Raw genomic sequence first — 101,573 nt, 5'->3', positions numbered from 1 at the left:
AAGTTTGTGAACATGAACGTTAAGCTTTACAAACATTAAGTATGTTCATGAACAGTGCATACAGATGCTACTTACCGATTATAATAAATATAAGATAGCAACGCGATAAATCGCTCGGAGCAATAAAGAACAAGGCGTGGTTTATTTCACGACAAAACATTGTTCTATCATGACGTCATTTCTAGAGATTAGGGGCGGTCGGGTAGCCTAGTGGTTAAAGATTTCGCTTGTCACACCAAAAACCCGGGTTCGATTCCCGACATGGGTACAATGAGTGAAGCCCATTTCTGGTGTCCCCCGCCGTGTCTGTGATATTGCTTGAATATTGCTAAAAGCCGCGTAAAATCAAACTCACTCACACTCACTCTAGAGATTCGAACTTACGCTAGCAACTTGATGACGTTGTAAATAAGACGGTGATATTTTTAGAGGGTGGTGAGTTTTTCCTCTTAGTTCTGTACTACCAAGTTGTTGACTGTCAGAAATGTTATACATGTGACCATTTTCTGACAAAGCTTCCACAATTACGTTTGAGATTAAACTCTATGTACTCGTTTTTCACTGTGTTGATATTGAAGTGTTTGAATGGCAGAAGTTGACGGTACGACAAAAAAGGTGTACAACTTTTTCATTATACTGTACATTACACAGTATAATAAAGAAGTTGTTGTCCATAATTGTTTGGTCTATTTTACGTTTTTGATGTTTGTGATAATATTTAGGAAATACCAAACTTAACCACCCTTTTCATAACATGGACTTGTTTGACATTCCCGAGATCGGATTGTATTCAGGGAGTCATCATTATTTAAACACGGGTTTACAGTTTGTAAATTTTATCAACATCATAAAAGAGTCTGTGCATGACGCTGATATCTCATATAAGAAACATACGATTCGTGGTCGCAGTTTATCGCACAATAAAAGACTGCAGGGAAAATAAACCACGAGGTACACAACTCCCCCTCTTGTTTATTTCTTAAATAATTGTAATATTTGTTTGTTTGTTGTTTAACGCCGCACTCAGCAATATTCCAGCTACATGACGGCCGGCGGTCTGTAAATAATCGAGTCTGGACCAGACAATTCAGTGATTGACATCATGAGCTTCGATCCAGGTAATTGGTATAGGATGACATACATCAACCAAGTCAGCGAGCCTGACCACCTGATCCCGTCAGTCGCCTCCTACGACAAGCATATATATCTAATATATCATTTGACTGCTTTGTCAGGTTTAACTATTTGATAGTGATTCATATACACATGCTTATAACATGGTCGAAATCGTACAATAAACCCTGCTCTTGGAAACGTTTTTTTTAATGTGTGTGGAAATAGTTTTGTGGCTTTTATTTCCCGCTGCTGCTAGGCGTGTAATCTGCTGCAAGATAAGCATTTCAGGACAATACTACACGTCATCAGATGGGATAATATATACATTAATAAACCTGGTAGGGCATAATTATATGAATAAGTGATCAATAATTCTCCATCAGCGAGAAGAAATTCCATTAGGAGAATTACCATAAAGGTCAAAATAGAAGCTTTTACAAGATGCCAGTTTGTACAACAGTTTTATGGCGGATTAAATTCCAGGGCATTTCGGCTTTATTAATGCATCATAAAACATCAACGCCGGAGAATAATTACCCTCGATTATCCGACGAAACAGATTCCATTGGGCGTGAAAGGCAAATTAGTGGAACTCATTTTATGAATGGATCACTGAAAATCAGTGACGACACGAATTGTCATCAGTCATCACATTCTAGTGATCGATGGAACAGACAATCCAGTACAACACGATAGAACGTAACCAGGGGATGATATAATAGTCTACCATTACACTGAAGAATGATTCCTTTTGATTGGTCAAGTCGTCAACGGCGTTTTATTCATTTATTCATTTATCCATTCATTCATTCATTCACTCACTCATTCATTAAAAGATTTTGGGTTGTTTTTTAGTGTGCGTCTTGTATAGCTTTTTCTAAACCTTGTGTACTCAATGATAACAACTCCCCCCGGTTATCTCACTGTAATGACAAATGACTACAGTCAGCTAGCAGTGTAGTCATCAGTGTCATCGACGCTTGGTAACAAGTCCTATGCGGGGATAATGGTTTGAATCGTAACAGTCAGCTAGCAGCGTCGTCACCAGTGTCATTGACGCTTGGTAACAAGTCCAAGCCAGGGACAATGGTTTGGGTCGTCACTCAATAGACCAAACCGTTGGCGGGGAATACGAGTGTTTCATGCTTGTATCATTAAGTCAGCAACAGCAGAAATACCGTGCAACGTCAAAGTTTGCAGTTTACTCATGCATTCGGGTATGTCTTGTCAAGTCCACAAGTTGGGTACAAGTCAATTTCGAAAAATATCAGTTTTATCAGGAATTATGTTCAGTCCCAGAAAAAAATGTTCAAGATATCTTTCAGATTGTTGAAAAGCCAATCACTGGATGATATTTACTGAAGATAATAAAGATAGGCGTTGATAACTAAATAAATAAAAAATGTAGGACGAATACCATGTCCTATTGCTTTTCCCTCACTACTCTGACTTCAAAAGAGATAAATATTTACCAGACAGATATTCTCTTCAGTGAGAAAACATGCCATTACTCCAATCGGATGTGGAAACTAAGATTTATGTACGCAATTTATTATCATTATTTTTGTACGACGATTTGCTTCCTTTATAAATTATTGTTACCAAACTATGAATACCCTGTGACATGAGCGAGTGAGTTGGGTTTAAAGCCGCTTTTAACGGTATTCCAGTTATATCGTGGCGTGTCAGCTTAATGTGGGAGGTCTTCGACGTTTACCACTTCGGTGAAACCCACGAGCACAAACCTAGAAACATAATCGGGGCGACAGGGATTAGAACCCACAGTCATAGGTTTCCGAGGTGCCCAAGGGACGATGCGAATTGCGATGCCTTAGACGACTGGGCCACCCGTGCCCCCTGTCACTTGAAATCAAATGTATTTGAATAGAAGGATACAATGTTATCCAATATGTATAATCTCGTCTGTCTTATTCTTGAACAGATAAGGTGGCACGGGTGGCCCAGTCGTGTAAGGCGCCGCAATTCGCGGTGCAGAGTTGCGCCCCTTGGGCACGCCAGAAACCTATGATTGTGGGTTCGAATCCCGATTCGCCCCGATTCGCCCCGATTCGCCCCGATTATGTTTCTAGGTTTGTCAGCACCATACCCGTGCTCGCGGGTTTCACCGAAGTGGTAAACGTCTGAGACCTGCATCACTTGGGACTTTCCTCCCACATCAAGCTAGCTGGAATATTGCTGATGCGACTTAAAGCAACACTCACTCACTCACTCCTGCCACACTGCTGAGTGAGTGAGTTGTGTTTTAACGCCGCTTTTAACAGTATTCCAGTTATATCGTGGCGTGTCAGCTTAATGTGTGAGGAAAGCCCCAAGTGACGCAGGTCCTAGACGTTTACCACTTCGGTGAAACCCACGAGCATGGGTATGGTGCTGACAAACCTTGAAACATAATCGGTGCGAATAGGATTCGAACCCACAACCAAAGGTTTCTGGCGTGCCCAAGAGACGCAACTCTGCACAGCGAATTGCGGCGCCTTAGACGACTGGGCCACCCCTGCCCCCGATTCTGCATGATGAAGTTACAATTTCCTCAGATTAAAATCACGTTCAGTCATCCCACTTACCGGGATACAGCCAATAGTAGTAGGACGTATGGAAGTCGGTGAAGTTGTCCAGGGTAGTGTATCGATGCTGTCGTAGGCAGCAAAGTTGTAAACTTCTGGAATGAAGAATTGCCAAGCAGGTTTTCTCAAATCGACATTCATTGACACAGTCCAGCAAGGTCATATCTTGAAGTACAGTACAGCCATCGAGTGCTTTGTTGGTGAAGATGAGTCTTGCTAATGTTACGATAACCATCCCAGCCGCCATCTTAGTCTGACGGGGCTGCTCCAGGACGTCCAGAAATTGCGAAGATGTTCTGATGACGTAAGGTACTCTCGACTTTGTGATGTTGCAGAGGTTGATCTTGAGGCCTTGAACTGACGTCAAAGGTACCTTCGTGACATCAGGGCGGGAAAGGTTTCGTTGTTAGGACGATACCACTGTACTGGTATACATTGTTCTTACCTCATCGCCCTATATACCAGGAATAATCGATCAGTGCGTTTTCTGATCTATTTGATCCGAATATAAGCTGTACTAAATGATGCTATGTCTTGTTGATATACACACTATCAACTCTTATAAGGGTGTATGTTGGTTGGAACACGATCTACTCTTCGGTCTTGTCCGTTGGCTGAAACACGATCTACTCTCCGGTGATGTCCGTTGGTTGAAACACGATGTACTCTTCGGTGTTGTCCGTTGGTTTGAAACACGATCTACTCTTCGGCGATGTCCGTCGGTTTAAACACCATCTACTCCCAGAAGGTGTCCATTGATTGATAAAACATTTACTTTACTCTCAGATAGCGTGGAGCGGATCTTTTGTGCAGGGTCGTCCTATTTTCACGACAGTGAACACAGCTAAACTCGGTATGAAGAACAGTGTGTTTTGAACAGTATGTATGAATCCACCGAACAGATCTAAATTTCCCTTTAAATGCTATCCACCGTTTATTAGGATATTTACTATCACGCAATAGTCAAATACGCTTCCAGAACATATCTACAGCAGTGGATCAGTAGGACATAACGACTTGTATTATATAGCAATGCACATTGTTATTGGTTTTCTCATAACAAAGATCCACCCTACAGCATTCTTTTAAACATGTTTGGTTTTATCCATGTTCAGCCCACTCACTCATCACATCACTTCTCTGTGGTCATTGTATCCATGCAAACAAAGAAGTCGAAATTTTATTGAAGCGTATACAATAGTACCCTCACGAGACTTGGAGGTAACCATTGTAATAATATGAGAATAACATTGGCGAGGGTTCTGCCGCAGTAAGCTTCTTTTTAGCTGAAGAGATCAGATTGAGGTTGGTTCCGCTTCCTACAGGGATAGAATACAAATAAACAAATACCAGAGCGTGATGCATAATCTCCAACATACATTGTACTATAAACAAAGCCACGAGTTTGTGTCACACTTTCCGTCCACGGGCAGCTGTTCCAGGATGGCTGTCACGTTATGCGAGTTACGCTACACAAGGGTGGCTATACCGGGCACTCTATACTAGGGAGGTGGGCATGTTATGTTTGCGACACAAGGGTGGCTATATCGGGGATGCTATACCGGGGAGGCTATGGTGGGCAGGTTATGCGAGGTATGCTACACAAGGGTGGCTATACCGGGCACTCTATACTAGGGAGGTGGGCATGTTATGTTTGCTACACAAGTGTGGCTATATCGGGGATGCTATACCGGGGAGGCTATGGTGGGCAGGTTATGCGAGGTATGCTACACAAGGGTGGCTATACCGGGCATTCTATACTAGGGAGGTGGGCACGTTATGTTTGCTACACAAGGGTGGCTATACCGGGCACTCTATACTAGGGAGGTGGGCACGTTAAGCTTGCTATACAAGGGTGGCTATACCGGGCGCACTATACTAGGGAGGTGGGCACGTTATGTTTGCTACACAAGGGTGGCTATATCGGGGATGCTATACCGGGGAGGTTATGGTGGGCAGGTTATGCGAGGTATGCTACACAAGGTTGGCTATACCAGGCGCGCTATACTAGGGAGGCTATGGTGGGCAGGTTATGCGAGGTATGCTACACAAGGGTGGCTATACCAGGCGCGCTATACTAGCGAGGCTATGGTGGGCACGTTATGCTTGCTACACAAGGGTGGCTATACCGGGCTATACTTGGGAGGCTATGGTGGGCAGGTTATGCTTGCTACACAAGGGTGACTATACCGGGCTATACTAGGGAGGCTATGGTGGGCAGGTTATGCTTGCTACACAAGGGTGGCTATACCGGGCTATACTTGGGAGGCTATGGTGGGCAGGTTATGCTTGCTACACAAGGGTGACTATACCGGGCTATACTAGGGAGGCTATGGTGGGCAGGTTATGCTTGCTACACAAGGGTGGCTATACCGGGCTATACTAGGGAGGCTATGGTGGGCACGTTATGCGAGGTACGCTACACGCTATACTAGCGAGGCATTGTCGGGCACGTTATGCGAGGTACACAGGGTTGGCTATACAGGACGCGCTATACTTGGGAGGATATGGTGGGCATGTTATGCTTGCTACACAAGGGTGACTATACCGGGCACTCTATACGAGGGAGGTGGGCATGTTATGTTTGCTACACAAGTGTGGCTATATCGGGGATGCTATACCGGGGAGGCTATGATGGGCAGGTTATGCGAGGTATGCTACACAAGGGTGGCTATACCGGGCGCGCTATACTATATGTTGAGAGTGAGGATTTGCGATGAACTGTTTTAAACACACTGTTTTGCAAAACGAAAACATATCTTAAACATTATTCTTTACTTATAAGCAGTAGGGTATCTACACTTGTTCACAGGAGACGTTTTCAAAATAAACACATCGTTTATTATTATTTTTTAAATCAGTTTATACGCTATCGTCTCGTCCATCGGTCGCTTCATTATCTGGTTTGTTAACATATGTACCGCTGCACGGCGCCAGGCAACAAACAAACACTTGCTTTTTTCTATGCAATTTGTGTGAGTGGCGGTGCTACCAGTCAACACCCGGTGTCATCACGGAGTTTCAGTGATCCATTATAATTTAGAATTTAAAATTGTCCATATAAATTTCACAGCTTGTTTGGCCTTTAAGCCAAATGGAATCTGTTTCGGTGGAAAATCAAGACTGGTTAGTCTACGGCCTTGACTTTTTTTGTTTAGTTATTATTGAGAATGTTATAGTTTATTACACAAAATTACAATGATTAGCAGAGACAGCATTATATGATTGCTGTATAATAAGGCTTATTATACAAGAAAATTACTTTACTTGAACAAGGACACATGTATAGTGAGATACGACTGAAACAGATACACGAGTGAAGGGATGGCATTAGGCTAACGGTTAGTCTATGAAAATATATAATTTTGATAGAAACAAACAACCACATTTTTATTGTAAAGGGGACCCAGTGAGGTGGAAGATTCAGAACCTGTGGAAAATGTAGACTTGCTACATTTACGGCTATAGTATTATAGTAGGGGCTGGGTGGAAGGGGAAATAATATGGTTCACGGACTTGGAGACAGTTTAGGTTGGGCTATTCATATGAAGAAACTGTGCTGTTGGAACGATGTACAAATCAATGGGATTTCATTGATGGGGTCTACTATGACAATCCACATGTCGATTACATTTGTGTTGAAAATAACTACCAACACATGCGATAAGCTGAGATAGTCCATTATTAATTCGGATGAACAAACGACCAAGAAATCGAATTCAATGTTTGTACTGGCACTCTGTAATATTTTATAGATGTTAATGAAGACACTTTTTATTCTCGACAACGGTCAACAATATAAATAACAGTAGGCAGTGAATAAAAGCGACAAAAATCCTTTGTATATATTCCTAAGAAACCTGTGCTAAAAGTAGAGTCGATTGTAGGATTCCAACTAAATCATGAGCATGTGTTTATTAATCACCATCAAATAGTGATGATACCAGTGTTCGGGAAAAGGTGGCACCCATCACAAACACATGCAAAGGCAAGTCAAATGTTCACCTGTAAAAATACATGTCTAAACAAGTAACACAAAGACACAAATACATTTTGAAGCAAGCAGGTTGTAGCGCAGATAGTTTTGTGATTCGTGTATCTTAGGAACCGTCATTGTTTCCGTGTTTTAGTCTATTGGTTAAGGACGTTTTGACCGCGTGCACTCACAAAACAAACGGAACATCTGTGTGGTTGTGAGTACTGTCGTATTCAATTAGGATTACGCCTTTTGTTTTGCGATCAATGCAATTCCAGTGTTGAAGATTGCTGTTTAAAACATTATCTCTTTGCGGTGGTAACGTAAAGTACAGAATCTTGGACTTCTAATAATTCTGTACCAGTTGAAACAGGCAGATCGCACAAAACAAAACACAGTGATAGGATGTGTATTTTATAATGCGATGTGGCTTCAGTGATCATTATCTGTTTAAATGTGATTACTTTGAGACAACGGAGATATTTACTTGTAACATATTCCAAAATGTCTACTATAATAAACATGAACGATATATATTCTCTAACCAAATTTAAAATAATTTAAAAAAATTCACGATAACGTGCATATGTGTTATGTGGCAGTAGCCTGTTGTAAATGTATTTGTGGCAATGGTCAGTGGCAGTAAATGATTGTAGTGCTAGTAAAATGTCGAGGGCTGATGTGGTCAGATTTTAGCGGTCTGCGGTAGCGAGAGTAATTCAGAGTTATCCTCCTTTTTATATAAATGAACATGACAGGCCTGATCGTGTGAGAAGTTTCGGGATGGGACAGTTTCTAGAAGGCCGGTTGTACCTATGTAAGAGAGACACGAGGGCTATTACCGTCTTTCATATTGACCCTGTGCGGACTAGATACACCAACTTTCAACACTATTCCGGGTACAAGAACAGAGACGGGCCTGTTTCAAGATACACAACACTGGCAGAACCACGAGATGTTAATTAATACGCTATGATGAAGGTCAAGTGACCAAAGTTACCCTTCACGCTAGAGTGAGTGAGAATGGTTTTACGCCGCTTTTAGCAATATTCCAGCAATATCACGACAGGGAACACCAGGAATGGGCTTTACACATTGTACCCATGTCGGGAATCGATCCCGGGTCTTCGGCGTGATGAGCGAACGCTTTAACCACTAGGCTACCCGACCGGCCCCCTTCACGCTAGAGCTGACATCGAGTACTTACTGAACACTTGCCATAGTAGATGCGAGAGATATTACATAGATAGTTTATTACGTTTAACCAAACGAATATCTGACAAGGAAATTTAGCGTTCCAAAATCCACATACGTGTGATGGAATAGTATTTACCATATAGAAAATAAAGATGTCCAATCCATAACAAAATTTGCTCAGCATCATGAGTGTTATCTTCGTAGCGACAGTTAGACGGTGTTGCCTCCCTAGAGTTACCTGCTGCACATGTTCAAGTATCTGCAGATTTACTGATGCAGTTTAAGCAATATTCACAAAATCGCTCGATGATAAACTCATTGTTGCCATATTTACGATCAGCTCAGCTAAGTCCCATGGGTAATGTCGGGCAGTAAAAACCCACGTTCACAATGAATTGTTTCACTCGTACACCTGATGATTACATCATGCAAACGTAGGGCTATCCAGATCCGTATAATGTTGCTAGAAACCAAATTGTATAGCTTATTTCTGTTAACCATAAAATAAACTTTTCTCAGGCCTACAGATTCTCCTCCGACATGCTTTTCTGTAAATTTACAATCAATAAATACAAGTCAATAAAAAAACAACGATAATCGGGATGTTTTTACTTTGTTCGGATAAACTCTGTAGCGTCGGTGACAAGTTGCACCAGAGACCATATAATAGATCTATTATATGGTCTCTGGTTGCCCCAAGGCCTCTAGTTCACCCGTGCCGAAGTTTAACCAGATGTATGTAGATGTTAAGAAACAAAAGGCACATTCAGTTACTCATGATTAATGGATGAATACAGGCATTGGTGTAATCTATATAAAGAAAATCGTTAGGACGTACAGACTGACAACTATTGAACGTAACTAAAATAATTTCGATAATAACGATTAGCATATTGTGCTGCAGACGGCCACAGGGCCTGTTTTGTAGATATGTCATGCCATGAGCATGCATGTGGCACGTGTTGGGCGGTGGGTTGACACGTCGGTCAATTACAGTGACATAGTGACCTAGTCAGAGTGCCATACTTTTGTGCTTTTGTAATAGAAAAAAAATCGTCGGTAGCCTTCTCCCCCCGAAAATAAAACCACCAAAATAACCCAAATAAAACGCCAATCCCCTAAAAAACCCAACCCAAAACCTACCCCTACCCACCCGCCGCCTCCGCAACAAATGAAACAACCCCTCCCCGAAAAAAACAAAAACAAAATTAAATACATAAAAAACAAAACAAATAAAACACGCAACCGCCACCCCCCCCCCCCCCCCCCCCAAAAAAAAAACAAAAACAAAAAAACAAAACAAAAAAAACAAAAACAAAAACAAACAAAAAAATAAAACAAAAAAAAATAAAAAAATAAATAAATGAATAAATAAAAAATAAGAAAGATTAAGGCAAACAAACAAACAAACAAACTCAAATACAACACCCCCTCCACCGCTTAAAACAAGCTCCAAAATAAAACAAAAAGGAAACAAAATATCAACCAAAAAAAGCAACAACCCCCCGCCCCCTCCAACAAAACTAAACAGAAACAAACAACAACAACAAAAACAAACCTTTAAAGTATTCACGGAACTGCCTCTGCGTGTTAATCATTTGCAGCTGAATAAGACCAGATGACACGTACACATAATTACACATTCGGAACAGTGTCGTGAGTTGGAGTCTGGAAGTTAATTTAAGGTACCGACGTTTACTACAATATCTGAAAAACTATTGGACCTACTCCAGTCAAAGTTGGTATGAGATTATTAAACAGTCATACATAACTGGATATTACATTTAAAGACAATCGGTGCATGAATAAAAAATCTGTCTAAATAGATTGTCTTTAAATGAAATATCCAGTTATGTATGACTGTTTAATAATCTCATACCAACTTTGACTGGAGTAGGTCCAATAGTTTTTCAGATATTGTAGTAAACGTCGGTACCTTAAATCACCTTAAATCACTTTATTTCATCAACAACCAGACCTTTTCGTCACGGGTGGAACGAGCATTCATTGTAAAAGACATCTGCATAATGCTACACCTGCGTCACAGGGCCATATGACACAGTTGAATCAATCAACTCAACTCGAAAGGTTGCACGGGAATCACGCACGCAATAGTCCAATAGCTTTTCAGATATGGTAGTAAACGTCCAGACTATTTTTTATAGCAATGGGGTGCTGGGGTCACATTTACCCCGGGTCCCCACCGGGACAAAGACGTGCGATTTGTGACACATGCCCCTAGAAATTACAGGCAGTAGAATACAGAACAGACACATGAGTTGGCCTGAGTTGTTGATCCACATCTATCATTGAATGGAAGGTTCGAATCCCATTTATTTGGTTGGTGTACATATGAAGCATTGTTAAAAGCGGCATTAAACCCCATATCACACATAGGTGAAGATATGTCTACATGGATTACGTTGTTTTCGACCATAATCAACTGCTTGTGAGTGACAATAAAACGTCTAAAGCAGTTATATGAAGTTCAGGAGACACTTTGGCAACATTCCAATTATGTATTTATTTTAAAGTAGAGATCTGCCTTGAGGCTGATGATAGTAACTCTGCTTGTTCGTTATCAATATTGCCGTGCCCCCGGACTCTCACACGCTCTAACACACTCTCTCACAAACACTCTCACACACATTCTCACTCTCACACACATTCTCACACACTCTCACATACTCTCATACACACTCTCACACGCTCTCACACACACTCACACGCTCTTTCACACATACTCTCACAAACACTCACACACTCTTACACTCTCTCTCTCGCACACACACACTCTCACACACACTCTCAGACACACACACTCACACACTCTCTCACACTCTCTTACACACTCTCTCTCGCACACACACACACACTCTCTTTCACACCCACACACACACTCTCCCCCGTGTCACAAGTACTGTCTCTATCCTCGCTACAACATCCACGACTTATTAGTATATTAAATAACACAGTACTTTGTTTGAGCTACGCTTTCGCAACTTCTACCAACAATACGCGTCACTGCAACTGTTTGTTAAACATTGACGTCATAGTGACACGTTTTCACACCTCAGTAATTAGTGACAGTATGTATACTGATAGTACCACAATCGACAGTAACGTGTGTATTTTCTGTTTCAGATTTCTCTTCTATACGCAGAAATATTACTCAAATTGAAGCAAACGACGAGACAAGAAATAAAATTTCTGTTGAAATCGAATACACAATCAAACAATAAAAAATCCTATTTATACACCTGTTCTATGATTGCATTGAATACTAAAAGTGGAAGATATGTGGTGGGGGTGGGGGTAGTGTGTAGGGCGGTCGTACTTGCTCTCTCTCTGTTTTTGGCGACTGTTCTCAGCCCACTAGCCCTTTGATAACGTTAGTAATTATTTGGCCAAATCAAGCTTTCAAACTTTCTTTTGTTTAGTTCAAAATATATATAAATCACTCGTGGTGAAAACCACGCACTATTCTTTGACCTCTCCGATACAATTTACAGAGGCGTATATTGGGATTCCTGAAGAGTTCTACAGTACACGTTGTAGCACCTGATAAGGTAGAACGTGATCGATGGAAACTGTCTTGGCTGGGTGGTGCTGTGATGTCGGGATGCAAGGCAGGTATTAATGTGACTGAAGCGCACGTAAAATAATAACTGTGCATGGACGAATGAACTGTCGGTTAAAGCCACGTTTATAGTTAGGTCTTGCAGCTGAGCACTAGTACTGGCGAAACGTCAGTTTCTGTGCGCTACTACCGTGGCTGAAGTGCACGTAAAATCATACTTGTGCTTAAATCAATGATGCGTCAGTTAAAGCCACTAAACATCTTGCAGCCAATCACTAGAGAATACATCTGTTTCTGTGTGCCACTACCGTTAACGCCTGAATTAATTGTCCTGACATATAAACTACATGAAGTAATCCATAACTGTAACAGCAGGGAATAATCAGTCACGAATACATCTACCGAAACAGATGCCATTGGGCGTAAAAGGCAATAGAGAAATGAAAAGAATATGAAAAGCAGTGTTTGTTTGTTTGTTCGTTGTTTAACGCCGCACTCCGCAATATGCCAGCTATAAGACGCGGGCTGTAAATAATCGAGTCTGGACCAGACAATCCAGTAATTGACATCATGAGCATCGATCTACGCAGTTGGGATACGATGACATGCATCAACCAAGGCAGCGAGCATGACCACCCGAACCCGTTAGCTGCCTAGCCTAAACATAGTCGCCTCTTAAGGCAAGCGCGGGTTGCTGAAGACCTATTCTACTCCGGATCTTCACAGGTTGAAAGTTAGTGATGACATATACAGAGATCACCACACAACAAACAAGGGTGCCAAAGTGATGATAAGGGTGAAGCCTAGCAAGGTAGTGATGGAGATGAAGTAACCTTGGTCCCTGTTGAAGGTGGGTTTGGATCGTTGGATGTGGATGGCTGATTGTTGATGATTGTGAGACCGCCTCCGTTGTCTAGTGGTAGAGCGTCCGCACGGAGAGCGGAAGGTCCGGGGTTCGGGGTTCGCCACCCGCGTCATACCAATAGACGTTAAAAGATGGTACTTGTTGTTACCCTGTCTGGCGCTCGGCATTAAGGGGCTAAAACAAGGACTTGTCGGCTCGGAGTCAGTATACTGTGTCTGAGTGGGGTATTCATTTTGAACTGCGGCATGGTATCTCAGTGTGCTAGCACTATAAATCGGCATCAGTCCGGACTAGCACAACCACACAAACACACACACGTACATACACGTCGCTATATAAGTGCAATGATCTTGAACGCGACGTTAAACCTCATTTCACCTCACCATATGATTGTGTTGTTTTTTAGATCTGAGGCAAGGACGGGGGCTGATCCAATGGTGAGACGGTGATTCGGTGTTGGCTAGTCTGGAACGAGTTGCTTTGGAAGGCTTCCAGATTTGACACCGAATCACCCATCGATATCAAACTGTCCACAGACAGCAGCATCCACGATCTACCAACGGATACACGCCCTGCCCATGCGACCCCCTCTTTCATCATTAACATAACCCACTCAGAAGAAACGGTCTTGTAGAAATCCCCGTTACGCTATTTGTTGGTACAGGAAAGTAGATGACACCTTTGCCATGTTAAAACGGGACAAAGACATCGCCACCTGACTGGAACATCTCAATTAACAGTACCGGAGGATGAAATTTACAATGCAGACAAAATCTAACAGCCAACTTTGCTACCTGGACGTCCTTATCTACAGGCAAGACAACACCCTCTAAACACAAGTACATAGGAAACCCGACCATGCTGACCAATAAACAAGTCCAATCACCCCCACAGACCAAGACTGCAGGCAACGAACACCTGTTCAATACCCACATCCCTCCAACGGGAATTAGATTACCTTAAGCAGGTGTTCACAGCATACAACTGATACCTTGCCAGTACCATCAACTCATTTATCACCCAGAGTACAGCGACAGCAGCTACACCATTCACTGAATGCCCCCCACCCATAGGTCAAACCAGCCAGATAAATCTGAAGACTCCACAAACAATCCAACACCCGTCTCCACCCTGTCTCCACCATCACCACCATCTTCCCGGGGTAAGGGAGTTAGCTGACTTTAAAAGTCAAGTTTCCACCCTTGCCGATCAAGGATTGAATTTCTGGGCTCAACCGTAGCGCCACCAGTGGTTATTACGAGTAATCTCCCTTCTAAGACCCTCCTATTGACCAATCTGATTCCACCAATCACATTACTTGCACTTGCTTCAACAAAATTGCGGAGCCCAGTCTGGCTAAAGGAAATCAAGTTCTAACGGACCAATCAGAATGCGAGTTACAAACCAGTCCAATGATGAGTTGACGACATCAACAACATGGCGGCCTTTCCCACTGGCAACGATAGAGTTTGCAAGAGGTTCAACGTTGAAAAATTGACTAACACGCAAAAAAAAGCCCTCAAAACATCCTTTTGACGGAAAGGATGTTTGCCTGTCTATCAAAACTTGCGGTGGCTTGGGTGACAATACGAGTTACCTCCCTTGCCCATTTTCTTTTTCCTTATCTCGACGTTGATTGGTCGGTAAAATGTTATTGAAAACCAAGGGCAGGTAATTTAAGATTTAGAGAATCACGGGGATGGGTCCAGGGGTTAGTGTAGGTGTACCGAAATGCGAGCTCTGGAGATGGAGAGGATGAGGTAAACCCTAGCTACCTGACCATGCCTGCTCAGTTGTTGATGATTAAGTCTTGCTTGGAGGAGGTATGAGCACCTGTATCAAACGTTCCAGGAAATGAATGTAAGAAGCCGAGATCCATAAAACACCCGGTGTCCATTGATCATTACTACGGCGTCACTTAAAGATAAGATAAATACATCCGGTATGAGATTAGATATATTATGTAAACAATGAAAACATGACATGTACGAGATGGAATGAGTCAGGTAAGAGATAGGACTATGAAGAACATTAAACTATGCTGAACACTGTGGGAATCAATAAGCGGCAGCCTATGTACAATGAAAGCGGGTTTAGATGTTTAACATTTTGGTGAAGGGTGTTGACCCTGTGTACCATGAGAAAAAGTGTTACACTAAGTGAAACAGTGCTACCCTATGATAAACAGTGCTGTACTGTGTGAAACAGTGATACCCTATGTTAAACAGTGCTACTCTATGTGAAACAGTGATATCCTATGATAAACAGTGCTGTACTGTGTGAAACAGTGATACCCTATGGTAAACAGTGCTACTCTATGTGAAACAGTGATACCCTATGATAAACAGTGCTGTACTGTGTGAAACAGTGATACCCTACGTTAAACAGTGCTACTCTATGTGAAACAGTGAAACCCTATGATAAACAGTGCTGTACTGTGTGAAACAGTGCTACTCTATGTGAAACAGTGATACCCTACGATAAACAGTGCTGTACTGTGTGAACAGTAATACCCTATGATAAGCAGTGCTACTCTATGTGAAACATTGCTACACTATGTAAAACAGTACTACACTATGTTAAGCAGTACTACACTATGTTAAGCAGTACTACACTATGTTAAGCAGTACTACACTATGTTAAACAGTACTACACTATGTTAAACAGTACTACACTATGTTAAGCAGTACTACACTATGTTAAGCAGTACTACACTATGTTAAGCAGTACTACACTATGTTAAACAGTACTACACTATGTTAAACAGTACTACACTATGTTAAACAGTACTACACTATGTTAAGCAGTACTACACTATTTACACTGTGAAACAGTGTTACGCTATGTGAAACAGTGCTACAGTATGTGAAACAGTGCAACAGTGTGTGAAACAGTACTACGCGATGTGAAACAGAGCTACAGCATGTGTAAATAGTACTACACTACGTGCAACAGTACTACAATATGTGAAACAATGCTAGACTATGTGAAACAGTACTACATTGTGTAGACAGTGATGCACTCTGTGAAACAGTGATACAATATGTGAAACAATGCCACACTATGTGAAACAGCGCTTCACTATGTAAAAGAGTTCTACACTACGTGAAACGTCACCAAAATCCACCAATAAAATGTACAATAAGCTGCCCCGTGAAGATCCGGGTTAGAATAGGTCTTCAGCAACCCATGCTTATCACAAGGGGCAAACTAACGGTTTCGGGTGATCAGACTCTGTGACTAATGTAATCATTGCTTGCCAACTGCGTAGATGCTCGTGATTACATGACTCGATTATTTACAGACCGCCCTCATATACCTGGAATATTGCTGAATGCAGAGTATAATTGAGTCTGGACCATACTATCCAGTGATTGATGTCATGAACATCGATCCGGGAAAATGGGACGCGATGACATGCATCAACCAAGTCTAACCCGGATCTTAAAAAGAGAACGACATTCACTCGGTGTGAATGTGTTATGAAGACAGATGCAGATGTTCAATGGAACTGTTTCAAACTAGTTATGTTTAGTTTGGTGTGTTTGTTGTTTAACGCCGCACTCAGGAATATTTCAGCTATATGACGGCGGTCTGAAAGTATAGAGTCTGGACCTGACAATCAAGTGAATGACATAACAAACATCGATCTACCTAATTGGGATACGATGACATGCAATTCAGTAAGCCTGACCACCCGATCCCGTTTGTCGCCTCTCACGACAAGCATAGGTTGCTGAAGACCTATTCTACCCCGGATCTTCACGGGGCAGCAATTATGTAAATACAGGTGCGTGTATTGACGTGGTTTTAAGTAGGGTAAACCCAATACTTGCCTTCATGAAGATGAGTTGTTATTAGAAACAAGTTGTAATATAAGACCCCAAATAATTTCCTAAACAGCTGATCTCAGTAGAAAACAGCGTGTGTAATGTACACCTGAGATCGATTCACATAAGGGCGATGTGAGAGAGGGACATTTCGAGTGGAAGCTCGTGAGATAGGAGGTGCTCTGCACGAGAGGTTTTGGAGGACAAAACAAGTCTGCATATGACTCGAGATTGACAATGTGCTTACTTATCTTTTTTTTAAATTTAAATTAAATTAAATTAAGAATTTGTAACGCGAATCTTGCAATTAACAACTGCTCAGTGCGCTTAGACCAGGATTGATCCTGTCAAAGGCTCTCTTGAAGAAACAGGCCCCGAGGTTATAAAACTTCCCTGAGTACGATTTCCTGTTCAAATCCGGTTTCGTGCTCAACTCAAACCTCAGACTCAATAAACGGAGGTTATAAATAATCTGAGTACGTTTTCGTGCTCAACTTGAGCATGAAATACGTACGATCTCAAGTACGCTTTGGACCGTGCTAAATGCAGCCGACAATATCCGGGTTGTTTTCTTACCATTCTCGACGGAAGAGTTCCAAATTGCCGCTTGTGTCATAAACAAAGAGTCCTTTGAGCATGCTCAAGCCGAACGTGAGTTGTTCTCAGCTGAGTACAGATTCAAGATGTTTTATAACCTCTGCTTGAGTACAAATCTCAACTGACTACGAACTTGAGCATGAGCATGTCTTTGAGCATGAAACTGAGTTGAGCACGAATTTCTTTTATAACCTCGGGGCCAGGTCTTGAGTGCCTTTTTAATTTGTCAGATTTTCTGTTTCTCGGATTTCTTGTGGCAGATTATTACATAGCAATTGGCTATACGTTTATAACGAACATGCTTATAACGAACTGGCGGATATAACGACCTCTTTTTGGTCCCGTCCGTTTACTATTTATATGCTGTATATGTGCTTATAACGAACTACGGTTATAACGAACCAAAATAAGTGGTCCCTTTGAGTTCGTTATAACGGTAGTTTACTGTATATCTAATCTATATAAATGCTGTTGGTTATATAGAGCCCATGCAGCTGGTCTATATACATATACCTAGTCTATATTCATGTAGTTGGTTATATACGTGCAGCTGCACATACGATATTTGGCTACATCTAAAACCTAAAAAGCTTCCTATTCGACATATAAGAGTTGAACGTCAGGTCGGATGGGTTCATCGAAGTGTGAACGATTTAAACCCTGGTTTTACTGCGTGAAGCGCCGAGCTTGCGATTATCAATAGCACCATAAGAACAATCCATTTTTTTTCATCTGGCAAACGACAACAAATTCCTTTATGTTTAAGTCAGATAAAATGTTACTAGATCAGGAAAATAATACTAATTTAATTATGATGCAGATAAAAGCGGGGATTAAAAATGGAGGATAAAATAGAAAAACGAGTTGACTGTAAACACCGAGAGTTAGGGGAACCCCGGAAAGTAGTTCCGGCAAAAGTTCACACGCATTCGTCACCACTCGCCCCTTTCCGTAACCTCGCTATTCGGCTTGTTCCCGGAATAACACGAGTTGGTCACGAATGGTTCACACGATCATTTTCACATTAAAGACTTCACATCGTTTAAACTTTTCTGTCCGTTCACAGGTGTGTGTGAAATATCTGATCAGGTGACGGACTACCCATTCAGCTAATCTGCAAGGAAGACATGGTGAAATCTTTAAACGTCAACATTATGATTCATTATTAAGTTGAAACGTTTAAATCAGTGCATCATTTAGATCACAGCATCACCACACGCATGCTGCAGTATTTCTTATTCTACCAACTGCACTTGATTCAAATATGCCCCACAACCTCTGCTGGTCGTGACAACCGATCAAAACGATCAGGTGGTCAGACTCGATGACTTGGTTGATTGCGTGTCATCGTACCCTGACGACGTAGATCGTTGCTCCCAATATCAATCATTGGATTGTCTGGTCCAGGCTCCGTTATTTACAGGCCGCCGTCATATAGCTGGAATATTGCTGAGTCAGGAATTAAACAACAAACCAAACAAACAAATGTGCCCGCCCCGATTAACGTAATTGGTCTGACATCACCATAACGGTGACATAATGTTTCCATTTAAAGATTCAAAGTCTACTGCTTGCAACGCTAGACCCGTGAAGGTCCGGTGTAGAATAAGTCTTCAGCAACCCATGCTTGTTTTAAAAGGCAACTATGCTTGTCGTAAGAGGCGACTAACGGGATCGGTGTTAGCTCGCTGACTCGATTGATGCATGTCATCGTATCCCATTGACCCGTGAAGATCCGGGGTCGAATAGGTCTTCAGCAACCCATGCTTGCTTTAAAAGGCAACTATGCTTGTCGTAAGAGGCGACTAACGGGATCGGTGTTAGCTCGCTGACTTGGTTGATGCATGTCATCGATCCAAATTGCGTGGATCGATGCTCATGATATCAATCACTGGATTGTCTGGTCTAGACTCAATTATCTACAGACCACCGTCATATAGCTGGAATGTTGCTGGGTGCGGCGTTAAACAACAAACAAACAATGTTCACACAATAAACCATTTTGAATTTGACTATAAATTGCATGCATTATGTGTCACCGTAGCCACCCACACTGTTTCCATTTCACAGTCGAGCGATCGCGCCTCACATACACAAGTTCGCAATCGAAGGCAACCCCCCGCTATGCTGGTTCAACTTTCACGTCTACAGACCAACAGGTAGCTGCAAGCCAACGTCATTACTCGCACGCAGGATATCAAGCTATATTGTGTGGCGTTTGCCCGAGATCTCGCGATATCGGTAATTACGAGCTACAATCTTGATTATTCGATTTGTCAACTGCAAACACATACCAGTTCCGACGATTGAACTTAACTTAATCTACATCAACTGGAGTTGAGGCGCATGCGCACTGCCTCTGCTGGTTTGGGACAAGCCGATCTAACATGTGGCTGTGGTTGAATTGTCGTGTTGTTGATAACAAACTCGAGAAGACATTACTAAACATGTCAGGACAATGTTGAAATGTCGGAACAGGCCGGAAATTTATTCACTCAGGAAAATATCAAGGAGATCGTTGACGTTTTAAAGGTCGGTATTTCATTGTTTATGTTTTTGGAGGCCATCAATGGAGGTATGAAACATCTATGGGCACTGATTCAACTTCTTTGAAGATCCAGTTCTTAGACCCGTGAAGATCCGGGGTAGAGTAGGTCTTCAGCAACCCTTGCTTGCCGTAAAAGGCGACTATGCTTGTCGTAAGAGGCGACTAACGGGATCGGGTGGTCAGGCTCGCTGACTTGGTTGATGAATGTTATCGTATCCCAATGGCGTGGATCGATGATCATGATCTCAATCACTGGATTGTCTGGTCCAGACTCGATTATTTACAGACCGCCGTCACATAGATGGAATATTGCTGAGTGCGGCGTTAAACAACAAACAAACAAATCCAGTTCTTTACATGTATCATAAGTACAATCGTCGGGATAATCGTTTACTCATCGCACAACTCTAATATGGCTAGTGAGTGTGTTTTGTTTTATTAAAATAATAATAATAATAATAATAATATTTAAAAAAATATGTGTAAGGTAACTTGCAATGTCAAAGAAACACATATTGTAATCAGGACGTTTAAGTACTAAACCACAGACATGACGCTATAGGCATTTATATTTCTATAAATATTTTATTGGATACTTTAAGTGAAGCTAGATCACTTTTCACCCACACCAAGCCAATTCATAATTCAACAATCAGCGGTGAATGAAGATACGAGTAATAAAACGAATTATACAAGAATTCAAAATAGAGTACATGTATTCGGAAACTATTCAGAAACAAGTTTAGATTCAATAAAAAGCGTGAAACTCTGTCGCACACCTGAGTCAAGCCAGTACGTATCAGTCAAGTAGAAAACAGTCAAGAGACTGTCAACACGAGGCATAATGAATGACGTTAAAAAATGTTGGCTGCGTTTCTGGTAAGAGCTATGGAGGTTGCGTACAGCCCTGCCGCACTCCAGTGGTAAGCCTTCCCTTTGTAGGTGGCATTATTTACAACCACCGTGTTGTTTCCTAGATCAGCCCTCAACAGGATCTTTATACGACCTCTGTATACAATACAGACATCTAGTAGAGCGTTCTACTAAATTAACCCCGGCTAGGCAGTAGTCGGGACCATTGTTATATATCGTGAAACCCTGGCGTTAAGGTTTCGGGTGACTTTATTGTATTCGGACAAATCGCTGCCTGTTGTGTCGGAAGTTGAAGTTCAAGGCTTCTCTTTGTCACGACCACAGTGTGTGAGTGATTGATATTACGGCAACAATGGCATGTAATTTAGCCATAACAGGCGTTGCATCAAAACACCAGATAGCAATTATTCCGCGGCCTTAATGGACAACTTATTAATTCACGGATCGTCTCCGTCGTGTAGAAAACATAAGGTCGGTAGTGCCAAAAGATGTTCAAAATGGTACTTGTTGTTTCCCTGCCTGTCGCTCGGATTAAGGGGATAAAGGACTGATGGACTCAGAGTCAGTACACTGTGTCTGAGTAGGGTAATCATGTTAGGGTTAAACTGCGGCATGGTATCACTATAAAACCGGCATTCGTCCGTAACAGTACAAGCAATCACACGCAGGTGCATGCACATCGCTGTAAAAGTACAATATTTTTGAGACCGCCTCCGTTGTCTAGTGGAAGAGCGTCCGCCGGGAGAGCGGAAGGTCCGGGGTTCGAGCCCCGGCCGCGTCATACCAAAAGACGTTAAAGATGGTCACGGATAATTTTAAAATTATTATTATTATTGTTGTTGTTGTTGTTGTTGTTGTTGTTATTATTATTATTATTATTATAAAAATAATAATAATAGTCAATTTATATGGCGCTGTACTCCACGCATAAGCTTACTCTAAGCGCTTAGACATTTATGGATCAGTGTGCCCTCAACAATCATTCTCAGCTCCTGGGGAGTATACAACCCAAGCTGCCAACCCCATTTCACCTTATTAATCCTCGGGACAGACATGACATAGATGTTGAAATGTTATATACCTGAATCTCTACCTCCATGTCTACCTCCATGTTTGTGAATATGCACGTATATATGTCATACTATAGGTATTGTGTATCACATACATACATATTATTTACATGTCGAACAACCAGCTTGCATCAGCTTCTAGTCCTCAGTGTCTGGATATCCGCATTCCCGTCTTTGTGAACCGTCTCCGTGGCCTAGTGGTAGAGCGTCCGTCCGGAGAGCGGAAGGTTCGGGGTTCGATCCCCGGCCGAGTCAAACCAAAAGACGTTAAAAGATGGTACTTGTTGTTACCCTGTTTGGCGATCGTCATTAAGGGACTAAAACAAGGACTGGTCAGCTCGGAGTCAGTATACTGTCCGGACTAGTACAAGCAGACACACACACACACACACACACACACACACACACACACACACACACACAATTGATATATATATATATATTGCTATAATTCAGTGTGACACTGACATGATTATTCGAGTTTTACGTGGGAGGGAATCCCGAAATGATGCAGGTCTCTGACGTTTACCACCTTGATGAAACCGAATAGCACGGGTATGGTGCTGACAAACCTAGAAACACGATCGAAGCGAACCCACAACCATAGGTTCCTGACGTACCAAAAGGACGAAACTCTGCACAACGAATTGCTGCGACCAAGACGACTGGGCCAACCCGTGTAATCTGTTTCCGAAAATGCTTGAAAAAAAACATTTGTCCTCAGGTATATCCCGAATAATAAATGTTCTTATGAACATCCGACAATACGAGCATCCATAAAACCAGACTATGACCTTACTCCTTGTACGGAATCAAGCGCACTCACGTCAGTTCGCCTTTGTGATAAACCGTCACGAAATCAATTAACGTACTGTCTGTTCAAACAATGTTACTCTCTTACATGTAGATGATGAAAGAAAATCATTGTTAATAACTGCAATTTACCTTGCTCCTAGGAACTACTGAATTATCCACACAACCCGTGTAGACTCACTGACACCATTGTCTAATCACAAATCCTCAATCAGGGTCATCCACAAGTGCACTGGAGCCCTAATCGTGTCATTTTGATAATGAATTCATTTCTAGAGTTACTATAACACAGGTAGACATGTCTAACATGGCCAATCAAGAATGCCAATGAATATTGATTTGTTTTTGGTGACCCGACCCGTGCTAAACCCCTGGGTTGAAGGGAGGCCTCTGACAGGCTTCTAACACTGTTACACTTTATCAAATAATTCATTGTACAAACACCATGTTTGCTCAGTGCAAACACTGACATGGAATATTGACATAAACCACTTTGATAATGCAGACTTGACTGGTGCAGCAATGTATACAGTTTTCGCTCACATTAAGGTCGGTTGTTGAGTACGAGTACGAGGTTTTGGTTGGTAATTTTGCACAATTCCAAACAAAACCGAGGAGATGTTGTCTACTTTATATTGCCTACCGACAAATAACTATCAACTATGTCAGAATAAATGAAGAAATATGTCAAATATCGAGCAAAAAGAGAATATTGAATGGTTTGTACACAGAGGTGGACTCGGCTAGCACCATGTCAATTTCGCACGTGCAACATTGGTTTCTGATGACAAAAATTGATGTGATGAAAATGTACAGACGAAGGAGAGGGAAAAGACCGAGCGCCCTCTTCATGATAATCTGGTTTTAAGACGGTCGACTGAACCGGTTTCAGATTAGAGGCATATAATTATTTCTGTTAAGAAATGACTAATTTTACGCTTCGAATTTGTTTTCGGCGGTTAATAACCCAAATAAATCACGTCTTCGAGGTTTTGGCTGCAACAGTAAACACTTTGGATTGAATGTTCGGTTGTACCGAACTGATTGTCGGTTTCGGCTGATATCTTCAATTATTATAATTTACCTCTGATGAGTTGAATTGGGTCTGTTGAACCTTCGGTTGTCATGAAATAAGCCTGACACGTCGAACTGAAATACGTTAACCGTGCATCACCATCGATGTCAAATGGAAATACTATTTCTTTTCTGTTTTCTGTGTCGAACATTTTAATAGATCCCTTCTAGTTCGTCTTCCCGAGGCAAGAGAGTCAACTGACTATAAAAGTCTAGTTTCCACCCTTGCCGAACTAGGCTGGTATTATGGAGTTACATTTTGTCTGGACTAACGAGTCTATGCATAGTCCAATCAAAATCGCGCACCGAAATCGAAATCCGGTTCGTAAACTGTCATGCAGATTTGTCGATTGCAGGATTTGCACAGCATGTGCACCGCCAACACGTTGTCAACAGATATTTTCCAAATCATTTTCAAGTTTTTAATCAAGGTGCTCATGTGATTTGAAGCTCTTCGTGATGTAAGACCCGTTTTCTCACAATATCGATCTTGATCGTCAATCAGATCGTCTTGACTGGGCGCCGCCATTTTTTTAAAGCAAATACGAGGGGTGGAATCTGATTGGCCCGTAGGAGAAGCATAGGAGGGACTTAACTCGTAACAGCCACTGGTGGCGCTACGATCGAGCCCATGAATTCCAGCCTATTTCGGTAAGGGTGGAAACTGGACTTTTAAAGTCAGCTACCTCTCTTGTCTCGGGAAGATGTTCTAGTTCGACACAACGATTTTCAGCAATGTTTATCATAATTTCAATAATTATATTCCACGTTTGTAAAATTTGGACGTTGGGTTTACGATAAAATCGCCTTGCAACTCGCAATCGGTGTACAGTTCAGTAATCTATCGATCGAACTCGGGAATATATATTTAGCATGGACATAAATAATAAGGTACACAGCATTCATTAATAACGCACATATCTAAATGAAATGTGAGTACACAAATATATAGTTTATAACAAGTGCAACAGAGTATTTGATGATGAATATCGTGCCACTGGATTTTCTTGGATCATCTGTTGGCGGTCGGGTAGCCTAGTGGTTAAAGCGTTCGCTCGTCACGCCAAAGACCCGGGTTCGATTCCCGACATGGGTACAATGTGCGAAGCCCATTTCTGGCGTGATATTGCTGGAATATTTAAAAAAGCGGCGTAAAACCATACTCACTCACTCACTGGTTCGTCTATCACTTGAATGTCAGGTTTGATTACAAGCCGCTACCGTATTGCGGGATACTGATGTGAGGCAACCGGGGAAAAAACTCTTACTTTTTAAAAAAAAAAAATGTCTGAATGGCGGGTGCTACCGGTAGGGCAGGACATTCCATTCCATGGGCATGTCAATTCATATAATTATTATAGATATTTTGCCCTTTTCGCCAAATGGAAATTATTTCAGCGGATTATTTTTTTGCATTGGTATTTTATATTCTTAATTTCATGATTGTGTCTGCGCTCAGTGTTGACCATGTCACATTAACACCCAACTCTGACACGGACCTTCACCCCGCAGTGCTGTTACCTGTTTTCTCATATACACGTGACCCGTGAAGATCCAGGTTAGAATAGGTCTTTTCCAATCCATATGTGTCGTAAGAGTCGACTAACGGGATCGGGTGGTCATTCTCGCTGACTTGGTTGATGCATGTCATCATATCAATCACTATCGTGTGTGGTCCAGACTCGATTATTTAAAGACCGCCGTCATATAGCTGGAATATTGCTGAGTCCGGAGTTAAACAACAAACAAACAATTCTACCATGAATTTGGAATTTACTCGATTCTGATTGGTCAACCAGGGGCTATTAAATCACAATAAACCCCCTCTGATTGAAACAGCTGGTTTGACGGCCGCATCACCGCGGAAGCTAATATTCATAGCATAGTACTATTTTCAGTCATTGTCGGTAGGCATATTTAAATAACTATACTATACTAAATAACTACAACTACAGGTACAGAATGCATAGATGCGGTTACTACAATATTCAAAGGATGTGTGGCAATACATTTCGTGCAGAAAAACACGACAGAAATCAACAAAGGGAATGTATTTACGTTTTTGAGACAACAGATAGCTTGAAATTTTGGCGCTTTTCTATATACGACTGTGACGTCATATCTTTTGCGTCACAATGTGCTATATGACGTCATAATGGTGACGTGCGATGTAGAGCGTAAGCCTTGCAAAGCTTGCTTTGTTTTCTTTAGGGATGCCCACCTCATTTTAGTTGCCGTGCTTATATGCTTTCAATGCCTGTCATATGTTCGAGTGAAATATTACGGTTTAAACAAACTGCTTGAGTATATACAGCACCATATTTGTTCGGTGATTCCATAATTCAGATCGATAACCCACTCAAAACACTGAACTCAACCCATGCCGCTTCAATCAGTATATTTGCTTACACCAAAGAGTTCGCGTTTTATTTTGTCATGGTAGAATGGAGATAAACATCCTGTGTTTTCAATGTGGAGCTAGGTTACCTGTAGATTTAACCGCGCTAAAATTAACATTTGAAACCTCACGCTGCGCGTTCGGTTCCAAATTCAATTTAGCGGGATTAAATCTACAGGTAACCTAGCTCTACATTGAAAACACAGTATGTTTATCTCCTAATTAATAGACATGTATTTCCATCATGAATATTTATAGCGCACTTTCCAATTTCCACGAAGGACGGGCTGATGTCCGTAATAGTGATACCTTTAATACCGTGTTCAATAAGGATATACGAGTTTGATAGAGATTGAATCCTTGTTCAGTGAACTGAAAAGCCCTTGGCCCCGTTCCTCAAAGCGATCCTCGCGCGGCGATGACCGTAAGCCTTTGTTTAAGCATGGGACCTACGACCACCTTAGTGCTAAGATTGCTTTGAGGAACAGGGCCCTGGCCCTAATGGTGCACCGCTGGAAGTGTTAACTATAATAGCCATGCCCTTTCATCTTACCTATGAATAATATTTAATTGTATTTTAAAATCAAGGAGGCTTTTCCTGAGCAGTTTCTCCAGACGTATAATATTTCCATTAGAAAAAGGGTAAACATTTATCTTGGAACATCTCTCCTGGATGTGTGTCAAAGTACTTATTTGATTTGTTTGATATGTACCCTGTGTGTCTGGGTGGTTTTCGAAAAGGGTTTTCCACCATGGGTAACATTTTCACATTGCAAAGAGCAACACAGAAGCAAATGTCCAAATCTAAAGTCGCTTTTGATAGTTAATTTGCTGCTTTTCGTAAAGCCTTTGATTAAGCTGGCAGATATCTCCTTTGGTATGTCATGTTTTGAGTAATATTCCTGGTTATATTGTAATATTATAAGGTAAGTTCCAAAACCAAAGTCTTAAATTATCAAGTATTTTGATTCGTTCAGCGGGATTGGTGAGTGTTGCATTTTAAGCCCGCTTCTCTTTTCAATACTAGTATTTGTCAATTATTTACACAATGACATCGAATCTGGCCCTGAGATTTAGGAAATATATTTGTTATTATATATGCAGGTGGGCTTTGTGTAACTGCTGATTCTGTCATCAGTTTGATCAGATTCAGATTGACATTCTTGCTCAATATTGCCCCAAATAGTGTTATTGTGATAAAACGATAGTGTTGGTTTTCAGAAAAAGGTTGGTTGGTCTCATAGAAGGTTAACTATTTCAACATATTATAATTATTTGGGATTGCTCTTTTCAAACGGACGTTCTTGGTCAAAGCAGTTCAAAAGCTTGTTAAAAAGGCAAATTAGTGTTCAGTTGAATTCTTTGCAACCAGAAAATATCTGGGGTGGTTCTATTTAAAATGTTTGATGTTCAGATAAAGCCTATTGTTCTATATGCATAGGGGGTATAGGGTTTTCAGAAATGGATGGGTGAGTGAGTATGGTTTTACGCAGCTTTTAGCAAATATTCCAGCAATATCACGGCGGGGGACAACAGAAATGGGCATTGTACATTTTACCCTGGTCGGGAATCGAACCCGGGTCGTCGACGTGACGAGCGAACGCTTTAACCACTAGGCTACCCGACCGTCCCTTTCAGAAATGGGCTGTTGCCGAACAGTTTAATGTGAGGTTTTGCAAGGATGTATTGGGTATAAGTTATTAATGTACAAATGTTGCAATTTTAGCTGAATGTGGCAGAAATTACATGTTTGTTGATTCCTCTTTAACAGTTGTTAAATACTGATTTAAGCTCTCGGAAGAGAGATATCCAAATAATGCTTTTATGTCTTGTTATGGATTTGGACTTCTGAGAGTTGGTAATAACAGCCTTTCTAAATGAACTTTACTCAAGGATAAATTATATTTATGTGCAATCTATCTTTCAAAGTTGCTCTTCTCTCGATACGTATTCCAATATCAAGCATTCCTTTTGGATAGGACCGTATCTGTTAAATATGAGAAACGGCACAGAGTCACCTTATTACGGATTGGTGAATTACCTTCACATGAACGTATTGGTGAGTGAGTATGTTTTTACGCCGCTTTTAGCAATATTCCAGCAATATCACCAGAAATGGGCTTCACATATTGTACCCATGTCGGGATTCGAACCCGGGTCTTCGACGTGACGAGCAAACGCTTTAACCACTAGGCTACTCCACCGCCCATGAACGTAATGGAAGGCGTACCAAGACAAAGTCAGTTTTGTAAAATATGAATGTTACAATCAATCATTATTTCACTTTGTACTTTGGCCAAAGGCCTCATTGTGTTCCAGGTTGAGGTTAAGCCCATGTAATGCTTCTCCAATGGAGGTATAATTCTTACAAGTTTATACAGGAAGATAATTGCTAAGGAATGACGCTAAACAACATAAAAGATGTGTCTTTTGTTTGGTGGAATTGTGTTCCAGGTTGAAGTTAAGCCCATGTGATGCTTCTCTGATGAAGGTATAATTCTTAAACGTTTATACAGGAAGATAATGTTGAGGAACGACGCCAAACAAAGGATGGGTCTTTTATTTTGTGGAATTATGTTCCATGTTGAGGTTAAGCCCGCGTAAGGCTTCTCCAATGACGGTATAATTCTTACACGTTTATACAGGTAGATAATGTTAAGTAACGACGCCAAACAACATGAAAGATGTGTCTTTTATTTTGTGGAATTGTGTTCCAGGTTGACCTTGGCGATGACGACGGCAATGTGTTCCAGGCCAAGGTGGCCGCAATGCAACGGTTTCTCCGCTACGGGATGTCCAAGTTCTCCAAGGAGAAGCTGTACCAGCATCTATGCATCGTGGCCAGGAGGGTCACCGTCCAGGAACGGATGACGTCATGGAATACTCAGAACAATACCGTCATCAAAAGCATCGGTCATCTCAGGGCAGTGGTCCGTGACATGCATGGAAAGGACAAGTACAACGGTTTGTTGGAGTGTGAGAGACAGGCTATTAGGTATTTCCTTCACTTCCTTGTTGATGTGGACCATATAAAGTGTTTAAAGGGGAGCTTCGACAAAGAGGTGCACACGGTGTTGTATTATGACTACTTCGATCCTTCAGACTGGAGTCCGTCTCAGAAAAGAAGTGCCGGCACAAAGGGAAGTAAGCCGGAAGACAAGGATAGCGGAAATTATTCCATGTCAGAGCTTGATGAAAAACACGAACAGGTGACATCATTGAAGCCTCCAAAGGGAGGTAATTCTCCCCGAGGAAGTGTGTCTCCAAGGGGAGATAACTCTCCTAGGGGAAAATATGACGATTCGTTTACCCAGGTTGGCTTTTCTTTCTCTAAGCATTTGGATGGTAGTGAGAAAGAAAAACTCCGTGTGACTGTGAATGAACTTGAGGAGGTCAGCGAGAGGTGGGACAGGTTGTTGATGGAGGATGGTCAGGATCTGGAGGACTATGACCCAGAGAGTTATTACGAAGTGATGGAGTGTGAGGAACATACCAAATTTGAAGCAGTCTTTCGCTTACTTTCCGATATTTTTGCCAAATGTTATAAAGTTATAGAACTGTCCAAACAATGGTGGAATCTTGCACATAAGATTTACAAAAAGCTTCCTCTAAGGAGACCTGTGTCTCGAGGATGGCCAAGATGCAGAGAGAGATCTCATAGATCTGGAGATGACGAGGAAGAGAACCCAGAGACTACTCAACAAGAACCCGAAGTGGATGAACCAGCGGAGACAAGCCCATCGGGTGCAGCCGAAGTGGAAGATGATGACATCGGACATCTTATCCATGTCCCTGAACCTCAGAAACAGCAGAAACATGATCGGGTCACGAACATCAAAGCTCGCCTGTTTGATCTCTCGTATGCTATACAGGAGCTTGATCAGGATCTGGCTGACCACAAAGTTGACTTGAGGAAGCTGGACTCTAGGGAAAGAAGGTTCCAAATGCTGGAAATCTTATTCGGTAAAGTGGATGCCAACCTGGAAGAGATTCAGGAGAAATGTCGAAAGCTTCGCGCTCAGAGAAAAGTGACTGCTCAGAAATATTCCTACACTTTCAGAGGAACTGAGAAATACTTTGATTACAGGGAGAAGCTGAGGAGGCTGGATAAGAAGCTGATGAAATATGATAATGAGATACAGCTTTTAGTCTACAAGCAAAATGTCGTCTCACAGGATTATATGTTGGAAATGGAAATTCGACCAAACTTTATCAGATCGTATGATGATCTGAGGACACAGATTACTGATAAAGAACATTTGCTTCAGCAACGCCAGGGCGAGAAGAAAGACCTCGAGGAGGAACTAGAGCTCCTGGAACCCGATGGTTTGGCGGGAAGAAGTCGAAAAAGTGAAAATGGTAGTTCTTCTGGACATTCTGTACTCACCGATCTCAAAGGGGAGATAACTGATGGCATTCCTACCTCACACGAAAAAGATTACAACGAGGTGTTCAACGGTTTGGGCAAACGGTATGAACTGGTGAGTTCAGCTCCCCCTGTCAAGACTCAGCTCAGGAATATGAAAAAGAAAGAGGAGGTAACTCCAACAGTCAGGAAACCCGCGCCACCTAGTAGTGAGACTCTGCTGAAGACTGTCACGACGATTGATGGTTCGAATCTCATTGGACATGAAAAACCAAAGTTCCAATCCCCTCGGCCACCCCAGGGTCTAAAAAAGAGGGCTAGGAAGCCGTTTCCAGGGAAACGTGGAGTTAAACAGCCTGTGTGAATTAAGTTGTTGTTGATTGGTTTGTTGTTTAACGCCGCACTCAGCAATATTCCAGCTATATGACGGCGGTCTGTAAATAATCGAGTTTGGACCAGTGATTAATACCATGAGCATGAATTAAGTGTTCATTCAAGGACGTCACTTATCACTATCCGTCACAATGTGACACAACATACCTATGTAAAATATATCACCACCAGACTTCGCCATGTGATAACGTAAATTTCGTGAGAACTAACATTATCTGTGATTGTGTGACCTTGGTGATTTTCTTCATGTGGATAATCATTGCTGTATTGCCCGTACATTTTATTACAGTAACGCGATTTTTAGCCGTCTCATTTTTATGCTACATAAAACATAACTGTTACAAATATTTGTGCATATTTTCAACACTGACCCGTGAAGATCCGGGGTAGAATAGGTCTTCAGCAGCCCAGGCGACTAAGCTTGTCGTAAGAGCCGACTAACTGGATCGGGTGGTCAGGATCGCTGACTTGGTTGATGCATGTCATCGCATCCCATTTGCGTGGATCGATGTTCATGACATCAATCACTGGATTGTCTGGTACTGACTCGATTATTTAGAGACAGCCATCGTCGGGTAGCTTAGTGGTTAAAGCGTCGCTCGTCACGCCGATCACCTGGGTTCGATTCCCGACATGGGTACAATGCGTGAAGCCCATTTCTGGTGTCCCCCGTCGTGATATTGCTGGAATATTGCTAAATGTGGCGTAAAGCCATACTCACTAACTCCCTTACAGACCGCCGTTAAATAGCTGGAATATTGCGGCGTTAAACAACAAATAACCTAAACTAACCTACCACACGCAAACATAAAATAACATCTGCATTTGACCGACTCCATCCTCGATGATCCAGGGAATCAAATCTCCATTCCATTATGATAAACACCCTGGACCCATCCGACAACTTAGCTTCGTCTGAGGCGGGTTTGAATCTCACGATGCTAAAAATAGACGTCCAATCAAATAACAGTGATCTTTCATGATTTCAACAAACAGGGATCACAAGTGCTGCATGGTCTTGCAAATAACCGGAGCATTTTGTCGCAAAAGGACTTCCCTCCCTTGAATTCGTTCTAAATCTGATATAACAGTCACGTGGTTCGTTTTGAACCCTCATTGGCTCACACAGATGAGGTCGCGAATATGAATATAGATCTCTGTCGAACCTGCGTCCAAAAGAGGCATTTCTGTAAATATTTTTAATATGGAAATAGACGAGGGTAATAATCTCTTCATTATGTTAAAACATTATCATTCTTAAAATAATGGCTGTTTATGACGTAACTATTTTTAATATGGAAATAGACGAGAGTAGAATCTCTTCATTATCTTAAAATATTATCATTCTTAAAATAACGGCTGTTTAAGATTTAACTATTTTTAATATGGTAATAGACGAGAGTAATAATCTCTTCATCATGTTAAAAAAACTATTATTCTTAAAAAAATGGCTGTTTAAGACGTAACTTCACAAGCATCCATATGATAAATCTGTTTATCAATCAGCTGTATCTTCAGCTGTCCATTGAGACTCCAACATTTGAAGGGTGTACTGGAGGGCCTGTCGTCTGAGGCGCCGCAATTCGCTGTTCGGAGTTGAGTCCCTTGGCCACGCTAGAAACCTATGATTGTGTGTTCGGTTGCAGCACCATACTGTCATCCAGGGTTTCACGAAAGTGGTAAACGTCTGATTTCTGCATTACTTCAGGCTTTCCTCCCAAATTAAGCTGACACACCATGGTATAACTTGAATATTGTTTTTTTTTAAGTAAAACCGGAGTACAAATTATTTATCAAGTTTTACAAAAAGAAATACTATTATGTGCTTTTAAAACGAAATAATTGGTCCCGAGATTTTACTAAAAAAGATTTTATTCGCAGATGTGGCCAAAAAAACAAAAGTACATCAAGTTCGATTAAGGCATAATGTGTTACAATGAGCGCACCTGAATACATGCAGGAAAATACCAAAACTATAATAATAGTTCACAAACAAACTGCTTTCTTGCGAAATATATGATACAACAATAGAGACAGCTTAAATAAGAGCACTTGTGAAATGTAAACTTAGTCTCGTCGCTGGCTGAAATAATGCCGATGTGACGTTAACTTTTAACTCACTAGTAGTAAGAAAGTACCCAGGGTACTTTCTTACTACTCTTACTCACTCACTTAAATAGGAGATTATCATCATCCGTCTGTATGAGGATCAGAAACGTTTAATAAGAAGGCCTGACCACAAAGCACTGGGGTAAAGATGTCATTCTTATATTACTGTATGCCGGGAAAGCAGGAAGCCATGTTGTATTTTCTGTTTCGGGAGATTGGGAAACTCTTGCATCTCTGCAAATCACGACAATCACATCTTAAATATCTTAATGTTCGGCGTTAGTCCATGTTTTTTTATTGCCACCAGATCTCTCTGGTATGATTTGAATCTGGAAACCTGAATAGTAAAAAGGATTTCGACTCTAATATCGTTATACCATTCTTGTTGGAACGTCTTGACATTGTTATTTAAACAGACACAAAAATAGATGTTTACCTCCAACATCATCAAGCTTCTCTAATTAATCGTAACATCGTCTAAAATAGTTTGTAGAAGTCTGTCTTGAGACTCAAGTAAGCCATAACTCAAGAACCGAGATAAATCTATACACGGAGGCGACCACATTTTGCCAATATAACTTTGTGCACAGGTTTCTAACTAATATTTAGTATAGACGTGCAGAATTTTGTATGAACTATACAGTAATAATATCCACCTTTTTACTTACTAATAGGGGCGGTCGGGTAGCCTAGTGGTTAAAGCGTTCGCTCGTCACGCCCAAGACCGGGTTCGATTCCCGACATGGGTGCAATGCGTGAAGCCCCCGCCGTGATATTGCTGGAATATTGCTAAAAGCGGCGTAAAACCAGGCTTAAGTTTTAACACGGTTGTCTATTATCGTAGTGGATGTTGTATTTAAAGTGTTCGGTAATACTAACCTCTGTATTTATTTGATTCATTCTTATCGTCTGATTGGTGTTCGACCGCCTCCCTGGTCTAATGGTAGAGCGTCCGCCCGGAGAGCCGCGTCATACCAAAAGACGATAAAAGATGGTACTTGTTGTTACCCTGTCTGGCGCTCGGCATTAAGGGGCTAAAACAAGGACTGGTCGGCTCGGAGTCAGTATACTGTGTCTGAGTGGGGTATTCATGTTAAACTGCGGCATGGTATCTCTGTGTGCTGGCACTATAAATCGGCATCAGTCCGGACTAGTACAAGCAGCCACACACACACACACACACACATTAAAAAATGTGATAGTAAAACATATAAAAAAACTCTGTAAAAACATATTTTGTTAAACACTATTTCACACTGGTATGCTGCTATACACGACTATATCAGTCTCCTACATCATACTATTGCCCGAAAACGGAATACACTTTTCCGATTTAAAGTAAGCAGCCAGGTTCGGCCTCGCTTCCATTCTATCCTTGAAGGCCTTCACCAAAGGGGCATAATCCACAGCGGCCCAGGCTTCAGGGAACTGCGCGGCCGTCGCCCTCAGCACGTGAAGCAGGCCAAGGTCAGCATAGGTCACTTTGCCTCCCACAACAAAACTGAAACGAAGAAAAAACTAATGGTGTATACACATATATTTCGTTTGTTGGTGTTTCTGTTTTAACGCCGCAGTCAGTACGTGACGGCGGTCTGTAAATAATCGGGGTCTTTGCCTCTGCGGTATAGAAGTATTCTGACTTTGACAATTGGGATTCGATGACATCTATCAACCAAGTCAGCGAGCCTGACCACCCGATCCCGTTAGTCGCCTTTAACGACAAGCATAGTCACTTTTCACGGCAAGCATGGGTTGGAAAGACGTATTCTACCCGATTCTACCTTCACGGGTCTAATTTGTATTGACTACAAAGTGTGTATTTCCATAGATTTATTGAACTTCCTTAACTTATAGAATATAGAAGACTTATTACACTCACCGCTAAAACCCATGTCTCAACGATATCCATGTGTGTTAAATCTCACCTTCTTCCGTCGTCATTAGCTGCTAGCATCTTCTCAAAATGCTTCATATACTTGGGCAGTCTCTCTGCCAGAAATCGGTCAATATATGGCTGTGTTTCCTTCTCTTGGCCGAAGTAGGATTCGAAGGGTTTGATGCCGTGGAAGGCATAGCGACCTGCCAACAGTGTCAACATCGTATAATAATAGTAGTAGTAGTAGTAGTAGTAGTAGTAGTAGTAGTTATTGTAGTAGTGAGTGAGTGAGTTGGATGTAACGCCGCTTTTAAAAATATTCCAGTTATATCGCGGCGTGTCAACTTAATGTGGGAGGAAAGCCCGAAGTGATGCAGGTCTCAGACGTTTACCACTTCGGTGAAACCCGCGAGCACGGGTATGGTTCTGACAAACCTAGAAAAATCGGAAACAATCGGGGCGAACCGGGATTCGAACCCACAATCATAGGTTTCTGGCATGCCCAAGGGACGCAACTCTGCACAGCGAATCGCGACGCCTTAGACGACTGGGCCTACCGTGCTCCCCAGTTGTTGTAGTAGTAGTAGTAGTAGTAGTAGTAGTAGTAGTAGTAGTAGTAGTAGCATAACAGTCGTCATAGTAATTGAAGTAGAAGTGGTAGTAGTAAATATTAAAGGGTACTTGGGACACAGTAAGGCCTATTTGCGGCTAACTTTTCGACAGATTTTGACTGCCGAAGAAACATTCGCAAAACGAGTTTAAATGTCAGATATTTATAATTCGTATGATGACAAGAGCAATATCACATTTGCGAGTTGCTTACTACATCCCAATCCTGACAAATATGTGTACAAATTCCACAAGTGTGACAGACACTGTTGCCCTAAGGTTGTGGGTGTCAAACAATTACAACAGGCCTAAAATTAGACAATAGGAATACATCTGTTGAATTGATAAATGTTCCGCAGCGCAAATGCACCCGGAACTAGTCAGCGTGAGAAGGACGCATATCGCTTAGCAGAACTTTAGTATCAACGATCTCGACAAAACCACTTGGCAAACCTCGGGAGATGCCATGCTAATCAATTTGCGATTGTGTGTTTACATTACTTATTACACACCCGTGGGTGAGAAACCCATTTGAGACAACTGGTATCAAACATATGTGTGAGATCGAATTCCAGGCCCGTGATTGGCTACTCCGGTAAGGACCTGAGGTCAGATTATGACGGACTACTTTCCTTATCGTAAGTCATTGCTAAGTTACTCCTGTTTCAGTCGAATGTTCACCTACGTCTGTGTCGAACGTTATGTTTTTTTAATGTGACATCTGGATGTCACAGCGTCATATATGTCTCTCATCTACCATCACTTCGAAGTCAAATAAAATTCAAAATATATCATGCAAACATCACATGTCAGTTTTGAAAAGTCAGTTTTGAATTCTGTGGGAAATTCCCTCTTCTGTCCACTGTTATTTTAGGTAAAGCAAAATTACTGAATGTGTCCTCTGAAAATTAGGTACATCGTAAATTAGACCTTTTTTGATACATAACTAAATCCCTAACTTACAACTCGTTGTTTCAAAGCGTATCTAACTCGATATCGCTCGTCAGATACGTTTTGAAACAACGAGTTGTAAGAGACAAGGTATCAGTCAGACACTCGTGTAGTAATCTCTCTCTCTCCCCCTCTCTCTGATATTTTCTATGAAAATGTGTAGACTTGTCAAACATAAAACAGATGAAAAGCATATACAATATCTTGAATGGACTGTGAAAGATGTGACGAATTGTCACATGGCGCTGGCCTGTGGCAGGGGTACTATGCTGGCTGGCTGCCAGCCGCTTGGAACTCTGGGTAGGAGAGTGATATACAGACTGCGTTCGATCTACGCTCTGTTGCATACTCGCTAAAAAAACCAAATATCCTGGCAATGTTTGTCGCTTGCGGTCACAGTAGCACAGCGTTCCCCGCAATATTTGTTGGGGTCCCTCGCAGTACTTTTCACGTTCCCAGACATAGACACAGTCAGTGGGAGATATAGTTCGATCCCGTGTGTTCATATTGCCATCAATCTCCACCGTACTGAGCATCCATTCTGGCCATCGAATCCTCAATTATCGTATCTTACGACAAGACAAGTATCCGGCTCGGGAGTGCCGGTTCCTGCTCTAACTTGGTGCAAACTGAGAAACAGGTAGTGATGGAAGACATAGCGATAAAGTACCCTCGGCGATGTAGTCGTGGATGGTGGCGTTGAACTGTTCCGCATGCCACTGGTCTTCCTCATTGTCAGGGAACAGACCAAACTGCTTCCCCAGGTAGCGGCAAATTACAGGTGTCTGGGAAATCTCGAAGCTGCCTGAAACATGCCGGGATGCAGGACATAATACAGGTACATTGAGTGAGTGAGTTGGGTTTAACGCCGCTTTTAACAGTATTCCAGTTATATCACGTCGTGTCAGCTTAATGTGGGAGGAAAGCCCGAAGTGATGCAGGTCTCAGACGTTTACCACTTCGGTGAAACCCACAAGCACGGGTATGGTGCTGACAAACCTAGAAATATAATTTGGGAGAACCGGGATTCGAACCCACGTTCATAGGTTTCTGGCGTGCCCAAGGGACGCAACTCTGCAAAGCGAATCATGGCGCCTTAGACGACTGGGCCACCCGTGCCCCCCTCACAGGTACATTGAACACAGAGGTAAGTTCAAAACAGATGTACGAGAACATACAAGCGTTTACATCATATAGGTAGACCGGAGGTATATTTGTATTGAACAGATAGGCAGATTGAACATGCAGGTATATTGGTTGTTGCTGTTTGTTTGTTTAACACCGCACTAAGCAATATTCCAGCTATATGGCGGCGGTCTGTAACTAATAGCGTCTGGACCAGACAATCCAGTGATTGATATCATGAGCATCAATCTACGCAATTGGGATACGATGACATGCAACCAAGTCAGCGAGCCTGACTACCCGATCCCGTTAGACGCCTCTTTCGACAAGCATGGTCGCCTTTTCACGGGAAGCATGGGTTGCTGAAGACCTATTCTAACCCGGATCTTCACGGGTCTTAAAAAGTAAACTGAACTTATACACTGAACTGGGCATACGGGTTAATTTGTACATACAAATGTATTGAGCATACAGGTAAATTGAACAGGTACGTGGCACATGTAAATAGAAGGAAAATACTGGTAAGTAGAACATACGAGACTCGTGCAGGTCCATGGAACTCACATTAAACATGTTGAACATGCAGACAAAAACTGCAAACACCCTGTCTCGCGGCCTATTCCTTGAGGTGTTATCAAGATGCTGTGAAAAGTACAATACCCAATATCCAGTTGGCAGAATGGGCTTACTTCGAGATAGGACTTACTACGAGATAGGGCTCACGTTAAGATAGGGCTTACTTCGAGATAAGGCTTACTTCGAGATAAGACTTACCTCGAGATAGGACTTACTACGAGATAGGGCTCACGTTGAGATAGGGCTTACTTCGAGATAAGGCTCAAGTTGAGATAGGGCTTACCTCAAAATATGGCTAACTTCGATATAGGGCTTACGTCGAGATGAGGCTTACCTCGAGATAGGACTTACTTCGAGATAGGGCTTACTTCGAGATAAGGTTTACCTCGAGAAAGGGATTACGTCGAGATGAGGCTTACCCCGAGATGAGACATACCTCGAGATAGGACTTACAACGAGATAGTGCTCACGTTGAGATAGGGCTTACTTCGAGATATGACTTACTTCGAGATAGGGCTTACTTCGAGATGAAGCTTACCTCGGGATAGGACTTACTTCGAGATAGGACTTACCTCGAGATAAGGTTTACCTTGAGGTAGGGATTACTCCAAGATAAGACTTACCTTTAGGATAGGACCTACTTCGAGATAGGGCTTACTTCAAGATAAGATTTACCTCGAGACAGGACTAACTTCGACATAGGGCTTACTTCGAGATGAGGCTTACCTTGAGATAAGGCTTACTTCGTGATAGGTCTTAACTTTGAGATAACATACTTTACAACAGGGTGCTATATTAAAACAGAAAAGCTGAAATACCTTTCTTCAACAACGGGACAGCAAAGGTCGGGAATCCAGTCCACTGTTGATCGGCCTGCCTAAACTTCTCCATGATGCCCTCAGATATATCCTTGTAGGGGACGCCTGCCTCAACGAACAGGAGGCGAGCAAACTCCGCCCGGCCCGGCCCAACATACTTTCCGTCCCAGTAGTACAGCTCGTAACCGTCGCTTGACATCCTCTCCGATTTTCTCTGGTCGTACCTGTTATATGGCATTGTATTGTATTTTGTTGTTTGACAATGGTTGTAACTGTATGACATTGTTTTTGGTTGAAATTCGGTAGACGCTCAACATATTGTGTTTGGACAGTGATCAGTCGTCAGGCAGTTACTATGTTTAGATGCTTGTGTGGTGTGTAAACATTCAGTTCGGTATACCGCGGGCGGTGATAGTATGTTATAGAAACATAGGGAAAGTTCTGTATTGTTCTAGTGCTGCTCGACTGGTGAGGGCACGGTATAGAAACTTCCAGTCGGTTGTTAGGCTGCATATACGAGTACAGTATACGCATAGTGGGACAAGCGCGTTTACGGATTTCTCACGCATTTTCATCGCTTCGTTACCAGCTTTCATGTGAGGATCGTTTATCATCCCTGATTCCCTGCCCAGCCAATCTCGGAAGCTTGACCACTGTAGCCGCGGAGTGAATATATATTATTATCACTGACCTTTGCTTTCACCAATGTATTTTTTAATTTGACACTGACAACTGCCATGATACTGTGTATAGACAATGAATATTGTACTACCACTTTAGTGTGTACTGCCATTGTAAATGCTGTGCAGTAATTTGAATTGATCTGTAAACCTAGTTATTTTTCGTAATATATTTGTTGATTGTATATCACTTGTTGGTTGTTTGTTGGTTACACTAGGTTCTCATACGTATTGATTTCCGGGTTAACTTATTGTTCCAATTTTGGAATCGACACGTAACAACACTGATATGTGAAGGGAGGGTGTGTGTGTGCCATTTAAATTATTCAAACACCCACTTAATACACTAAACCAAAAAGGTTAGCGAACTTGACCCCTGACATTGAAACTCCATATGAAATTGTGTCTGCACTATAAAAAAATGTCCTCCAATGTTTTCATGATCCGTAACTTTGTGCAGTGAGTGATTACCTTGAGAATGGCTCAGTTTCACACTTTCTCAACTCTCATTAATTTCTCAAAAGAGAACGGTCATGTACCGCGGTGGTACATAAAGATGCAATTACCGTATTCGACGTAATAAGCGCCCGGGGGGTCTCAAATTTAGAAACAGGGGGCTCTTAGTAGAATATAATTTTGCTGAGGGAAAAAACAGGGTTGAAAGATCGTAAACTTCGTGGTTTATGCGGACAGCCTGAAATCATACAAAAGAAAGGTATGTGCGTATCATACACGACAGATATATTTTCCAGAATTTAATTGCCCATAATTGAGGGTGCATATAACACACGAGTGGGTATTAAACACGAATAAATAAGTCTTGTGTACATTGATCAATCGGAAGGGGTGCTAATTGGGATTGCTCACTAGTCAATATGTTAGCAAATATCGCCATGGTCGCTTATTACGTCGAATACGGTATATGCAATATTCAATATCTACACTATGTACACTAGGAACACCGACACATACCAGGTCTGCAGTGCAGCATGTCCTCTTTGAAGAGATGCTAGTTTTAGTGTTTTCGTCAACTCACATCTGGTTCCACGAATCTTAAATCTTTCATGATCAAATTGCAGGACACAATTTATTGTTTTGGTGAAATACACCCGCGACAATTTATATTTTAGTTGAACACACTAACAAACATGTTGGGTATTTACCGACATTTCTCAAAATCTTAAAGTTATTCCACGTTTGTAAAATTTAGGATGGTGGGTTTGTTTTCCAAGTAATAAAAAAATGCCTTAACGTAATATGGTCTTTCGGAACCTTGTAGCGAAACACACGACGAGGGATAGGACGTCGACACATTAAAATCAAAATACCTGAAGTACACTCCAAAGTTATAATGCTAGGGGAGACTTTCTTTTTTTTCTGTTGGGATCAAATTCCATGCGACAGACGAAATGTTGACGAAGATGAACATAAGAAATATACAAACCAGAAAATACAACAACATTGAATTGAACTGACTCATTGCAGTCTTCACACTGATTTTACAGGTTGTGTAAAACACCAAGAGTTGTGTCCCTTTATTACTTCCTCGGCACACCAAGTGCCATTCGTGTATATCGTGCACCATAGATCTACGTTTTCACGACATGCACTGTAAATGCAGATGTGTGAATAGTTTTTTCATCTTTAAAACAACAGACTCCCAATCTATGTCTAATTCTTGTGATACACACAACCCTGACCTATATTTGGTTAAGCAAATTATTCACCCGGTAACCTCAGTTTACGATCAATGAGGCTTAATTGTTGCTTTGGACAGCTAAATATAAATCCACATCACGCTAACAAAGGCAAATCCGTCAAAATAGATGTGTATTAAGTATACGATACTACAAGGTACATACCTCCGCCTGGCGCACTTCAAGTAGTAAGTTCTATCACGTGACACGTCTGATTCTATCACGTGACACGTCTGCTATAACGCTGTGTCATGGTGGGAGGATGAGTGGGTGGGTTATCGTAGAAGGGAATTTTGTGGGTGTCCTTAAATATCTCTCCCAACGACACGCCCAGTACGCTCGCCCTTGTCTTTACAAGACCCTTCCTTTGATACAACAGAAAATCAGGCAAATATTGTTTCCTTTTTCAACTAAAATTTTAAACTGTCAGTCTAGTAGATATACCCCGCATCTCACACAGAACACTAAACGCCTTACTTCATATAAAAGGAATTTTATTTTAAACAATTGTCTCCGAAACATTATGAAATGAAAAATATGCTTCAGACTGTTGGGAAAAAAATGAAATTGCCTGCCGCAAAAATTCCATTGTTGCAAGGTGTTTCTCAAAATACAAAATACCCGTGAAGATCCGGGGTAGAATAGGTCTTCAGAAACCCATTCTTGCCGTAAAAGGCGACGATGCTTGTCGTAAGGCGACTAACGGGATCGGGGGGTCAGGCTTGCTGATCTGGTTGATGCACGTCATCGTATCCCAATTTGGTGGAACGATGCTCATGGTATAGATCACTGGATTGTCTGGTTCGGATCGAGCCATGTATTGTGTGTCTGTTGAGGAGTTATGAATGCAATTTACTGATTGTTTGTGTTCATAAGTCTATCATTTTACTAAAGCTTCATGGTGCCTGGCCGTCAGATGGCTTTGTATACCGCTCAGTGACGCACTGCGATGAGGTCGCGGTAATAAAAACGGATTTAAATTTATATGGGAAAGGCTACCGGTAAAGGGACCACATGGTCGAGCACCGTTTAGGTTGGTTGGTTGGTTGGTTGGTTGTTTAACGCCCCACTCAGCAATATTCCAGCTATATGATGGCGGTCTCTAAATAATCGAGTCTGGACCAGACAATCCAGTGATTAATATCATGAGCATCGATCCACGCAATTTGGATCGATGACATGCATCAACCAAGTCAGCAAGCCTGACCACCCGATCCCGTTAGTCGCCTTTTACGACAAGCATAGTCACCTTTTACGGCAAGCATGGGTTACTGAAGACCTATTCTACCCCGGAATCTTCACGGGTCCCGTTCAGGAGGTATCAGCAAAGATAAACAGCTTGTGAAAAACAAATGCATGATTTTGTGTGTGTGTGCTATATGAGTGAAAAAAAGACGTCATTGTTACGTATGGACTGTAGTAATTATGAAAACTGTCTATTTAAGCCTTTAAAATTGTTTAGAAGTATCATGAAAGGACAACATCCTTCAGATGCACATGTTCACGGCATAAAGTGAGCGCAGCGACGGTTGAGAACACGCTGGGAAAGCAATATTTTATGTTCGCTTCATCGGGCACCCTTCATCATTCTTCACAGCATAACGGTGATCGCAATCTGCTTCTACTGCCACGCGCCTGCTCTGGCCAAGCTTCCGATGGAGGCAAGTCCATAGGACTCAACATTTGAAGATGAATACTACAATATATTGACTAGAATGCGACTAGTAAACATAATTCACTTTGTTTGTATGTTGAAGAAAGGGAATGTATGACAACTCAAATATTGTCAAAAATGATGATAACTATGTTTTTTTAAAATATCACATGCGTATTTCGACCAACTGGTACCTTTAAATTAAAAGATGTATTTTGTCTCCGGCATCCTATATGAACAATACAAAACATTTTTGTCGTACAGAAAGATCCTCTTCAATAAACAATCAAGGTTCTTAACGTAAGCTTGATAATATAAATGATAAAACAGGATAAAATGTTTGTCTTTTTAATTGCATACTCCTAATAAATGCATCCATTTTATTGACAACTGAACTATGAAATTAACAAAATTCGAACACACATCGTTATCGAGGGATTCTCGTTGTTTAATCCATGGCACAACTGCAAGTATAATGGTTTATTACAACGTTTTTATTTCCTCACACGACTTGAGTTTATTGCCTCTCCAACAGCATCAATTTTTTATACAAGAAAAAAAGAAAGTGCTGCTATTCTAAGTTGGCTACTTTCTAACACCCGAATGTGTCAAGTGCCCTTGTTTGAAATCTAGATATCCCACAATTCCTATCATTGTAAAGTACATATCCTAACGATGGTCGACATATGACATTTATTTCAAAATATACTAGTATATTAATTGAGAATTATCCGTGAATTTTATTTAGCGATAAAAATAATCCCGATGAAATTGTCAGTGTTTTTTCGTCAAAACAAAATTAATGCAAGTGTTATTGATTATTTCATACGAAGACTGTTTCATAATAAATACTATTTAAAACATCAATACGAAATCACACTTACAAGGAAAACATTATGTGAATCAGAAATTAGTGTTAGTCAAGCGATAAACGGTCTCATTCACTCGTCGGCCGTAGTGGAAATCGACCCGATAGTGATGAACAACGTTCTAGATCAATAAAAAAACTTGCAAAAATTTGAAACTCAAACAAGACAGATTGTTTATTTGAGTATCACCTAAAAAAACCTATTTACATAGATACATATAACAGTACATACAAGTTAGCCACCCATTAAGGGTTAAGAGAGACTTAAAATATATCACAGTATATACAGCATAAATATATTAGTGTAAAAGGAGTATATAGTCACTAGCCATCTAAAATACTTTTTCTTCGTTTGAGAATAAAAAACAGGTTTTGGCTGTAAAATGTACACACTCTCTTCAAAAAAAGAAAGGCACAGGTAGATTTTTAGTAAATGTATTGTACCTAATAAAGTCGATACAAGTAATTCAATGTCATAGATACAAATATGAAAGTTTGGAGCTCGATAGTCACATGTTGTCGTTGTACAAAGGCATTGAAACCTGTTCATTGTCATGTCACATGAGGCCACAAGGTTGCGCTGAACTCATTATCTCGTGTGACCGCCCCGGGCAGCGATCACGGCTCTGCACCTCCCCTTTTATCCAGGATAAGTGTACAAATTATGTCATGTGGAATTCTGCGCCATTCTGCTTGTAACGCGTTGGCCAGTTGAGGAAGTGTCTGCGGCGTGTTCTGACGTTGACGTACACGTCGATAGAGTTCATCCCAGAAGTGTTCGATTGGATAGAGATCAGGAGATCTCGACGTCCACGGCAAGGCGTTGATATTGGCATTATGAAGGTAGTCTACCGTGACACGAGCTGTGGGGCCAACATATTGGTGAGAATAGAGACCGACTCTATTTCTCGCCAACATTTTGTCAAACTTCATAAACTAGTTTGCAAACTTTGTTTGCAATGTTCACTCACACAAACCTATGTTTGTAAACACAAATCGTCAAAGTTTGTAGTGTGAAGCCGCATGTTCAGTCGGGAAAATTCCTGAAAATGCCTCAATATACCATGGGTATACAAATTATTTCGAACTCGGAAAGCATATCATATTTATTATATTCTTTTGGTGCAGCTGTCTATCGGAAAATTGAATTATTTCATAACAAATACAAAACCTTGAAACGTAACTTCTCCCTACCTAACACGCAGTGACGTTTCACCACCCTTTGTAACTGCGACTGAAAAAGTAATTTTTAAAAAGTCTTAAAATCTACGAAACCGTAGAACTTCGGAAGCGAAAGAATACGTGTCAATTAACACAATTGGCGCTTTGCGAAACTAACAGTCTCGAATATGAGTTAAATGAGAAATTTTCAATTTTAAGAGAATAAAATACCGCAAGAAGTTATATCAACTCCATAAATGACCATCTGTCAATATTTTGCACGTCAATGTGGATCTAACTTAAATAGGAAGTCAACAGTTTGTGTACAGGCCAGACATTTACGATAAAGGGAGTGATTGGCGGGGAGGTAACTCTTGTAAGAAAAAAATAGTTCCGTCAAACTATTATGTTCACTGCAGTGAAATATCAAGTGTTATGTTCACTGCAATGAAAATATCACTTTTCTCAACTTTAGAAAACTAGTCATACTGAAGTACATGTATGTGTGTAGTGAAATATCCCCTTTCCCCCGTCACGAGATGATAAAAACATCATATTTCACGAAAAACATGCAATATCCTATTTACGGTAAACTACGTTTATAACGAACTCAAAGGGACCACTAATTTTAGTTCGTAATAACCGTAGTTCGTTATATGCACATATACAGCATATTCATTAAACGGCCGGGACTAGAAAATAAGTTCATTATATCGGTCAGTTCGTTATAAGCGTGTTCGTTATAAACGTAGTTTACTGTATTTTGCGTAGCTGCCCATCGGAAAGTTGATTTTATTTCGTCACAAACGTACCAACCCTAAAACGTAAATTCTCCGTACCTCATACGCAGGGGCGTTTCACCACCCCTTGTAAGTGCGACTTAAAAGGTAGTTCCGTGTTTGCAAAATCTTAAAAAATACAAATCAAAGTATTTGATGTCAATAAAATTCTTATCATACACTTGAATTTGATATTATAAACAAAACAAACTTCAACCAAAATTCATCTTGAAATCTACCGTTGTTGGAAGCGAAATAATACACGCTGGTTAAATAACAAAAATGGTGCTTTGAGAATTTTTCAGTTTATAACGAAACATTTTTAGGAGAAGCGATATTACTCCACAAATGACCATCTGTCAATATTTTGCCCTGTCAATGTGGAACTAACAAATATAGCAAGTCAACCATTTGTGTACGGGCTATACGGTGTTATATTCACTGCAATGGAAATGCCACTATTCTCAACTACAGAAAACTCAGTCTTTCTCAATGAAGTATATTATGAAAATTAATACATAAAAAAGGTCAGCTTCTGTGGCCGATATTAGCAGGAACGAACGGAAACCAGTCTATTGTATATCTCCTTTGGTTGCGAATGTCCAAGCTCCTCACAGCGATAGCCCGTTCGCGGAGCTCGCTCTATTATGCGTCGGAGTGTGTACCGCTGCCACCAGTCAAAGCTCCTCATTGTGGTATGTGACCACAACCATGCTTCGAGTTAACCTCGCAACCGACTGAACGTTATGTTTACAAACAAGTGATGACTGTCGTGACGCCGAATACGCTTACCCCAGCTTAATTCAACTAACATGTAATTTGTATCATAGGAATAAGAATGTAAACGAGAATATAAACGTGACTACTACATTTTGGGTCAGACGGCAAATTTTATGATTCTTGTAATGGCCGCTTCCAAAATAACGGAAGCGATTTTACGGAGAGTGTAACGAAGGTGTCACGCGCTGGGAAGGAGCTAAGGCGAATGTCGTGCGGGGCAAAAAGAGACCGGAAGCGCATGTGTTTGTATACAACCAGTCTGATGACACGTTGAGACCGTCACAATCTTCGCGGGTCGCGATCAATGATTACACAATGGCTGTCGTCATGTCACACCTTTCTCAAAATCTACTGGGATCATCAACCGAGCGTTTTGGTTCACCGACATCAAACGCGACAAGCTAGAAACCTGCCGGGGCAGCTTGGCCAGACAGAAAGCTGCCACTTAGTGTGTTGTAACTGGAATATTTGCTGACCAGCTTCAACTCGCCGTTAACTTTGACCTATTTCAGGGAGCTCGGAACACGCGGAGATTATTTTGGTTTCTCACGTGATCAGCTAGGCTTCAATCGCCCAGCGGACGGTGAGCGTAAAAGCGTTGTCAGTCTCCAGCCAATACGTCCACCGCGGGAAGGTTGGAAATACGGTTGACGAAGATATATGCGGACGAAACCAGTTTGATTGCAGTCGTGATTAACAGGACGAGTAAACAGCACGTGGTCAACTTTTTGATCCTCTGTCCGTCCAAGATGACGCTGGTTTTGAGGAACATGCAGAAATTGGTGAAACTCAACATCGGACGTTTGGAAACGGAGATCAACATTTTGAGAAAGTGTTTTGATGTGGAGATTTTCGATATGTCCGTCTTGTGTATTTGTGACGAAGAGATGGCGACTCTGAACTCTGCTTATAGAAGGATTGACTCGACAACAGACGTTCTTGCGTTCCCGTTTTATGAGGTAATTATTTTGGCAATGGTTGTAATAGATCATATCGTGATACAGGCTCTTTATAATTCATGAAAATACGTGGGCAAATATATAAAATAACCATACAAAAAGTGAGCAGGGATAAATAAACTCCCCAACTTCGACTCCAACATATTTCAAAAGTTCAAAACCTGAAAAATCTCTTATTTTCAGAAAGTACGCAGATATCAAAATTAAACTTTGCTCTGCACTTCCTCTATTGGTATGGAAACTATTCCCTAAATTTGAAAAGAATCCATTAATTAGTTTCCAAGTCATAGGTCGCCCAAATGTTAAAGAGGCACTGATCTAAAGCAATTCCCCAGGACTGGTTGTTGCCTTTGCTATTGTCTTTTCCCGTGAGTACCCCTTTAAAGTTAAAAACTATACAGAGTTCACAACACGATGATGATAAACATTTTTTTTTAAGGAAATACACATGTAAATCAAACTTTGCTCTGCATCTCTTCTATTACTATGGAAACTGTTCCCTAAATGTGAAAGAATCCATGCTTTAGTTTCCAAGTTAACAAAAAATGGCCTCGGAAGGATGGATGGGCGGAAATCTTTGGCGCAACTAAATGCCCCCACACTTTATGAGCGGGGGTATAGTAATGTATTTTTTATTAAGTCATATATTAGTATTTCCACTACAACTTGCAGTTACAAGGTAGACACAGTTTTATGGATAACAACTTCTTTAACTCATTACTGTAAAAAGCGACATTTCGATATAGATCCTTATACCATTGTCTAGCAAGTCTTGCTTGACAACGGTATAAGCATCTATACCGAAACATTTTCGTGAAATAGTATGATAGTGAAATAGTATGTCAAACATGTGAAAATGGCAGCCTGCAAAACAGATTTGTCACCAATATACTGTCTAATTTCAGTACCATACATCAAGACGTGTGAAGATTTAGGTTTGAATAGGTCTTCAGATACCCATGCTTTGTCTGTAAATAATCGAGCCTAGCCCAGACAATCCAGTGATTGACACCATGAGCATCAATCCACACAATTGGAATACGATGACATGCATCAAATCCATGCAATTGGAATACGATGACATGCATCAACCATGTCGACTAGCCTGACCACCCGATCCCGTTTGTCTCCTTTTACGAGAAGACCTATTCTACCCCAGATCTTCACGGGTCATGTATATGATAAATACATTGGCAGTTTATATTAATCTATTCATTTACTCAATTGAAAATGTTCAGTTTTTGATATGAAGTTTTGAGTATAATCGAATATTTTGGATTGGATATTCCTTACTGAAATATGAATTTCCATACAGCACTGTTGGTGAAAGGTAATGATGATAGTAAATACTTTTCATTTTGAAGAATAGAGTAATTTGTACTCACAAAAAGGAATGCAAAGTATCTCTGGTATGATGTGTACGGGAACAACTTTTGGTATTCGAAATATGTCTGTTGTACTGATTGGCATTGTGATCGCTGCAGCCAAGCCTGAGATGCCTGTGAATATTTTGAGACAATGTTTCCAAATTTTTCACCCCTTCCATGTTTGTTTGTTGTTTAACACTGCACAATATATGACAGCTGTCTGTAAATAATCGATTCTGGACCAGACAATCCAGTGATTGACATCAGGAGCATCGATCCTCACAATTGCAATACGATGACATGCATCAACCAAGTCAGCGAGCCTGACCACCCGATCCCGTAAGTTGCCTTTTACAGGTTGCCGAAGACCTATTGTTGCACATGTTGCAAGTTCTTCGATTTTGTGATGTTTTCTGCTCCCAGTAAAAGAAATGATTTGTGCAGAGTTTCAAAGGTATTTTATTGATAGATGATATTTGTAAGTTCTTACTCAATTAACCATAGGGCAACATGTCCTTGCAATATCATCAATGTGCATTTCCATGTACAATTACTTTGTCATGAAATACCTAGGTGCTGATGACTTTGTACACTTTCATTTCTGTGTCATTCATATATACAATGATATAAGTTGGGTTTGTGACTAGGGTTTATTTTACGGGTAAATTGAATAGAGCTGGTTTTATCAGGACAAAATTTAACTTGCTTTTTTACAGTCCATTCTGAAATTCTTCCAAGCAGCTATATCCGGATGTTCTATAATCACATACAAAGATGTGGGGGTGAAGCAATACAGCAGGGTACATAGATAACAATATGATACATATTGCGATACACATATTTACATCGACCCGTGAAGATTCCGGGGTAGAATAGATCTTCAGCAACCCATGCTTGCTGTAAAAGGTGACTATGCTTGTCGTGGGAGGCGACTAACGGGATCGGGTTGTCAGGATCGCTGACTTGGTTGATGCATGTCATCCATCCAAATTGGGTCGATCGATGATCATGATATCAATCACTGGATTGTCTGGTCCTGACTCGATTATTTACAGACCGCCGTCATGTAGCTGGAATATTGCTGAGTGCGGCGTTAAACAACCAACCAACATATTTACATCAATATGCGTTGAAACTTTTATACTATAAATATCTCGAAGCATATTCTAAAGGAAAAGCTAGCTGTAGACACATGTTCGTATGTTTGCCGCACTCTGCAATATTCCAGCTATATGACAGCAGTCTGTAAATAATCGAGTCTGGACAAGACAGCAATTCCTTGAGAATCTATCAGTTATATGTGAGTTGACCTAAAATCATCTGCCAGACAGTCGGTCAAGAAGAAGAAAACTTCATGCAGCCTGATAGAAAAGATGAAAGCCACAGGCAGGAAGTTATTTCACTCACTAGTTTTAATCTCTTGAAACAACACTTCTAACAAACATACCAAAGATCCTTTATGTGGGATTACATCATGCTAACATGTGAAGAAGAAAATAAATAACTAATAATCTTGTTGCGATTACAATGTCAGCCAACTACTTGTCCAGACTACTTATTTTATTCATAGAATGTTTTTAATAAAACTTATCAGCATGATAATAGTGAGTTTTTATATCCACAGATATTTGATGAATTTATATGTTCAGTTTAATATGTAGTGAGCTATTGTCCCACCTCTCGTCCAGTGGAAAAGCTGTATATCGTGTAAACTTCAAATTTAAACATTATTAGTGCATGAACCTTTAAAAATTGAAGGCCAAACTGTGTGAACTTAGAGCTTTGAGGGGGCGGTCGGGTAGCCTAGTGGTTAAAGCGTTCGCTCGTCATGCAGAAGACCGGGGTTCGATTCCCGAAATGGGTACAATGTGTGAAGCCCATTTCTGGTGTCCCCCACCGTGATATTGCTGGAATATTGCTAAAAGCGGCGTAAAACCATACTCACTCACTCACTTGAGCTTTGAGAACTCACACAAAGGGAAAGTCAGTTCTTCATTAATTTCGCTTTGGACAGATAATCAGTCATTCCCCGTCTCTTGTATCAATCTGGATTTCGAGTTATTTTGCAATTCATCGTTCTCATTTGGAGTCAAACGGACTGTAGTAGAAATTTGCCATTTTTTAGGATTTTGTTATATCTTATCATTATAAGGACTAGTGGACTAAAAATGTTAGTTTCTATCACTGCTTACACTACAATGCGAAAAGTCTCTACTACACAGAAACTACACAGGAATTACGCAGAAAGTTTGTAAAGTTTCAAATTTTATCCATCACTATATCGACTAAAATTTGCTCCCGTGTGTGAATGCGAGTCATACTTGGCACCTCTGTTCTCAGGTTTATGATGCTTATATCGGGAAGTATACTTACCGTATTCGACGCAATAAGCGCCCAGGGCGCTCTCAAAAATAGAAAGGGGGGCTCTTATTAGAATATTAGTTTGGTGAAACAAACAGAGTTAAAGGATAAATTTTGTGGTTTATACTGACGGCCTGAACTGTTTATATACGACGGATATATTTTCCAGAATTTAATTGCCCATAATTAAGGGTGCATATAACACACTAGTGCGTATTATACACAAATAAATAAGTCTTTTTTACATTGATCAATCGGAAGGTGTGCTGAGTGGGATTGTTCACTTACCAATATATTAGCAAATATCGCTGTGGGCGCTTATTAGAGCGGGGCGCTTATAACGTTGAATACGGTAAGTGTGTTGTGCGTGTATATATGGAAGCACATCCATAGGATGAAGAACACTTGTTATTCGTCAGTCAACACCTCAAATTAGTCAATGAACTTTGTAGTGTCTGTGCAATATTGTATTCTTAGACAACGCACGTGCACAGGAAAGCTGTTGAGTGCGATCAGTCCCAACTGAAAGCTAATTCAATTTTTTCATCATTACCTTCCAGTGTTCCTGTTTACTGGTACCAGGTTTTTTACCGGTAAAATTAGGCTTGGACCGGTATTTCATGTGAGTCCCAGTCCCTGTGGACCGGCAAATAAAGTACCTTAGAATTCTTTGTTATTGAACAATATATGGGCGATATTCATATAAGTATATGTTTCATACCAAGTCAGCTGGTCTCTTACGATCAGGGTTTCCCCTGGTTTACTGTTTTTGCAAAGAAATAACATTTGTCTTTGCTTCGCGGTCAAATATATATTTGTAGCGACTTAGTCTCGAAATATTACACAAAAGGAGAAAATTGTGACTGAACTTTGTGTGAATGACGTGTAGATGTAACTATATTACGTCAGAGATAACGTCATTGCATTTCACATAATATCGAAAGAATTAAAAACAGGTAAGTTTCTTACATTTTTTTATTCATTGAAATTTGGGACAGACAAAAATTAAGGGGACTGGTAATTTTTAGAAGTGCCAGTAAACTAGGACTGGCATTTTCGAAAGCCAGTGGGAACACTGCCTTCTGTTCAGTTATTTATGCATTGTTGATATGATGCTTAATTAACCTAATTTGTCATGTCAGTGGCGGATTTCAAACCACATGTTCTTGTGTAACCCAGCCAGTATCCCAACTCTCGTGTACGTATATCATAAAACACTTTCGCCCTGGTGATCTAACGTTATAACATTTCAGGGTACAACCATCGTCATATTTACCCAACATGTTTCCTGGACATGTTATATTACGGTTCCATTGTCTAATACTGTCTTTACATATTCTAGTACATATTTCCACAAATCGGACCGTTCGGCCTCTATAAGGGATGAAGCAGCCAGTGTATCTTCTAGTTAGCTGATATAATAATATATCATATACATCAGGCTGTTAACAATTTTTTCACAACTGTCACAAAATTATTCAGCACAAACACGAAAACAAACTCTGCAGTAGACCAGACAGTTATTTATTATTATGTTATGATAAGAAATTGAGACTGTTTGTCTCCCATTCAGGAGAAGGCCCCGGCATGGAATGCATAAACTGGTTGAATTCCTTTCCATCAGCATGAAAAAATTATCCAGAGACAGTGAAAGGATAAAGATATCTTATCACATGGTAGTAGGTATTCACTAGGGCTGCAAAGAATACACTATGAGCGAATACGATTTGTATCATGAATATAGGGTAACGAATATGAATAATAATTCACGAATACAATAACAAGTCAGCAGTTGATGTATTATTTGACATGGTATGTTAAATTTTAATACAGTAGTGCCTCGTTTATACGGACACTTGCGTCATTTCACAATTCGTCCGTAGAAATGAATTTCCGTATAACTGAAACCAGCTTCTTACTGGAAGAGTTACTTCCCTTCAATTATGCAACTCATGACAAAATTCCTTATACATATTGTTTTTATTAATTTCGGCGAAATCGTGTGTGAAGCGATCGGAAGATTGCACAACTCACCGTTATTAACAGCAACCACGGTCAGAATACCGCTATTGACACCTTGAAACGAACTTTAGTTGACAGAGAATGGATACATATATCATAAATGACATACTTTGACTCGTTAAAAGTCATATTTGTTTTTGTTTGACGATTCTATGTCAACATGAAATTCTCACGATCACGTGCGCGTGAGCCTTGGCGGTGACTGATCAGACTGGTTCCATGTAAAAAATAATACCCGGCAATAGCGATCAGCTGCTTCGCTTAGGGTTATTATCATTTTAAATATGTTTAGTAAAGGCTGCATATAATTAAGAAAATAATGGAATATATTATTCCTGATAAAAAAAAATAGTTTCAGATACAATTGTTGTCGATCCTTGCATTTAAAATCCTATAAAGTTATATCATTGGGTGTGTCTTTACCGAATCACCGGTCTATTCCAAGAAAACGTGTGTACAGCTAATTGCTGTTTCCGGCTTAGTTTACGAGAAAATACACAAGGTAATCTTAATCCCTAGATATAAAACAGTGCCTCATAATGTTCTTGTAATACGTAATGAAGTTCAACTTTGACCTCTGACCTCCACAGACGCCATATTTATCGAAGGGGATTACATGTACAATAAACAAGCTCGTCTCAAACGTAACTCAGTGTCACTTGGTTAATTGACTTCTCACGAACCAAAGATATTACCACCAGCGGAAGTGTACTGTCCGGATAAGTGAGACAATTTTGAGTGCATTTCAGTGTTTTGTGTATGAAAATGACCGTCCGGTTCTGGAAACTGAATTTCCGGATATACGGGTAAATCTATATAGTAATTATTTCGTTTTGAATGAAAATCGTCGGGGAACCGAGGTTTTCGGATATCTGAAGTCCGTATAAGCAGGGCACGACTGTATATACTCTTCAAAAAAAGAAACTTGACATAGATGTAAAACCACTTATCCAAATATCTAAAATAATTACATTAAATGAGAACCAAATAAGTCCAACAGAAAGATGATGTGTCTATAATTTGCGAAAACACATGCAAAGCACATAAACGTAGCGTTCAGGGATCAGTTTTACAGCTTCATCCAAATGCAACCGCCTGTAAAAAAAGTGCAGCACAGGATCCTGCATTTACAAGCTGGAGCAACTCAGCAACAAGTGCCCAGGCACTTTGGCGTATCCAGACAGACAATTTCTGCACTGTGGACCCGATACAACAACACCAACACAGTTGATGACAGACCAAGGTCAGGAAGACCAAGGGTGACAACCCAAGCACAAGATCGATACCTGTGGCTGCAACACCTCCGAGATCACACTACCACAGCCACGTCTATAACCACACAGATCCCTGGGGTACACAGAATATCAGGTCAAACGGTACGCAACAGACTGAGGGAAGCTGGACTTTTTGCACGAAGACCTATTCGACGTCATGTATTGACCCCACGTCATCTGGCAGACCGTCTGCTTTGGTGCCATCAGTGGGTTAGATGGGCACGTGTCTACAGACGTCGGTGGTGAAAGTTAGGCCCCTAACTATGTGCAGCAGGTTGTCCCATTTGGCGGCGGGAGTGTCATGGTATGGGCCAGAATTCATCACGGTGGAAGGATGCCTCTCGAGTATGTGGCAGGTGCATTGACAGGTGTGCGATACAGAGACTTGATCCTACAGCCTTACGTTTTTCCTCACGTCAACGTTCATGGCAGACCTGTTCCAGCAAGACAACACTCGACCGCATATTGCACGTGTTTGTCAGGACTTCTTACACCACAACAACATCCAGACATTACCTTGGCCAGCCCAGTCACCAGATTTGTCCCCGTGGGACGAGTTGGATCGACGCTTTCGCAGAAGGAATCCACCGCACTAAACACTTCCGGCGCTTCTTGATGCACTTCAGCATGAATGGCAGTACTTCCAACAGCGTATTATTGACAACTTGATTGCGGTGTCAAGCGGTGATTGATGAACGTGGTGGGCACAACTGATACTGACATTTTATCATATAATGGGTAGGTTTCTCGGCAGGATAAAGCCAACGGATAAAAACGATATCCGTTGGGGTCATATGCGGATAGAGATGCAAATATCAAATATCATGTAGGGACTACTTTCACTGTTTATAAACAAACATGGCGTCGCCCTTGTCATTCGACGACCGAGTCAGAATTAACCATCGGGAATCTGGATAAACTACAGGGATAATTGCTATCATTATCAAAAGAACAGTCTAATATACTGAAAATCTGTGACGTAGCTAAGGCATTTTATAAGTTTTGGCAACTTTGGAGATATAAATTTCGAAACAATTTGGCGAGGGCACGAGGCCTAGCCAAGCGGGATCAGTAGCCATGTCTGTGCTTGTAGACCTTTGCGCCTTGAAACCTCCTCCACAAATTAAAATAGTTGGATTTGGCTGAAACATGTATGAATTGTTACCTTGTTTCGTTTTGTCGCTGTGTGTACATCTGACTACACTTCTTATCGATATGACAGGACAGACCAACGTCTGACCGTGGCCGTGACGTCTCATAGACTAGGGTTAGAGTAACTTCCCTTTGACAAAGGGCAGTTACTCTAACGGACAGACCGGTGGATTGCCGCGAAAGGCAATTAAAAACAATTGTTGTTTTGTGTATATGTTGCTTCGCCACTGTATAAGAAACAGATTTCAGTTGGAACTATATTGGCTACTGTCACTGTCCGACTGACACATCACTTACCCTGTGACGTAATAAATATTAATGCACGCATTCCAGGAAAACTCACAATGTTTCGGTAATGCTTGTTAGAGAGGGAAAGCGATTTTGAAGCACAGAATTAAAGAATGACATTATATGATAAAGAGGTTATCACGCTTGTGTGTTTGGGGATGGTAAATATCCTGTATTAGGAATAAACACTATGTAGTTAGCTAGCCAAGGCTCGCTAAATACAATGGTTATTCCTAATGCAGGATATTTACCATCCCCAAACACACTCGCGTGATAACCTCTCTTTCTGTACCCCTGTGACATTAACTGTATCGTGTATGTGTGTCTTGGTGACACAATTAATGTTTTGAACATTGTGTACATTGACCTTCAAACAGTGTTTCAATTATGGTTTCTGTGTCCTATTTTGAAACAATCACATTATATTACATTTTGAAAGTCAGTGTCAAGTTTCTTTTTTTTGAAGAGTATATTATTAAATATATTATTCATTTATCATTCATTTATATACTGCATTTATCCAGGTACTAGTATCTGCTCAAATGCAACAATGACCAGTGACCACAATACTCTCAAATTAAATAGTACAAGAGTGTTGTCTTATGAAGAAACTTATGCATAAAATATGTTCTTATGGGTATTTCTTTTATGTAAATGCATATCCTTGCATATTCATAAATATTCGATTCTAATGGCCACGAATAACGAATTCAATTCTTGAATGGATATGGTTCGATTCACCGAATAAGGGAGTGAATCGTAACAGCCCTAGTATTCACAACCAATTACCTCTAATAATAAACTGTTACCTTTCGTATCCCCAAAGCAGCAATACTCAATCAATAAATCGATCAAAGTGGTTTATTTTTGTCCCACTAATTGTACATATAGCAGATAAAATTCAGCAGAGCATAATACATTAAAACACATGTACTAACGCCACCCAACGAGTTATGACAGACAGTAAAATCAAGAAGAGTTCTTGGTAAAAAAACTTAGCGTAATATACACCATAGAAAAGGAACAAGTAAAAGAAATCATTTACATAAAATATATCAATGCATATTAGATAAAACAAATAATTATGAATGATACATTTATAGAATGGTTTTGTGCGGGTGAACATTTTAAAGCACATTGTACCTGGTAAAGGGGCTAGGGTATTATCGTAAAGCAATATATTCAAATTAATAGCAGAGCAATCACTGAATAAGGTCAGAAGTTCACTACTTACTTACTTACTTTGGAAATTTAATGTGCGATTTCCGACTGATGCGTAATTCACACACGGGCCCGGCCAGGCCATTTAATGTGAGTGAGTGAGTTAGTTGGGTTTAACGCCGCTTTTAACAGTATTCCAGTTACATCGCGGCGTGTCAGCTTAATGTGGGAGGAAAGCCCGAAGTGATGCAGGTGTCAGACGTTTACGACTTCGATGAAACCCATGAGCACGGGTATGGTGCTGACAAACCTAGAAACATAATCAGGGCGAACCGGGATTCGAACCCACAACCATAGGTTTCTGGCGTGCCCAAGGGACGCAACTCTGTACAGCGAATCGCGGCGCCTTAGACGACTGGGCCACCCGTGCCCCCCATTTAATGTGTTTCCGAAATCAGCGAAAGTGGTCTGTGCAACACAAGAGGGGGCTTTAGGGGTTGCTTATATAGAATTAGGGAATTCTGAGATTTGGAATAGATGCCGATGGGTATGGTGGATGTTTGTTTGTTTACAGGTTTATGTGATTTTGATTTGGTAGATTATTTAGTTTTTAGATGCGTTTTATTAGTTCCGTTTTGATTAAGAATACGCCTAAGGCCATGAAGTTTTCTAGTTTATTTTGTGGGTTTAGTATTGTTTCTAGAATGAGAGCCGTGTTTAGATTGAGGGTGGTTTGTAATGCGGTTCGATGTGTTAGGTAGTGTGTGCAGTGGATGAGTGCGTGTTCTGGGGTTTCTAGTTGTTTGCAGTTCACTACGGCAGATATCATTATTACAAGAACATAGAAGTAGGAAATGGTTTTCATCTTCAACACCACCTGAGCAAAAATTACCAAAAAAATTGGTAAGTCATAGCTTACATGGCATTTAGATTAACATTATTTCAGTAGAGATAATTATTGAATGTTTTGTTTACTTGACAGCGTATTTAGGGTTTAATATTTAGGTGATTTAGAACATTGCAATGATATTATATTTTGATATTTTATGTATTAAAGTATATTTTATGAATAACGACCATTAAAGGTTTTCTAACAGTTTTTGTTGTTGTATATAGCATCATTACAAAACTTATGTACATATTTAATGCCCATGATACTATTGTAAAAATTGCAATCCACAAGCTGTCTACATGGTCACACCTGGTGATTGTTAAGATCACAAATGTCTGTGGGAAATGGAGCATATAACTACGTGAAACAATAGGACATTAGTACTGGTAGCATCTTCCCCAGGCAAGGGATTTAATTGACTGGAAAAGCCCAGTTTCCATCCTTGCCGAACTAGGCTGGAATTTTCAGACACGAACGTAGCACCCCCAGTGGCTATTACAAGTTATGTCCATTCTGTGTCCCTCCTGTTGACCAATCAGATTCCACCCATTACTTGCATTTGCTACAAAATCAAGGTCTATATTGTAATATAACGGGTCTTACCTCGCGAAGGGCATAAAATCATGTGAGCACCTTGATTAAAAACATGAAAAGATTTGGAAAATATCTGTTGACACCCAGTGGGTTGTACACAACCTTTGCAAATTCTGCAGTCGACCGAAATCTCATTCAGTGCATGCCCTTTCCTCGGGACGATGTACTGGTGACTGCTCTATCATAACTGTGCCATCTAATTATTTGGCGAGCAAACATCGTTTTGTTTGCAATCACTTGGATTGACTCATGTAGACACAAATTGAAACAAAAAATTTCGCAATCCACAAATACAACACTTGATTATTTGCAAATATTTACCAACCCGTGCCAATTGTGCCAATTCAGAGGTTCCCTGTAGCAATAAACTTGTAATTAAATTCATTACTGTTGGCAGGTCACAATGGCTGGACTGGACCCCAGTGGAATGGTTCATACATACATGTAAAATTTATTAGTCAAGCAGCCAAACACTAATGAAGATGGTTGACCTTGTGTTCATGGTCTGGTGAACACAGGTCAATGGCCACTCGGTAACTCACATCTCATTTTTTTGTTTTATGTCACTTTTCATTTGATCTATTTGTCAAATTCACTTGAAACCCGGTCCCATGTTACACGCATGGCACACACATAGGTCACTCATTGCACACAATCCAAGATGGCGTCCAAACGCTTGGATGTAGCACTTTTGACAACCCCCGATCGAAAATTATCAGTATCTTATGACAGTGTCACATTCAAAATATGGTAGCTATAGGACCTTTAGTGGCTTAGAAATATGGTGTTTTGTGCCATTTTTATCACTTTTTGCATTCTGACCGTCTTCAATCCAATATGGCCACCAAATGACGCAACTTTTTACAAACTGCTAAGACCATGAAATGTTCAGTGTCTGATGCTGGTGCATTATGGTAATTTGTAATCCTTTCTATGAAGAACTTTAGCAGATACGTAGTTTGCAAAGTAATTTTATTAGATGCTACCAATATCCAATATGGCCACCACATCACGTGACTTATGACATAAGAGCCAGAAGAGAACTTGTTCAGCAACCAAAGCAAGTTACAACAGAGGTTGTTCAAGTGCCTTACCTGATAAGCAATGAACGCATGGGTCACCCGTTGCACACACATGGGTCACTTGTTGCACACGAGCTGCAAACACTTGTTCAATGGGTGCTCAACCTGTGTGCAACCCATTGAGCACACATGTTACATGCGTGTCACACATGTTCTCAATAGGTGTAAGGGAATGAACTGCTTGGCAGTAGTGCATATTCTCATCCAGTCTTGATGGATGTCATTCTGATAAAGCTGGAATATTGCTTACTACAGCAATATACAACATTCAGTCACTGAACATGCTTAAGGATCCAATGAAGATCTAGGTCTTCAGCAAGTTGCCAACACATGCTTGTTATGGCAATTATGCTTGTCGTAAGAGGCAACTAACCAGATCGGGTGGTCAGGCTCGCTGACTTTGTTGATGCATGTCATCGATCCCAATTACGTGGATCAATGCTCATAATATCAATCACTGGATTGTTTGGTCCAGACTCAGTTAATTACAGACCATCGTCATTCAGCTGAAATATTGCTGAGTGCATCGTTCGACAACGAGGGAACACTGAAGGCTGCTCACATGCACATTGTATATGAATATTGAAGTGTTTCCATATCACTGATATTTACCGGAAGGTCAATACTATACAGCTGTTACATGTTTGCAGTCAGACAGTCACGAAAACCACACATCAGTGTCCTGAAACTGGGTCAAGCTTTTGCTTGAATTACACTGATGTTAAGTTATTGTCAGGCTATACGTTTTGTGGACCATTAAATGCATTTAGATTGTCTGGGTGATGGTCAGGATGTCACAATGTTTTTGTAGTGACAAGTATCATTGGGACATTGTCATAATTTTAGAGAATTTGATAGGGCATTTTTTCGATTCTTAATAAAAAAGGATTCATTACATCATTTGTATGACAATCAGTCAATGTCTTAGAAAATGGATCTGAAACCCTGTGTCGTGTCAGAGTACAGAAGCTAAACATGTTTCAACATGTTAAGTGACACTGCATTCATGATATAGCTACTTAATTGATAATATTTTAGTATTTCGGTGTAATAAGTGCTTAGAAAATTGTCAAAGGAGGTTGCTGGGCTTATTAAATCCATTGTCAGTTAGTTAGATTTGTTTTCAGAGATTAAGTGGCTGGTTGAGAACAGACTTAGATCAAACATCAATGAAATTAATATGATAAATATGATACTCACTTTTAGACCTATTCTGCACTGTTGTTGTCTATAAACAATTTGTACTATCCCCATTCCACTATGGCGCTCTTACAAATCGCCATACAGAGCGCTAAGATCTCCAAAAGCGTTAATTGATCGCTATCGGATCTCTAACTGATCTCCATGATCGTCAAGGTCGCCGTCTGTCGACTTCCCTGCACAAAGACCCATGACGCTCTGCCTAGAATGCCGTCATATCGCTACTTGATCGCCAAGGTCGTAATCAGAGCGCTATCGTTTAACCTTAGAGCGCCGCCATTCGCCACCAAAGACTAGGACCTACCCCTCTGCTACCAAGTGTAGAACTGATTAGGGCCTCAGAACGCTAAATGTTTTTATAGGATTGGACCCAAAATTCGGCGATCAGGTTGCAGTAGGATCCCTTAATACGCCAATTGAGTGCTAATGGATCTCAATAGGTCGCCTAGATCGCTCTCAGATCAGAGTAGAGCGCATAAGATCGCAATAATTGCAATCGGAGCACATATAGAGAGCCATTGGATCGCATCCTGATCGCAAAAGGAGCGGGAACTGATCATGCAAGATCGACACATTTTGGGTTGTTTGGTTGCGATCAAGGGTATTCAAGTCGTTATCGTATCGCATAGATCGCTGTTGGATTGCAAAAGGAGCACTATCTGATCCCAGATAGCTAAAAATGAGGAGACATATGGCGCTCCCTTAGAGCGTAGAGCGCAGAAGAGTGTCGCCTAGTGGAATAGGGGTATAAGATACATAAGAAAATATGGCCTGTCATGTAAATTTTCAGTCTTAGTAGGGTCGCATACGAAGATTACTTTCAAGTTGGTCTCAATGTTTGGCAGTGTTAGTATGTGCTTAGTACAGTGAAATACTTTACAATGATTGCTTAAATGAAGTATATATTGTTTAGGATCAATAATATATTGTTTTATTTAACAAATAATCAGTAGCCTATATTCAGAGTGGGTCATTAAATATGATATCCTTTTTTGATTGCTCTTGTGATTCTGTATCATATAGGTATAGATACTGGTGGTGGTATATTGTCATATAGTCACCATGTTGTAGTTATACTTCTATAGATACTGGTGGTGGTATATTGTCATATAGTCCCCATGTTGTAGTTATACTTCTAAAGATACTGGTGGTGGTATATTATCATACACTCCCCATGTTGTAGTTATAATTCTATCGATACTGGTGGTGGTATATTGTCATATAGTTCCCATGTTGTGGGTATACTTCTATAGATACTGGTGGTGGTATATTGTCATATAGCCACCATGTTGTAGTTATACTTCTATAGATTTGGGTGGTATATTGTCATATAGTCCCCATGTTGTGGTTATACTTCTATAGATACTTGTGGTTATACTTCTATAGATACTTGTGGTATATTGTCATACACTCCCCATGTTGTAGTTATACTTCTATAGATACTGGTGGTATATTGTCATACACTCCCCATGTTGTGGTTATACTTCTATAGATACTTGTGGTATATTGTCATACACTCCCCATGTTGTGGTTATACTTCTATAGATACTGGTGGTATATTGTCATACACCGACCCATGTTGTAGTTACACTTCTATAGATACTGGTGGTATATTGTCATACACTCCCCATGTTGTAGTTATACTTCTATAGATACTTGTGGTATATTGTCATACACTCCTCATGGGAGAAGTTTGCAGGGATCACACAGATTTTAAGTCCACAGTTGTCTTGGTTATGTTATGCTGCCTTCTTGGTCTAGTGGATAGAGTGTCTGCCTGGAGAGCAGAAGGTCAGGAGTTCAAGCCCCAGGTGCATCGTACCAAAATACAGTACTATTTACCCTGCCTAGCGTTTGGCATCAAGGGGCTAAAACAAGGACTGCTCAGCTCAGAGTCAGTATGCTGTCTCTGAGTGGGGTATCCATGTTAAACTGTGGCATGGTATCTCGGTGGGCTTGCTAGCACTATTTAACATGCATTAGTCCGGACTAGCACAAGCAGCCAGAAAGGTGCTTGCAATCCCCTATATACAGTGATATACATGTAAATGCATTAAACTTGAAAGTGACGTTAAACCTCACCTCGCCTCGCCTGTGATGTGCTTGCAGGAAACACATGGGTAAGCCCCTAGGTAGAAATAGTTCCCATTATCCTATCCTTATATAAGAGGCAACAAAAGGGGATCGTGGTCAGTCTGGTTGAAGGATTGCATGTTTTCTAAAATGAACTAGATGGGACCTTGCTGCTGATATCAATCATCGATTTGGCAGTATCGATTAGTTACAGGCCACTGCGATATAGGTGACGTTTGATTAACAAGCACTCTATGTTTACAGGGCCTTGAACCAGGGATGCTCCCGGAGGTGGACAACCCGGACGAGATGATCCTCGGCGACATCTTCCTCGGCGTCAGTCACATCAACGACCAATGCAAGAAGTACGGTGCTGACTTCCAAGAAACATTGCCAGTAAGTTGACAACCCTTGGGGACTCTGGGTTAGAATTTTTCCCCAGCAACCTGTGCTTGTCTCCCTTAGGGGACTCGGGGTTAGAATTGGCCCCAGCAACCTGTGCTTGTCTCCCTGAGGGGATTCGGGGTTAGAACCGGCCCCAGCAACCTGTGCTTGTCTCCCTGAGGGGATTCGGGGTTAGAATTGGCCCCAGCAACCTCTGCTTGTCTCCCTGAGGGGATTCTGGGTTAGAATTGGCCCCAGCAACCTCTGCTTGTCTCCCTGAGGGGATTCAGGGTTAGAATTGGCCCCAGCAACCTGTGCTTGTCCCCTCGAGGGAATTTGGGGTTAGAATCGTCCCCAGCAACCTGTGCTTGTCTACCTGAGGGGATTCGGGGTTAGAATTGGCCCCAGCAACCTAAGCTAGTAGTAAGAGTTGACAAGTGGATCAGGTGGTCAGAATCGGTGATATCAGTCACTGGAATGTCGATTATTTACAGGCTGCGGCTCTATAGCTGGAATATTGCCAAGTGTGGCCCAAAACAACAAAACCAGGAAGTTGAAAAGCCAAGAACATTTCATTCCGCTCATGACACACAGACTCATGGCCATTAACCATATGTTTAATTCCGAGGCTCTTGGTTTATTGTTAATTGTTTTGTGGTGACACATCACAATGACTATTTTGCAGTGATATAACACATTGCATATCCTATTTCCCTGGTGATGGTGTTTGAGATTTACTGCCAACATTTGGAGGGTTTATTATATTTATAAGGGTTAAGGTATACACAGGTGAAGGTGTGCACAGGAGGTTAGGGCGTGCTTTTGTTGGTTGGTTTGTTGTTTTACGCCACACTCAGCAATATTCCAGCTATATGATGGCGGTCTGTAAATAATCGAGTCTGGACCAGACAATCCAGTGATTGACATCATGGGCATCGATCATGGGATCGCAATTGGTATCATGACATGTATCAACCAAGTCAGAGAGCCTGACCACCCGATCCCGTTAGTTGCCTTTTATGACAAGCATAGTCGCCTTTTACAGCAAGCATGGGTTGCTGAAGACCTATTCTACCCCGAAATCTTCACACGGGTTAGGACGTGCACAGGAGGTTACACACTCACGCATGCACAAACACACACCACACACACTCACACACAAACACGCGCACTCACACACCACAAACCACACATTTATTTATACAGGCCTATTTAAGGGAGCATACATTTAAATTTCGGGTGGGGGGAGGGGTGTTCGATTTTATTTTATGGATAGTTTGTTCAGAAATATGCCTGTTGGTAGTGGTGAAAAAAATGAATAGTTTCTTTTGTAGAAAATACCCAAAGGTCCACATTTTTGTGTTAATAGTGAAAATGAATAGTTACTACCTTGGCTAATGAACCAATGGAGTACTTATGTTGTATAATCATGAAAAGACGCTGTTCAGAAATTGTGTGACTTGTAACATGGTGTCTGTCCCTGTCCTGTAGGTATGAATGTCTGTTCAGTTGTTGGTGATTCTACTGGTAGAGGGCGGTCGGGTAGCCTAGTGGTTAAAGTGTTTGCTCGTCACGCCGAAGACCCGGGTTCGATTCCCGACATGGGTGCACGCACGCACGCACACACTCACACACTCCCTCTCTCTCTGTGTGATCCGATACCTATCACGATACCTTACTCACAATCCGATATGTATCACGATACTTGCATGTGCTCTTATCTGTGGTGCGTAAGCCATCTTTTTAATAGACAGGATGGCCAAATATACCTGGCACACTGGCACTGATTAGATATTCTTCAGCTTTTACCATGTTTACTTCAAAAACATACAATGAGGCTAAATATATTTTTTCCTAGAAACATCTTCCAGCAATGTATTTTATGTGGCTGGCAATTTCCATTTTATCCAACAATCTGAAGCATAAATATTTTTTCAAGCTTAGCTGGGACAATTTCATTGCATAAAATACATGCATGCATGCACGCACACAGACAAGGTCCACGTATTTAAGTGTAACACATTTTGCATTAAATTTTGTCATGGAGATATGTAGCATGATAACCCATCATTATGACTACATTTACATAATGTTAGCTTTTAGATGGAATTACTTATTTGTTATTGCTGCATTGACTTGAAATAAGTGACAGACATTGCACTTTGAAGGAAGTGCCATTTTCTGTCAACACCCAGTTGGATTGTCACTATGGTATGAAATGTGCCAAACATTGTTTTACAAATGAAAATTGTGTGAATGGATATTAGATGAGTCTGTTCACAAATAACGGCTCTGTGAAGATCCGGTGTAGAATAGGTCTTCAGCAACCCATGCTTGCCATAAAGGCGACTACGCTTGTCGTAAGAGGCGACTAACGGGATTGGGTGGTCAGGTGAGCTGACTTTGGATCGATGCTCATGATGTAAGTCACTGGATTGTCTGGTCCAGACACAATTATTTACATACCGCCGTCATTTAGCTGGAATATTGTTGATAAGTGTGTTCAACAACACTACAACAAAATCTATAGATTTCCGGGCTAACATGTTGTTTCAGTTTGGAAACCGATACTACTGTTATCGCCAATCTTCTCCATTATCCCTATGTAATGTCGTGGCAACAGGTTGCAGAAAGTGCAGCGCTAAACAACAACAACAACAAAATATCACCATGATCACAAATAACTCAGTAAAACCTTTTTACTACACTGAAATAACATGGAACGCAAAAGAGGTCAAGAGCTGTCAACATTCTGGCTCAGGGGGGTTATAGGTAGTTCACAAGTTATTCAATCTGTAGCGATAAGGGGCTAGTGTTGGTGTTATCTGACCATGACCTTCATACGACCTTTGACCGATAATTCTGGGTTGTTGTCCACTGTTAATCTCCCAGACCCTAGAAAATAAATTGTAATTGAATCCAACTCAAGCCTATTTTTGGGGAAAGGTCTGGCAGTTAAACACTGTTCTTGGCTCCATTTGGAATTTACTTTTTATTTTGTAGATATGTATTTTTAAATAAGATAAGTATTTCTGGGACTAAATGTTAATCCAGTAATAGCAGGTTCAGTTTGAACCAGTGTTATCCAGTTTCATCTGGTTTTATCCAGCACCACAGAAATACTTCTGGTGACCCCGAGTGTCGGCATGCCACTTGTATACAAAGACTTGATAGCTAGCAACTGTTGACTTTGAAATCTAGTCCCGTGGATTCGACTGAGGGGTCCCCCTTTATGTGGTGATTACTACCACTAAGCTGTGAGTCCCAGATTGCTTTCAAAGGTTTTTTTCATCTATGGATATATGGATTTCAAAAAATCATATTGAGATTTTGCCACCCCAGGTGGTACCGCTTTATAAAATTTTGGGGTCTGGCCCATGGACTATTAAAACTTGTTGACCCAATTGAAAATATGAGCTGTTGGATTTTTTACAAGATTTGTGTGTGTGTGTGTGTGTGTGTGTGTGTGTGTGTGTGTGTGTGTGTGTGTGTGTGTTGGTGGAAGCTCGACCTTATCTTAAATTGATTCCAATGGATCGATGCTCATGATATCAATCACTGGATTGTCTGGTCTAGACTCAATTATTTACAGAACGCCATCATATAACTGGAACATTGCTCAATGCAGAGTAAAACAGCGAACCAACCAACCAACAACTTCTAATTTCAAGAAATTAAACTAGAAACCAACCCTGCCCATAGATACACCTCCCACTGCAATGGGTATTCCATTCGCTGCAACCCCCATTTAAATATTACCAAATTACAACAATTAATCTGTAATACCCACTGATATAGTCATGCTGGCTTTAAAGGCAAGAACATACATGTACAGAGCTCAAGATAAGCTGCGTATCTGCGTGAAATACGCATCAGAAATGCAGAAATACGCAGTAAAATAAAATCCAAGCGTATCAAATAAGCAACGAACATTACAGATACGCTACAAAAATAATACTTGTGCGTATCATCAAAATATTGTGAAGTAACCCTGCGTATTCGATTAGCAAATCAGCAACTTATTTTGAAATTATAAACGGGCATTTCGTCAACCTTGCCAAACTCCACGATGACAGTTACATCATGATCATTTGCCATCACACTTTCTTGTGGAAGTATCGTGGTATTTTTGAGTCCTATAAAGCTCTCGAACCCAAACGACAGCAGTTTGCAGGGACTTGATGAATAGCGTTTTAAATATTTAACTTAAATACCCACATGTGTAAAAACTAGTGGGTAACAGAAATTTGAATACCCAGATAGAATTACTGATACCCAATGATTTTAAAATGCATGGGTAAAATACCCACAACACCAAAAGCTTATCTTGAGCTATGATGTATGAATAGTTTTACACTTCATGAATACATGAATTCCATGTACCACAATTTATGGAAATGACATGTATATAATACAGTACGGTGAAGATTCATTCTTCTTTTTAATTTAAGTTCTGTCTTTCCGAAATACTTATCATTGCATCCACTACAAACAATCAAGTAAATAACATTTCTGATATAACTGAAATTTTATAAATTCTTATTTTATGTTTCCATGGCAACAAGTTGGACTTAGGTTCTATAAGGGTGGTCTTCGTTTCCAGAGCGTAACTCAAAAAACGTTATATACTTTCTTACCAAACTCTGTATATCTACCAGGCACATACTGAACTGGTGCATTTTGATATTAAGTACTTTTAGAAATGTTTATTTTAGAATTTCCATTGCAGCTATTTTGACATGGGCGAGGAGAAATATTGGGTCAGTTACCTGGTTTGGGACCTTAACGTGTTAAAATGGGTGGGGGATAAAGATGACTATACGCTTGTTTCAGTTATTTCAGCCTGAAGTGATGCATTTCCCACTTTGCTGAACCCTGCCAGGATGGGTATGGTGCTGACAAACCTAAAAACATAATCAGGACAAATCTTGGATTCACTAGTTCGGAAATTGATGATGTCACGTATTGTGTTTCAGATCATGTTGACACACGGCATGTGCCATCTCCTCGGCTATGACCACGAGACAGAGGAACAATGGCGGAAGATGTACTCCAAGGAGCTGCACATTCTGGACGAGTTCAACAAGCTGACTGGCAAGACGTGCAAGCCTTTAACTGCAGTGGGGCACTGATCGAACAACCTCGTCAGCAGCCAACTGAACACACCCAGTGGGGGGAATCTACAGAAGGCTGATCGCCAATAAGTATTAAGAGACCTTGATGCCGATGTACAGAGTGATCTGATGTCGTAGTACTAGGTTATTTGGTACAACGGCACCCCGAACTCCAGTGGCATTTAAAGGGGGCAAATGTAACACTTAGAGATAACTGGAGTAATCCCAATAATTGAAGAAACGTGTTCAGATATGCTGCAAATTCAGGCATCTTCCCGAGGCAAGAGAGTTGACTGACTATAAAAGTCCAGTTTCCACCCTTGCAGAACCAGGATGGAATTGCTGGGCTTGATCGTAGCGCCACCTGTGGCTATTAGGAGTTATGTCCTTTTATGCCTCTCTTTCTGGACCAATCAGATTCCACCTCTCGTATAACTTGCATTTGCTTCAAACAAAATGTCGGCACCCAGTCAAGACAATCTGATCGATAATCAAGATCTATATTGTGATAAAACATGTTTTACATCGCAAAGTGCATCAAATCACGTGAGCACCCTTATTATAAACATGAAAAGATTTAGAAAATATCTGTTCACAACAAGTTGGCGGTGCACATGCTTTGCAAACTGCAATCAACCGAAATCTGCATGACAGTTTTACGAACCGGATTTCGATTTCGTTGTGTGATTTTTATTGGACTATGCATAGACTTGTTAGTCCAGCCAAAATATAACTCCATAATTGACGCCTAGTTCGCCAAGGGTGGAAACAGGACTTTTATAGTCAGTTAACTCTCTTGCCTCAGGAAGATGGATTCAGGGGTTATGTCCAGTATAATCTTGATTAAAGAATTCCACTTGTGTCAATGTTTCGGTTTCCAGATCTTTTGATTTAGTTCCAGGAGATAAAACAAAAATTCAAGATTGTTGAGGGGCTGACCCTTTCATGCGCGGGTGGCATTGGGACATTATTTCGGAATAACAAACAATAATCCAACCTCTCTCCTCCTTCACCCCCCGAATATTCAATCCTTGTACCCTAATAGACTATGGACACGATATATATTTTCATTCAAATATAAAATATATTTAAATATAAAAATATATATAATAAAATAAAATATATATATTAAAATACCTGTTGAGTAGGTGGGAAAAAAATAGCAGTTCAATTTTATTTTTTAGTGTCTTCCTCCACAATAGGTCGGCTGGTTTAAAAAGCATAGAAATGGTTTCAGTGTATGAGGAAAGCCTTCACCACAGCTGTTGCTGTCAGCATTGCAAACATGACGAAATCAAGCGGGAATACTGTTATGCATCCTATCAATTTCAGGAACAACAAAAAAAACTTTTTTTTACAATCGGCAGATCTGTGAAGCAAGAAGAAAGAAACGTGTGGCCTTTAGAGTTTTATGCTGTAGCATGCAGTGTACAACCAACTGCCTTTCCCTTTGTGTTGATGATCATTCTCATTAACATCGTATATGTAACACTCCGATTCCATACTTCCCAAATGGATCAGTTTGGCTCGGTGAATTGATGGCGTGTCATCAAACCCTGATGGCGTGGATCAATCACTGGATTGTCTGGTCCAGACCAATTTTTTTTCCGGCTGCCATGGTATCGCTGGAATATTCCTGTGTGTGGCATTAAACAAACAAATACACACCATTGCTCTTTAGGAGTTAATGATGAGCCTGTAGGTGTTTTCGTATTTCGTATGTTGTCAGTACACTGCGAATCAGTAAACACTCTCTTCACTTTAATAACATTTAAGAATATCTTGTAAGTACAGTCAAGTTCCGTTAATCCAACATGGTTGGTTGCATATGAATATGTCGGATTAATGAGTATGTCGGATAAACAAAACACTTTGTCGGATTAACGAGACTGATTAATGAGTGAATTCGGTAATTCGTTGCATGTTAGGTGTGTCGGCGTGCGAGACTGTCAGATAAACAGGGCTAAATAGCACTGATTTATTCGGTTCACATCATAAGTGTCTGATAAAGCTGATTGTCAGATTAAGGTGTCGGATTATCAAGACTTGACTCTATTTAGTTTTTGAAGTGTGTACACTATCTAATGATGGTGGGAACTTGTATTGGTTGTGACTAGTTCTTTTTTATCCACACCTATGTCCAATATAAACGCCAACAGGTGCATTATTTGGTCGTTGAAGTACGGGTACAGCTACCATTTTTCTGAGCCAAAACATGTTTGTAGTTTTTTAACCCACCTGTACTAGAAATGAAGGAGACCAGTGAGACTGCCCACATCTGCTTTATATATATAGATCTATACAAGAAGATTCAGAGTGACAAAACACACTTCACCAAAGATTGTTTGACAAGAAGTATGACTTCAACTTTCCAATAGACAACTTTCCCTTTATGTCGAGCAATATTCCTGCAGCTTACACAACTTTTAAGGTACAATTGAGCATGTTCTTTCAACTGAGATTTCATCATAGACTCTTGCTCAGAAGTTGTTTGATTAAGGTTACAACATTCAAGGCCTCTGTAAAACTTTCAAAACATTTTATGGAAGATATTTCCAAATTTGACACTTCAATGAGTCCAATTCCAATGCCCTATTTTGAGTTGTACCAAATATTCACAGTTTTTTCTGCTGAACAATTGACTTGCCTCTGCATGTGTTTGTGACAGGTGCCACCAGTGGGGCAGCTGTTTGTTTGAGAATGTTACCAGCAAGTACACAGCAATATGTGAGTGATTTGTACTTGCATGTAATTGTTCCTTGTCTATTATTACTTCTAATTTCAGGGTAGAACAGGTCTTCAGCAACCCATGCTTGCTGTATAAGGGGACTGCTTGTTGTAAAAGGCGACTGACGGGATCGGGTGGTCAGGCTCGCTGACTTAGTTGATGCATGTCATCGATCCCAATTGCTTGGATCGATGCTCATGATATCAATCACTGGATTGTCTGGTCCAGACTCGATTAATTACAGACCGCCGTCACATAGCTGGAATATTGCTGAGTGCAGTGTTAAACAACAAACAACAACAGAATCATACAACGGACTCTGTTTTTAGCGGTGTTTTCTTTTGAATATGGAATGGGTTTGGTTGCTGTTATTTAAATCACCTTGTTTATTTTCAATCAAGAAAAAAGAGCATTTAACTATGACTCTAAAACAATGAATATAAAAGGTGACTTTTGAAATACTGTTAACAGTATTGCAAAAACATGTAAGTGCACTAGTTTCAGTGCAGAACTTGCTGTTTTCATTGATTTCCCTTTATCCTCAACAGTGACCTCATTATGTTCTGGTAGAGTGTAATGATGTCATGGTTAAAAATGAATATGACGCAGCTGTCTGCAGGTGCTATTCTCAGAGTCGTTCCTTGTGTCACGACGTTTGTGTGTATGATGATATAAATGGTTTAGATTGCTAGAGTGATGAGAGTTTTGCAGGGTTTTTGTGGGGAGCTTTTTCCTATTTTGACTTGTATTTTGTGGTTGTTGATACACCAGCAATAAACATATTTGTAACCATTGTGTCATAATTTCTTGTACATCGTGGATACAGGTGAAGTCCTTCCGAAGATTATCAAGTGAAGTTTTCACTGGTGTCTGTTGGTGAAGTCCACTTGGAAATTACCGAGTGAAGATTTCACGTGTTACTGGGTGAAGATCTGGGTGAAATCCGGTATAGAATAGGTCTTCAGCAACCCATGCTTGCCGTAAAAGGCAACTATGTTTGTCGTTGAGGCGATTAATGGGATCGGGTGGTCAGGCTCGCTGACTTGGTTGATGCATGTCATCGATCTCAATTGCGTGGATCGATGTTCATGATGTCACTCACTGGATTGTCTGGTCCAGACTCAATTTTTTACTGACTGCCGTCATATAGCTGGGATACTGCTGAGTGCAACGTTAAACATCACAAACAGAACCTGCAGATTTCCGGGCCAACATATTGTTTCAGTTTCGAAACCTATAGATACCAAGCTGTTATCTCCAATAATCTCCATCATCCCTATGTGACTGGTGAAGGTGGTGAATATGACACAAGGCAACATATGGGCATCTGATTGGATTTGGATGGTTCTTACCGTAAATTTTTAAAGGGAATCACTAGTCCATACATTGTGTTAAAAGTGATATGTCGTAGTGAGTGAGTGAGTTAAACGCCGCTTCAATCTGTATTCGGGGGCACGGGTGACCCAGTCGTCTAAGGCGCCGCCATTCGCTGTGCAGTGTTGCGTCCCTTGGGCACGCCAGAAACCTATGATTGTGGGTTCGAATCATGGTTCGCCCCGATTATGTTTCTAGGTTTGTCAGCACTATACCCGTGCTCGTGGGCTTCACCTAAGTGGTAAACGCCTGACCTGCATCACTTTGCCTCCCACATTAAGCTGACACGCCGTGATATAACTGGAAAAATGTTAAAAGCGGCGTTAAACCCAACTCACTCACTCACAACTGAGTTATGGGGGAAGGCAGGCATGTGTGCAAGAAAGTGGTGAAGCAATTCCCCCGAAGCCTTACAGAAAATTCCCAAAGGATATAGGGCTAAAAAGGTTCATCATGGTAGGGATGTGATGCCAACTACAAAAACACATGGTTTGACGTGGGTTGCTAAAGATGACGAGTTCAGCTTCCGTAGTACTAGTACACACAACCGTTGGATACTTACAAAGGGAGGTTTCCTCAGGAAATGGTTACGGTATTCGATCCGTTAGGACTCCTTGCTCTTTTCATCATCAAAGCAATAATTATCATGCCAAGTCTGGCTCAAGGGTTTTGATTGGGATGAAGAGCTTCATGAGCTTTGGCTCAATCAAGTGAAAGAGTTGGAGACTTTTAGATTCCCGAGATGCTTGCTACTAAAGTTCAACATCGAGAACAGGAGATTGCATGTAAAAGAAAGTGCATATGGGGCAGTTGTATACAACATGACTACCTGTCGAAGTGGGACAGTGTCTAGTTGTTAGGTGGCATCTGAAATCAGTCAATATTCCCCGAATGGAGTTAATGGCAGCGGTACAAAGATTTGTGAACAGTCGCTCTGAATTAAGTTTGTAAATCACTTTGGGACTACTCACTAAGTCACGAAGAGCATTTTAATGCAGACTCGTGAAGATCCGGGGTAGAATATGTCTTCAACAACCCATGCTCGTCGTAAAAGGCGACTATGCTTGTCATAAAAGGCAACTAAAGGGATCGGGTGGTCAGACTCGCTGACTTGGTTGATACATGTCATCGATCCCAATTGCGTGAATTGATACTCATGATGTCAATCACTGGATTATCTGGTCCAGACTCGATTAGTTACAGACCGCCGTCATATAGCTGGAATATTGCTGAGAGCGGCGTTGAACAACAAACAAACAAATCAAGATTATTGTACGTATGTAGCAATGTATCAGTGTATGTGTGTGCGTGTGCGTGCCCCGGACACAGTATAAGTGTACTGACTTCGAGCCGACCAGTCCTTGTTTTAGCCCCTTAATGCAGAGCGCGAGACTGCCATTTTTAACGTCTTTACAGTGTTGACACCACATAAACAGAGCATTCAGACCCACGATCATCGGATTCTGACACGACGGAAGTGAGGCATCTAAGACGAATGGACAACACGTGCTCTGATATTATGTTTTCAAAAATGTCAGAAACGTATGTATCACATGATTAGTCACAACTACATACAACGCTAGAAACGTGTACAAAATCACGGATACTCCAGCCTACCAAATATGCTATGCATTCTAGATCTATTGGCTAGTTCTAACTTCTCAACAATAACGTACCAAACACACTATGTGTTATGTTTAAATTAAAAAAAACATGTCCTTACTTAATATTATTATTATATATCTTGCCAAACGGACCCGTGAAGATCCGGGAGAGAATAGGTCTTCAGCAACCCATGCTTGCCTTAAAAGGTGTCTATGCTTGTCGTAAAAGGCGACTAACGGGATCGGGTGGTCAGGCTCGCTGACTTGGTTGATGCATGCCATCGTATCCCAATTGCGTGGATCGATGTCCATCACTGGATTGTCTGGCCCAGACTATTATTTACAGACCGCCGTGATTTAGCTGAAATATTGCTGAGTGCGGCGTTAAACAACAAACAAACAAAACAAATCTTGCCAAACAATGATGGCCTCAACAAAAAAGCAAGTAGGTCACTCTCAACTGATTTATAATGCAACTGTTTACATTTCGTTATCTTTGATACAACATAATAAAAGGGAGGGGTCCAAAATATCAAAATCTTTCTCAGATAATTTTACTGCCTTCAACATACTACATTTGGTTTTTATTCCCGTAATTCTCACAAACTCATGATTTGTTAAGCATTCAGTTATTGGCTGTCTACCTGATTACACACAACATAATACCAATAATAATATTTAAGAAGTTCCTGTGCATCACTGACTTCATGGATTTTCTTTCTATATTTAATCATGAAGTTTCAGGCTTTTTGCACTTTGAATATACATAAACAATAGATACACAAAAGAACCATTACATATGCATGGTTGCTTGCACTAATGAAATTATATACTGAACCGCATGATCGCCGTCAAAGGTGGCGCGTTCGGGTGAGGTGTTTTTTGGTACCTGTTCCTGGGCAGTCATATTCCCAATACCCGCTTTCCACTTGTTATCGCTGTTTTTAGGAAAATTACAAATTACCAACCTATACTGTCTTTTGCCGCTTACTTTACATAGTTTTTAGTTGATGGTTCAGGTTGTGCTTTTCAGTTGAATTTCGTATCAGTGTCTGTTGGACTACCAATTAATGGTAGGTATTAAATATCCATAATAATAACTAAGATAAAATACTTCTACAGTCTCATCCTAATTTGTCAAAATTTGAATTTGAATAGCCTCCAATAATGAATGAATGAATTTGATGAAAATTTCTATTGTCTGAAATCCTTATGTACTTTCTTTTGTATTTGGTGTGGTAGCCTAGTGGATAAAGCGTTCTCTGAAACCCCGGGTTCGATTCACAAGGGTACACTGTGTGAAGCCCATTGCTTGAATGTTGCTAACAAGCTGCATGAGTGAGTGAGTGAGTGAGTATGGTTTTACGCCGCTCTTAGCAATATTCCAGCAATATCACGGCGGGGGACACCAGAAATGGGCTTCACACATTGTACCCATGTCGGGAATAGAACCCGGCGTGACGAGCGAACGCGTTAACCACTAGGCTACCCGACCACCCCAAAAGCTGCATGAAACTATACCAACTCACTGGCTCATTATATTGTATTTTGAGATCACTTACATGACCTGTGATTGAAAGTTTGGATTATTATGTTTAGTTCTGTTTTATGTAACAGAACCTATGTTACTCGCATTGTCTTGTTTACCCTTCCTTATATTTGATGTAATGCAAACAATCGAACAAATTCAGGTGAGCCTTGTGGCTCTTCATGTATTGTGTCAGAAGACCGGATACATTTTTGTAATTTCTGTACACTTTTCTGTTTGCAATGGCTCATTTACATGTTCAAAGAAGATTGGTTGAATATCAGTTGCAAGATAAATTGTCAATACCTTACTGTTCGAGAAAACAACATTTTACCCTTTGTAAACATATGTGTGTTTCTAAATTTTTGAATAACAAGTTTCTGAAGATGTTAAAAATTGTTTCAGGTACCTGGATTTTACAATCTGACACCAGCTACATTTAAGAAGATCCTGCTCAGACACGTCAGACAAGGGACTCGCCGGATGATGAAAAATCCTCCCCAGAACAAACAACAGATTCACCTCAGAAAGTGATGATTCTGAATGAATAATGCCACATCAGTGTGACTGTGGGTGGTTTTATTACGACTCTTATCAAGTCTGAATGAATTTATGCCACAGCACTGTGACTATGTCCAGGTTGTGTACACCAACGCTAACTGTACAAATCTGAATGACTTTTGTGGTTTACTGCAGAAACATGATTGACTTTAGATATTCTTCTTCCATGACATTCTTGTAAGATTTGACTAATTCGTTTATTTAGAAAATGGCATTGAAGGGTCTGTTCTGTAAGTTCTTGAAAACACCGACTGGTTACTTTATGCTATCTCCTCTTCTTGTTTGAACAAATTTCAATTTGTCAAATGTACCAATGAAATGTCATATAATCAATAAATATGATTTGTTTTGAAAAACATTACTTGTTTTGCTTCATTAGCATAAAGCCTGATCAGCCATAACATAGGTGCTGGGGATATATGAAATACAGTAAACTACGGTTATAACGAACACGCTTATAACGAACTGACGGATAAAACGAACTTACTTTTTTGGTCCCGACTATTTGCTGTAGTTATGCTGTATATATGCTTATAACGAACTCCGGATATAACGAACTAAAATTAGTAGTCCCTTTGAGTTCGTTATAACCGTAGTTAACTGTATACTTATGCCCTGAATGTTTTGCTTCAATTAATACAGCTCACTAAAAACAGGTTTAAGTTCCATGTTAGTAGACAAATGATATTGATATTTCTTCTGTATTTTATTTTGGTGTTTTTTTATGGATACCATTTGCCTTCTGCAGCTATTTGTGGCATTTGTATTCTGTTTCGAACTCCCATGAAACTACACTGTCCAGATATAACGAGTACTGATACGGTTCCTAACTAATCTTTTAATCTCACCATTGCCAAATGCCAAAGCACATAGCCAATGACTTTGCATTTTTTCTGAGTGATAATGGTGTTATGCCACTTTTAGCAATACTGCAACAATATCACAGTGGGTGACACCAGCAATAAACTTCACACATTAGTACCCATGTCGCGAATCGAACCCATGATCGCCATTGAACGCTTCAACCACTAGGCGACCCCACTGCCCCTTTTTCACAGAACAAACAGCGAATATGAACATGAAATTTAAGTATATCACCATACTAGAACTGATGTTTGTTCATTAGAAATGCGTAACATCTAAAAAGAACTTTATATGAAATTGAAAATTGTCTTCTCCAAAAATGCATGCCCATAGATCTCAGTTTTAGGAGGGTATTTACAAGTAAAATAACACAGAATATTACAACAGCTATTTGATATGCACAGGCTAACATTATTTACCAGAAACAAGACATGAAGAAAATTTGCATCTGGATACCTTCCGGAAACCTCCAGCAACCTTCAAATTTCTTGGTAACTTTCAGATAATTGTTTTTCATGTGTTTAACACTTAAGTGAACAAAATGGCGTGGTGTCTGAATGGGTCCTCGGTGTGGCCTGTGACAATGGAGGTGTCTGCTCGTCAATCGTCAACGCACGGTGTCTGCACTAATGTGTCGCTGGTGTGTCCCCATGATCTGTCGAGCAGTTTCCGCAGCAGTAACAAAAGGATCTTGAAGATGCTGTCGCACAATCTGACGATCCTGACGTCGGGTGGTGATTTGGTCTTCCACTCTGTGGTCGGTCATCTGTAGTGTTGGTGGTCTGGTACCGTTGTTGGAGCCTGTATATGGTCCTTACGTGGACTTGAAATGGCTACTTGCTGGGTGGTTCGTCCAGCTTGCAATTGCCCAAGGGCTGGGTTTCGCTGATTTCATGTAAATCTTGGCATGTGATAGCAATTCAATAACGAATGAATGTTATCTGATCTGGGTGGATTTTTATAGGGCAAGAAATGGGGGAACGCATGTGCATTTCAATTTGCACTGAACTCACGTGCATCGGGTTACCATGGCCGTTGCCGTGATGCGTTCGGGCGATTGGTTTTATTGTCATCTGCTTTGTTTTTTTATCATCAAATTTCATTTCACAAGGTAATGTTACGTTTTAGAAACATTGACAAAAATTACCAAGATATTTAGATGACAACTTATGATGCAATGCTACTTGGGGTGACGTTTCTTTTGCAGTTCAGTATATTATGATAAATAGCAATGGGTGTTAACGCTTCGTATGCTATTACTGCATTACCAAGTGTCGCTGGGGGGTCAATTGGCCCGTGTCACGGTCTGGTGCCAATCTGTTCCCAGTCTTTGTTTCCGACAAAACCAGGCGGTCATCTATCTCATTCTCTTGTGATCTAATGACACTCCAAAACCATGTATTGACTGGATGTATGTTATCTTTTATACGTTCGCTACTACATTTTTGTATTAAGGATTTTTTTGTAATTATGATTTGCAAACATTAGGGTAATTTATATGTACATTCAGATATTTATGTAGTCATGGTCATTTTTGCCTCATCAATGATTGTACATATTTTGTTGTGAATCTTTAATGACGCCGTTGGATATCTTCTGTTCAGTGCTTTATTTAGATACTTACGTCTTCAGTATAGATATAGTTGTTGGTTTGCTATTCGTGTTTTCCCTGTGTTTAGAAATTCACGTTGGCTGGGCGTCCAAGGCAGTTGTATTCCCTGGTGGTCCAGGAGAGATTGTCACCTCCGACGTCCGCGCGCTGTGCATTAAAGTCTTTCTGAAAAAAATGTGTTCACCCTTTAGACTTCGTTAAATCGTTCACGATTGTGTCGCTACTGGAGTGATCACGGTCGAAACTCGTTTCGTCTGTAAGTGGGTTCGGGGCTATGTCAATCGAGATTCTCACTTAGTCTGGTGTACTGAACTAAACTTAGTTACTAGGGTTTGTAATACCCAGTTTCTCGACTTATCTTCGGATAACCAACCTTCCCGTGATTTACTAGCCATTTGAGAACTTAAGTATTTCCTTGTTCAGTCAAAGTGACAGATTTTTTAGTTGATTTTCAGACGTAACTGTCTTTTTGTAGTCCAAATGACTTATTTTAGGGATGAGCTCTCAATGTTTATTCCCGTTATTTTACTCAGCCGAGGCTCGCTGACTTGGTTTATGCGTGTCATAGTATCCCAATTGCGTGGATCGATGTTCATGATGTCATTCACTGGATTGTCTTGTCCAGACTCGATTATTTACGAAACGCCGTCATGTGGCTGGAATATTGCTGAATGCGACGTAAATCAACCAACCAACCAGAACCAGTGGGTAAAGCCTGATTTTCTGAATATATTTTACGTACGCTTTAGTGACAATTGAATAAGGTGTGAGTGAGTATGGTTTTACGCCGCTCGTAGCGATCTTCCGACAATATCACGACGTGGATACATGACATCGGTTTCACACATTGAACCCATGTCTGTTGGGAATCGAACCCCGCCTTCAGCATGACAAGCAAAACTGTTATTTTACTGTGTTATAAAGTGATACCCATAAGGAAGAGAATTTATGGATTTCAACTTTTATATTTTGAGGAAAACAACGTTTCAGAGTATATTTACTCCTTCATCAGGTGAACAAAGCAGAGAACATGGAGTGAGTGAGTGAGTTGGGTTTAACGCCGCTTTTAACAGTATTCCAGTCATATTGCGGCGTGTCAGTTTATGTGGGAGGAAAGCCCCAAGTGATGCAGGTCTCAGACGTTTACTGCACTTCGGTGAAACCCACGAGCACGGGTATGGTGCTGACAAATCTAGAAACATAATTGGGGCGAACCGGGATTCGAACCCACAATCATAGGTTTCTGGCGTGCCCAAGGGACGCGACTCTGCACAGCGAATCGCGGCGTCTTAGACGACTGGGCCACCCGTGCCCCCCAGACAATAATGGAAGAAAAACAAAATAATAAGATAGCAAAGGTGGAAACTAAACAAGGGAAGCCAACAATTAATTGGCGCTGGTAGGTGATGAACGATGTACAAATGGAACCCAACACGTAACCTTGACATTTATTATCGATCAGTTTCAAGTAGCCTTATAGGCTGGGCATCTCTTTCAACGGTGTCAGCATTTTATTTGTTGTTGCCATGTTAATGGTGTGATGCGACAAGCTAATATATGCATCGACCCGTGAAGATCCGGGTTAGAATAGGTCTTCAGCAACCCATGCTTGCCGTAAAAAGCGACTATGCTTGTCGAAAAAGGCGACTAACGGGATCGGGTGGTCAGGCTCGCTGCCTTGGTTGATGCATGTCATCGTATCCCAGCTGCGTGGATCGATGCGCATGATGTTAATCACTGGATTGTCTGGTTCAGACTCGATTATTTACAGACCGCCGTTATACAGCTGGAATATTCCTGAGTGCGACGTTAAACAACAAACCAACCAACCAATCATCTTCTCTCTCTCTGTGTCTCTCTCACGTTTCATGCTCTGCATCGCAATTTTCTCTTTGAGCATGCGCGCTTGTCTCTGGTGTGAGTGGGCACGGGTGGCCCAGTCGTCTAAGGCGCCACGATTCGCTGTGCACAGTTTCGTCCCTTGGACACGCCAGAAACCTATGATTGTGGGTTCGAATCCCGGTTCGCCCCGATTATGTTTCTAGGTTTCTCAGCACCATACCCGTGCTCGTGGGTTTCACCGAAGTGCAGTAAACGTCTGAGACCTGCATCACTTGGGGCTTTCCTCCCACATTAAGCTGACACGCCGCGATATAACTGGAATACTGTTAAAAGCGCCGTTAAACCCAATCCACTGACTCACTCACTCTGGGTGAGACCGAAAAATATGATGTATGTTGTTTTTTTAATTCATGATTAACAGGCTCTAAACCGTCTTCAGGTTTTTTTCACATTAATTAATTTTGAGTCGGTTGATCCGAAAAGCATGCCAAAGAAAGAAACGGCTAATGAGCACAAAACAGTTCACCAGTAACACGTCTGATCGAGGCCTTGTGGGCCATCATGGCAACCCTGTTATATGGCGTCAGCGTTTGATACTCACTAAAATGTGTATAAACTGCAAAACGTCAGCCCTGACAAAAAGAAGCCATTTCTAACAAAATACCGCCTAAATTTTAAAAGAAGGCAAACGAAACAAGTATGAACTATGCAACTAACTCATTTAGGCGAATCACGTGTAACTAACAACAACTTTAGCTTCGCCAATACAGAGACTTGTGAGTATCGGATACATTTGCCAAGAGTTAATGGTTGGTTATGTTATAAGTTGTCGTATGGGGTGTAATGTACCCTGTGTGTGAGCCTATGTACCCCTAGCCGTCAGGCTCACACACAGGGTACATCACACCATATGCCCCAAGGGATCGGTTGACAACGAATTTATCTAACCGACATTCATTCCATCTTCCCGAGGCAAGAGAGTTAACAGTTTTCACCCTTGCCAAACTAGGCTGGTATTATGGAGTTACATTTTGGCTGGACTAACGAGTTTATGTATAGTCCAATCACAATCGCACAACGGAATCGAAATCCGGTTCGTAAACTGTCATGCAGATTTCGGTCGATTGCAGGATTTGTGAAGCATGTGCACCGCCAACTCGTTGTCAACAGATATTTTCCAAATCTTTTCGTGTTACTGGTGAATCAAGGCGCTCACGTGATTTGATGCACTTCGCGATGTAAGACCCGTTTTATCACAGTATAGATATTGATTATCGATCAGATCGTCTTGACTGGGTGCCGCCATTTTTAAGCAAAAGCAAGTGATACGAGAGGTGGCATCTGATTGATCTATAGAAGAGGCTTAGAAGGGACATAACACATTATAGCCACTGGTGGCGCTACGATCGAGCCAATATGTCCAACAGAGCCCATGCAAGTCTATGATATTTGGCAAGTCTAGATTACTGCAGTATCTGAAAATGAAGAAAGTCTCTGGGCTCCTTTGTATTATATTTTATATTTATAACTTGTCTGGCTTTTATGTCTGTAACACAGTTCATTTCAGAAACTAGATGTAAGTCTAACCATCTTTTTCAACGACGAGAAGTTACAAAGATGGAAAGAAGTTTTATGGCGTTGATGAATTGTACGTTCTGGCTTTCCATTGGGCATACAAGTTTCTCCATTCTTTCATTCTGATTATGTAACTATGCGATCTCTAAACGACACTAGCTCATATTCACTTATGAATGCGTAATGGTTGTGGCGCATACACCCGACAAATCTGGTTTTAAGGAAGCAAACCAGGCTCCTCGCAGTGTTCTGGGAACACACCAAGCTCCTCACAGCGATAGCCCGTTCGTGGAGCTCTGCCACCATTCAAAACTCCACACTGTGAATAGGTGGCCACAACCATGCTTGGAGTTGAACTCGCAACCGAATGACCGTTATGTTTACCAACAAGGGACGACTGTCGTGACGCCGAATACACTTATCGGTGCTAAATTACTTTCTTCGTTTGTCAATTTGAATTTCTGTTTCATTAAAACTATCGTATTATTGATGTGGTAAGAACGTAAGGGAGAAGTTGGTTGATTTTCCGTTAGTCTGTAATCTCGAACCAATCTGATTATTAAAACAACAAAGTAAATTCATCTGGAAAACATGGTCAGTCGTAAACCTTTTTCAAAATGAAATATGATGGCATTCCCAAAGACATTTAAAACAAAAGTATCAACGTTACTACATTTTGGGTTAGAGGGCAAATTTCAAGATTCTTGTAATGGCCGCGCCCACACTGGTGGCAGCGATGTTACCGAGAGTGTAACGAAGGTGTCAGTACTGTCACGCGCTGTGAAGGAGCTTGCAGCAGGGCCGTGAGGCGCTGTGTGGGAGCTTGCGTTTGTTGGAGCCGGAACCACGTTGGATGTTACGTGTGTTTATTTACAAATAGCTCTTTTAATCGTATGAGCTTGTGATGGAACTGCTGCCACTCAGACTCAACGCAGACGTTGAAAATATGGTCAAAGCAACGTTTGAAGTTCCCATGGTCGTAGTATATCAATTGCAATGACATTTCATGCTTTTCATCTTTCTTCGTTCTATTTTCGATCAACCATTTTCACGATTTTGTGTGCTAGCCAGCGTCGGTTCAACATCTGTACAAAGCAAAGTCAGCCTTACGACTGTCCAAAAAATGATGTTAAAACAGGGTAGATAAGATCTTCTTAGGGTGGATCTTTGCTTTGAGGAGTAATGCTTGAGAGAAGGAAAATGTTATCAAAATTGTTCAAATAATTTAAGGAAATGTTTGACAAAAGCGTATAAATTACCATTTTTCAGTCACATCAATTGGGGAGGAAGACTTTGGTGAGGTTACAAATTACATCAATTGGGGAAGATAATATTTTCATGTTCACCTTGAAAATATATATTTACACTTAAATATTCTAAACTGTTGAATGTTGTTTTCTGTCTGGTTATTACATGGTTTAGCCGCCCTCAGTGTCACATTGCTAGTCATATGCGATGAGCAAATTTGATGAGAGATGGCTCTATGACACGGCTGATTGAATGGATCGAACATGGATGGCGAAGTTTTAGCTCATGTATTTCTTCCCTGTGTTGGGGCGGTCGGGAAGCCTAGTGGTTAAAGCGTTTGCTCGTCACACCGAAGACCCAGGTTCGATTACCGACATGGGTACAATGTGTGAAGCCCATTTCTGGTGTCCCCCGCCGTGATATTGCTGGAATATTGCTAAAGGCGGCATAAAACCATACTCACTCACTCACTCACTCTTCCCGGTGTTTTTAACCGCTGAAATATTGCTGACTGGGTATGTGAAACAATATAAATTCACTCAGGGGATAAGACAAGGCCAGACTTGTACACATCGTTATTCATGTGGAATAATCTTGAACATGACGTTAAACCCCATGTGACACGAGTCCCTCCTCCCTCCATCACTCACTCACTCACTCACTCATGACTATGCTTGTCGTAAGAGGCGACTAAAGGGATCAGGTGGTCAGGCATGCTGACTTGGTTGATGCATGTCATTGATCCCAAGTGCGTTGATCAATGCTCATGATATTAATCACTGGATTGTCTGGCCCAGACTCGATTATTTACAGACCGCCGTCATATAGCTGGAATATTGCTGAGTGCGACGTTAAACAACAAACAAACAAAACACTCACTCACTTATCCACCTCCTCACTCACCCACCCACTCACTCACTCTCCCACCTACTGACCCACCCGCTCACCCACCCACTTACTCACTGTTGTAGGATGAGAATGGCCCTGAAGGAAGCACAGACAAGCGACTCTCCAACCTGCTGAAGTGGCTGGGTCTCCCCCCAGCGTACACAACACTGAGGATGAACACAAGCAGTCACACCACAGAGAGCATCATGGAGATCCTCCGAGCAACTCTAGCAGAGGCACGGTTTCAGATTGGTTCATTGTCTTGGCTGCTTGTGATCCTAAATGCCCTGAAGATAGTCTTAGAAAGGCATTTAGAAGTGATACACATAAGGAAGAGAATTTATGGATGTCAACTTGGAGTACATGCTTACTCTTTCATCAGGTGAAGGAGTAAGCATATTCTCTGAAACGTTGTTTTCCTCATAATAAAGGAGTTGACATCCATAAATTCTCTTCCTTATGTCCTGTAGATAGTTTTCAAATTTGGGAGAGATGTAGATGAATGTACTATCAAAAGTAGATAAAATCCTGAAAGTGTCTAATGCTGTTATCTCCAGCAGAATAGAATCCAGCACTGAGTTCAGTATCATCAAACAAAACAAAGTATTTCTGGAGGTAAAAAGTCAAGAATGAACACTGGTGATATGTAATTGTATAGCCAGGGGTTAGTTTTCGTACCAACGGGATCGGGTGGTCAGGCTCGCTGACTTGGTTGATGCATGTCATCAATCCTAATTGCGTGGATCGATGCTCATGATATTAATCACTGGATTGTCTGGTCCAGACTGGATTATTTACAGACCGCCGTCATATAGCTGGAATATTGCTGAGTGCTGCGTAAAACAACAAACCAACCCACCAACCAAATCATGTCTTATTTAATTTATCGGTTCCAGCAATGTGTCACGAGGGACATGGAGCCCTTTGACATGGCCGCTCATCCTGCACTCCGGGACTGCGTGGTCATCACAAACAGAGGACCCAAGTTGGATATCAAGCTGGTGAGATTTGAAATTCCCCCAATCTCATTAAAATCAGGTCTTAGTTCTCGCTACTGCCAAAACAAAGATCTGAGGACATCCTATTACAGGTCTCGTCAGAATTACATTTCACAAACTTTGACCGACCAATGAAATGATGAACAAGAAGTCAACATTGACCAATCGAGCAACACAGCACTAGTTTCAAACTGGGGACTTCCATTTCAGACTACAAATGTGAAAACTGAACAAAAGAACAGGATTGAGTGTCTCATAGATGGCTGGGATTGATGGCAGTACATCCCAAATGTTTATACCTTTGAAGCGAGAAAAGACAATTATTTTGATGGAATCAGTTGTACAGCCCGCAACTGTCATTTTGAATACTCTGCGTTTACCTTTTTCGAGCTTGCATGATAAGAAAACACATTCCAACTGTTAAACTGTTGATATTGAAAGACTTTTACAGCTGAACTTTGGCATGTATGGTTCTCCTTTTGATGACATCATATTCTAATGTGAACTAACATTTCAAAAAGCTCCACTTACCTGATGGGTATACTTGTTTTTTAACCAAAATACCTTGTAACATTTTGGGGCAGTTGGGTAGCCTAGTTGTTAAAGTGTTCGCTCATCACGCCGAAGACCCAGGTTTGATTCCCGACAAGGGTACAATGTGTGAAGCCCATTTCTGGTGTCCCCCGCCGTGATATTGCTAGAATATTGCTAAAAGCGGCGTAAAATCAAACTCACTCACTCACCTCGTAATATTGATAAAAGTACTTTTGAACAGAGAAGCTGGATGAACATGAGGAAGATGACTACCATATAAACATGCTTACAGCGGATGTGATTCACATTATAAACCTGGTGATTCAAAAGTTGAAAGACCCATGAAGATCCGGGGTAGAAAAGGTCTTCAGCAACCCATGCTTGCAGTAAAAGGCTACTATGCTTGTTGTAAGAGGCAACTACAGGATCAGGTGGTCAGGCTCGCTGACTTGGTTGATACATGTCATCGATCCCAATTGCGTTGATCAATGCTCATGATGTCAATCACTGGATTGTCTGGTCCAGACTCGATTATTTATAGACCGCCGTCATATAGCTGGAGCTGGAGTGCGGAGTGAAACAACAAACAAACAAAGAAGTTGGAAAGTTTCACAGAAGTGGAAAAGGTCAAAGACCAGCATCACTTCAGGCTCTGGGGGCGGTCGGGTAGCCTAGTGGTTAAAGTGTTCGCTCGTCACGCCGAAGACCCGGGTGTCCCCCACTGTGATATTGCTGGAATATTGCTTAAAGCAGCGTAAAACCATACTCACTCACTACTCACTCAAGTATATGCACTCACTCACTAACTCACTCACTCACTCACTCACTCACTCACTCACTTCAGGCCCTCCTCCTCGTCCCATGTCACTATGATATGACTGAAATACTGTGCACAGTCACATGCTGTACGGATGCACACAGTCTGGCCAAACGGAAGATCGATGGTTCAGTCTCCGGGCCATTTTATACCATAGGATGGTACATGTTACCCTGCCTGGAGCTCAGCATTTAATAAAGCAGGAACTGCTCGGAGTCAGTATCATGTGTCGGACTCTGAGTAGGATGTCCATGTTAAACTGTGATATGGTATGTCAGTGGACTAGTACTGGCATCAGTCCGGACTAATAACAGCAGCCACACGCACTCAAGCACAACACTACAGAGTTCCCTCGTTATTGCGCTCTTCAATATAGCTCTAACTTGGTTATAGCGCATGGTAAAGCATGGCTCCCAAAACTTTTAATAAACTCAAGTTTTTCCAATGACATGATGTTTTCCCCCATCTCAGAAAACATTATCAGCAGATCACCGTGATCACTTACCCCAGAAATACCAGTCAACAAATCCGAACTGAAGTACGCAATTGAATCCTATTATCATAATATCTGGTAATAAAAAATATAAGTACATCAGTGAAATAATCTTGAACGCCACATAAAAACCCCAACCTCACCGCATCGCATCACATCACCTCGCCCTGTCAGATGGTGTTTCCATTCAATAGCAGGTTAATTTGGGCCTGTTGGAATATAATGTTTTAGATATATGTTTTTCCTTCCACCTATTGATTTCAGGGCATACTTTTTATAATCCAACGATTGAAAAAAGGATTCCTGGGCCCACTTGCACAAAGCGATCTTAGCGCTAAGATGATCGTAACTCCCATTCTTTAACGTAGGCTTACTATAGTTGTAGTGCTAAGATCGCTTTGTGCAAGATCTCTTACTGACCCCAAGGTGCTGGTCGCTGGAGTGGACTACGTGGATCAGATTGTCTGACTCGGTGACTTGGCTGATTCCATGTCATTGTGCCCCAACAGTGTGGTTCTTTGCTCATGATGTCAATCACTGGAAAGTCTGGTCCAACTTGGATTATTTACTGGCCACTGTCCTACAGCTGGAGGGGGCACGGGTGGCCCAGTCGTCTAAGGTGCCGCGATTCGCCGTGCAGAGTTGCGTCCCTTGGGCACGCCAGAAACCTATGATTGTGGGTTCGAATCTCGGTTCGCCCCGATTATGTTTCTAGGTTTGTCAGCACCATACCCGAGCTCTTGGGTTTCACCGAAGTGGTAAACGTCTTATACCTGCATCACTTCGGGCTTTCCTCCTACATTAAGCTGACACGCCGCGATATAACTGGAATACTGTTAAAAGCGGCGTAAAACCCAACTTACTCACTCCTACAGCTGGAATATTTGCTGAGTACAGTGTTCAACAACAGACAAAACAAACAAGGAAAACAAGAGTTATTGACTCACATGTGATTGATGCTTCAGTGTGACAAGGAAGTGGTTGTGGACCTGGCGTGTGGCATGGCGGTGTTGCGTGGAGCGGATGTCTTCGTCCAGGGCATCATGGCAGCCCCAACAAGTAGGTCAGCGCCATCATGGACGACTCATAACGCTGAATTATAGACAGGGGCGGTGGGGTAGCCTAGTGGTTAGAGCGTTCGCTTCCCAGGCTGAAGATCCGGGTTTGATTCCCGACATGGGTACAATGTGTGAAGCCCATTTCTGGTGTCCCCCCGCTGTGATATTGCTAAAAACGGGTTTCATCATCCCATCGGGTACAATGTGCGTAGCGAATGTCTGGTGTCCCCCGCTGTGATATTGCTGGGATATTGCTAAAAACAGGTTTCATCACCCCACTGGGTACAATGTGCGTAACGAATGTCTGATGTCCCCCGCCGTGATATTGCTGGGATATTGCTAAAAACGGGTTTCATTACTCCATACCTGTATTCACGGGTTTCATGAAAGTTGTCAAGTCTACAAACTGTGTCACTTTTTATTTTCCTCCAAAATGCCTCCATGTCGCTGAAATATGGTTCAAAGCCATCTTAATCCTGTTTGAATTATCTCCAGGTGTGCATGCCGGAGACCACGTGTCGGTATACGCTGACCTGAACGCTGAGTGTCGTAAAGGTCTCACTCAGAAGTTCACAGGTCACAAGATGTTTGTGGGTAATGGAGTCGCACATGTAGGGAGGGAGGACATCTTCTGCAGCTCGGAAAAACTTAGGTAATAATAATAATAATAATAATAATGATAATAATAATAATCTGTACTTTTATAATGCATTAAATCCACACCCAAAATGCTGTATTGTATAATTACCCTGGTCAATGGATCAGTGTGCACTAGAATTTCATTTTCAGTAAGATAAGGCATTTTAGAATCCTGCATCCTGATTGGCTGGCCCTGAGGGACCGACCATTTATTAGTTGGGGCGGCAGATGGGAGGGAGGAGGGGGTTGGGGGTTGGGGGGGTGGGGGGGGAGATTGCCTGTGTCAGAAGGGAGAGTCCGGAGATCAACACCCTAGAATATGACAGTGGAGACTTTAGGAGAGGGTCATTTAAATAATTCATATATTTGGGGAGGGTCATGTTAAAATAGATATTTTATAATAAAATATAAACTGCTTATTTTCAGTATGTATGTGCATCAAAACCTCCTACCCACCCCTGTAATAAATGACCGGTCCCTTACAGGTGTCTATATGAGAGTATGATTTCTCAAACCTGACCAGTAGGCTGTTTCAAACACTGATAGGTGATAGATCATTGAAAGCAAAGTAGAAATACATTTCTATATATTTTATACATGGACCCAAAGAAAACACTGATTTTTGAGTATGTTCTCAAATTCAATAAAGTAAACAAGATTTGATTTTGACACTTAGCTATCATGTCATATTTACCTTGTCACAGTGCTTGGATTTCCTGTCAGTAGAACATTTGACATCATATTGGTGGCATGTACTTTGAGAACTAAGCATTTCAGGATCACTTCATCTTGGCTGGAGCAGACGTCTGAGTAATCCTTACATGGTACCTGATTTTATTGTCTCTTATTGAAGACTTCGTGATTGCATGTCTCGATAACAGGGATCCCTGCTCTTGCTTTCAGTCACAGGTTTGCCTGGTCTACTTCCGTCACACAGCTAGAATAATGCAGCCAGCAGCATTTTAAACTTCACACACTCACATTAGGTTAATACTGGTGTGTGTTTTTTTCTCATGTTATTGTTGATGTTTTCAGTGGTGTTGGCATAAGGATGACACAGCCAGTGTTCCAGGCGCCATCTCTGGACCGAGTTTTACCTGCCCTGGTGTTCCCACAGAATCTGCCCTCCATTGTGTGTGGCCATGTCCTTGACCCCCAGCCAGGGGAGACAATTCTTGACATGTGTGCAGCACCAGGTAGGATTAAGATATTTTTTGCGCAGAAATATTTAAAGCCAGAAGTCGACTAAGTCACTGGTCGATGGCCAACAGACTACTGCTTCCTGATTGGCAGATAATACACAAGGCATGTTTTGCATCATTGCCCTGAACGATGTCACTGATTTCAGATTATTGTCTACAGTTATTTGTCTTAATGGTCATAAAAAGCAGTTTGTGAAATTATTGTTGTTGACATACACAGAATTACACAGTAGGCTCACCAGTGTATACCTCCTTAAACGCACAGATTAGGGCTGGCACAAGTCCAAATGTACTACCCGGGTACCCAACCCCCTATTACCCGACCCTACCCGGGTACCATCTGAAGGTCTCAAAAGTTGGGAACAAGATCTCTGATTGGTAATTGTTTTACCACAGACCTGACAAAAACTATTAAATACATGTATCAAACGATCATGCATTCACTGAAGTTGACTGAAGCTTTATCTTTACTCAAACATATACAAGTCAAAGGAATGTGTGCATCGTCAGAATGAATTGCGAACATTAGCGACTTGTAGTGTAACCATTGAGCTTTAGTGAGTTTTTGTCATTAAACAATATATCTCAGACTATGACCTCGGGTCCGGGTAGTCCTGTGGGTACCCGGGTCCTACTGAGAACCCACCCGACCTGAGTACCCGAGTTACCCGTCCCAGCCCTAGCACAACCTATATATCTAATGGCAGTGGCCCAGGATTAACATGTGTGATATGCAAGCACGTTTTAAGCAAGGGAATCAGGACTTCAAAATAGTATTATAAATGTGAGTGAGTGAGTTTGGTTTTACGCTGCTTTTAGCAATATTCCAGTAATATCTTGGCGGGGGACACCAGAAATGGGCTTCACACATTATAATTGTAAATCAACCATCTTCATTGTAAATCAACCATCTTCAAAATGATGATGTGGTATACATGATGTGTGACAAGACGTAAGGCAGATGAATCAATGTATTTCTGTTTCCTGTCAACAGGTGGGAAGACGGTCCATATCGCCACACTCATGCACAACAAGGTGGGTGTCTCCCATCACATCTGTTACATCTTTAGTCATGGAGCAATGCCATACATATACATTTAGATTTATTTAACAACCACACTTGACAATTCTATTAATTAGCCTAAAATAAAATAACAGTTCTCAGGCAACGCCACATCATCATAAAGTTCGCAGCACGCTTTTGTTATTTCCTTCTTTTTTTTAAATAAAAAGATTTCTTAAATATTCCAAGTCCAACGGTAGTCAAATACTGTATGCCAGTCTTTTACTCATCAAGGAATACATTTATATATTTATGTAGGGAGAACCTTTCCGAGTTTGTACATGATTGTTTATTCGGTTACACAACCACCCCCCCCCAAAAAAAAAACCCACAAAAAATGAAAAGTGAATGATTTACTGCAGACTTGGGGCAGAATATCGACCTCTGTGCAGTGAATACCTGGTATTAACAGTCTCACAAAGGGAGATGATGTGGATATCGAGCAATCTCATTAAAATCAGGGGCGCGTTGTCAGCCACAAATCACTTAGAGTAAGCAAATTAAACGCTCATCTTGGGGGCTGCAACAGCTTGAAGCATACTCTACCAAAATGGCTCATTCATTGCGCCACCAGTGGCTATTACAAGTTAAGTCCCTTTTATGTCCCTCCTATTGACCAATCAGATTCCACCTCTCATATCACTTGCATTTGCTTCAAACAACATGACGATGCCCATTCATGTCAATTTGATCAATAGTCAAGACCTATATTGTAATAAAACGGGTCCTACCTCATGAAGTGAATGAAATAACATGAGCACCTTGATTTAAAACATGAAATGATGTCTAAAATATCTGTCGACGCCTAGTTGATGGTGCACATTCTTTGCACATCTTTACAGTCGACCAAAATCTGCACGTTGAAATCCATGTTGTTTAAGAACCAGATTTCCAGTTCAAAGTTTGATGGGACTATGCATAGACTCGTTACTCCAGCCAAACTGTAACTCTGGAATTCCAGCCTAGTTCAGCAAGGGTGGAAACTGGACTGTTACAGTCAGTTAACACCCTTGCCTCAGGAAGATGCACAGACTGGGGAAGCTGGGATGTTATCTGCCTTTGCCCATTCCCCAGCCAGACCCGTGAAGATCCGGGGTAGAATAGACCCGTCTTCAGCAACCCATACTTGCCGTAAAAGGTGACTATGCTTGTCGTAAAATGCGACTAACGGGATCGGGTGGTCAGGCTCCCTGACTTGGTTGATGCATGTCATCGATCCCAATTGCGTTGATCGATGCTCATGATATTAATCACTGGATTGTCTGGTCCAGACTCGATTATTTACAGACCGCCATCATATAGCTGGAGTATTGCTGAGTGCGGCATTAAACAACAAACCAACCAACCAGCCATCCAACCAGCTGATCCGGTCAAGAATTTCTTGTTTCACTGTCAGTCTCAAATTTCCATCAGCCGCCATTTTGGTTTGAGGACAAAGCAACCCCATCCAGTGATTGGAGTTAGCGCCCTGTTCTTATGTGAATCAATGTATATTGCTTGCAGCAAAGCTACTGGTTTTTTGCAATGCAAACCTGATATATTACTTTGATAAATACCTCTGTTGTTGAAATTCTGAGGACACCTTATTAGATTATGACCATGAAGGCTTTTGAATTCTCGGTACGAGTAACCAAAATGTTCAGACAATTATATCTGACTTATGTATCTCCAATACCAATATAATCTGGGGATTTTGATTGCAGGAAAGGTAATACCCTGCTGTGGTTATTTTATACCTCCTGTTGTATTTTGGCGCAATGGCATCTACACCCAAAAGGGCGTTCAATTGAATGTATGTATGTGTTCCGTGACGGGTGTCCTTGCAAAGATTTAAATCCAAGTTGCGTGTAAAGAAATGAAGAAGAAAGCTGACATCTGACTGGCTCAAGAACCTACACATCTTTCATTTTTATTGTGTGGTCAAAGTCTTGTCAGGGTTCTCCTGGTGATGGTGTGTTCAGATCTTGATGCATAGAGGAGTCAGATCAGAGTGAATGGTCGGATGTTATTGAGATTTAGTATTGAGGGGCCCACTGATACAATGTTGTGAACGACTGGCGATGTCTACAATGGTAAATGTTATCATAAAAGGCCGCCTCTTAAAATTCAGTAAAGCAGGCTTGAGATGAACCGATGACAAAAACAGCCGACTCAAATTAACTCATATTATCTTGATCCAAAATGTTGGCACACATGAATTCCAAGAATAATTTTGAGGCACTCTGGTACACTTGAGGAAAAAATATACTTCGCTCCTCATCTCTTCTGATGTAAATAAAGGATAAAATGTCTATTTTCAGGGGAGAGTTGTGGCACTGGACAAAACCCCTCAGAAAATTGCTCGAGTTGAGAATAATGCAGCGAACTGGGGAATTACGATCATAGAAACGTACAGTGGGGACTCTCGCAGGGCACTGGATGACCAGGCAGGTAGGTAGCCAACAGGCATTGCCCAAAACTCGTGGTACAAATCCTTACTGTATCTATAGTAACAAGTGCATGTTGCACATGTTGTAAGAAAACATTGTGCATCAGTTTAGGAATTGTTTAATTTGTTTGGTATTTTGTAATGCAAGTATCATTATTTAGAGTTTCAAATGCTGTGTAATTTAACTTCCAAATAAAATGATCTATCTTTTAGGGCAGGGACAAGTCCAAATTTATTACCTGGGTACCCTACCCTACCCTAACCAAACTGAGGTCCTACTCAAGGCCCACCCGATTTGAGTACCCGAGTTACTCCCTACCGTCTTTTAAAAAAAAATTTTCTTAATTTCTTTGATTGAGAGCCGTGAAGATTGAGGGTAGAATAGGTTTCAGCAACCCATGCTTGCCGTAAAAGGTGACTATGCTTATCATAAAAGGGATCGGATGGTCAGACTCACTGACTTGGTTGATGCATGTCATCGTATCCCAATTCATATGTCAATCACTGGATTATCTGGGCTAGACTCAATTATTTACACACCACCTTCATATAGCTGGAATATTGCTGAGTGCAGCGTTAAACAACAAACAAACATCCTTTGATTGGAAGGTATTGAAAGCATTTAAAGATCAGAAGGATTCATTGGGTGAAGTATTTATCATTTGCAGTGATTGTGATTTTAGTGTCTTGGACAAGCAATCTTAGGTTCATTTCAAACACTGTTCTACTGATGTTGATGTGGCAAGAGCAATTTTACTTCACATTTACAAAATTTCAAATAATTTGAGTATGTTTAAAGCCGCTTTTAACAGTACTCCTGTTATATCACGGCGTGTCAGCTTAATGTGGGAGGAAAGCCTGAAGTGATGCAGGTCTTAGACGTTTTCCACTTCGATGAAACCCACCAGCAAGGGTATGGTGCTGACAAACCTAGAAACATTATCAGGGTGAACCGGGATTCGAACCCACAATCATAGCTTTCTGGCATGCCCAAGGGATGCAACTCTGCTAAGCAGATTGCAGCGCCTTAAATAATTTGATACCAAGGACCAATGAATGCTATGTTTAGTGTTGTCCAATTGCAGCCAACAAGACACCAGTCTTGTTGTTTATATAGACAGTAGCCCAGTCATCTGTCTTCTGTGTAGTAACATTCAAGGTGGAACCAGGTGATGGGACGAGTCTGGGACTTTAAGATGGAGTTCCAGCACTGTCACGGAAGTAAGATGGCGTTAGGTCTTAACTGAGTCTTTGTATTCCGTACCTCTGTTCCAGCAACCACTGGTGGCCCACCCTACCCTTCCTGTAGTTTTGACCGCATCCTACTGGACGCCCCGTGCAGTGCCCTGGGTCAGCGGCCGGCCAGTCGGAATGCAATGAAGCTCAGTGAACTCCAGTCCTACTCAGTATATCAAAGGAAACTTTTTTCCAAGGTGAGTTTAATTTGAATTACTTTTTGCTTCAGAAGGGAAATGAATATGATAAAAACTGTATTTTGTTTAATTTGAATTACTTTTTGCTTGAGAAGGGAAATGAATATAATAAAAACTGTATTTTGTTTAATTTGATTTACTTTTTGCTTGAGAAGGGAAATGAATATAATAAAACTGTATTTTGTTTAATTTGAATTACTTTTTGCTTGAGAAGGGAAATGAATATAATAAAAACTGTATTTTGTTTAATTTGAATTACTTTTTGCTTGAGAAGGGAAATGAATATAATAAAAACTGTATTTTGTTTAATTTGAATTACTTTTTGCTTGAGAAGGGAAATGAATATAATAAAAACTGTATTTTGTTTAATTTGAATTACTTTTTGCTTGAGAAGGGAAATGAATATAATAAAACTGTATTTTGTTTAATTTGAATTACTTTTTGCTTGAGAAGGGAAATGAATGTAATAAAACTGTATTTTGTTTAATTTGAATTACTTTTTGCTTGAGAAGGAAAATGAATATAATAAAAACTGTATTTTGTTTAATTTGAATTACTTTTTGCTTGAGAAGGAAAATTATATAATAAAGCTGTATTTAATATGTAACTGGTATCTGAAGGGTAAATAGGTTTCTCTTCAAATCTGTGAAGAAAAAGTCTTGATAGAGTGATCTCCCTTAGACCAATGTTTTCACCCTTAGAATATGAAGCGTACATAAAATGAGTAATATTTGAAAAGTCACAAAATCCAAGGAGGTGACATAAGGGCTCTTTTTGTCCCCTAGAATCTGCATATTTTAAATAAGCACAACATTCAGAAATCATATATTCATAATGTTAGATGTGTTCATATGAATGAGAATTTGACTTCAACACTTGTTTTATTATGAATGTCAAATGTGCAGGTAACTCACTGTAAAATGTGTGACTAAGGCTGAGGACGTTTTCAGGCAGTAATGTCAATCTCATTAAAATCAGATCTTAGTTCTTGCTATCGCTTAACAAAGATCTGAGGACATCCCATTACGGGTCACGTCAGAACGACCTTTCATCCAACCAATCAAAGCGTCGCTTACCAGATCATGAAAGTGACAGTCAGAATGTGTTTCTGATCATGCAACCTCGAAAATGTTAACACATGGTATTCCGAACAACAGTAACGGCCCGTGCGACTGATTCAGTCTAAATTATCGTCTATCTCTCACTTCCGTGGGATAAACATTTGAACGGAGGAGGCATTGCACAGTATGTGGGAAGCACTGCCATACAATCTCAAAGGTATATTAGACATTCCGGAATGTTTGTTTGTTCAGTTTTCAAAATTTTAATTGAGAATTGCGTGAACATATTTTTCAAGCGTAGTCTGAAATGGAAGGGGCCAGGTTGAAATGAGTGTCGTTAAGCGCAAGAAAGCTGCTTTCTAATTGGCTGATGTCGACTTCTTGTTAGTCATTTCAGTGGTCTGTCAAAGTTCGCGAAAGGTCGTTCTGACATGACCGTAATGGGATGTCCTCAGATCTTTGTTAACCAGCAGCGAGAACTTAGATGTGATTTTAATGAGATTGAAGTAATGTCAAACCTGAAGTATTCCCCACAGTGGGTGTGAGAGGAAAAACTGACACAGAGAAAGAGGGTGAGGGGGCCAAAATTTGTCACAATTGTTCAGTTTAAAGACCAGTCCCATTCCCACCCACCCCTATATTTCTTGATCAGTCACTAACTGCCTCGAATGGAGTTTGACCCATGAAGATCCGGTGTAGAATAGGTCTTCAGCAACGCATGCTTGCCGTAAAAGGTGACTTTGCTTGTCATAAGAGGCAACTAACGGGATCGGGTCAGACTCACTGACTTGTTTGTCTGAGTTGTCTGGCTTGCTGACCTGGTTGATGCATGTCACTGTATCCCAAATGCGTGGATTGATGCTCATGATGTCAAACACTGGATTGTCTGGTCCAGATTTGATTATTTACAGACCACCGTCACATAGCTGGAATATTGCTGAGTGTGGCGTTAAACAACAAACAAACAAAACAATTGGGGTTTGAAATGTCTAAACACAAAGTTTACAAGCAAACATTGTACAATTCACTGAAACACTTGCCCCGTGTGTGACAGGCGGTGGGGCTGCTGAAACCTGGTGGGGTGCTGGTCTTCAGTACCTGCACGGTGACGAGGGAGGAGAACGAGGGTCAGGTGGGGTGGGCGCTACAAACCTTCCCCAGCCTCACCCTCCTCACACAGGTGAGTCCCCTCATTCTGCCAACTCATTTGCAATTCTTTTAATTAAGTAAATATTTTTAAAATGCCAATATGTCACATTTTGGGAATTCTAGGTATCTTGCTAGATGTTTGTGACATGATGTTACCAAACAAACACTATATTATATACTGAAAATGTTATGTTTGCACCATTCGAATAACAGTTTTATTTTAGCCAAATGTATCTGGCAAAAGAAAAAAAATATATGAATGTTTTATTCATCTACTTGTAGGATCTTTAGTGTTAGTAGTGATTGCACATGATCCTTTAGTAAATGTATATGTATACATGTTTTGTTTCTTTGGATATTGAGAAAAAAAAGTAGTTCTTTTACTTGTCAAGTTTATGATAAAGGAGTGAGTGAGTTGAGTTTAACACCGCTTTTAACAGTATCCCAGTTTCATCACAGCTTAATGTGGAAGGAAAGCTCGAAATGATGCAGGTCTCAGACCTTTACCACCTCGGTGAAACCCACAAGCAAGGGTATGGTGCTGACAAACCTGGAAACATGATCGGGAAGAACCGAGATTCGAAACCACAATCATAGGTTTCTGGCGTGCCCAAGGGATGCAACTCTGCACAGCCAATCGTGACTGGGCCACCCGTGCCCCTTGGTGATAAAGAAGCAGTATATAAATATGTATGTAGTGATTTCACCTGAGGGATTCCTGGTTAGAATTGGTGCCCTGCAACCAATGCTTGTTGTATGAGGCAACTGTGGATGGGGTGGGGTGGTCAGGCGCTGTGATTTGGTTGATTAAGTGTCATCATGCCCCAACGCGACCGCCTCCGTGGTTTAGTGGTAGAGCGTCCGCCCAGACAGCCCGGGGCCTGAGTTTAGTACCCCTTTAATGACATGAGAACAGTGTACCAAGTACAAGTACATCCCAAGTCAGACCGCATCCGTGGTTTAGTGGTAGAGCGTCCGCTTGGAGAGCCCGGGGCCTGAGTTTAGTACCCCTTTAATGACATGAGAACAGTGTACCAAGTACAAGTACATCCCAAGTCAGACTGCCTCCGTGGTTTAGTGGTAGAGCGTCCGCCCAGAGAGCCCGGGGCCTGAGTTTAGTACCCCTTTAATGACATGAGAACAGTGTACCAAGTACAAGTACATCCCAAGTCAGACCGCCTCCGTGGTTTAGTGGTAGAGCATCCGCCCAGCGAGGGGAAGGTCCGGGGTTCGATCCCTGACCGTGTCATACCAAAAGACGTTAAAAGATGGTACTTGTTGTTACCCTGTCTGGCACTCGGTATTAAGGGGCCAAAACAAGGACTGGTCGGCTCGGAGTCAGTATACTGTGTTTAAGTGGGGTGTTCATGTTAAACTGTAGCATGGTATCTCAGTGAGCTAGCACTATAAATCGGCATCAGTCTGGACTAGTACAAGCAGCCACACAAACACACACACACACGTACATGCACGTTGCTATATAAGTGCAATAATCTTGGACGCGACGTTAAAGCCCATTTTTACCTCACCTCATGCCCCAATGGCACCCGTGAAGATCCGGGGTGGAATAGGACTTCAGCAACCCATGCTTGCTGTTAAAGGCGACTTTACTTGTCGTAAGAGGCGACTAACGGGATTGAGTTGTCTGACTTGCTGACCTGGTTGATGCATGTCATCGTATCCCAATTGTGTGGATCAATGCCCATGATATCAATCACTGGATTGTCTGGTCCAGAATCAATTATGTACAGACCGCTGTCATAAAGATAGAATACTACTGAGTGCGGGGTTAAACAATAAACAAACTTACTCCTACGGCGTGAGACATTGCTAATAATAACCACTGGTTCATCTGGACCAGATTTTATTTATTTGTTCTTTACAATGCGATTCGAATATTGCTGAGTCAGCATTAATTAAAAAAAAATTTATGTAGTTATTTAGCACTTATGCTCTGATGAAAGTCCTACTGTTCAATATGGAAACAAATTATACTTTATGTCAGAAAAAAATATATTTGAGATTGTCAGTTCAAGTTGAGTATTAACAGGCAGTTAGGTCCTACTCATGCTATGTTCCAGGACCCTCACATCGGAGGTATTGGACTCCCAGGGACAGGCTTGTCGGAGGGGGATAGGTGTAAAGTCCAGAGATTCGACCCCAGCATCCTGACACTGGACACCCAGAGCCCGGATACTGACACCATCGGGTTCTTCATTGCCAAGTTCCAGAAGACAAGCTAACATTGCCTGACTGTCCAGGAAGATCTCGACATCGTGTAGTGACAGAGGGCAGGCTGACCTAACCCATTGTCAGCTACAGTTAGATGAGTGTTGTTCTCATATGATCTCTTCAGGAGTGAGTCAGTGTGGTTTAGTTCAAGTGGCCAAGCTGACCTGGCCCATTGTCTTCAGGAGGGGGCACAGGTGGCCCACTCACTCACTCACTCACTCACTCACTCACTCACTCACGCACGCACGCACTCACTCACTCACTCACTCACTCACTCACTCACTCACTCACTCACTCACTCACTCACTCACTCACTCAGTTCTAGTGGCCAAGCGTGACCTGACCCATTGTCAGCTACAGACAGACGCCGTTATCATATGAGCCCTTCAGGAGAGAGTCAGTGTGGTTTAGTTCTAGTGGCCAAGCTGACCTAGCTACAGACAGATGCCATTATCGTATGAGCTCTTCAGTAGAGTCAGTATGGTTTAGTTCTCATGAACAAGCTGACCTTGCATGTTCCCAGCAACAGATCAGCCCTTACTGCAGGAATCCTTCAGAAGGGAGTCGATCTGGTCAAGTTCCAAAGGATAAGTTGACACACCTGGATATGGAGAGACTTACCAAGAGATTGTGAAACAGACACTCATGTAGCTGCAGTGGGGTGTGACAATACCTTGGTCTACAGGCTGTGTGTCAGCCAGTTCCAGGCCTATTTACCCGTTGCCTAATGTTGTTGGTTGAGGACACGCAACAAAACCCTTTCCATATTCATTAGAAATCTCTGCTAAAAGCAGAGTCAGTTGTACGATTCCCACAATATCATGATCATGAGAAATTGGTGTAGTGTATGTGTGGTTTGTAAGCCTATGTTATTGCCAAATAAATTATCTTCTCTTACAGTGACTTCTATCTTTTGTTCTCGCCCGGAGTCAATGATCACGTTTTCTTGAACTGTTAAAAAATCTATGTGTCACATCATGACAGTATGACTACTGTTGTTCAGTTTCTACACTAGAGACTGTTATCTAACTAAAGTTGTCTTTGCCACCAATGTTTTTAGGGAATGAATTGGTTACTGATCTGTGGGACATTCGACAATCAGCCTCTTTATTCTTGCCAAGCCTCCATTTCATTTCAAGCTGCTCATGGCTATGTTACAGCTGCAATAGTGATGATAGTAACTCACCCACCCTGGGAGCAAGCAGTGTAAACCCGAGTAACTCACCCACCCTGGGAGCAAGCAGTGTAAACCCAAGTAACTCACCCACCTAGGGAGCAAGCAGTGTAAACCCAAGTAACTCACCCACCTAGGGAGCAAGCAGTGTTAACCCAAGTAACTCACCCACCTAGGGAGCAAGCAGTGTAAACCCAAGTAACTAACCCACCCTGGGAGCAAGCAGTGTAAACCCAAGTAACTCACCCACCCTGGGAGCAAGCAGTGTTAACCCAAGTAACTCACTCACCCGCGGAGCAAGCAGTGTAAACCCAAGTAATTCACTCACCCTGGGAGCAAGCAGTGTAAACCCAAGTAACTCACCCACCTAGGGAGCAAGCAGTGTAAACCCAAGTAACTCACCCACCCTGGGAGCAAGCAGTGTAAACCCAAGTAACTCACCCACCTAGGGAGCAAGCAGTGTAAACCCAAGTAACTCACCCACCAAGGGAGCAAGCAGTGTAAACACAAGTAACTCACTCACCCTGGGAGCAAGCAGTGTTAACCCAAGTAACTCACTCACCCTGGGAGCAAGCAGTGTA

General features: G+C 41.2%; 5 protein-coding genes across 5 annotated transcripts in view; 3 read left to right on the top strand and 2 right to left on the bottom strand.

The window, feature by feature from the left end:
• Positions 1–3,948, bottom strand: part of LOC139464667 (C-type lectin lectoxin-Lio2-like) — a 9,410-nt gene extending 5,462 nt beyond the window's left edge. Inside the window, exon 1 of the mRNA XM_071246189.1 lies at positions 3,702–3,948. Within this exon, the coding sequence (XP_071102290.1) occupies positions 3,702–3,948 (247 nt within the window). The remainder of the gene's footprint in view (positions 1–3,701) is intronic.
• Positions 3,949–20,053: 16,105 nt separating this feature from the next.
• LOC139464495 (uncharacterized) lies at positions 20,054–31,548 on the top strand. Its single transcript, XM_071246021.1, has 2 exons — positions 20,054–20,278; positions 29,240–31,548. Exons 1-2 carry the CDS (start codon positions 20,213–20,215, stop codon positions 31,250–31,252), a joined length of 2,079 nt encoding a protein of 692 aa, XP_071102122.1. The 5' UTR covers positions 20,054–20,212; the 3' UTR covers positions 31,253–31,548.
• Positions 31,549–33,142: 1,594 nt separating this feature from the next.
• Positions 33,143–41,919, bottom strand: LOC139464494 (glutathione S-transferase P 1-like). The gene is made up of 5 exons (XM_071246020.1): positions 41,888–41,919; positions 39,346–39,569; positions 37,497–37,631; positions 35,316–35,469; positions 33,143–34,891 (listed from the first exon to the last, which is right to left on the bottom strand). The coding sequence occupies exons 2-5, from the start codon at positions 39,542–39,544 to the stop codon at positions 34,681–34,683; spliced, it is 699 nt and encodes a 232-aa protein (XP_071102121.1). The 5' UTR covers positions 39,545–39,569; positions 41,888–41,919; the 3' UTR covers positions 33,143–34,680.
• A 4,981-nt stretch (positions 41,920–46,900) lies between these two features.
• Positions 46,901–69,011, top strand: LOC139464943 (endoribonuclease YbeY-like). Its single transcript, XM_071246568.1, has 3 exons — positions 46,901–47,923; positions 63,654–63,785; positions 68,750–69,011. Exons 1-3 carry the CDS (start codon positions 47,714–47,716, stop codon positions 68,903–68,905), a joined length of 498 nt encoding a protein of 165 aa, XP_071102669.1. The 5' UTR covers positions 46,901–47,713; the 3' UTR covers positions 68,906–69,011.
• A 14,414-nt stretch (positions 69,012–83,425) lies between these two features.
• On the top strand, positions 83,426–100,045 carry LOC139464493 (tRNA (cytosine(72)-C(5))-methyltransferase NSUN6-like). The gene is made up of 11 exons (XM_071246019.1): positions 83,426–83,551; positions 84,795–84,947; positions 85,608–85,712; positions 88,519–88,612; positions 89,107–89,263; positions 90,286–90,446; positions 91,447–91,487; positions 93,816–93,945; positions 95,219–95,376; positions 97,492–97,617; positions 99,668–100,045. Exons 1-11 carry the CDS (start codon positions 83,480–83,482, stop codon positions 99,827–99,829), a joined length of 1,359 nt encoding a protein of 452 aa, XP_071102120.1. The 5' UTR covers positions 83,426–83,479; the 3' UTR covers positions 99,830–100,045.
• Positions 100,046–101,573: the final 1,528 nt, after the last annotated feature.

Source organism: Haliotis cracherodii, unplaced genomic scaffold (genome assembly GCF_022045235.1).
Source record: "Haliotis cracherodii isolate W230 unplaced genomic scaffold, xgHalCrac1.p SCAF_17, whole genome shotgun sequence".
NCBI classification, from domain to species: Eukaryota; Metazoa; Mollusca; class Gastropoda; order Lepetellida; family Haliotidae; genus Haliotis; species Haliotis cracherodii.
Note: the sequence above shows the minus strand (reverse complement) of the source record. Positions and strands in the feature narration are given on the sequence as shown.

Bases quoted from the DNA above. Each gene is read 5' to 3' on its own strand.
- LOC139464495 (XM_071246021.1), top strand. From the start codon at position 20,213: ATGTCGGAACAGGCCGGAAATTTATTCACTCAGGAAAATATCAAGGAG. The intron at 20,279-29,239 runs GTCGGTATTTCA...ATTGTGTTCCAG, and splicing joins AGATCGTTGACGTTTTAAAG to GTTGACCTTGGCGATGACGA.
- LOC139464494 (XM_071246020.1), bottom strand. From the start codon at position 39,544: ATGTCAAGCGACGGTTACGAGCTGTACTACTGGGACGGAAAGTATGTT. The intron at 35,470-37,496 runs GTACTTTATCGC...CACTGTTGGCAG, and splicing joins CCACGACTACATCGCCGAGG to GTCGCTATGCCTTCCACGGC. The intron at 34,892-35,315 runs GTGAGATTTAAC...TCTTCGTTTCAG, and splicing joins GCTAATGACGACGGAAGAAG to TTTTGTTGTGGGAGGCAAAG.
- LOC139464943 (XM_071246568.1), top strand. From the start codon at position 47,714: ATGACGCTGGTTTTGAGGAACATGCAGAAATTGGTGAAACTCAACATC. The intron at 47,924-63,653 runs GTAATTATTTTG...CTATGTTTACAG, and splicing joins TTGCGTTCCCGTTTTATGAG to GGCCTTGAACCAGGGATGCT. The intron at 63,786-68,749 runs GTAAGTTGACAA...ATTGTGTTTCAG, and splicing joins ACTTCCAAGAAACATTGCCA to ATCATGTTGACACACGGCAT.
- LOC139464493 (XM_071246019.1), top strand. From the start codon at position 83,480: ATGGAACTGCTGCCACTCAGACTCAACGCAGACGTTGAAAATATGGTC. The intron at 84,948-85,607 runs GCACGGTTTCAG...TATCGGTTCCAG, and splicing joins TCCGAGCAACTCTAGCAGAG to CAATGTGTCACGAGGGACAT. The intron at 85,713-88,518 runs GTGAGATTTGAA...TTGATGCTTCAG, and splicing joins CCAAGTTGGATATCAAGCTG to TGTGACAAGGAAGTGGTTGT.